The sequence below is a fragment of the Hippocampus bargibanti genome, linkage group LG18 (assembly GCF_051943395.1).
Source record: "Hippocampus bargibanti isolate YZ-2025 linkage group LG18, ASM5194339v1, whole genome shotgun sequence".
Lineage (NCBI taxonomy): Eukaryota > Metazoa > Chordata > Actinopteri > Syngnathiformes > Syngnathidae > Hippocampus > Hippocampus bargibanti.
In genome coordinates, this window is record NC_142751.1 from 10,255,581 (window position 1) to 10,398,202 (window position 142,622).

The window sequence follows — 142,622 nt, forward strand, 5'->3', positions numbered from 1 at the left end:
GAATGGCAGTGAATGAAAAATTCCAGGACCCACGAAATATTGAGTTTTAGGACTACACAAACATTCAAGGCAGCGTAAGAAACCTTAGACACTCTTCTTTCATCAGAAAAATATCGTTAATTCCTAAGTTATATGGGTTTGGAGTTATATGTGCTTCAAATGGGGGTGGCTGTACAAGATACAATGCAATACATCCATCTTGGTTTATATAGCTGGAACAAAGCGCTAACATGGAAAAAAGGGAAATTCTTCCCCCTTGTGGAAAAGAAAAAAAAACATTGCCAGAGGTCTGACCAGCGCTTTATCGGCACCCAATCAAGAAAAAACAAAACCCGAAGAAATTCGGGAATGCCGCTGATATTTTCAATTCCTGAATGCATTTGTGAATGGCAGTGAAGGAGTTAATTTCAATCATTTGATGATTTGTACATCCCGGCTCATATTTTAACAAGAAAAAGCAAACTCGCAGCAAATGCTGCCGTTGTATTTTATTTTTTTACTTACTTTCCATACACGACTGCACCACAAAATAATTTGCATCCTCATCAAAGTGCACGCAAAGATAGAGGCACATTGTGGTAGAGGCACGCGGGTGATCCATCATAGTTGAGGATAAATAGCGGTAAAGTGACAACGGGGGAGCAGAAGGCGATCATCACCTTCGCCGTTATCACACAGCGGCGCATTACCATTAACGGCGGCACCACCAGACCGTGACAACTTCCTACATACATCATCATAGTCCAGTTTGTTTTTTTTTTTTTTTCAGAAAAAAAAAAAACTGTTTCAATCGCTATCGCTACATCTCACCCTCAACTGCGGCGAGTGACAGCTCCCTTCAGATGTGGCGTACCCACAGAGTAGATAAGAGCCTGTCTGAGTGCTACTTGTTACCGGATGAGGTCGCCCTCATGGCACACGCATGCACTCATCATCCTATCGTCTCATCTCTGTGGGCACCCGTGCTAAACGCCAGATTCACGGGTAGCCCCCCCCCCCCCCCCTACTATGATGACGATGAATGGCAAATCAAGTGGCGCTGGGAGCTGAAATTGTCACACAAGCTTGTGATTTTGGTAAAAAGGTCCCGGCAGAGTAGTAATGACAAAAAAATGAAAAATAAAACACAGCACACAGCATACAGTACCTTGTGTAAACACACAAGTTTATTTATTTCTTTGTTGTTTTGTTTTTTTTCTTAGGGATGATGCTTCGTGATTAACAAAAGCGGAAAAGAACATCCACAGTATGTTTCTTTCTTACCGCGGTTCAACCATCAAGCTTCAAATCCCACTCGCTGTGCTTCACAAATGTCAAATTACAAAAATACTTTCCGTTTGAAGGGGAGGGACCAAAAAAAAAAACGTTACATTTGCAAAATTGACCTAGTTACAGTAAAATGATGATTTTCGTAACATTGGGCAACAAACTCGAATTGCTTCGCCAACACCTGCAAGTTTTAATCCGTGTGAGCGCACAATTGCCAACGACTCAAAGTCGACTGAGGGTAATGCGGTCCGACGAGACACAAAATGACAAAGGGGTCCCAAAAAAATGGAAAGGACGTGCGATTGGTCTGACGAAAAAAACGCTACTGGTCGTATTTTGTGTGTATATGAAGAGGTAGAAGGAAGCGGTGGTCAAAATGGCGCAAAAGTCGCAGAGGTTCGTACATACCAGCAGTTCTTCTCATACAACATTTACAAAAGACAAGAAACGTAGCGATCGCCACCCCCAACCTCCCTTATTGCTCCTGAAACCAGGAAAAATAACATTTTGCGCTGTTCGCATTATAATATTTCGACTTGGGTGCAATCAATGTTTGTTATGTATATTGGACTCAAGATGGATTGACACCATTTAAAGGACAACCGACGTCTCCGGACAAGTTGTGTCCATAATTTGTAAAATGGCTTCAAATGATTTCTACTCAGCGTATTTTACAAAGATTCCACCTCAGATTGCTTTATTTAACGTTTTAAGACTCGAGCTGAATATTTTGGAAGTCTTGTTTTTGAGTTGGTGACGAGTCCTCACGTTACATCACTGAAGGAACACCCCTGACTGAAAAAAGGACATATTGTAGCAGTCCTTTCATCACGTCAAAGCATTTTTCTGTACTTTGGTCTGAAAACTTCATGTAGCGCCAAAAAGAGGCAGAAGAGGGCGACAAAGCTCGTGTAAGGAATTAATCAGCCTGTGGAAACGGGCTGATTAATTCCTTACACGGAGCTTTGTCGCGATTTTTTCCCTCTTTTTGTGCTACATTTACCGCTCAAAATGGCACGGAATAAATTCTTTAATCAATTGCAAACATGTATGCTTTCCTCTTCAGAACTATTTGAATCATATTCATCACTGGATTTGTAACAAGAAAGCATACTCTCCGAATCAAGACAAAGACGAAGGCAAGACGTCTTGGGGTGACACCACGAACAAGGGGGCGGGACCTTCTGAAACTGGCCACTTCCGGGTTCTTTTTTGTTGCAGATTTTGAACACTTTAAGTCATTTTTATTGGTGTTTTGCATTTGACTAAAATATACTGCGTGTTTTGGGTATTCTCGATGCTATGAAACGTTTTTCTGATGTCAGTTAGGAAACAAAAAAGTAATGTCGGTTGTGCTTTAAGTGGTACTTGCACTCAATAAGGACAAATGGGGCCGATTACAAAAACGGCCGATTACACATTTCTCCCCAAAATAAATTGTTACAATTCATCCACATCTGTGAGCTGAAATATCTGACCGTCGGATCTCATCGCTGCCCATTTAACAACAAAATAAAATGTGTAAAAATCCTCCACATTTCCCAGGTTCGTCTTGGTCGGAAATGTGTCTTTTGTTGTTCTATTCATCCAAAATGAATAAAGAGCGTAAGATACACTTTTCGGTTGTAATTCAAGAAGCGGTCATGACTTTTATTGTCTCGATACAAAACTGTTTTTGATCATATTGCTTTTGTTTTACCGCTAGTCATAAAAATGAGCTCCGGCGCTGAAGAAGCATTGCAGTAATTGAGGGATGGTCAAAAAAAAAAAAGAAGAAAAAAAATGGTCAACTCAAACACGATGGGGCATTCTCTTAAATGTCAATCTCTTGGGTTTTAAAAGAGAAAAAAAATGACATGAGAGTTTCAATATCTATGTCCTAAAAGTGTCACGTCACACATCTAACACGCAATGTGGATCGCCGCAGACTAAACAGCGAATCCTTCCTTCATCAAAACGCTAAACATTAAAAGATGTAACATCACAAATGTGACGTGTAGGGTAACCGCTGCCATTTGTTTTAATGCTGACGAGTATTCGTCGAAAAAAAAAAGTAAAAATAAAAGACGCAATGTCACTGTGTGGTTCCCCTTATGTGCGAGGGGGTGGCGGGAGGGGTTAAAGGCGCCTCACTGAGCCTCGCGGACCTTTGCCTGCAGGGCGTCGCAGGTCTTCTTGGCGTCGCCCAGCAACATGGCCGTGTTGGGCTTGTAGAAGATGGGGTTGTCCACGGCGGCGTATCCCACGCCCAGCGAGCGTTTCATCACCACCACCTACGGCAAACCCGAGCGGACGCCGTCAAGATGGTAGAAGGCTTTTCGCAACCACCGGCGGGGTGGATGTTGAAATGGAGCGGGGCCCACTTGCAGTGGGGTGGAGGGGGGCACCTTGCCAGTCCACCAAATTATGATGTCATCGCTCCATTGTTTGTTTTTTTTTTGCTAGCATGCAAAGCTTTTCTCTTTCTTGACAGTCGCTCTTCACGCGACTCTTTCGCTTTTATTTTGAAAGGGCCAGTTTTCCTTGTTTTTAACCATGTGTCAAGACTGGTGACATCCAGTGAACTAAATCTACGACTTGGAATCTATGACTGGTATCATATAAAGTGCAATTCAGGTACAAGGTAACTCAATGTACTTTGCAAATTAAAAAATAAGTTTCCATTTTTTTGAAGGGGAGTTGCTGGAACTTTCCCTGAGCAAAGTCAATGTGACAGACAAGTGACTTGCATTACAAGTATAATCACAGAGGAAATGACTCTGAAGTCAAGGTACCGAAGCACCGTATGCTAATTCCCGGTGTCCTAACAACCCAAGGGATTCGCAAACATGCGCTGTATGTATTCCTTTTCCGACTATTTGATCGAAGGTGATGCTGTGCGACAAAAACACAGATAGTGGCCGTTTTGTGCGGAAAAAAAGTTTGGGAAGTTTATTCCCTGAAATAGCTTCACTTTGCTAGTGTGTTTAAAAGCATTTTCATAAACAGTGCATGTGGGTCCAACTGTGCGGTTAAGTGCACAGGCGGCTTTTATTTTGAAGGGGCTCAGGTAGTCTTCAGTTTATGACAGAAATCAAATTATTGCGAACACATTTTTGATAAAACCGCCACTTTGAGTGAAGTGGGGTGAAAACACAAAATGGCCGATGCTCTTTTGGCCGTTTACAGTATTAGACAGACAATCGATTACAAAAGCAAAATGAGACCACTCACGAGGAGCATGGAGCAACTGCTTCCATGCAGAGTGACGTCATTTGATTCCGGATACACAACACAGATATGTTCTAGTGTGTGTCATGTTTTTTTATGAATTTATCAGTAATATCAAATAAGAAAGTCGGCCATGACAGATGCATTTTTGTGTTTTTTTTTTTTACTTCCACACCCATTATTATTGTGTCCAACATCAACAACAAATAGTTATTTCAGTAGAAAGGCTCCTTTGCTAAATTGCATTTGAAAAAAGTTAAAATTGAAAGGAAGTTTGGTAGGGCTGCAACAATGCCACAAGCCCCGATTTCAAAACGCAAGGAACGCTTTTGAGCCACTTCGGCGCAGACCTGCTTCGGCCATAAATATAAATCAGCCACCTTTTTTTTGATACAGATGAAAAAAAGAATCTCCTGTCATGGCATAATCAGTCATGTGTTTTTCGGACAAGTTGCTCTGGAGAATAATTTTTATTTTTTACAATTTTTAAATCAATTTCAATTTTGCAACTGTCAGTTGCAGGAAAGTTGCTAAACACTTGGTTGGACTTGGGGTCTTTTCAGTGGTCACTGTAATGTGACCAAACAAGTGCCAATGGAAACATAAATCAGTAAATCAAAAATCAGGCTATAATAATCATGCAAACAAAGTCCCCCATTTGAATTCAGATCATTCTTTGGTCCTGCATCGGAACCAAAAAATAAAATATAACCCAAACGAAACAAGTTATTTTTTTGGGCAACGGGAAATGCTCCTTTATTGTTTATTTAAATCGGGCTGTTTATTTATTTAGCTATCTATTGATCTATTCATTTATATATTTATTTACATATGCATTTAATGTATGTAATGTTCAATTTATTTATCTATTTATTCATCACTTTATTGATGAATCTATTTATTTATCTATTTATTAACCTCTTTATTCATTCATTTATATATTTATTTATCCATGTCATTATTTCTCTATTTATTTATGTATGTATCTATTTATTTATATATTTACTCATGTATTTATTCACCCATTTATCTATCCATTTATTCATTCATTTATTTATTGATTCATTTATCTCTTTATGTATTTTTCTATTTATTTATCCATTTATTTTTCTATATATTCATCTATTTGTTCATCTACTTATTTATATATTTTTGTCCATTTATTTATCCATTTATTGATTTATTTTTCTCTTTATTTCTGTATTTGTCTATCTATTCGTTTATTCATTCATTTTTCCATTTATTCATACATTTCTTTATCCATGTATTTGTTTGTTTTGTCATTTTGTTATTTGTTTATGTATTTATACAGTGTGTTTATGTATTCATTTGTTTATTTATTTATTTTCCGGGCATAGATTGCTGTAGGCAAAGCGTATCCAATCTCAGATCTCAGAGCAGCGCCATTCCATAGCGACACAGTCAGCTCTAATAGGATCAGGATGGGACTGCACCTGGAGCTGTAACCATCACCCTCCCTCTCTCTCCTGTTTCTTGCAACATTCACTGGTCTGTTGCTCTTTTATCTATTTTGGGCCCGGGGGACGTGAATGTTATGACGGCGCGGGCGTGTGCCAGATGTGTCTCACCTGTTTGGCCTTCCAGACCTCCAGTACGGGCATGCCGGCGATGATGGAGTTGGGGTCTTCCTGGGCGGCGGAATTCACCGTGTCATTGGCGCCAATCACCAGGACCAGGTCGGTCTCTGATGAGACACACCAGACGTTTGAGTGAGATTTAAAGTTGATACTGTTGATAGGCCAGCGCGTGCTTAAATAGGGCTAACGGCTCCCACTTTCCGCGAAACTTGTGAACATTTTACTTGTTTTGTACTTGTAGCACTTTGACAAATCACATGTGGTGGATTGCAAACCTGAAGTATGACCGCCACCTCTTCTTTCTTTCTTGGAACTAACTTTGTGGGGGAAAAAAATCCTCGTTGCCATTTAATCGTTCCAAGTCCCATGGTAAAATCCTTGAATCTTCACAGTGTAATCAAGACCACATCTCGAGTAGAATCAATCGCGCATGGCCTCACTTCAGCGACCATCAAAGTCGTACCGGTTAATGAAAAACACGACTTTACTTGATCGTTTAATTTCACCATTTGATCGGATGGCAGAGCCTCCAGAGATCCAACTACAGTATTTGTAGACAAACACATTCAAAGGTAAAATTTCAATTTTGTTGTGTTGTATAGTTTGATTTACTAAAGCACAGGTGTCAAAGTCAAGGCCCGGGGGCCAAATCTGGCCCGCCACATCATTTTATTCGGCCCACGAAGGCAAATCAAGCATTCATCCGAACCAAATTTTCAGATTCGCATGTGCAATCAATCACATTGATATTCTTGTAATATTTTTGTTTTTTCTGGTAACACTCGAACGACAATTTTTGTAATTTCTGGTGTAAGGCGCACACCCCCAATGAATGGTGTATTTTTCATACCATAAATTAAGCACACTGGACTATAAGGTGCACCTTCAATGAATAAAAAAATAGTATAAATACATGCATTTTTTCCAAATATAAGGCACACCACATAAGGCACTACAGTCGAGGCTGGGGTGAGGCACTACTTCTTCTAAAGGGGGAAATGGAGTCGTGGCTGTAGTTGCTAGACCTGTTGTAGCTCAATATTACTTCACAGATAAGGCGCACCTGCGTATAAGGTGCAGGGTCATCTTTTACAATTAACTTAAACGATTGCAAAACTGATAATCAATCTATTCGTCGTGTCCAAATCGGAATATGCTGAGATGATGAAACATTTATTTGGTTACACTGTCATAAAGACCCTCCGAGGGAAGACGGCACCCCCTGTTTTAATGTTGTGCGGATGTGTATTCGGGTAACCCGGTTTGTCTTACCAGGAAAGTCTTCATTGATTTCGTCCATCTCCAGGACAATGTCATAAGGGACGCCGGCTTCGGCCAACAGCACGTTGAGTTGACCGGGCATACGTCCGGCGACGGGGTGGATGCCAAACCTAGAGCAACATTAGGCAATTAGTATTTTGGATTTGGGTGGGGTGGTCAATTTACAATTCTGAAATTCAGCATGGAATGAAGTTATGAATTCCCCCAACGTGATCGTTGAATGAAACAGGAATGAGATGTTTGTGTCATGGCAGCCGCCGTTTGGATTGGGGATTAACTGGTATTAGTTTGGGGATTTTAGGCAAGAGCAGAGTGCAAGCATAGCATCTGGACCATATTAGCGAGGGTGGCGGGATTTGAAAAAAAAAGACACTTTGGACACAACGTTAGGGAAGCGAGAGTGAACGTCTGCCATCCTACGGGACACTTGGAACATGAAATGAAAAAGGATTGCGTTCATGGTGAATTGAAATCCGTAGTATTCGAGTATATAGAATGAATACAGTGATACATTGGCTTACGAACTTAATTGATTTCCAGACATAGTGTGTCAGGTGAAAAGTGTGTATCCCAAAAATTAATTTCCCATAGGAAACCATTAAAATGAGAATAATCCGTTGCCAGGTCCCCATAAAACATAATTTTCTACTTTCTAATTTTCCAAGCCTGAAAACTACACAAAATATACCTTATTTTATTTATAATAAATGTGCTATGGTATTATAATTAAAGAAATACACTGTACTGTATAATAAAGTCGTTTTATTTACCTTTGTGATGGTCGTTGATGGCTTGATGGAATGGATAGCTTTTTGCATAGTGTCTCAAGGAGTTCTGGGATGTACATCTTGGAAGTTGAAACATCATTAATAGCTGGTTCCCTTGTCTTTTCATTTCAAATTGAACTGATGGCTAGCGCGGGTTACTTGTGGAGCATGAAACGAGTCCAAATTTCACTGTTTTCTATCAATTTTGTCAGTCTCTCTCTGTCCTCTGCCTGTCTCTTTAATGTTTAAACCACCTCCCCTCACTGTTGCGTTCTTGACCAATCACGTGGCTTCAACCAAAGACTGAGGGCGGGGAATAGAGGACGAACAAACATGTCGGCAGCCATTTTTTTTTTGGAGAATGGCTTCACTCTCTCTGTCTGTAACCCCACCCCCCTCACTGCTGCGTTCTTGACCAATCACATGGATTTAACCGATGATGGGGGTGGGGAATAGAGGACCAAAACAAGCCGGCTGCCATTTTCTTTGAGGAGAACGTGCTCGTTCGCGAACGACACATCACTCATTGAGCAGCTCCGTGTGTATCCCGAAAAATAGTTTGTATGCCAAGGTAAAATTTTCATACATTTAACGTTCGTAAACCAAAAAGTTCGTAAGCCAAGGGGTTCGTAAACCGAGGTATCACTGTACTGCTATTTGGCTTCCTCCACTTGAACTCTGACCGGGCGTTTCCCCTCCTAATGAAGTACAAATGCTCCAAGTAGCTCGGAAAGCAGCAGCTGCCGCAACGGAGGCTGGACAATTAAACCGGCTTCCGCTCGGCCTTCCTTCATTCATCCTTCTTGTGTTGTTGACGTGACATTTGGTCGACTACATCCGTCGGCACGAGTCAACCTCCCCCATGTTTTCCTTGTTTTGTTTTTGCCTTGATACCATTTTCAGTAATTGACATAATTGTAGCACACGACAATTACGACAAACACGAGCTGGTTTGCAAAAACGTTTTATCTGAATTGCGTGGATAGCGGCGATCACAAATGGGGGGGGGCGCCTGTGAGGAAGCCATTGGTGCGCTCCAGCGGAGTCGTTATAAGTCACGTTACGGATTGTTTTTCAGCATTTTTGGCCACGGCATTCATCAAGGAGGGGACTGTGCTGAGCGCTTGCGCCTTTTCGGCAGCACAAATATACCAGCACCGTTTTTGATTGGGAGGAATGTCGGTGCCATTTGACTGTCATCGCTGGACAGCTCCGGGGCGATTGTGCTTTTTTTTGCGCCTGTAATGGGCAGCATTTTCAAAGCCCCGCTTTGTTCAGTGAAAAAGTCGCTGCCATTAGACAGTCTGCGGTTTGGAATTGAAGCGGATTCATGCGGGGCAGGAGATGTGAGACCATCTCTTTCCTCAATGGATGCTATAGTTTCGTGTTTGCTTTCAACATTTAGCTTGGAGCAGATATGCACATTTCATTCGTGATGTCCCTGATCCACTGGTGAAAAGGACGCTTTTATCCTCTCCTCTTTCATCTAGAACTGCTTCATGTAACAAAGAGGGTGCAGAAAGTGCTTAAGAATGAAATACTGTCCGTGTCTCTGTGTTGTCATATTTGTAATTTACAGTAAAGTCTCGTTATATCGATATCGGATATATCGATAGTCCCGGTTATATCGATACTATTCCTATGCACGCACGGAGAAAATTACATGCAAACAGGGTCTGATATATCGATAGTCCCGGTTATATCGATATTTTTTCGGACTCCCTTGAATATCGATATAACGAGACTTTACTGTAGTTTTTTTTTTGTTCTTTTGACTTTACAGCAGCTCCTGTATTTTGTTGTTCTCCTTTTTCCTTTGCTTTCCCCTCCCTTTCATAACTCTGCTGCTATGAAATGTAAATTACTCCATCGCGAGACTAATAAAGGCTAATCCAAACCAATCCAAGAATGTTAACTTGGAGAAGAATCGCCATGGGGGTGACTTCGGGGAAGGGGGAACTTACCGCACATCCTTGCCAGCTTCTTTGAGATTCTTCACCAACTCTGCAATGGGGTACTGTGCCTTGGCAGCACAAAGACCATAACCTGTCAAAAAAGTGATTTATGATTATTATTTTTGGGAATCGATGCTTATTTGGCAAAAAAAAATAAAAGCGTCGCAGCAATGATCGCCACACATTACTGACAGTGAAAAGAGTTCTTCTTCTACTGAAAATGACAATAACTACCAGACCGCGTGTCCGTAGCTCAATGAAAGGGAAGCCACAAAATGGTTTTAAACAGAAAACGGTTCCCCGAGTTACTGATTTTCAACTACCGCATTTTCTGGTGTATAAGGCACATCGGAAGAATATAAGGCGCATCTACAACGAATGGTGTATTTTCAAACTTTTTCCAAATATAAGACGCACCTTGAATGAATGAAAAAAAGTTTTCCAAATATAATATATCAATATATATATTTTTTCCAAATATAAGGCACACCACATTATAAGGCGCTGCAGTAGAGGCAGGGGTTACGCACTACTTTGTCCACAGGGGAAAATGGAGTCGGTGGCTGCTGACAGGACTTATCAGACCTGTAGTGGCTCAATATTACTTCACATATAAGGTGCACCAGCATATAAGGCGCAGGGTCATCTTTTGGAGAAAAAAAAAGTTTTTAGGTGCGCCTAATACACCGGAAAATACAGTAACTTTCTTTTCAACCACAGGTTATATTCTTATTGCGTTGAAAGGGGTTAACAACTACGCAGGTCACCAAAATATGAGAAACATGGTAAATGGTACTCAAAATAACCTGTTGTTCACTAACAAGGCTCGTCTCATTTTCGGTATCATGAATGGTAACGACAGCTAATGAGTCCCATTCCGGGTAGTGGAGTACAAAAAAAAAAAAATCCTTCGCCTCCGCCTCAGACTCTTTCAGCTCCGTATAATCACGGCAGGAATATTTTTGAAGTTCAGTCCGCCGCTGACCCCTGCGAGGTCCTAAAGCGCTCACAGACTACCCGCTGTGACAGAGTTTTACAATCCCACAGAATGTGCTAATGCACTTGTGAGAGCACGGTGTGCTGCCAGTTAGAGCAAAAAAGAAATAAATATAGAAATAATACTAATGATAACCAGTTAGCGTGTAGGCTTCAAAAGAAACTGCGCAAATCACCAATAAAAGTCCGATGTTGGCATAGGAGATGACAAGTAAGATGTGGTGAAAAAGTCAGCATGTGAAATGTAGCAACAGGACTAGCACATTTTTTTTAATGGACCCATTTCATCAATAAACCAGCGTCCTTGTCCGGTGAGTGACGTGGGAGTCAAAAACAACTACGAGGGAACATGTTGGCGTTTTTGACATCAAGGTGTGAAAGATTCTGCGAAGTCGTTCTCTATCTGCTTCCATACATTCCACATTTTGGAGAAATCAAGTGTAACCCCGACCCCCACAATGCCCCCCCCCCCCCCCCAAAAAAAAAAAAAAAAAAAAAAATCTGAATGTTTTGCCCAGATGTCAATATAGTGAGGTGACAGACAGCTACAATTGGTCTAAAATGGTCAAAATGGAAACCCGAGGATAGACGAAAGAGAGCAAACGGCAGTCTCGTAGCTGATTACTGCAGCAGAGAAAATAATCAGCCGTTTGATTACACGCTGTTCCAGCAATTATGACATCAGCGGCGGCAAAACTTTAACACGGGACAAACTGCATTGTGATGGACTTGAGGTCAACTTATTCAAATTAAAGCTATGCGGGAGGGAAGGGAGGAAAAAAGTAACTAAAATAATTGTATAATGTGATGGCTTCACTGAACTCAATTTCATGTTGACAATGCTTTGTTATGATTATTTGAAAATTTCATATTTTGACTCATGTTGACTGAAAAAAAAATAGATTTCTGATTTATTTATTTTTTAAGATGAAGAAAAACAAACCGAAAGCCTTTTTTTCCGCCACTGCGTCCAACTCAGACTTTATTTTGGCGCATTTTTTGCTTCGGCTGTCGGATATGATCACTGCCCTTGTCTGTTTGTAGCAGAAAAGTCAAATATTGTGTCAAAAAGTGTTTTCACACACACAGACACGCACACACACAAAATCAAGGGGGAAAAAAACTATTGACAAGTTTGTAAAAGTGCTAAATGAGTCTCATATATTTTTAAATGCTGACAAATAGAACTGTATGATATTAAAAAAAAGACATTGGAGATGAAAAAAAAAACGAGAAATGATGAATAAGTTGACCTCAAGTCGATTAATGTCAATGGATATTTTGTAAAGCGTCCAAAGAGACACGTCAACGTCGCCACAACTTTGTATGTGAAAACTATGTACTCACAAAGAACCCCCCACCCCCACCAATTTCGCGTCATTCCTAATAACTGCATTGTAGCCAGTCTTATTTTACGAGACACGACCACACAAGAATGTCATTGTTAGCGTGTGATGGGGATGGGGGGGGGGGGGCGCCTCAACCTTGTCAATTAGCAAGGCAAAACGGTGATGTAACATGGGGGTCAAGAAAGGGTTAAATCAACAGAACATCGACTTTTTAAAAGCCTGAAAAGGGGGGGCAGCAAAGTCAAAGCGCTGTTTTTCAACTTGTATACAAGTCGTGTGAGGAGATTGAGGGGGGGTTACCTGGTGTGATGATAATGTTCTGGGCCTCTTTAATCATGTCCACGGTTTGATCCACGTTGACCTCAGTGTGCGTCCCTGTGATCTCCATGGGCTTCCCAGTCCCGGTGGAAGACGTGCCGTAGCCCCCCAGGATGACGTTCGCAAGCGAGCGGTTCATGGCCTGATGGGGAAACGTCGCTTTCATTATTTTTATCGTCTCGTTCTGCGTCAACTTGAGTTATGGTCAGAGTGGAGGGGTAAATTGTCTTGAAAAGTAGACGGCGGCGAGGCCTGAGATTTAGCTCCTTAACAAGCTAGCCGAGATGGTAACATGAGAGTTCCTCCTGGTGGATACCAGAGGAACTATATAATAATAAATAATAATAATAATAATAATAATAATAATAATAATAATAATAATAATAATAATAATAAAATAATACAATAATAATAATAGAAAACAATAATAAACTAATAATAATAACAACACGATAATGAAAAATAATAAAATAAACATAATAATAATAATAAAATAATTACAAATAATAATAACACAAAAATGAAAAAAATAATAAAAAATAAGAGTCATATAATAATCATAAACAATAATAGAAAATAATAAACTAATAAGAATAAAATGAAATAAAATAATAATAATAATAATAATAATAATAATAATAATAAGAATAAGAAGAATAAGAAGAAGAAGAATAAGAAGAAGAAGAAGAAGAAGAAGAAGAAGAAGAAGAAGAAGAAGAAGAAGAAGAAGAAGAAAAAGAAGAAGAAGAATAAACTTCATTCATAAGCGCCTTTCAAAACACTTAAAGTCAAAGGACATTTTTTTAGCTCATTGAGGTGAGCAGCGGCAGCTCGACGCGCCTCAACCCGGACGTAACATACACAAATAGCCTTTTCCTAATGCTAATCTGCTTTCTGCCGGAGTGCCCTTGCGAATCCTTCTGAATTTTCATTTCAGTATAAGAAGTCATCCAAACCATTTTTCCACCCAGAGCATGTACAGCAAAGCTGGATGATGATCCGCAGCCACTTTCAAGCGATGACGTCATCCATAGGGACTTACCACACACATAATGTACGATAGAATGGCACCAGACGATCCGATGAGGGCGCCGACAATGGTCAGGAGATTGTTATTGAGCAGGAAACCCTCGGCGCACAAGGCCCAGCCCGAGTAGCTGTTCAGCACAGTGATCACCACCGGCATGTCGGCACCGCCGATGGCCGCGGTTAAAGTTACTCCCTGGAGGAAAACAGAAGAACATGTTAGAGGCAAAGACGCCCGTGATTCGAAAATTGAAAAAGGAGATAATTCTGTCATACAGTGATCCAAAAGAGTGCTTGGTTTTGGAGGCTTTTCAGCCTCCGCTGCTAACCATGATTGGTTTTTAACTCATTCACTGCCAAATGTGCAAAAATGTGTCCAGTCCAGTGCCAGGGTTTTTGTCATTTTCCCTCAAATTCCAGGACCCTCAGAAAATTGAGTTTTACGACTACATAAACATTCAATGTAGCGTAAAAAAACCTTAGACTCTCTTCTCCCAAGAGAAAAAATGAGTTAATTCCTAAGTTATTTGGGTCTGGAGGTATATGAGCTTGAAATGGGGGCGGCTGTCCAAAATACAATGCAATATTGATTCAATAAAAACAGCTGAAGCTGTAACAAAGCGCTAACATGGACACAAGGCAAATACTGCCCCCTCGTGGAAGGGGAAAAAAACATTGCCAGAGGTCTGACCAGCGCTTTATCAGCACGGAAAAAAAAAAAAAAAAAAAAAAAACAATCGGGAATGACTCTCCCAAATAAATTCGAGAATGGCAGTGAATGAGTTCAGAATCAGAAAACCTTGAATGGTCCCACAATGGGGAAATAAATTGAGGTCAAAAGGTCATTTGGGTATTCTGTGGCAAAAAAAAAAATGAGTTCATCGTCAAGGAGCATTTTTTTGAAAGGTTAAGTGTGACTTTATAGTGGTGAAGCCCAATATAATTAGTGTCAAGTGCAAGCAGGAAGCTGGCAGTTGCACAAAGTTGACCGTTTTTTTGCCGCGACGGTTGCCAGACTATTAACAGATTTCTGGGCAGCCCCTGGTGCCAGTGCCACAAACAGGCAGCTTATTGACTAGCCAGACTTCACCCCCGTCCTAATGGAAAATAAAAAAATCAACCTTCGTGCACAGGCCGTCCATCAGCATGAACAGATTACGATCAGCTCACCTCGAATCGTCGCCGTAAAAACAACCCCAAAAAAATGTAATGAATGCATCGTTGTGCATACGTGGCCGCGTTCCAAAACCGTACGACGGGGTCATACCATGATGGCAGACAGAGCGGAGACCGAGCCCAGGCAGGTGATGCCCGTGATGTAGCTGGGGTCCATCATGTAAGGGATCATCCCACCGATGCTGCCGGCCATCAGAGAGGCGTTCAGTGCGTGGCGAGCGGGAAGAATCAAGGGGGCGCTGTTCAGCATACCTGTTAAGATTATCGAGCATTTTAGGAGCACAATCCGCCTCCCTGACTTTTTCAACATTGATAACTATTTGATTGAAACTATCTCCAACCTTGCAGTTTGCCGTAAGCCACCAAAGAGCCGCTGAAAGTGACTCCGCCAATGAAAGTGCCAAGGTAGGCCACTATCTTGGTCAAATTGGCCGCGGGGTCCGTGGCAAAGTGAGGATACTCCACCATGTATTCGGCCACGCAGGTCAGGACTGCGGCCAAACCCACCAGGCTGTGGAAGGCGGCCACCAGCTGCGGCAGATCGCTGATCTGGATTCTCTTAGCGATTGTCAAACCTGCAGAGGCGAAAACAAGTGATCAAGCACACAGGACATGCAAATCTCATGAACACTAACAGAGAACTGCCGGGAAAGAGGACCTTTATAAAAAAAAATATATGTTTTGCCGATGGCCTATTTGGCGTATTTTCCATGTTTGGACCGACGGAGATGATGTGAGCTGTTTAGTCTGTTTGTTACGGGAACAATTAGCATTTAATTTAAATGATCTAGCATGGAATTGTAATGAGGTGAGAATCTGGCTGCAACGACCTGTTTGCTGCACACATCACAAAGCTCAACTGCAGCACCTGCTTCTTAATTTATCCAAGGTGCCGGCACACAAACGCAGACACACGCATCCCGCACATCCAGGAACATCACGTGACGACAAATTCAGACTCACCAGCGGTTCCGCCGACGGCCATTGCGGCGCTCATCTGCGCCAAGAGTTCAGGACTTGGCTTGAGTGCGCCCAGAGTGGCGACGATGCCGCCGGCGACTCCCATAATACCCAAGGCATTACCCAAGCGGGCTGTGGACTGGTTAGACAAGCCAGCCAGGGCGCCGACGCAGCACATTCCGGAACCCAAGTACATCATCTGGTGATAGAAGAGGATGTACAATGCTTTAGGAAAAAAAGAAGAAGACGATTGTTTTACATGGATGATTTGTTCAACATCTGGACCCACAAAGACCACATAAAAAGGATCGTTACCTCACTTTTACATGCCAGTCTACTACTTTGATGGACTTTTAAAATGGACACAGCGGATTTATACAGACACATGATCAAGATCAAAATCATCCCCCACCTGCTCAATGTTGTATCCCGACTGCAGCGCTGCAGCGTAACCGCCCACGAACACGCCGGCCGGAAGCAGATAGAGGTAGTTGTGCTCAGGGGGATCAGTGGGACGCTTGAACATATCCAACATTTTCTGAGTCACCAGGAAACCACCTTGGACAAACAAAATGCCACACACATTTCATATCAAAGGCATGGCTTGAGGAGCCCGCGATAGAGGAAAGGAGCGTCAGCGCAGAGCGCCGATGCGTATGTGGAACTGTCGCGGCTTGGAATTGAAGCGGATTTGCGTGCCGCGGGATCTTTTGTGAGACAATCTTTTTGTCAATGTATGCGACAGCTTCGGGTTTGCTTTGAAAACTTAGCTTGTATCAGACGTGCACATTGCACCATTATGTCTCTGATCCACTGGTGAAAAGGAGGCTTTAACGGCTTTATATAATAAAGTGTCTTGTACTCAAACATCATAGAGTTTATTATTTTGCTTTGTGTTGACTATTATCGTATGTTCATGTGTATTATTATTAGTAATATTATTAGTATCATTAGTAAAATACATATTGATTTATATAGCGCTTTAACAACAGTCAATCTAGCTAGCTTGCCATCTATTAGCTATATAGCTAGCTACCTTGCTATTTGAGTCAGGAAACATACAGTATTAGCTCTCTAGCTCGCTATCTATATATATTAGCTGTCCAGCTATCTATTCCGGGTTGAGTGAACGCTGGCGCGTGTGGCTGCCGCTGCTCACCTACAGAAAAACTTGTGACCTGTGACTGTAAAGTGACCTTGAGAGTTTTGAAAGGCGCTTATAATTGAAGTGATTATTATTATTATTATTATTATTATTATTATAATACAGTAAAGTCTCGTTATATCGATATCGGTTATATCAATAGTATTGCTTATTACGATACTATTTCTATGAACGCAAGGAGAAAATTTACATGCCGCAGGATCGGATATATCGATAGTCCGGTTATATCGATATTTTTTTCCGACTCCCGAGAATATCGATATAACGAGACTTTACTGTATTAGTATTATTATTATTTTGTAAAGTGCTTTCTGATAGCTGCAGTTCACCCCGTCATGGCTCCCCCTGTCTGGCTGCTCTACAGTAGATCCTAACCCTTTTAAAATCCCTTTCTGTTCTACTATTTTTTTAATTTGTTTTATTTCTATTATAAATAGAATACTTCATCAGCCCCCCACCCGCCTTTTCAATTTTGCTGCTGTAGATTGCAAATTTCCCCATTGTTGGACTATTAAAGGCTTTCTGATTCTGATTAAAAACGACCACTGAAGAAGCATCGCTTGACACAATACATCACTTTTAAACCCATGGAGCAACAAAGATCGTATTATTGTGAAGGAAACTTTTGACTTGACGTCCCCTTTCAAATGTTATTAAAAAAAGAAAACCTTGGCATATGGAGGTTTTTAAGTTTGACTGTAGTTGTTAAAAAGTTGCTCTCATCATAAAACGTGAGTGATGGCTCATGACCATGTGTTGTAATTCTTGCCCACGGGAACAAGAAGCTCCGTCATGCCGATGCCTTCTTCAAAACAGGTGCGCAAATTCAACGGACAGAATACAAGGCGCTCCTCTGAATTTGGAGCGTCATCTGTTTGCATGGAATTAAGGTTGGCTGGGGTTCCACGAGGTTTGTGGCTAAAGTGGTGCACCGCGATGGAGTGAACCGTGGATAAATTAGGGAAAAGGCGATTTTAATGTATTTTTTTAAAGTCTTGGTTGGAGTGTTTGACACACTAAAGTAGCTCAGAAAGAACACAAAGCCTCACGGGGGAAAATTTATCCGAACATCGCCTCACACCCCATCAAACAAGACAATGGGGTCAGGGTACGGCGTTTCCTTCGTTTCGCAAAAGTATAGCTCTGATCAATAAATTGTATTTATAATGGCACAGCATGAGACCTCGCCGGTTTTCCATGACAAAACTCGACAAATGGCAACGATGACTCTCACCGTTGACAAGTACACTATTTTTCATCTGTTACGTGGAAAGCCGCACCGGTTAGGTTTGTTACGTGACGGAATTTCAAATCGGCGCCATCCCACAGCACGGTAGGAATTACAGTGATACCTCAGTTTAGAAACCCCTTGGCTTACGAACTTTTCGGTTTACGAACGTTATATTTATGAAAATTTTACCTTGGCATACGAGCTATTTTTCGGGATACACACGGAGCTGCCTCTCTTGTTTCTATTCATAATTTTATGTCGTTTATTGCATTCGATTTGAGATTGTATTTTATTTATTATAGTACCTATGCTTTTCTGTGACTGTAAAGTGTACTTGTGAGCTTTGAAAGGCACTTAAAATGAAATGTATTAGTATTATTATTATTACTATTATTAAACTTTTTTCTTTCATCAGAAAAAAGTCAATTCCTAAATTATATGGGTCTGGAGTTATATGAGCCTGAAATAAGGGTGGCTGTCCAAAATACAACAATGCAATACATACATATTGGTTGATATAGCGCTTTAACAGCTGAAGCTGGAACAAAGCGCGAACATGGAAAAAAGGGAAATGCTGGGAACAAAAACATCACCAGAGGTCTGGCCAGTGCTTTATAAGCACCCAACCATGCAAAAAATAACCTGAACAAATTCGGGAATGGCGCTCCACGTCATATTTTCAATTCCCGAATAAATTCAGGGATGGCAGTGAATGAGTTAATAGTAAGTGTTCAAAGCAGTTTTGTGACACATGGCTTGTGTTAAAGTTGCTTCACGTTCCACTATGGACCGATTCCAAGCCGTGTTATGCCCGATTCGGGACTGTCAGGTTTAATTGCCTACGTCCCGCTTTTTATTTTTGCGGACAAGGCTTCTCGTCCACGCCGTGACTGCCGTGGCGACCACTTGGACAGTTGAAACAGCTCGGCGGGAATACAACGTCAAAAGCCACTAGAGTCTGATCAGAGCAGGTGGGTATTAACAGAGGCGCCGTGGAGCTGGCTCAAAGAAAAATTTCTCGTACCATCAGTATAAAACCTGTCAATCATCCATCGCCACTGACGTTTTATTGGCCGGCGCTTGCCGATTAGGCGGCGATTACCGTGAGTTTGCGTTGACAAACGCGTGTGGAGAAGGGACTCACCGGCTATATTGACTGAGGAGATGAAGGCGGCGAGGACGGCCAGTGTCTCCGCCGTGCTTGTTGGGGTGTAGCCACCTCCCATTAGGGCCAGACCACCCACGGCCGTGAGACCTACACGGAGAAGACGTTTGGAAGATGACATCCGCTATGCTTTCTAAACTGATTTACCCAATAGATGTGTGCCCCCATTGGATTCCATTCATAATTTACGCTAATAATTTAAGATTGGCAATCTGCATTCAAAAAGGATTTAAGCGTCAACAGGCGGGCCAAGAATTTCTGTTCCGTTGCAACAACTCTATGACTTAAAGGACAACCGACACCTCCGGACAAGTTGTGTCGATAATTTGTAAAATCACTTCAAATGACTTCTACTGAGCGGATTTTCCAAAGATTCCACCGCATATAGCTATATTTTACGTTTTAAGACTTGCGCTGAATATTCAGGAAGTCTTGTTTTTGAGTTGATGAGAATGCCTGACGTGACGTCACGTCAGTAACGCCCCTGACCAAGAAAGTGACACACAATGAATTTTGGGTACTTTGTTTGGTCTGAAAACATCGTGTAGATCGCGAAATTAGAAGGAAAACTACATAAATAACGCAATGGTGAATCTTGGTGTGTCGCAGCCAATTGCAGTAACACGCATAAAGAAGGTGTAAGTTTACACAAATTCCAAGCGGACAAATTAGCCCATTTCCAAAAGAGCTTGTGCGCCATCTTGTGCATTTTCTGGGATGCTACATTGGAGTCCAGACAGCTCAAATTTATATGGAAGGACTTCTTTAATCGATTGCAAACATTTATGCTTTCCTCTTCAGGAGTATTTGAATCATATTCATAACTGGATGAGTAACAAGAAAGCATATTCTTCCAATCTGAACTCTCTAAAGCCATTGTTTTGATTCTGGAGCAAGGCAGTGTGTGACCAATAGTGACGCCATGAATAAGGGGGCGGGACTTTCTAAATCTGCCCAGATCCGAGCTCATTTTGTGGCAGTTTTGGGACACTTTAAGTCATTTTTATTGGTGTTTTGCATTTGACTAAAAATATCAGCCTGCGTGTTTTGGGTATTTAGATGCTATATTTCTGATGTCAGTTGGGAAACAAAAAAATTGTGTTGGTTGTCCTTTAACATGAATATTTAAACATTTGCATAGAATAAGGTGAATTTCACCAAAATAAATAAATAAAATCAAAGGGTAGGAAACGAAAAATCCCCGAGGAGCATATGAGACGAGCAAACATAAAAGCAGTACAGGCCTAGTGGCCAATAAAAGTTTAACAGGATGTGAAAAGTGTCCGCGTTCGTTCCCGCCGTGACTCGCCGGCTTCGCTCTGATGTCTGGGTTCGCCGCGTGCGTGCGTGCGCGACTAAATGAGCAAGAGACCACCCTGACCCCCAAAGATCACCGCCGGTGTGTTACTTCCTACCTCAGCGTGGGTCGCCGGGGTGATCAAAGCCACGAGAACACACACATATGCACTTACCTCCCCGACCTTTGGACCCCGTTGTGTTAAGCAGCAGTCGACGACGGGAACACGATCTTTGAAGGTTTTATTTGGACTGAAGATTTACATTTTCGTCCCGAAAATTGCACAGGGGTGCTGATTGCCTGGTTAAGAGTTGCCGCGCCCAAATCGCTATGCTAACGCTTAGTCTAAATGCAGCTTTACCGTCATGAAAAAAACTCAAAACCTTGCAGTGACGCATCCAAACAATACTACACAATCCAGCACACTACTGACCCGAGATGGCGTTGGTCACGGACATGAGCGGCGAGTGCAGCGCGGGTGTGACGCCCCACACGGTGTGGTATCCCACGATGCCCGCCAACCCGAAGGTGGTGACCATCTGGGTGAAGGCGGCGTTGGGAGCAGCCAAACCTAAACCTAACAGTGTGGTGAAGCCTGAAACCAAAGAGGGAAAGAAGTCATCATTTAAAATGACTGCAGATACATTAAAAAAAAAAGATTGATTGTTCACGGTGGCATCCGTTGAGGCAGATGCACCAACCACTAGGACAATGTGCTTTCAGCATTTAAAATGACCTCAGATACCTAATAAATAAATAAATAAAAATAAATAAAAAAGATTTATTGATTGATCACGGCGGCATCCATTGAGGCAGATGCACCAACCACGAGGACACCGTGTTACGATATATATTTCCAACTTCCACTAATAGAGTAAAATGGCGTTTTAGTCGTTTTCCCATTTGCCTCATTTCCTGAAAATCTCTCAGACGCCCCATCAGCACGGAAGTCGATTTCTCACAATGACTCCATTACACGTCGACTTTAACGAGCCGGTAAGCAGGAACTGGCGAGTGGACGGCGCTTAACGACGGTGGCCGACAACGTGTGATTGGAAATGAAGTGCACGGGGACCACGGACACGTCGCGGCGGCTCCCTGCCGGGCGTCACTTCAAACAAACGCTCGACGTGACGCCGCTTTTATACTGTGTGTTTCCTGACACTAAGAGGGTGCCCATTTCAGGGGGTGTCAATACGCGAGCGCTCGCTTTTATCTGGCTGTGACACTTCGCACCTCCCGTGCGCATTCCGGCGCTGACCTAAAAGAGCTGATGATTAACCCTCCACCTCGTCGCAGACCCCGACCTCCCGAAGGCTGACCTGTGAGTCCGATGAGGACAATTAAAGCAAAATGAAGTCCAGAGGCGGGAGGAGGGAGCCCACGTTGAGAACTCTGAACTTCCCTTACACTCGAATGACACGTTCAGCACACTGACCTCCGGTGTACGCGCCGGCAGAGGTGAGCGTCGCCTTGAAGGGTGAGATTTGGGAAGTCTTCTCAGCCTCCAGCTCCTTGACAGACTTGGGCTTGGGTGGTGCGGCGGTGGGCATGTTGTTGGGCTGGGGTGCCGGAAAGAGGATCTTTCCATTCTGGGGGGGATTAAAAAAATTAAATGAACACAGAGTGAGGCACAAGTGACGAAAATTATAAAATGAATTATAGCAGAGTCCGGCAGGGATATATATATATATATATATATATATATATATATATATATATATATATATATATATATATGTCTATATATATATATATATATATATATAGGGCCTAAAATACTAGTAAGACTTTAGTTTGCTGACGAAGTTTCTTGGATAAGAAGCGAAACGTCGGACACCTTCAAAGAAGTTCAGATGACGGTCCATCGATGAAACCTTTTCATCGATGGACCACTCCTGTATGACTGAGAGCTTACACAGACGTAAAAATTAAAGAAATAGTGAATAGAGGAAAATATTGCCTACATTTATTAACTCATTCACTGCCATTGACAAATTTATTTGGGAATGAAAATATGACGTACAGCGCCATTCCTGAGTTTGTTCGGGTTTTGGTTTTTGTTTGGGTGCCAATAAAGCGCCGGCCATGGCCTCTGGCCCCTTCCAGCTTCAGCTGTTGTTAAAGCGCTATATAAACCAATATGTTACTTCCAGGTAGAGTGAACGATGGCGCGAATGGCTGCCGCTGCTCACCCCCCCCCCCCTTCAAAAAAAAGTTCTTATCCCGTGACTGTAAAGTGTCCTTGAGAGTTTTGTAAAGCGCTTAGAAATTAAATGTATTATTATTATTATGTATGTATTTCATTGCATTTTGGACAGCCGCCCTCATTTCAAGCTCATATTACTCCAGACCCATATAATTTAGGAATTAACTTTTTTTTCTCATGAAAGAAGAAATAGTCTAAGATTTCTAACGCTGCATTGAATGTTTATGTAGTCCTAATACTCAATATTCTGTGGGTCCAATGACAAAAACCCTGGCACTGGGGTGGACACATTTTTGCACATCTGCCAGTGAATGAGTTAAGCAATGACCTGAACTTTTGGTTTCCTCTTAACTCATTCACCGCCATTCCCGAATTTGTCCCGAAATTGAAAAACATCACGATAAAGCAATGGTCAGACCTCTGGCAATGTTTTCCCTTCCATTAGGGGGCAGAATTTTCCTTTTGTACGACCGCCCCCATTTCAAGCTCAAATAACTCTAGAGCCATATAAGAGAGTCTTAAGGGTTCTTACGCTGCATTGAATGTCTATGTAGTCCTAAAACTCAATTTTCTGTGGGCCCTGGTATTTGAGTGACAATGAAAAAAACCCTGGCACTGCGGTGGATACATTTTTGCACATCGTCTGGCAGTGAATGACTTAAGGCCCGATGACCTCAATCTATGTAACATTACACTAAAAACATTATGGTATGCAAACTAATGGCACGCCTGGTAATATATGCTCTGAATGCATCATTGCTAGGTTGTGCAACATGTTCAGTGAATAAACGCAGATAAAATCATTGACTGCAGATCGTTTGTTTACTGGAAAAAAACTATTCGACCCTGGCCCAAAACTGATTAAAGAACAAGAAGCTTCCCAACAATATGATGGGGATGGATGACAAAGTGCGGTTGGAAAAACGATCGGCTATGCATCAGCTCTACCATGACTGCTAATGAAAGCAGAGGTCACGCTTCATTTCAAAGCTTGTAACTCAACCCTCGCTGGCCACAACATTGGGTACGCACCCACTATCTAAGATGAGCGCAGCCACTCTACCCTGAACGAAGCTAATAACTACCTTTGATTGACACCGTCTGAGATAATCAAGCGGACAAAAAATACAGTCATTATAGTGCTGTAAAACCAAACGTCATACGGGCATCTTGACAGATATTAGTCATTTCATTTGGGCTCAGCAATTTGTTTCCATTACGGTGCCCCAACTAATGATACAATGTGGGAGAAAATGGAGCAATGAATACATTTATAAGTTTACAGTGACTCAAACAACATGGTAGATACGTGTTGCTTAAAAGGTGAACTGGATCTTTAAAAAAAATATATATATATATATATATATATATATATATATTTTTTTTTTTTTTCAGTTACTGGTTTGGAAAACTACGGCAGGCAAAAATATTTATCATTGATTTCCCAAGTAAAAATAGATATGTGCATTTTTTGGGGGATTTGATAGAAGGTCTGCTTTTATAGATTGCGATAAAAATGCAAAACTATTTAATGGGAGGTTGAATGCTTATATGAAAGTATTTTATATATATATATATATATATATATATATATATATATATATATATATATATAAAACATATCTCTCTCTGTTTCTCTTGGAAGTCCATCGAAGTCGAAGATGACATAGCTTCCATTCTTACGTGGGGTATTGGACAGTGGTTATTGGCGCTGGCGGCGATGCCACTGTAGGTGACTATGAAGCCCGATTCTGGATTCACAAATCCTGCCACATTCAGGACATGTGAGGCCAGGACCGGGCTGGCGGGGTGGTACTGAAGCAGCACAAAGGTGTCTTTGCTGGTGCCGCATAACATATATAAGATAAAATACATATAAAATATCGACCTATCACAAATTGGGATATACACATGCAAATGTAAACAACAATAATTACATTTGAGGTGAAGCTTTGTCTAAGAATCATAAACTGTAACTTATTGTGAGGGTGACACCTAGTGACCATGAGAGGAAGATACACATTATGAGATGGGATAATTTCCGACAGTACACCTAATGACCTATATCACCACATGCTCATCAGCTGGCAATATGACGCTTGAGGAGTCAGCGTATCAAAGTCAGAGGATTGTGGGAAATTCCAATGACACCCACGCATGTTCACATTTCCTACCTGCATGACAACAGAACCTCGGACAACGTGATCCATGGTCCCAAAGTCAAACACGTCCTTCACATCAAGGTAAAAGTTGTCCTTGTCTGGACTGATGGCGCGCAGCAGCTTTGTGATGTTGTTGGAGTAGAGGGTGCTGGATTGCGTAGGCAAGCGGCTGGGCAGGTCCGTGTACCCAATATGGGTCACACCCTGCAAAAATGAGAGAAATTACACTTCAGAGATTGTTTTCCCAACCAAACAAGCCATTCATAAAGATTGAGAAACTCTCAGGTCACTCACATTGTGTACAGACAGCTCCCCGGGGACTGTGGTCTCGATGTTTCCACCGGCCTCAGCGGCCAGGTCCACCACCACAGATCCGTCCTTCATGCTCTCTATCATTGGCTTGGTGATCAGGATGGGGGCCTGCTTACCTGATATGCGAAAACAAGGAACTGTTGAACCCACTCTACATTTGTGGTCACATCATGATCGAATTCTGTCAGGAGGTGTGAAGTGAGGTTGCAAAATACAGTATGTCTCATAGTAGACCCCCAGAGACACGGTATACGGTTTCCGTGCATACCGGGAATGAGCGCAGTGCTGATGACAATGTCCACCTCCTGACATTGTTTGGCAAACAGCTTCATCTCGGCCTCGATGAACTCTTTTGACATCACTTTGGCGTAGCCTCCTTGGCCCTCTCCAGATTCCTTAAAGTCCACCTCAAGCGGTTCGGCGCCCAAAGACTTGAATTGGTCCAAAGCATCAGCCCTGTGGCAGAAAATGACGGCGACCAATCGTGTGTTTATGTCTGTGTTGCGTGTGAAAAATAAATAAGTGAGAAACACACCTCGTGTCAAAGCCTCGAACTATGGCGCCCATGGCTCTGGCGCTGCCGGCCGCTGCTAATCCAGCAACTCCGCCGCCGATGATTAGCACCTAGTGGAGGTGGGCCGCAAGGTTCAATCTTAGGGCTGATTTTATTTTTGTATTTACGGAAACAATCTGTGTAAAATTTGTCAAAAGCAATATTAATCATAATTCTTGAGCGCTACGACTAAATGTCTTCAGTCCCTGGACTCATCCTGTACTGATCATTTCTTAACGGGGTGCGGTCACCTGACACCACTCTGATCTGTACGTGAATACCGATTCACCCTATTGGCAGAGAATCACACATACCATTTGATTGACCCTGATCTACAAGACCCTCATTAATTTAAATTCTCTTGAATTTAGGTCATTTTCTCCAAAAACGAAAAACCACAACATCCTGCGGTCATGTGACATCTTCAACATGACATTCTTACAGTCAGACGGAAATTGGATCAAGAGCGTTGAGTTACGCTGCTCTTTCCGGTGGTCATAGTGAATGAGAACTCTGTCTCAAGTGACCTTTAAAATGCTTCAAAATACATGTAAAAAAAACCGTCAATACCAGCAACGAATGGTCACTACATATATAGAGACACACACCTTAGCGGGTGGCACCTTCCCAGCTGCAGTGATTTGTCCTGTGAAAAAACGTCCAAAGTTGTTCGCAGCTAGCACGACAGCCTTGTACCTAAAGAAAAGGGGAAATGAAATTCATTTAATTTCATCACAAAACACTGTAGTAAATACAGGTAACATCCGACTGATGACCAAGTTCCGTTCTGAGAAAACGGTCATAAGTCCCATCACACAGTCGATGCTGGCTGGCTAGCCAAAATTGTTGTACATATTGCCAGCCTGCTAGCGCGTTGCGGTGTCAGGCGTAGAATTAAACTTGTGGTGGTGGTCGCAAGTATGGGTGGTTGTAAGTATGGGTGGTCGTAAGTGGAGCTGGTCGTAAGTTGGATGTTATCTGTACGTATTTGATAAATTTCGGGGGCCCTCAAGTTAGTTCATTAGCTAGCGGGCTGGCTAACTAGTTGGCTAGTTCGCTGGCTAGCTAGGTCGCTGGTTAGGTAGGTCTCTGGCGAGCTAGTTTGCTCGAACACTATTGGCTAGTTCGCTTCGCTGGCAAGTTCCCAGGCAAGTTCACTGGCTAGTTCGTTCGTTCGCTCGTTAGCTGGTTCGTTTGTTCGCTCGTTAGCTGGTTTGTTCGTTCATTCATGACACAATTTGATGTAAATGAAGGACCAACTGTATTGTGTCACCAGCTACTGTGTACCCACCCCGCAATATTCGCCATGGAGCTGAGGGCATCGTAACCCTGGGCGATGGTGACTCTGGGCACCTGGTCCATCGCCAGGACGGTGGCTTTCTTCCGAGAAAGCATGTCCATCAGCTCGGGGTTCTGAGCCGGGTAGATGAAGCTGAGTAAAGTAGCCGCATCCTTCATCAGCTCCACCTCATGGATGCCCAAGTCAGGGTTGAAAACAGGGGCACGGATCTGAAAGCAGACAGTTTGGTAGGGAAACACTTCTTTACTGCTGATCCTTTGGAAGCCCAGAGCTGCAAAGGACGCACAGCTAAATACAGTAAAGTCTCGTTATATCGATATCGGTTATATCGATAGTACCGCTTATTACGATACTATTTTCATTTCCCTTGCACATTTCTAGTCTTTTTATGTATAATTAGTACCGTTTAGTACGATACCCGGTTATTATGATAATCCGGTTATTACGGTGCTCCTTTTCATCCCCCGCCGGCCATTTTTGTTGTTTATATCGATATATCCGTCGCGCCATTGGTCAACTTGGTCACGTGTCTTGTTACGTGAGCCGCCATCGGTCGGGCCATTGGTCGACTTGGTCACATGATCCGCCATCGGTCGCGCTATTGGTCGACTTGGCCGTGTGACTTTGTCACATGACACGCCATCGGTCGCGCCATTGGTCAACTTTGTCACGTGTCTTGGTTACGTGTCACGCCATCAGTCGCGCCATTGGTCGACTTGGTCAGGTGACTTGGTTACGTGCCCAGCACCCGTGTAGCAGAGCCATTTTCATTTTCAGACGCTAGCTCGTGTGTAGCAGACGAGATTGAAGTGTTTGTGTTAAAAGGTAAAAATGGGAAGCAGAAGAAGATTGATGACTTTTTTAAATTGTATACATAATACAGTAAGATGTAAGCATTGCAGTTTCCCTGTTGTGTTATGTACATGCCCACTGTACTGTATATGAATGCAATCGTTTTTTGCAACAATGTTTCTTGTTTTGTCTGCTGAAGCGCGATGATTTTGAAAATTATTAACATTCCATACTGTGTATTAAAGGACAGCCGATGTCACTTTTTATTCAAATGCAAATAAAAATGACTTCACGCCAAGACATTGCTTGTGAATCCAAACAATGGCTTCAGATTCGGATAATGTGCTTTCTTGTTACACATCCAGTTATGAATATGTTTCAAATACACTGTAGTTCTGAAGATTAAAGCATACATGTTTACAATCATTAAAGAATTATATGTGCCATTTTGAGGCAACATTGGGGGAACATCTCTTACCCAAAAAAAAGGGGAGCTAATGGCCAGCTCCGTTTCTTATATGGCGCTTGGCTGCCCTCTTTTGGCGGCTTTTGTTTAATGCAGTTCGGCGCAGGATCGGATATATCGATAGTCCCGGTTATATCGATATTTTTTCGGACTCCCTTGAATATCGATATAACGAGACTTTACTGTACATTCAACGACCGAGTTTTCCTCTGGAAAATGGATGCTATCAATGTTTGTTTTTAATACATATCGCACTATGCAAATACACTCAATGAGATAAAAAAAATGCAGGGCTTACCTTAACCAACACATCAGCTGCAAATACATCTTTCAGGTCTTTCATTGTAGCTCCAGCCTGAGCATAATGCTCATCTTGGAACTTGGAAGACTCTCCCGCGCCGGTCTCCACGACAACATTGAAACCCTGTTTGACAAGCGCCTGGACACCAGCGGGAGAAAGCGCCACACGCCGTTCGTTTTGGAAAATTTCTTTTGGGACGCCAACTGTGAGTTGCTTGTATGGAATTCCTGGAGAGGCAAGAAGGCAGACGACTGAGCTGAGCAACAGTTTTTGTTACAAACAATGCAGCCATTAACGATCCAGATTAATACGTATTTGATTTACACGCAATCACCGAAAAAAAAAGTATTACTACATATAATAAATTTGTGACTATCCCCATCAGCAAATTAACACTGTACTGGTATTTGTAAACTTGTCCTGATTTGAATTCAGGCTGAATTTGGAGTCGAAATCAACAATGCCAATAGAGATGCAACTTGTCAAAGTGGGCATACAAGATATATTTTAATTAATATTTCGTATTATATAAATTTGAGAGGAATCAAAATGAAATTGTCATAGGAGCAAATGCACAATACCCTTGTGGCATTTTTACACTACCTGGACTGGCACATCTTCCGAGAGCGTGATTGATTCTGAAAAATCGTACGCATGTTTTGATAGTTGGGGAACTCTGCAGTTTTAAACAAGACACCCCGCTGAGGACAGGGGCCGAGGAGCCAGCTGCAAGCACGCGTAGGAGGCTGGCCATGGTGCTCGCATACACACAGCAGTAGGGAGCTCAGCCGCGCAGAGAGCACTCCTCCTGGTCAAAAAGGAAAAGCACCATTGGTAAATGAGAAGACACTGGATTTTTTTTATTAAAGTGACGTATTTTCTGGAATATAAGGCGCACCTTCAACGAATGACATATTTAAAAACCTTTTCCATAGATAAAGTGCACCGCATTATGAGGGGCACCTTCAATGAATGACATCTTTTAAAATGTGTTACATATATTATGAGGCGCATGGTCAGCTTTTGAAAAAAAATGTTTTCTTTTCGATGCACCTCATCGTGCAGAAAACACGTTAATTACAAAAAAAAAACACCCATGCCATAATTAGAAGAGCTGACCCAATCAGCAACAGCTCTCTTTTTACATTATGAATGAAAAAAACATGTATTTTATGAAATGTTTTAGTTTGAGCTTATGAAACAATTCAGATTTTTCCCTACATTGTTATTCATTGGGGTTCACAGAAGAGCAAGCACATTCACAATAATAGACACTGCCATTTTTTTTAAATGAAATATGCATCATAACATTATTAGTTTTAACATTAACATGTTCAGTATCGTTCGTTGCAGCATCCAAAAAAAAACAACCATTTATACACTAACTCGCACGTCTGTACATTCTCATGTCACAGAGAGGTGAACTTTATTGGTCGAATTAATTACAAATTAGCCACTGGATCAATATTGTGTCAGAGGGCAATTAACACAGAATGTCTTAACACTGAGATGAAATGAAAGGACACATTTAGGTACAGTTCGATGAAGTTCTCAACAAGTTATTAAGTTATCCAATGTATGGATAGCCAGATAGAAATTGGTGACAGATAACATTTGGATGGGATGGATGGTCGAGCGATCGATCAAATTCGGCAGGTGAATCTGCCAGCTTGTGCCGCGTTCTCGAGCGTCATCATTTTACCGTAATCACATGACGAATGAAATTTAACACGTCACCAACCATTCACGAGCATATGGAGGGGAAATCAAGTTGTTTCTGCAAAATGACACGCAATTAAAATCCGCAACATGGGTGGTCGGTTCTTCCAGTCCAGCGAATCGAATTAATGGGTGTAAATCTCAACTCGTTTTTTTAATGACTTTCATTCAATGGCAATGTGGCCAAATGCCACATTGACAGTGTCATTCAAACAACTGAGTTTCACCACTAAACGCAAAACGTGCGTTTTCATGAAAAAAGTCCATGGTATCAAGCTCACGCGACCCACAGCAAACATGAATCAATTGTGCTTATTTATTTGACGGTGTCCTCTACCCGGCGTGCAAACTGGGACAGGCTAGCGGTTAGCATGCTAGCCGCTGAAAAATGCATATCTGTCTCGCGTACCGGGAGGGAGCGAGTGAAATTTTTAAAAAGAACATTTCGGCTCGCGCACGTCCACGTGTGACTGCGCGACACGCATGCACGTCAAAAAGCATGCGAATACAAGACATTGACGTCATAAAGTCCACTGACCTTTGCAGGGGTCTCGTCGGTGTCTTTATTAGTGTGCACGGCCGAATTTGAGGCGACCCGGAAGATGTCGGCCGAAGTAGCCGGATGTCATTGGAGCGCTTGAGGACGGACGAACTCGTTTAAATATGCTTAACGCTCATTTATATTTTTGTTAGTGCTATTCCAACATACTGACACGGTTACATTTATCAATGTATTTCATACAGCTGAGATCCATCCATGTGTTACTTAGTAACCTGAAAGCAATGTATTCCATTGTTACCTATTGTTACAAATTATCTCATTTAAAATAATTAAACATTAACGAGGAGAATTTTACATTCCAGTACTGTATGTATTTACAATATTTATGTGTCTCATAATATAAATCTGAAAATTAATTACGTCAAGTGTCCGCATGAGAGCGCAGCTTTACCGTTTATGGTTCACATCTTTTTCGCTGAAAATTAATGCCACAAGTGTCCACATGAGAGCGCTGTTTTACCGTTTACGGTTTTTAATTCTTTTAGCTTAAGACGGTATCAATCTTTTTTTAAGGGCAAACGTGTAGCACTGATGACAATTATTACATAATTAACTATCAATGCATACATGTTTACATACTAGACTACTATATAATATACGTATTACAATACAATACATATTGATTTATACAATACATTTAGTGTATTTATGTACAATGTGTTACCGTACATATGAATTGGCTTTCTGTACATGTAAGTACGCTGAACAATCGTGATGCGCCCCCCCCGCCCCCCAAGGCCGATACTGATTATTAGTAAACAGAGGCTGATAACCTGAAAAAGGAGAAATATAAATAATTGTGATTTGCAGTTTCAACCTGTCTTTGTATCCCCATATACCTTCTGAATTATATGCAGGTCTTTGTAATACACTGTATTGTCTTTTTTTCAGTTAAAAAAACACTAAGGTCTGATTTAATGAATGCCATATTACCTTTTTTAAGGTTAGCTTGATTCGCTTTCATTTTCAACGGCAATTACAAGCAATGGATTTTATGTTCACATAAAACAAAGGTCATGGTGAGGACAAACGTTCTTCCCCAGCACTATTCATCTGGACTTGCTTATGTGGCTCAAGGAGAGGAATGTATAGTAACAATGCCTGCTTCTTGTTTGAACATTTCTTCCCATCGTCATCTGCAAATATTTGACACAGTTCTGTTTTTGCACAGTGTGGTGAATTGGAGTGGATATCGACATGTTATGATGGTCGTGGTAGAGTGTGTTTGTGTGTGTGTGTGTGTGTGTGTGTGTGTGTGTGTGTTAGGCACACATGCCTTTGAAGAAAATTCCAGCCACGTTAACAAACCACAGGCTAATGTAAACCAGGAGAGTATGTGGAGAAACAAAGAGGAAGGTCTCCGTGCTCACTTTGTCTGCAGGCTTGAGGGTCTCACGTTAAGTCCTTTTTCCTTATGCGATCTTATTTTTCCCAACAAGGATAATATTTGGATTTTTTTTCACCTGGATTCATGCATTGGACAGCTTGTTATAGCACTGCTTTAATGAAAGTTATGAGTTGTCTGACCAACCAGTAACAATGTTTTCCCGCTTTTGCACACATTTGCTTTTCGTTGCTACCCTGTGGAGCCTCAGTCACTCAAACTCATTGTCCGCATGGTGGAAAGTCACTTCCAGCAAGTCCAAAAGTCATCTGGACCCCAATGTGAAGGACTGGGGAGACTATTCGGATCTTCCGCCGCCTGGACCGGGCCCGAATGAAGACAGACGATACGGATATGACAATGGAGAGCGTGGAGCGTTATCATCAAGCCGCGATCCTGAATTAGATTTTCTCTCCGACTATGCAGGTAAGCATGTTTGGTCGGCTGTTTCTTTGTTGTGGCATGAGAATCTAAGTTTCAGTCCCAACAAAATCCATTGGGTGAACATGGCTCTGTTATGGACTGAAATCTCTGAGCACCCATACCGCTCATACCTCTGCTCATTGAAAACTGGACTCCTACTCAACCTAGTCCTGCTGCTGTGCGATGCCCTCCCGCTCCGCTACCAAGACTTGTTGCAAACCGTTTGTGTTGGTTTCAAAACAGCATGACTGAGTTGATCACACAACTGTTCAAAATCCACTGCATCCTTTCTACTGCATCAACACTCCAATTTGTTTCACGAGTATATGAAGACCTACCATTGACTTTTCTCATTCGGCAGGTAAAAAGCGACTGTGGGTCATGACAGCGCCCACTTACGACGACCACTACCTTCGCATGATGGAGAAACAACTGGAAGACATGGATCAGGTTATGTCAAATATGTCCAAAGTCTGGCCCGGGGGCCAAATGCGGCCCATGGTCAATTTTCATCCGGCCCGCAGCCTCCATAAAATCAATAACGTCTGGCCCGCATGTAGAATTAATAGTTGGCCAGTAGCGCTGTTACCTGTGTAAGCTAAGTGCTGCCATCTAGAGGCTCAATTAGGAACAGCAAATTAATATCTAAGTAATGCACTGAATGAGCCCCCCCCCCCCCAACTTTCTAAAATTGTGATTTTCTTAATTAAAAAAAAAGACATTTAAATGACGACAATCAAAAAAAGAACCATTACTTCTGGTCAACTGTTACAAAATGTGTTTAAAAGGTGAAGTTAACTCATTCACTGCCATTCACGAATTGATTCGGGAATTGAAAGTATGACGGAGAGCGCCATTCCCCAAATTTGTTTGGGTTTTGTTTTTTTTTCTTGCTTGTGTGCCGATAAAGTGCTGGCCACGGCTTCTGGCAATGTTTTTTTTCTATTCCACAAGGGGGCAGCATTTCCATTTTTCCATTTTAGTGCTTTGTTTCAGCTTCAGCTGTTGTTAAAGTGCTATATAAATCAATATGTATGTATGTATGTATGTATGTATGTATAGTATTTTGGACAGCCACCCTCATTTCAAGTTCATATAATTCCAGACTCATGATTTAGGAAATAACCTTTTTTTCTGATAAAAGAAGAGATTCTAAGGTTTGTTACGCAGCATTGAATGTTTATGTAGTCTTAAAACTGAATATTCTGTGGGTCCTGGAATTCGAGTGACAATGACAAAAACCCTGGCACTGCAGTGGACACATTTTTGCACATTGTCTGGCAGTGAACAAGTTAAGTGAATATTCAATGTCAATTTTTTATGCCAATTCAATTTGGATCTGAATGTTTTAAATGAACTAAAACAGCTGGAATTAAAATAAAAAAAGCAAATGTGAATGGCTCGCTGAAATTCATTTAAAATAATTGGTGTTATATAAAAAGAGCGTCCGCTAAGATTACCGCGCCCCCCTACTTTTTTAACACCTCAAATCTGGCCCCCTATGCAGAAAGTTTGGACACCCCTGGTTTATTGAATCAATCAATCGGGCTTTGTGCCAATGCTCAGTTTTATGTATGTTAGTGTTTTTATGTATTTGTGTGTTAGTGTGTTTGTGTATATGTGTTTATGTATTTGTGTGTTTGTGTATTTATTTATTTATTTATTTATTTATTTATTTATCTTGGTCTCTATCAGAAATCACTAAACTGCCGTCTGGCCGAAAGAGACACCTACATCGTCACCATCATCCAAAATGCTATGATGGAAGGAAGAATCCAGAAGACGACCGTCCAAGGAGATGCTACGGTGGAGACACTGGACCCTGACACTGTCACTAAGCTGCTCCATTATCTTGAGCTCACCCAGGTAAAATAATAAAGACAATTATAGCCGCTCGACAACAATGTCAACATGTCTAATGCCAAATTGATTTTTTTTTATTGGTTCAAGGACCAAGCCTTTCACATGTTGGTGCTGAAAAAAAACCTGAGAGTCAGTGAACGGTTCCCTTACCCGGTTCGGGTGGAGGCAATCTTGGAGGTGATCGATCAATTACCCATGAGGAAGCTGGAGAAGATAACCAGAAAAGGATCCAAAATGAGGTTCTGTGTTAAATAAACACTTTGTACCACTACAAAAGAACATTTATGTAAAAAAAAAAAATGGGGGGGGGGGGGAAAATTTCCCAGGTGTGAAAGCCCGAAAAAAAAAGTTGTGGTGAAAAGGAAAAGGATAATGAGAAGAAAGAAGAAGATCATTCTGAGTCCCCAGAGGAAAAGCAACAGAACCTCTGAAGTGACCCTGCAAAGGAAGCCACGGATGGACAAAAAAGCTGTGCTGAAGAGCAAAATCCAGGACATTCTAAGCGGCAAGTCAAGATTTGTTATTTGGAAAGGGCCGGCTGAGAAGACAAAGGAGTCCATCGGTGACGGCGGTGCTGGTGGTGGTGGCAAACAGAAAGAAGAAAAGAATACACTGCAGCCTCCTGCTGTGTCAACAGGAAAAGAGGAAGTGAAGAAAGAAAGGTAATTTCAGTTCTGATTTTTTTCGATTTACTCTACAAACGCAAAACTATACCCAAAAACGTTCACTTTGAGATCTTATATTTTAAGCAGTGGCGCGCCACGCATGTCACACTCCTGGGCCTTCAGTAGTGCTACGTCTGAATCACTCCACAGCTGCCAGTGTGGTGTGATATGACTACACGTCCACTAGAGGGTGCCGTTGACCAGGAAATAACCTGTGACTTGAAGAAACTTAAGAAATACTGTACTGTCATTAAACAGTTCGAATTTTAATTATGAACATGGTTTCGGATGGATTCATGAAAACCTCATAACGTTGCAATATTATTTGCTATTTTTGCTAGCTTCGGAGTTGTCCAACCTGAATGATGTCAATCTATTCGTGAAAAATCTGTCTTGAAAAATCTGTCCGCAGTATACAGTAAAGTCTCGTTATATCGATATCGGTTATATCGGTAGTACCGCTTATTACGATACTATTTCTATGAACGCAAGGAGAAAATTACATGCACGCAGGATCGGATATATCGATAGTCCGGTTATATCGATATTTTTTCCGACTCCAGAGAATATCGATAGAACGAGACTTTACTGTATCTGCAACCAAATCCAGTTTTTATCATCCTGCCATTGTGGGTTAACAAAACCGTGATTAAATCAACACAAAAATATGTTTGCTCGCTACAGACACAGTATGCTAGCTCAGGCCAGTATGCTCTTATCACTAGAGGCTAGTGATACCATGATTGGCTCGCGACTAGCCAATTGGCTTGTGACTATCCGAAAATTGATGTCTCCGGCGCCTTCCAGTAGTCCTTGGTTTGCTCACTCGAACTTTGACTGGTTAAAGCAACAGTTTGATTGACACTTATTTGATTCTCCAAGGCCTGCAGAACTGATTGTGAAGGCTTCCAGGTAGATTTCTGACCCTTTACACAAAGCCACCATTTTCCATAACATGTCCTCTTTTTATCTCTAATGTTTTACAGGCCCGATGCCACATCGGACAGAGAGCCTAAAAAAAACAATGCACCCAGTAAAAAGGAAAATGAGCAAAAAGAAATTTCCCCAAAAAAAGGCAAAGGGAAAAAGGGAAAGAAAGGGAAAGGAAGAGGCAAGAAGTCTCATAAAGAACCAAGTGAGAAGGACAAAAGTGCCTTAAAAGACTTTCTGGATCATTTCAAGGACAAGCGAAGGTTGATGGTAAGAATACCTTAAGCATCATCTGCCGAACAGTTCACGGAGCTTGATGGCATTTTTTTCATGTGTGTGTCGTTGTGGTGAAAGCTAATATCAACCCCGAGCAGAGACACTACACTATACGTGCAGCAAAGCTCCGAGAACGAGAAGCAACGTTGTGAGCTAGCCATCCGAAAAGTCACCGTGGCGACCATCGTGGGCAAAGGCAACGACGCTACCCTCACGTTGGAGCACCCCCGACTCGGTAGGACGGGTCATCTTATTTCGTAGTACTTGTCTAGTCGTATTTTTGACAGCTAACACTACAAAAATATTATGTTCATACTATTTTTATTTATTAAACTGACATGTTCCAATGGAAACATACAATCTTCATTTTCTCAACATTATGTTCCTAATTTTTATTTGTATCAAGTCCTTTGAAATCATTTTCACAACAAGCCGATTGTGTATTCTTTGCATTTTAGAGTCCGAGCCTCCTTTCAGTGAGCTACCAGAAAATGTGTCTGATTCAGGCCTGATCTCACTCTTGCGATCCCATCTGGGTTTATCTTCGCCTGATCTTTTTTCCATGACCGTTACCGACTACGACATTGGGCCTAACGTAAGATAAGCCGCCTTAAATTTGGATTCTAGATACATTTCTGGATGAGGATATCATTTACCACATTGATCAAGTCTGAGGATAAAAACTGTTGCATCCCGTTTTGATTTCTTGCCCCTTAGAGAGTGTTTGAGGCGCCTCCATCAAGCCTTGCTATATTCGACTACATAGACAACTTTCCCTCAAGGCGCCCTGAAAAAGAAAAAGAAAGAAAAAGTCCTCCAGCATGTGGAACTGACGAGCAACAATCAAAAACGGAGAACTCCTTGCTAAGGTAAAACAGGGGTCCACATTCCCACACACGTACAACCGATTTTTACCATCTGGACATTTTTTCAAAATACGAGAGACTTGAACTGAGCCGACAAGTTCACAAGAAGAAGCGATGGGAATTGAACACTGGTTCTTTTTTTATATAACTGTTCAACCTGTTATAAAAAAAATGAACCTAGGACATGTTTGGCCTCGCATCACGGCGAAAATGACAGAGGAAGGATAAAAGGGTGGGAAAAAAAAAACAGGGAGCCAAAATGGCCGCTCTGATGCATACATCTTTCAGATGCCTTTATTGTCCAATTCCTTACAAAAAAATGGCTTTTTCCAAACGTGCAAAGAGCAATTTGCAAAAGCATCTTAGTCTCACTGTCTAACATTTCTGTATCAGCAGGGGCTTAACTCATTCACTGCCAGACAATGTGCAAAAATGTGTACACTCCAGTGCCAGGGTTTTTGTCATTTTCACTCAAATTGCAGGACCCATACAATATTGACTTTTAGGACTACATAAATACAGTAAAGTCTCGTTATATCGATATTCAAGGGAGTCCGAAAAAATATCGATATAACCGGGACTATCGTTATATCCGACCCTGTTTGCATGTAATTTTCTCCGTGCGTGCATAGTAATAGTATCGATATAACCGGGACTATCGATATATCCGATATCGATATAACGAGACTTTACTGTATTCAATTCAGCACAATAAACCCTATACTCTCTTCTTTAACCAGAAAAAAAAGAGTTAGTTCCTAAATTCTATGGGTCTGGAGTTATTTGTGCTTGAAATGGGGGCGGTGGTACCAAATACAATATAATACATATACATATTGATTTATATAGCGCTTTAACAACAGCTGAAGTTGTAACAAAGCGCTAACATGAAAAGGCAAATGCTGCCCGCTCGTGGAAGGGGGCAAAAAAAACATTGCCAGAGGTCTGACCAGCGCTTAATCTACACCCTAGATTCATGCTTTTCAATTCCCGAATAAATTCGGGAATGGCAGTGAATGACTTCAAAAACAATATCTGATTTTACAGAGCTAGGTAAAGGCCAATGACACAATGGAGCGAACACCAAACGACCCAAATGTTGTCCAACATCTTCCTCACTGAGACTATCCCCATCCTTGTAGGTTCATGTCAATGAGAAGACTACTGATCGTCTCCGCTCCGGCTGAGGACGACTACTCTTTTCAACAGCAGCTTTCCGCTCTCAATGGACAAGAATGTCACCTTGGTCAGCGATACGCCATATTCATACTCTGCGCCGGCGCAATCAATCAAGAGCCAATAGAACAACTGTCTCCAAAATTGTACTTTGATGTGTTTTGAGCGACATTTACGGTAACATGTTTGAGACCAAAAAAACAAAACAAAAAACAAAACATAAACCGATACTTCAACTAGATGTTCTTCGAATAATTGCAGCAAGCGACTTTGATTGGAAATGTATTGAGCTTTTTTTGGCTGGGTAAATGCTTTGAAATGGCCCCTGGTACAAGCACCAACATCCATAAACCAACAGAACATAGACATTTTAATGAGTGGCATTTCCATGAACTGATAGATTTGTAACCTGGTTAATGATATATTATTGTGCAGGAGTATACCAAATACTCCGTTCCGCCCTGGGTCAGGTCTCGTACTCAAAGATGACAGTTTAACAGGCTGGGTCTGTTCACATCAAATTGACCCCAGATTCTCTGTTCTCCATTGCCAACCAATCATTCCACAAGATGAAACTTTTAAAGATGATAACTTAGATTCTGTCTATTCTCTATCAAATGCAAAACATAAATGTCCACTGTTTCGACTAAAGCATCTTTGCTTCTCTCAGGCATTCGTCACATTGCTATGTTGAAGCTAACCGGGGTCGGAGAGAAAGCCTCTGGGACTGTTGAGCTGTTTCCACTCAATGGTGACTTAATTTCCTGGTTTTTATTTATTTATTTATTTGTTGATGTATTTACGTATGTATGCATTTATTTACGTATGTATTTATTTACGCATGTATGTATGTATGCATGTATTTATGTATGTATTTACATACAGTAAAGTCTCATTATATTGATATTGGTTATATCGATAGTGCCGCTTATTACGATACTATTTCTATGAACGCAAGGAGAAAATTACATGCGCGCAGGATTGGATATATCGATAGTCTGGTTATATCGATATTTTTTCGGACTCCCGGGAATATCGATATAACGAGACTTTACTGTATTTATTTATGTATTTACACATTTATGTATTTACATATTTATGTATGTATGTATTTATTTATTTTAGCTTTGTGGATTAATTTGGAAGAAATATTACACATTCCCAATTGTTTTTTCCCATTGAAAACAGTGGTCAATTTTGGTACTTTCGCCCTTATCTTGAAAGTTCACCATTTTCCAATTTCTGTCACCATCCCCGCAGGTCGCAGTCAAAGCGAAGTGGAGCCATTGTCAAGCGTGGCGGTCAATAACCTGCGCGAGCAGCTGAAAATCAGCAAGGACTACTTCAGCATGCTGGTGGTGGGCAAGGATGGTGACGTCAAGGCGTGGTTCCCCTCACCCATGTGGTCTCTGGAGAATGTATATGACTTGGTCGACTCTATAGAGCTCCGTCTGCAGGAGGAGAAGCTGCAGAAACGGCTCGGGATCCACTGCCCGGAGGTGCACGGGAGAGGAGGAGGTGGCGACGGGGAACATTATCACGGTTACGGGGAAGAGAATCACCGTTCACAATGAATTGAACATTGGATCCCACAACAGACATATTGGAAAAGCAAAGATTTTGGTTAGAAAATGTTTGGATTGAAGTGGGGACTGAATTGTAGTATTTTGCACGAGGAATGTTGGAATTAAACAATTGAGAAGTCAGGCAATCTTGCCCATCAACATCTTTATTTTTACCTTTCTGGAACGCTTCAATGGAAATAATACATTTTATTTATAAGAGCCCTTCAAAGCTCTCAAGGAAACTTTACAATCACAAAATGTTAGCAAATTTGCACATTAGACTGGGGTCACTAACCCTCTTAACGTTAGCTTAGCTTTAGCTAGCTGGTACAATGGGGAATTGGGGGGGCATTTAAAAAACAAAAAAAAAACACAAATAAATAAATAAAACACAAGAAATCCTGGCTGTTAAGTTATTTTAAATTAAAAAAAACGTTTCCAGAAGTTAGCATTAGCATGTCGTTGGACACTCCGGCCCGTTTTCAAAAAAGTTAATATGAGGCTTGATAAAACGCTTTGGATTGATTTTGTCACAGATAAGCGCACTCCATTTACCATTATGATCAAATAGATTTTTCATTTTGGAAAATATTGATGTACGTGTGAGTAAGCTATCAAGCTACCTACCTAGCTATCTAGTTGCTATCTGTTAGTTGTCTATTAGCCATCTATTAGCTATCTATTAGCTATCTATTAGTTAGCTAGCTTTCGATGTATTTGAGTTACTTCCGGGTTGAGTGAACGGTGGCTGTATATAATAAATGAATTGTATTATTATTGTTGTTGTTATTATTATTATAACATTTTGTAACCCATTTGAGTTGTTTTGGAACTTAGCTTTTTTTATCCTCCCAGGCCCAGAAACCAGAGTTTTGTCACCCCTAACTGAAGGAAACGCCCCCCCCCCCCCCCATCTCTTTTAGTCCCTTTGAATGAAGCTACTGGACAAAGGCAAGAAGCCAACGACAAGCAAATCCATGACATGACCACATCGAGATAAGAGAAAGTGTGACACATACACACACATGGGGCGAGCGAGCGAGAGAAAGGGAGAGAGGAAGTAGTCGACACCAAACCCACAGCATTTGACACACAATGCTTTATGTCACTCTTTGACATCGACTAATGCTCTCTCGGTTAGGTAGATAAACTCACACATATGCCGTAGGTACTTTTTCACACAGAGCTGAGTTGAACAGGACGGTTCTCAACATGGTGAGTCCTTCAAACTATATTTAAAAATAACAAAACTGCTAAGATAGTTAAGGCACAGTAGCTTCTATTATTCTGACATCAGGAGCTACTTTATTCGCTCTTGAGTGACAGATAGCGACAGATTTTTTTAAATTTATTGTAAATTCAACTGAATGTGAAAATGAAGCCATTTTGTTTCGCTTCTGTTTCTCTCTTGTGTAATTTTGGCCCTCACCTCTCATCAAAGTGGAAATAGAAACGTTTGCTTCCTCTTTGCTTGGACGAGAGAATCAGGCTTCTATCGCTCTATCGCACAGAAAAAAAAAAATTTCAAAGCTGAGCAGTGGTTCGTTTTTAAAAGGAATTGGCCAATCTGTAAAACAGCCATAAAATGTTCAATGCGTGAATATGAGCATTACATGTATGTATATGCAAATCTGGGGGAGAAAAGGACAATTTAAAAGCTTTTTATTGCTATAGTTTTGCAAGTCCACTGCATGAGTTCAACATGCACAGTTGCAACTTTCTGGAGCAACACATGTTGGGTAATTGTAATGTTTTTGGGGTGGGGGCAACAAACATGTCACAGAGGGCATTTTTAAAATGATTTAATTTTCCATTTTGTCATGCTGGTACAACTTTAGCTTGGGCAGATGTTAAATAATTTACAGATTGATTAAGTTACTGCATATTCCTCATTATTAAACTAACGCTGTAAACTTTGTACATTAAAAAAATACTCGCGCTGAATATTCAGGAAGTCTTGTTTTCGAGTTGATGACGACGCCCTAAGTGACGTCACGGAGGGAACGCCCATGACCGAGAAAACGACACACAATGCATTTGGGTACTTTTTTTCATTTGAAAACACAGTGTTGATGGCGAAATTAGAAGGAAAAAGGTGAATCGTATGTCGCAGCCAATGGCGGTAACACGGATAAAGAAGGTGTACGTTTACAAAAATTCCCAGTTGACAAATCAGCCCATTTCCAACGGAGTTTAGGCGCCATCTTGTGCATTTTCTGTGACACTACATTGGAGTCCAGATGGCTCGAATTGATACGGAAGGACGTCTTTAATCGATTGCAAACATTTATGCTTTCCTCTCAGAACTATTTGAATCATATTCATAACTAGATGAGTAACAAGAAAGCATCTTCTCCGAATCTGAACTCTCTGAAGCCAATGTTTTCATTTTGGAGCAAGGCAGTGTGTGACCAATAGTGACGTCACGAACAAGGAGGCGGGACTTTCTGAATCTGCCTAGTTCCAAGCTCATTTTGTGGCAGTTTTGGGATACTCTGTCATTTTTATTGGTGTTTTGCATTTGACAAAAAATATCAGCCTGCGTGTTTTGGGTATTTTAGATGCTATAAAACTGGTGAAAAAAATGGTGTTGATTGTCCTTCAACAGCAGTAGAAAAATGTGTTTATTATTTGCCCAAAGGGGGCTTAGGTACACATTGGAAGGCCGCCAAGTGGAACAACAATCATGATTAGCGAGCGCACGCAGAAGTTGGAGCTTATTTGAAGTCGCAATGTTGTGCAATTGCTTTGCTGCCATGGCAACGGCGGCAGCTTGCCGTGCTTGGCTCTTTATCCGTACTTCCTTGTACCGCGTTGTACTTTTTTTGAGTCGGCGGCAAAAGTTGCTCTAAATGGTCGGTGGGGTTGCATGATGGTTCTCTTTGCTATTCGATGCAGGAAAACAAGGCTGACGTCAAGGCCATCATGGCTCGTTTTCAAGGCGGGGGCGCAGAGGAGGTCACCTCGCCATCACCGAGGCACAAAGCCCCCCTTAACGTCGCCATCTCATCTGGTCCCGCCATAATATCCAAGAAACCAGTTTTGGAGTGCTTCTCGGGCGGCACTTTAAATCTACCGCCCAAACCCCCGCCCTACCTTAAAGCCACAATAAAAAGTGACACTGAGGTGGCGGGAGGGAGCAAAATTAAAGTGGCGAGTAGATTTAATAACACCCTTGGTGACTCGCCGAATAAAAAAGCTGTATTTGAGAGGGGGCAGACAGCTCTAAAGTCACCGGAAGCAAAATCCCCTGAAGTCCAAAGTCCGGTGCTGAAGCCCATCCCCAAACCACTTCTCAGCACCCCGACACCTCCGGGTCCTAAACCACCTCCAGCAGGATCCAAACCGACTTGGGTGAAACAAGAGTGTAGCGAAGGCTCGCCTACCGATCCCACGCCGCCAAAACTACCGCCGTTGCATCGAAAGCCCAACAGCAGCATTGTGAAATTACGGCAACATAACGAGACCAACGCAGACAAACCGTCACCTCCGCCGAACTTCACGGCGGCCAAAGAGGCTTTTAATAAACATAAAAACAAGTCCGAGTCAGACCTGGGTGCGGAGTCGGATGCCAAACCACCTCTCGGTGTCAATACTGTCGTCCCTCCACCCAAACCCCCCGCCAGTAAAAAGCCCAGCTTGAAAATTGCGCCCATTGCTTCAATTCAGAACACAATTAATGATGATGATGACAAAGATTCCACTTCAGACCCGAAACGCAAGACGCTCCCAAACACGCTAACTTTGGGCCCTGCGCCCCCTAAACCTAAACGACCACCCAAAGTCGACTTGGAAGACTTCAGAAGAAGTGGCGGGATTTTTCATGGTAAGTTGGACTATTTGCTTAACTCATTCACTGCCAGACGACTTTTTTGTTTCCTAACTGACATAAAAAAACGCATCTAAAATACAGGCTGATATTTTTAGTCAAATGCAAAACACCAACAAATATGACTTACAGTGTCTAAAAAGTACTTCAATTTGAAACCGGAAGTGGCCAGTTTCAGTAGGTCCCGGCCCCATGTTCGTGGTGTCACCGCAAGACGTCTTGCCTTGCTCGAGAATCAAAAAAATGGCTTCAGATTCGGAGAACATGCTTTCTTGTTACTCATCCAGTTATGAATATGATTCAAATAGTTCTGAAGAAGAAAGCATACATGTTTGTAATCGATTAAAGAATTTATTCAGTGTCATTTTGAGGCATCAGGGGTGGGAAATGTCACGCCCAAACATGGCAGAACATGGCGACAAAGCCGTGTAAGGAATTAATCAGCCGTTTCCACAGGCTGATTAATTCCTTACATTGAGCTTTGTCGCCCTCTTCTGCCTCTTTGTGGTCCTACACGATGTTTTCAGACCAAAGTACAGCAAAATGCATTGACGTGATGGAAGGACTGCTACAATGTGTCCTTTTTTTCCGGTCAGGGGCGTCCCTTCAGTGACGTAACGTATGGACTCGTCACCAACTCAAAAACAAGACTTCCGGAATATTCAGCGCAAGTCTTAAAACGTAAAATATAGCTATATGCGGTGGAATCTTTGTAAAATATGCTCAGTAGAAGTCATTTGAAGACATTTTACAAATTATGGACACAACTTGTCCGGAGACGTCGGTTGTCCTTTAAAGGAATAAACATACAGTTCCCTAAATGTGTATTGTTATTATTCTTTTTTTGTGCCAGGAAAGGACACTTTGGATAAAAATGTTCCGCCAAGTGGCTCAGCCTCCGATAACCATGTCACAAACCGACCTCAGCCACCTCGAAGTGCAGTTCCAAGTCTGCCCCCGCGACCTTCGGCGACCACGTAATGCATACACGCACGCTCTCACACACACACACACACACACACACACACACACACACACACACACACACACACACACACACACACACACACACACACACACACACACACACACACACACACATCTAAAAATCTTCATTTTCAACCCGTACCTTGCAGCATGCACCGGGAAGAATCCTACGACGATGTCGATGCCGTCAAGATCAGCTCATCGCTTCCTCCTCCATTACCGCCGCCCGCAGGTCCGGTCGACCCTGAATGGCATCAAATGTGTCAAGATGTGTTTTCATCCAATCAAAGTCATTATTTGGCATAAAAATTAGGACTGTAATATCATGGAACCACTTGTAAGTGTTTTTTTTTAGTTCGATATCGGATTTAAGTGTTTTTACAGGTTTCGGTTATATCGATATTTTTTCGGAAATATCGATTATCGTCATCGTCAACATACAGGTAAAGTTACAACGACCACATTTAATTTCTTGCCCCATATCGTGCCACAATTTGGCAACTTTTCGCTTTTGCTGTTCAGAAACATCATCCTTTGTTGCAGTTTTATCTGAAGTTTCAAATCTATTTTTGTTTTTTACTTTCTGTAGGTCATCCAAGCCTGAGGCCAAAGGTGACAAACGTTTCATTCCGAATTTTGCTTCCTTCTAATCTTCCATGTTTGCTAGATTGACACAAAACTCATGATAATAATGTCATCAAAATTCAAACTTGGTCTGTTTTGATTTGCGTCCTCGCGTGCGCAGGAAGAAGAGGACGAAGACAGCGGCGATATGTACGAGCCACTTGATGAAGCGTGGTAAGATATTTTTTTTTTTCCCCCGGAAGTTTTTGGAGGTTTTTCCATTCGGTTTCGGCTCCTCGACAGGGAAGAAGAGGAAAAAAGGAAAGAGGAGAAACGACAAGCGGAGTCCGAGAAGAAGGAGCAGAAGGGGCGAGAGAAGAAAGAACAAGAGGCCAGAAAGAAATTCAAGGTGAAACGAGACACTTTCGAAAAGTTTGCCGGATAATTTTGAACTTGAACGGATTATTTTGCACATCAGCTTGCGGGCCCCGTGGAAGCGATCCATCAGGGCAAAGCTCGCGTGGACTGCAAAGGCAGTAAGACGGAGCTGGCGCTGAAGCGGGGGGACTGTCTAGACATCATTCGAGTTCAAGGCAACCCAGAGGGCAAATGGTTGGGACAAAAACAAGATGGATCCAGTATGTTGATTTCTTCTTTTTTTGTCACCTCCATCATATTCCTGCAAATCAAAACCAAACCAATACAATGCAACGACCCACTCTCTAAAAACACTGGGGAGTAAAATTTCTTAACAGCTGTCCATAACTGACTCAACCATGAATGAACGAATGAATGAATAAATAAATGGACAAGTAAATAAATGAATTATTAACTAAATAACTAAAAAAATAAACAATTAAATAAATCAATGTACGCATAAATAAATAAATAAATAAATAAATAAATAAATAATAAATAGGTGGATGCACAAATAAATAAATAGTTACATACATAACTAAATAAATAGACAAATAAATAAATAAATGGAGAAGTAAATAAACGAATAAACACATAAATAAATAAATAAATAGGTGGATGATGCACAAATAAATAAATAATTAAATAAAGAGACAAATAAATAAATGATAAATAAATAAATAAATAAATAAATAAATAAATGAATGGATGCATAGTTAAATAAATAGACAAATAAGTAACAGTTAAGTTAAACAACCATAAAGTTAAATAGACAATAAGACGCGTAACTAAATAGACGGATACGTAAATAAATGAATTAATAACTAGCTGACTAAATAAATAGTTAAATAAGTGAATAAACAAATAAATGAACTCATGAATAAATGAATGAATAAATAAATAAATAAACAGACAAATAAATAAATAAATAAATAAGCGACCAAATAAATACATGAATAGTTGAATGCATAAATAGTTCAATAAATAAACAAAAAAATAAACAAATAAATCAACAAATAAATAAACAAACGTATAAACGAATAAATAAATGTGTTACTCAGTTTCATGCCACCGCCAATAAGACTTTACAAAGGATTGCAATACTGATATTGTACTTCTTCCTAAAAGAATGAGAAATATTCAGGAAAACCAAAGCCTTTTTAACCACAATTTATTTTTTAATTAAATGATGCAAATTTGTGAGTGTTTTTTTTTTTTTACTTCAACTCAGATTTCAGAATCAGAGAGAGGAAAAAAAAGAAACAAAATCTACTTTTATCCCCTTAAAATTACATTAAAAAAATTACTCTGGTCAAACTGAGACTTTGGTATTGCGACATTGCAAAAGTTTCTTTCTCCTTTCCCAGTCGGCTACGTGAAAACGACCTCTGTGGAGATCGACTTCAACACACTGAAAACGCAACAAACACAGCAGGGCTCCAGGTTTGATGTGTACGATGACGTGGATGTGGCATCCTCGGACAGCAGGTGCTATGTCACTTTCAAATCATTTGTCATATTGATTCATAAATAATATTCCAAGCCGTTTTCTCTCCGCAGCGGAGTCAGTGGGCAAGGAGGTAACATATCTCAACCATTTATACTGAATTTGATTGGAATTCTTTGCACTTATGATACAAGTAGTGAGTAATTCATTTTTTTTTCTCCCTACAGTGTTTATACCGCCTCCCCCAGTCGAGGATGACGAACTCTATAATGACGTCATTGATCCCGATTTGGATGTGAGGTGGGTAATGGCAAATACTGACACTATGACATAATATATATTTTTTTCAATTCTAAAAAGGTATACTATATTTGGCTGTTTAGTCACCAACGGCCCAAGTTGTCCATTCCAAAGTCTCTGACCCTCCGGAAGATTTTTGAGCGAAACAGACGTCCAGCCAGCACTAAAGTGTAAAAAAAAAAAATACACTCAGTAGTAAGGCCGGTTCTCACACGTTAACCCAGACATCTTTAACGTAAATCACTCGAGCCACAAATCCAAGTCGGAGAGGAGAAGGAGATGATGCCTTCTTGGATTGATTTGACTCTTTGCAGATCATTGACGAAGTTATTAACGTTGCATGAGATTGATTTTTTTTTTTTTTTTTTTTAATGACTTGTTTGTGTGCAATCAACTAATTGTGCTTTTCGATCACTAATCGGATGATTACGTTAGCGGGACTGATGCATGATGCCCGAGTATTGGTGAGAAAATGGATAGGAAATTGAATTGTGACTTACATTTCTTATTTTTTCTGATATGACAGACTTCCTCCACCCAGCCAGTTTACGGCAGAGGAGAACGCAGGTATTTCAATACAGTATATCAAATAACTATTTTATTTTATAAAAAAAAAAACACCATTTGTGGATTTTTTTTAAATATGTATTCATCCATTTTCTACACTGCATATTCTGTTCATCACTATTATTTATAGGTTGTCAATAAGGATCTTTTTGAAACTGGCATGTAAAGGACAACCAACACTATTTTTTTGTTTCCTAACTGACATCAGAAAAATGTTTTATAGCATCTAAAATACCCAAAACACGCAGGCTGATATTTTTAGTCAAATGCAAAGCACCAATAAAAATGACTTAGTGTCCCAGCGCTACTTCAAAATGATTTGAGAAAGTTTCATTTTCAGAAGGTCCCGCACCCTTATTTCTGACGTTACACCAGGACGTCTTGCCTTGCTCTAGAATCAAAACAATGGCTTCAGATTCGGAGAAGATGCTTTCTTGTTACTCATCCAGTTATGAATATGATTCAAATAGTTCTGAAGAGGAAAGCATAAATGTTTGCAATCGATTAAAGAAGTCCTTCCGTATCATTTTGAGGTGTCTGGACTCTAATGTAGCTCCCCGACAATGCACAAGATGGCGCCCAAGCTCCGCTGGAAATGGGCTGATTTGTCTGCTGGGAATTTGTGTCAACTAGTATCAAATAGTAGTCTTGGTACAACACACAACGATTCACCATCGCATTATTTATGTGTTTTCCTTCTAATTTCGCCATCAACACTAACTTTTCAGACTAAACAAAGTACCCAAAATGCATTGTGTGTCACTTTCTCGGTCATGGGCGTTCCAAACGTGACATCACGTCAGGAATCGTTACCAACCCAAAAACAAGACTTCCTGAATATTTAGCGAGAGTCTTAAAACGTAAAATCTAGCTATATGCGGTGGAATCTTTATGAAATACGCTCAGTAGAAGTCATATGAAATGATTTTACAAATTATGGACACAACTTGTCCGGAGGCGTCGGTTGTCCTTTAACCTGTGACTGTAAAGTGACCTTGAGAGTTTTGAAAGGCGCTTATAAATGAAATGTATTATTATTATTATTATTCAAGTGAAAACCTATTTTTTTCCGTTTCAAGTTGACGATGAGCTCTACTACGACGTCGACGCCCAAAACCAGCCGCCTCCCCCACCCGTCAGCAGGTGCCATCGATCGTTTCATTCAATGCTACTTTGTTGCAGCCCTTACTCCAAGTCGCGGCGGCCATTTTGTTTCCTCAGCATTCCTTCCGTGAGAGGAAGATGCAACGCGGAAGAAGTTGATTCGAAAAAGATGAAAAAGTTTAAAAAAGAAGAGAAAGACTTCAGGAAAAAGTTCAAAGTTTGTATTTCTGATTGTCCTACCGGATATTCGGGTGTCATGGTTGTCCTTGTCATTCAATGTGCTTTCAGTTTGACGGTGAGATCCAGGTTCTGTATCAGGTGACGGTCAGCCCCACTGCAGTGAATAAAAAATGGGAAAAGTGGGCCTTCAAAGAGCTTGCTGTTAAAGCTGGGGAGAGACTGGATGTGATCGTTAAGCCCACCGATAATAAAATGATTTGTCGCAATGAGGAGGGCAAGTGTGAGTGCACAAAAGTATTGGGACACATGGACGTCACATCAACTGGACACTATTCTTATCTGTGTGTTTGTCCTTTACAGTTGGTTACGTTTCAACGTGTCATATTTGCATGGAGTGAGTAGCATAAACATTTTTACATAATTCAGATTGCTAAACAGGAATGGACAAGTAAACTAAAAAGCGGACTTTTTTTGTTTAATTACAGTGACGGCGACATTTATGACGATATCGGCGATGGTACGTTTTTCAATCACTGACATTCTAAATGAAAGGATCTTTTAATCATAATGGCATCTTCCTACTCTTCAGATTGCATCTATGACAACGAATGAAGAAGACGGCATCCTGTGTACATACCAAATAATACAATATTATTTAATCGTGTTGTGGTAATCAGCGCTCGGTCTTTTGGCTATATTTTTGAAAATATAAAACACAGCAGTATTTTACCATTTTGTTTTTAAATGTTCTCAGTTTTGTGTACGTTTGGGTAACTTACCCTCCAAGATACCTTTCCAATTTTAAATGTGTTTTGGACTCTAAAATATTGTAGATAGACTCGCGTGATATATGCAATCGTATGAAAGTCTGTTTTTTTGTTTTTTTTTTTTAATAAACGTTTCCTTAAAAAAACTATCCCTGTATTTATATCAATGATCATAGCATGCATTTTTTGCCTATTTTGCCAGCTCTGGATACACTCTTTCACAGAATGTGCTCATTCTTTCCCCCTAAATTACACATGTCCTGCTTTGGGCTTGGGGGGGTCGCTGCAATGGAAACCGGGCAGGACTTCCCCCCTTGAGGATTGCTTTCGGACACCCCTGCCCTAAATGTTCTTTCACACATTAAGTAATTACCATGCAACCACCCAGCACAAGAAGACTTATGTCCCTTTTTGGCTACAGAACAACTCACTCAGTAAAAGGCTCCCAAATACAAACATTCCAAAAACGTCCATCTTTGTTCCTGCCATCATTCATCAGCAGTACATTTATGAGAAATATTTTTTTTAATGTCCAGAAAATACTGTATTGTGCTATTAGATTTTTTTAGATGCCAAAGTGGACATAGATAGAACTGTGAAAATTAATTTTGTACACTTTTACAACAGATTCTTTTGTTCCAGACAGTGTTTTTTAGGTGTTCAATTGATTAAGTAATTGAACACATAAAAACACTGTCTGTAAGAAAGGAATCTGTTGTAAATTAGATGGACCACTCCTGTACGACTGAGACCTTACACAGACGAACTATTAATTTTGCACAGTTTTTTTACAATGAACATTTAAGACTGTCGTGCCCACAAATATTAACATTCGAGCAACATTTAAACACCATTATTGTCACTTACCTTTTTCCAATTACTTTCTCAGAGGGACGTTGGATTAATTAACGTCAAAATAAACATATAAACAAATAACAAATACAAATAAAACAAATAAAAGTACATTGACTGATAAGCACAAATTGACTTTATTACCACTTTAATCGTGCTCCGTGTAAACGTCGTATTAGTCGTCTGTGTATCTTCTTTTAATTTTTTTAAACTCTAATTAGTTGGACTGGATAACACCTTGGCCTCATCGAGTAGAGCTGCGACGTTCGCGGACAGTTGTTCAAAACTTGTGTCAGCCTTTTCTTTGTGCCTTCAAAGAATTTAGCTTAACAGCAAATTCGAAAAAAAGCTTAAATAGTGTAGTATCGCGAATAAAACATTTTTTTCTCAATAGACAGCGGTACTTTACACTGCGAATGTTTAAACTATAAACAGTATTTTTTCTGTTTGAAGTCCAATTGTGGTTGTTGCGCTAACACTATTCAGACAGTGGGGGCGCTGTATCCACTCTGATTCTCAAGAAGAAGAAAAAGGCGGAAGTGAATGTCCTTGTCTTCGCCATGGCTCCCCCTGTTGCTGTGTCGCCGCTGATTAAGGTGAAACAAACACTTTATTTCTTCTCACGCTACTGTTATTTTGTTACGATACTATTATTGCTCATATTACGATGCGTCGGGTGGTCAATGTGTTATTTGTTTCGTTACGTTGTAAGATCGTTCAACGCTTGTCACCACGTATGTCACAATGACATTGAAGTCTTTTTCCACCCAGATAAATACGCTAAAGAACGCAGAAATTATCTGAAAAACATTTCCCATAGTCAATTATGAACCACTTTGATAAGATCAGTGTACACGTTCTTTTGGTAAATGTGTGCGTACTTTTAAACTCATCAGATCGAAGGTTAACGAGGAATCTGCTAGCATGCGTGGATTTGGAGCGCAGTAGATTGCCGAAAGAGAAAGTTGTAATTTAGTGATTTCTTTTAACATGCATAACCTAATGTGTGCGTAATGTTTTCAGACAGCCCGGTGGTCTGCCCTATTGCTTGGCGTCTTGTATGGCAAACAGAGGTTTGGTAAGTGTATTAAGCACTTCTCTTCCTTTCTATAGAGTCATGCAAAAAGAGTGCAGGCTGTGTAACACACAATACACAACCTGAATTTATCATTAGATTCCACTAAAACATTAAACTGAAATTAAGGCTGCCATCATGACAAAGTTGTGATTATGTGCAATTGGTTTGTTGTGAACAGTAGGTTCCCTACCTCTTCTCACCACGAAAAACATTATCGCAAGGTATAGCATCACAACATTGTTATTATTCAAAGTACCTGAAGCCCACATTATTATTATTCAGAGTACCTGAAGCCCATTGCAGAGGAAGAGCGCAAAGTGGAGGAGGCTGAAAAGAAGGCCCGAGAGGAACAGGAGCGCATTGCCAAACAACTGGCTGAAGGTAGCTCTTTGGCGGTGACATCATCGCTTGATACATTTCTATTTCCCGTTCTCAATGCTCTTCCCCCACCCCCTCTTGTCTCCACAGCTAATTCAGACACCATCCTCAAGTGAGCTATCACTTCCCATCTGTCTGTTATGTTCCAAAATGAATAAAAGCTGATTATTTTTCATGTGAGATGATGGCAGTGTTCATTGGGATGGGCGCGTGTGTGTGACCGTCTGTTATTGATTTCAAGGTCGGTTGTAATCCTGCTGTTGTTTAGCAGCAATAATCCCAGGATTGGGGTCAACCGCCAGTGGGAGAAAGTGCAGTGTGGACATAAGCACTCCTCACTAAATTGTCATTATGCAGCGATCAGATCACTCACGACTCTATTCTTATTATGTTGTGCAACACCCTAAAAATATATTTTCTTTATTTGGATCTTTGTGTCACAAATGGAGCATGCAGCGTTGAGTCAAGTAGTAGTCAATGAGTAGTAGTTATTAGTAGTCAATGAAAAAAACTATTTTAATCAAAAACCTGAGACAAGTTATTTTCCACAGTGTTTCAGTGTATTGAAACGCACCCGTATATTGTTAATGTGTTGGTATTTGTCAAAGGGAACTGTCTTGAGTAAACAACACAGTAATATGTTTTTTTTTTTTTTGCAACAAGGGTGTATTTACAGTATGTTAGAGTTGACTAGCGACCCAAAATTATGCAATATATATACTCACATGGCATATATACAGTACATGCACACTTACCAGTCCAGTTATGTAAGTATTCGACAGGGACTAAAAGATGCTTCTCTTGCTTCCGATTCTTTCTGCTCTTTCCTGAAAAGCACCAATTGCCCTGCAGAAATTCTATTGCACATCCATCTCCGTGACACTCCCCATTTCCTTGGTGGAAACTACAGTGGTCCTCAAATTCTACCGTGAGTGTTTCAGCAAACCGAGCAGGTTTTGGAGCCTCCGCCGCCGGCGTTATCTGCTGATGGTCAAAGGCAAAAAAATTAAACGGAATCATGCTGAGCTTTCAATCATATAAATATGACAATTTAAGATTCATCATCTTGTGTTTCATCAACCTTTCCTGGCTGCGGCTGCCTGCTTCGCTGCCTTGTCGTCCTCGGTGGTTTTAAGTTTTGCCTCGTACTCTTCCTTTTTGGTGTTCCACTCCTTCCTGTTGTTCAGGATTCCGTCAAGCATGGGTTGGATTTGGGGGTGGAAGCGGGAGAACTCCTGTGGAGGTGGCGGCGGATGGTAATACAATTCATCCATACAATACAACTCTTGTTACAGTATATGGTTTGATTGAGACAAGTGGTTTTTCGAAATGAAGCTTCACCTTGTAGACAAACGTGCAGACAAAGTCGATGAAACCGCATTGGAGTTTGGGGAGCTCTGCTGCTTTATTCCTGTCCATCATGGGCTAGCGGGGGCAAAAGTACACAGAATTAGAAATGGGAACACGTTTGACTATTGTTTTGTCCACCATTAACTCATTCACACAATGTGTCCAATCCAGTGCCAATAATTTGGAATCAGTCAAAACAGAATGTCTGAAAAAGTCTCAAGAAGCGGTGTTTCAAATTAAACAGCAAGTCGGCCATTATTTTCCTTTGTGATAGAGATTAGACAGAATAAGAAGTTATCATATTTAAAGGTCTCATGCTGTTATATGCTTCGTCAACATGTGTGACTCGAATACACAATTAAAGCACAGGGGTCAATCTGAGGTCAACAGACACTTCTTGTTAAACTGTCATCTTCATCTAGGAGATCTAGCCTTGGACGGAATATTTAGTTTTAGGTCTACATAAACATTGAATGCAGCATAAGAAACCTAAAACGCTCTTATTTCATAAAAAAAAGAGTTAATTCCTAAATTATATGGGTCTGGAGTTATATGAGCTTGAAATGAGGGCGGCTGTCCAAAATCTAATGCGATACATACATATTAGTTTATATAGTGCTTTAACAACAGCTGAAGCTGGAAAAAAGGAAATTCTGCCCCCCTGTGTAAAAGAAAAAAACATTGCCAGAGGCCATGGCCAGTGCTTTATCGGCACCCAAGCATGAAAAAAAAAAAAAACAAAACCAGAACAAATTCAGGAATGGCGCTCTCGGTTATATGTTCAATTCCCGAATAAATTCGTGAATGAGTAAATAATGTATATGTACCACTTTGTTTTAGTATTGTACTTGGCAAAGGACAAATATATTTGATTTTGATGAACATGGCATAATGTAAAACTGGAAATTCTTGATTGCCACCAGAGAACAAATTGTTATAATCGATTTTTTTCTGTTGAGCAGATTAGGGATGTGTTGTAAAATTGCGAGAACTATAAATGCAAACAAACGCAACACAGGATACTTATTGAGAATCCTTACTCATTGTCAAAATTATTAACAATGACTTACAATGGGTTGTTGCTCCAGCACTGTCCTCTCCAGATCGCCTTGCTCCCAAAACTCCGCCGCCACAGACAGAGCAACCTATACGACGCAAATACACAATGAATCCAGCGAGGGTACAGAATTTTCTGGTGTATAAGGCGCACTTCTAATGAATGGTGTCTTTTCAAACCTTTTCCGGTGTATAAGGTGCACCTTCAATGAATGAAAAAAGTTTAAACATAATATATAAATATATACATGTTTTCCAAATATAAGGCACACCACATTATAAGGCGCTACAGTAGAGGCTGAGGTTACACACAACTTCTTCTATAATAAGAAATAATAATAATAATACATTTCATTTGTAAGCGCCTTTCAAAATTCTCAAGGTCACTTTAGTCACTGGATCAGTTTTTCTGTGGGTGAGCAGCGGCAGCCACATGCGCCAACGTTCACTCAACCTGGAATAACTCAAATAAATAAAAAACTATCTAGCTCATAGATAGACAACAGATAGCCAGCCAGCTAGCTAATAGCCAATAGATATGATTTGAGTGAGGACGCTGTATCAAAAGAGTAAATGTACAGTATATATTCCTTCATCTTATCTCCTTATTTCCATCTGCTATCTATTTGCTATCGCGCTAGCTAGCTATCTATTGACTATCCATTTGCTATCTATTGGCTATCTGGCTAGCTAGCTAGCTATGTAGTTGGCTATCTATTAGCTATATGGCTATTTAACTGTCTTGCTGGCTTTCTATTAGCTATCCGTTAGCTAGCTAGCTAGTGTAAAGGCAATTCGCTATACAAACACATTTTAAACATATTTTCTATTTCCTTTCGCATCATTTTGTTTTTATTGGATTTCCTGTCATGTCACATCCTACCCGTCTTTACATGATTTCACATCCTGTCCGTCTTTATAAAAGCTCTCCCAACACGCCCCATCTCTCTTTTTTCCTCTTGGCTTTTTCCCCTGCCTGCCCCTCGGGGTGGACAGTCACAATTTGTGCCGTGCCCAAATTAAATAATCTTTTTGTTTTTACTTGATTCCTGCTTCATTAATAATGACTTTATCAGCTAGCTTTCTATCTATTTGAGTTACATCCGGGTTGAGTGAACGCTGGCGCGTGTGGCTGCCGCTGCTCACCCGCAGAAAAACTGATCCTGTGACTGTAAAGTGACCTTGAGAGTTTTGAAAGGCGCTTATAAATGAAATGTATTATTATTATTACGGGTATCAGAAAGAACTATTTTCAACATTCATGATAAAAGCGTCATTTCTAAACAAAAGTTTTATGCCCCCTGAATTACAAAGGGTGGCTCAATATTATTTCACACATAAAGCGCATCGGCGTATAAGGCGCAGGATCATCTTGTGAAGAAAATCAAGGCTTTTAGGTGCGTCTTAAACATCGGAAAATACGTTTTTGTAGAATTGCACCTTGCTTTGCACTTCCCAAGGCTTGGTGATGGCCGACAAGTCGCAAGCGGTCATCATCATGGCCCTGCAGTCACAAAACATTTGTGTGGAGGCTCATGACAATTAGCAGTACTATTTTTTGGGGTGGTGTGGGTTTGTGCATAAAATCCACTCACATGACGATCTCTTTCCTGGTTGTTTCTAAAGACATGAAATCAACCCACTTCTTTTCATCCTCATACGTGTGCGAAAGGTCCACAATCTTCTGGAACATGGTTCTCTTCCTGGCGTGTGGGGAGAAGGGATTCACATTTATTCCCGCCTATTCTAAGCGGTGGTCCAACATGTAGCATGAGAAGGGAGTAAGCATAACGTCAGCTCACTTGAAATACAGAGCCAGGTCGGTGGCGATGATGGCGATGTCAGTGAGGTGTATGACGTGGTCCATCTGTCGCCTGTTCAGGTTCTGGTAGATGTTCAGTGACTACAAGTGAGGGAAGAAAGCAAGCAATGTACAGTATATTGTTGTGTTTTCTGGTTCAGGCCATATCAGGCCTGTAATAGGCAGCATTTTCACAGCCTCGCTTTGTTCAGCGGAATGGTCGGTGCGGCTGGATGGATGCATGGCTTGAAGAGCCCGCGATGAGTAGAAAGGAGCACCAGCGCAGAGAGGCAATGTGTACGTGGAACTGTCGCTCCTTGGAATTGAAGCGGATTTACAGTACGTGGGGAAGGAGATATGAGATAATTTGTTTTTGTCAATGGATGCTATAGTTTTGTGTTTGATTTCAAAATTTAGCTTGTAGCAGACATGCACATTTCACCTCGGAGTCTCTGATCCACTGGTAAAATGGACACTGATCATCTCCTCTTTCATCTAGAACTGCTTTATACAACAAAGAGAGTGCAGAAAAGTGCTTGGGATTGAATGACTGTCTGTATCTTCTGTGTTGTGTCACATTTGTTATTTTGTTACGAGAGTAGCTGCCTTTCCAGCAGCTCATCTATTTAGTTTTTCTACTTCTTCCTTTCCTTTCCTCTTCCTTCCATAACTTTGCTGGTGTGAAATGTAAATATATACACTGCCTGACTAATAAGGGCTAATCCAATCCAATATGTTTTTGCCCCATGCTTTTCTGCAATGTACTCATCAGCATTTCACATCAGTTCCGCATAAAGTCACTACTGGAAGATTGCACCATCTTTTTTTCATGTTTTTGGAATAAAACTACTTTTCGCTGTCCATTCTTACCTCATCGGACAAGAGAAATTTCCCAAATTCTAGATGGTGCCGTTCCAAGATGGAAGATCCGTGCAGCTTGGCTAGAGGGTTTCCTGATCTGTTTGACATGAAAATAAGAAGGATTCCTTCAAACATTGTCATCATGCATTATTTTTGTTACATCCAATTGAGAAGAAAGGAGCGTCAGCGCCGATGTGGATGTGGAACTGTCGTGGCTTGGAAATAAAGTGGATTTACGTGGGACAGGAGATGTAAGACAATCTTTTTTCGTCAATGGATGCTACAGCTTCGTTTTCGTTTTCAACATTTAGCTTGTAGTAGACATGCACATTCCACCATGACGTCCCTGATTCATTGGTGAAAAGGACGTTTTGATCATTTCCTCTTTCATGTAGAACTGCTTATATAATAAAGTGTTTGTAGTGTACTCGAACATGATAGAGTGCATGGAGAAAGTCATTTAGATTGCACAACTGTCCATGTTTTTATGTTCCTGTTGTGTTGACTATCTGTGACAGCCCGAGGGGCTAATGGATAGCTAATACAACTGTTTCAAATGATGTTGTATTTGCTATCCATTAGCTAGCCGGCTGTTAGCTGGCTAGCTGTTGGCTATCTGGCTATTAGCTATCCATTAGCTAGCTGGCTAGCTATTAGCAGTCTAGCTGGCTGGCTGTAAGCTGTTTGTCTATTACCTATTTATTAGCTATCAATTAGCTATCTATCTATTTGAGTTACTTCAGGGTTGAGTGAACGCTGCCGCATGTGGCTGCCGCTGCTCACCCACAGAAAAACTTTATCCTGTGATTGAGAGTTTTGAAAGGCGCTTAGAAATGAAATATTTATTATTATGATTATTATTATTATGTGAAGTGCTTTGTTGACTATTATGTTAAGTGCTTTGATCCAATTTCATCTAGAACTGCTTCATACAACAAAGAGGGTGCAGAAAGTGCTTAAGATTAGTTTTTTGTTGTTGTTTTGACTGCAAGATGGCGCTGCGAGAGTGGATACCTTTACAGCAGCTGTATTTTGTTTGTCTACTGCTTCCTTTCCTTTCATAATTTTGCAGTTGTGAAATGTAAATGTCTCCACTGAAAGATTAATACAGGCTAATCCAATCCAATACAGTATATGCTAATCTCAATTGAGTTTGAGCAATACCAACCAACGGCATGATTAGCGGTTGGCCTTCCATTAACCGTCATTTTCACAAACATTTTCGAGCCACATACAGCGCTTTTTTTAATTGACAGATGATCAATTAGTCCAAAGTCAGGTAGCAAATTCAGCCAGCAACACTTACTTGACCTGGTACAAATTATTGGTCCCTCTGTGGTCAATGTCATGAAGGAAGCCTGCTGTGATCATGGCCATGACCTCCAGGTCGGTATAGTACCGCTTCAGCATTCCCGTCTGGCACAAAGACGCAAATTATAATGAATAATGAAATGAAAAAAATGTGGTTTTTTTAGGATGATTTGACATGTAGATAAATACCGTCAAAAGCGTGAACATGGTCTGCCCCACATTGAATCCGTGGCGCCAGTTGTGATAAGTGATTCTCCTGTAGCCTTTACTGACAGAGTACATGAAACGAACCAGCGTCTGAGGAGAGCCGATAGAACCGCGATGCTCAGAAAGAACCCCAAAAAATGTTTAATGAGACAAAATTCGGGTATGTACGATCACCTCTTGTGGGATTTGAAACTTTTTGACGACGCCCACTTCGTAGTACATCTGGATCCCGCACTTAACCAGTTCCATCTCCGTGCAGTTGAAATCCGAAAAGCGGAATTCGTAGATCTCAAATTTCTTGATCAGAGGAGGCAAGTCTTTTTTCTATAAAATAAAAAAATCTTTGACACACTGCATTCAACCCCTTCGACATTCCGCTGTTTGCCATTTTACCAAGATATTTTGAAGCTCCTCCTCTTCACACTCCCATGGTTCGCAGTCATACAGCTCTCGTGTGTTCTGGGATTGGATGGAAACACCTTAACTCACTTACTGCCATTCCCGATTTTATTCAGGAATTGAAAAGCATGACGTGGAACGCAATTCCTTAATTTGTTCGGGTTTTGTTTTTTCTTGCGGGGTAGGAGGGGTGTGTGTTTCAAGTTTAGGTCAGACCTCTGGCAATGTTTTTCCATCCCACAAGGGGGCAGCATTTTCCTTTTGTACAGCCCTATTTGAAGCTTAGATAAATCCAGGTCCATATAATTTATTTCTAATGAACTGAATTCATTAGAAATAAATAGTTAATTCCTCAGGTTTCTGACATGGCAGTGAATGTTTATGTCGTCCTAAAACTCAGTATTCTGCGGATCCTGCAATTTGAGTGAAAATGACAAAAACCCTGGCACTGGAGTGTAGATATTTTTGCATATCCTCTGGTAGTGAATGAGTTCAATTCAAGCTGGTGTTCAATTTAATTTAATGTTTGTACTGCTAACATTAATTTAAGAAAACAAACCTTTCACCATAAAGCTAATCCCTGGATTTGAACCTTGACCTTGAAACAGAGGAGGTTTGCCATATTACAAATCGTCCATTTATAATTTCCTGACTTCCCACCCCCTAAAGATTGTCTCATTCCTACCGGAATTGTGGCCCGTAATGAGATTTTGTGCCGTTTTAGTATACAGTGTGTTTGTTCACTTGTTGACTACCATTGGTGGGGATAGAAGTCAAAATGTTTTACTATGGGCTGGCAGTGAATGAGTTTTAATAGTGGGACTCCAATCTCAAAATGGAGAACTGAAGAATCTTTCAACATGAAACATTTTCAACAAGAGTCCATTACTGACCAGGATATTTTGAATTTCATCATCACGGCATTTCACGTGGTAGAGCACCATGTCCTGGGCAATGTCTTTGCGATTCTCCAACTTGTTCAGTCTGTCGTACGTGTCCGTGTTCAAAGCTGACCAGCCCAGGAACTGCGTCAAAGCCTTGGAAACAGGCGACACCAGAACATCAGGACCAGTACAGAAAATTCTGCGGAATATGAATTGGAGATCTGGAAATATCATACTTCCATGAGCTGCTCATCATGTTCGTCAAAAGGCTTTCCGTCTTTTCTGTTGTAAAATGTCGCCACACCGACGATCTCTTCCTTTTTGTTGACGATCGGGAGGGAGAGAACATTCTTTATGGTCCATCCGCTGCTGTCCAGCGCCTCAGTCTAAATCATACAAACAATAACACATCCCATGTTCATTGAGCAGCACATTGACACTCTTCTCCTTCACGACTGTGCCTCTCTTACCTGGAAATGAAACGTTTCGTCCGCACCCGCATTCATAATATTGCAAATCTAAGGAGGACAAAAGCAATAAATAGATTGCTCGTCAAAACACAGACTGAAGCCCATATTGCTGTCAAGACCTCAAATGGAACTCACAAAGCCACTTTCAGCAACATAAGTAGGCAAGCCGCTGCTCAAGGCCCAGTGGTCTGCAGGTGGATTACTAGATGATATATGAAGAAGTTACTCACAAACAATACTGTACATCATATGCATTTTCAAGGACAACCAGGCATAAATTAATCCCAGATCAAGTATTTATTGTAAAATAAGTTGCAGCGCCCTTTTCAATGGAATTCCAATGGCCTCGAAACCAACCGGAGGAGGACAGTGTTATTTCCAGTTTGATCCATTTTTTAACTCATTCACTGCCATTCACAAATGTAACCGGGAATTGAACATAAGACAAAGAGCGCCATTCCTGAATTTGTCCGGGTTATTTTTTTTCTTGTTTGGGTGCCGATAAAGTGCTGGCCATGTCCTCTGGCAATGGTTTTTTCCCTTCCACAAGGAGGCAGCATTTCCCTTTTTTCCATGTTAGCGATTCAGCTGTTGTTCAATCGCTATATAAACCAAGATGGTGCATTGTATTTTGGACTACGCCCTCATTTCAAGTTCATATAACTCCATAACCATATAATTTAGGAATGAACTATTTTTTTCTGATGAAGAAGAAAATATAAGGTGTCTTACACTGCATTGAATGTTTATGTAGTCCAAAAATTCAATATTCTGTGGGTCCTGGAAATCGAGTGACAATGACAAAAACACCTTTTTGCACGTCTGCCAGTGAGTGAGTTAACCAATGACAAATATGGACAAGGACAACCAGGCATAAATTAATCACAGATCAAGTATTTATTGCAAAATAAGGGCCAATTTTTGAGGGACTATTTGTATTATTATTATTATTATTTTATTATTGTCTTATGTTATCTATCAAGTTCGAAGTCCAAAGTAAAAAAAAGGCTTTACTTACGGCATTACTTTGATTTCTTCCTTCCCATGTAGTATGTAATCAATTACTTTGTAGAAATGTATTTCCTTGAAAACAAAGACAAATATTATTTAGCTTGTCGAATTTTGGCATTCTGGAAAATACAACAAAGTGTGTACCCTTCCATCAGGAGTTAGAGGTCCAGAGTAAGGAGGCTGCTCTCCCATTAACACTGGCCATACGTCAAAGAACTCCTGAAACAGAGAAAAATAATTATGTTAGGCTAAGAAAAATATGGCAGAGGAAAATAAAGAAAACTCGCCTTTTCCTTGGTCATGTCAAGTAAGCCGACAGAGTAGCGGTCACAGTTGAGGTAGGCTCGAACCGTGTACAAGGCCTTGTGGAACTGTCGCTCGATGTCGGTCAACTCTTCGAACACTTTGTTGGCTGACCATAACAGCAGCTGGAAAACGACCACTAAGTTTTTAAAATAGATTCAAAACAATTCTACAGCGTAGAATTGATTAGAATCATTTACCACAACATTGTGTTCATTTAATCATCAGCTATATGAAAGAAACAGACGTTGAAGGTGCAACGTGTAGACGTTAGTGTCATCTAACGGCGAACTAACAGAATGCAACAGGCAAACCCCTAATCACGCACACGACGGTGCCATTTTTCAGAAGTTATACACACAAAATCTTATCTAAAAATAGATACTAATAGTTTTTGAGAGAAAATAAAACCTTCAGAGTCATATAAGTACTAAGTTTTGCCGTAAATGCGGTCCTCAAATTTGTAGTAGAAAGACGGCGACAAAAATGGCGGCCTACGGAAGGGAAGGCGCACCACATCTAACCTAATTAGCGTTCATTTACAATTACATTAACATTACGATGGTGTTATCAAACCTTTTTTTGCATAATATTGAAATGAACTGTGATTTTTTGAAATAATAAACAGTGAACAGTCAACATTTATTATACACTGTCCTTCAATTATAATATTGTATGCCATCATTAAATTATCAGTATCACTCATATTGTTAATTATTAACCTTGTGAATGTGCTGATCAAAACTGTGCAGTGTGTGAATGTCAGCTTTTGCAGTATCAAATGATCCTAATGGGCTTTATAATACAAAGTCAGGTGACTACTTCCATCAATGTCTTTTGCTTCACCTGTCCTTTACGCGTCTCACAGTTGTGGAGGTAGCTCAGGTGGTAAATCTTCAAGTTCAAAGAGGCAATTTTCATATACTTGAAAAAAAGCTGCAAAAGAACACACAGGCATGATTACAAAAGTTCTACAGTTACAAAAAAAGTCAAGGGGAATGGGTCTCACATCTTCATCCTCATTGGTGAAATGAGGCCCGGTGGTCTTGTTGAGGGCTATGATCACCGCCACTAGGTCTTTGCCGTTTAGGATAGGCGTAGCGAGAAGGTTCCTGGTTTTGTAATCAGTCAGCTCATCCACAAATGGACTGAAGTACTGGTTCTAAAACACAGACAAATTTGAATATTACCTTTGCATAGCAGTGTCAGTTTTACCCAGTCTGTCACATTTCACAACAAAAAGCTCGAACATACTAGCGGGGAGAAGCACATTTTGCTAGCAAACCATTTTCTTAGCGAGATGGATTTGAGGAGGACCACTTAATACAGTAAACGTAAAATATTACAAATAAAGAGACACAAAACTAGATCTGTTGTCCATTCCTGCTGACTAAATACACTGGGCAGAGTAATCCACTCGAACAGAGCTGCAAATAAATGGATTATGTTTAACAAGTGGATTAAACCTTCACTTGGTCAAATATAGCAGCATGACTGCATTCACCGGGTAACTGGTTCGGCTTGGCTGAAAGAGTGTGAACGGGGGGCTCAAAATGATGATGACTATGTAGCATCTTAACTTGGTTCTTTGCATTTGAAAAAGAAAAAAAACAATGTAGCAAATGTCTACTTTGCATGCTTCTCCATTGATTTTATGTTCTCGATGCGCAAACTGAGTGTGTGCTAGTAGGGCTGTAATATTTTAATGCAAGTGCAAGCATTCTTTATATATCTTCAAAACAAACAAATACCCGGGTAAGTTCAGATTTTGTTCTCTGATTTAGCTTGATTTCAAGTAAATAAACAGAATAGAGGTTTCGTGCTAGTTTGCTGCCACCTGTTGGTCGCACTTGGTAGCGAATGGTCCTCTTACCTCTTTAACATCCTTCACGTTGACCGTCTTCTTGGTTTGGGCTACGTGACCAACGATCCCCAAGTCCAGTGGGTAGACGATCTCGGAATCAGGTGGCACGATGCACTCGTCCAGCTCAGACTCTGTGTTGACACCAAAGAGTCTGGTGGCCAACTCACCGATTCCGTTCCTCTGCCTGTACATGAACAGGCTGCAGCGGTCGGCGTGGATCAACGCACTGATTCTCTTGAGGATCTTGAAGACCACTTTCTCCATGTTGATGTTCTCTTGCATGTCTGTGATCAGGTCGTACATGATCCGACTTTCCTCCACCTGGGGAACAAAGGCATCGTAATCTTCCCGATTTGGGTTCGGATGTTTTTCCAGTTAAATTCGTAAAACTACCTGGCTGAGTTCCTGAAATTGGTTGAAGTCCACCTGTTTTTCCGGAAGTACCGAGACCTTGGATATGTCACTTTGAGTCATCTTCTTGGTAAAGTACTCCTTTGTAAAAGTCGGGTTTTCTCTGAGGAACTTTTCAACATCCTCCTTTTGCACGGCCATGTTTCCCTCCGTGTCCTCTCCACCCAAATGACTACAACCTCTTCAAAGCCAACCACGAATCTCTGGTTTTGACTATGCTAACTCTAAATACAAACTGACAAAGCAAGTCGAACACCAATAAAAAGTAAATGCGAAATCCACTTGAGTCCCTTACCGTAATCCAAAATGGGGGACAAAACGATGGAAGAAAATGCAGGTTACTCGTGATAATAATCCCTCCCCTTTAGCGTAAGATTTGGTTGAGAGCCCTGATGCGAACGCAGAGGGCTGACTGCAAACAATCCGCCTGCCCTCAGCAGATACTTGTAAAGGTTAGCAGGGGATCTACCTAGTCAGGTGATCATCGACCAGTCCATATGGGCCCCACAGTGATCGCAGTCATCAGAGAAGTATCAAACAATGACTTGGACTCGCTTTTGTGCTCAACAGGTCTCATTTGGACCCTACCTTCGCCACTTCATTCAGGTCTTCCGGGGGATGGATTGTGAGGCGTTCCCAAGGCAACCAGGAGGCGGCTTCGCCGTGGTGTCCAGAGTCATATCCGTGACCTCCTCGCTGTGGGATATGACTGGAACACCAGAGAAGCGTCCAGGAATCATCCCCGAACCGCCTCGTCTCAATGCAGAGGGGGAGTCGCAACCGCGGAGGACTGACCTTCTAATGCCATCGCTAAGGGAGATTCCGGACACCCTGCAGAGGAAACTCTTTTTGTATCCATTATCTTGTTCTTTTTGTCAGAGTCACTTGTTTATGCTACTCTAAGACATTTCCCCATTATTGGGGTCAATAAAATGTTTTATTCTGTGTTGAAAAATGGGGGTGAGGGGATTACTTTTCTGCTGTATTAGTGCTGTGCTTTTGTTCATTGTTTCATGTTACCGTCTTGCAGTTTTTCTGGTCTTTTATGGCCATCACATGCTGGGATGTCGGCCCGTGAAAGCTCTTTAAGCGCTTATCAAACAAGACCTCCTCGAGCATAAGCCCGATTAAGTTCGGACGCGGGTTGATTATCTCTGCACCACAATTGTCTGTGCAGTTCTAAATGCCACGTCTGTTGTTGTTGTTCACACCTTTACCTCGTAAGACTGTGGCAATGGATTGTGTAAACTTGGTTTGCATAAGCACCTCAGAAAAGGTCATGTTAATAATCTGTTTCCAGTATTATCAATTACAACAGTCCCGGAGTGTGTTTGTATTTTTGTGTAGTGGAGTAAAATAAGCTATTTTCATAAAACAGCGAAACCCTTCAATAAATTGCCATGGTGGTGAGATGTTTAATTCAGATCGTCCTTACAACACGCTGCTGAGAGCGTTACCACACAGGCTCCGTTATGCCGATGAGGCAAATGGGGCAATCAGGCCAGTCGTATAATCAGTCAGGACAATAGAAGCAATCAGTGTGGCCTCAGGAAATGGTCCTCTGCTAGGGCCAGAGCTAGCAGCAAAATTTTTCGCTGATGAAGCCTTTTGGGTAAGAAGCGAAACGTCAGACACCTTCAAAGAAGTACAGATGACGGCTGAAGAAACCTTTTCATCGATATTTTTGTTTATGTTTTTGCCTCTAATTTATTGCAGGTGAGAACAGATGCCATCTGCCACTGTTCTGGAATTAAGTAAATGGTGATTGGATCTCAGAAACAGGCATACAAAAAATATTTACAAGAAAAAACACACAAAGTATAAACACAGCAATGGCCGTTCAAGGCATAAATAAAAGGCGCTAGCAAAAGGCAATAATAACGCAGAGATTATACAAAAAAAAAGAGCACAATTAGACAAAAACAAAATCAAAGACAAAATAATTCCAATACAGTACTTACTACCGAGGAAGGAGAGGCTTCATCGTGACGCTCATATTGGCAGCAGGTGTGCAAGATGGAAGAGAAGCCCTGCATTGCCACCTGCTGGAGACACACTAGTCATGCTGACACAATCACAGAACCATTCCAACCACCACTCACAAGCTGCATTACAGATATTGACCACCAGGTGGGAACAAAGTCATACTTTAGTACTTCATCTTTTCCTTTTCTGCCTTGTCCTTCATGTGGGAGGGGGGGGGGGGGTTAAAAGTCGTGACAAACAACATTACACAAATATACAGTATGTTGCAGGATTTATTATGTAGAGTCCTGACTGAAATTCAACCCATTCAATAGTCAAGACGTGGTGTGTCAGAAAAGTTTCAGGACTGATATCACAAAGGATAAAGTTCAACCCCAAAGCACAAATTAGCAGTTCGTTCCTCAACATTACTCAACATAGCAGCTTTTTATTCAATTGCTACAGTTGCACTATTTGCATCCGTCCGTGGGCCGCTTCAGGCTACACAAGACGGATTAGAGCCCAGAGGAGAAAGTAGATTGTCTGACTTTATTGGCTTGTATGTCATCTGTCTCAACAGGGACACTGTTTACTAAATTGGTGTGCAGCCCCTGAACTTGATGTCCTTTTTTTGTGGCTAGCTTTAATTGTATAAAAGAGACAAGCACGGCAGAAGACAGCCAGTGGCCAATTTTGGTGGGTTAATGTTAACGTTGCAACGTTATGACAGCAGTAATCGCAAGTGACCGAGGTTAATCTGGGAATTTCATGAGTTCACATGGCAGAGGAGATGAGAGTGTGTTTGTTTGCGTGCACCTGTCTGCTAGCATTTGACGGGCCATAGTTCGAGCTTGTTTCACTTAAGAGACATTTTTGGAGGGCAGTTCACATTGGGTCCTGTAAAGGAGCAAAATACATTTCATATTTTAATTATCTTCTTTTTTTAGTAAAGTCTAACATCAAACGTTAATTTTTTGTTTAGAAATAAACAATAGAAACGTCGGTGAAAGTTGCATGTGTGCAGCACTATTTATGTATTTATTTATACTACTACTACTATGAATAATAATAATAATAATAATACATTTCATTTATAAGCGCCATTCAAAACTCTCAAGGTGACTTTACAGCACAGGTGTCAAAGTCAAGGCCCGCGGGCCAAATCCGGCCCGCCCCATCATTTTTTTTCGGCCCGCGAAAGCAAATCAAACTTGTTAAATTCCATGATGATTGCTAAAATCTGAGCCAAAATTTCATATTTTTGGATATCAACCACAATAAAAGTCATTATTCTTGACTTCAGATTTGAAAACGAGTTATTCATTAATTTGCTGTGTGCTCTATGTGTAATATTTGAAGGGATTTAAACATTCAAATGGGTTCCCCAAATTCATAACGGCCCTCGAGAGGAAACCATAACTACAATGGGGCCCGTGGCAAAAAATGACTTTGACACCCCTGCTTTACAGTCACAGGATAAGATGGGTGAGCAACGGCAGCCACACGCGCCATAACTCAAATAGATAGAAAGCTAGCTAGCTAGCGAATAGATAGCTAATAGCTAGCTAGCGAATATATAGCTAATAGCCACCTACTATAGCTAGATAGCTAATAGCTAGCACTATATAAAACATTGCTTAAAAACAACAGATTCACATCATATACTATCCTGACATATAAACCTTGCATCAGCTATTTTGAATGCTTTTCGATTTATGACCGTTCGACTTACGAACGTTTTGTCGGAACGGAACCCGGGCGTAACTCGGACGTTACCTGTACATTTCTACAAAATGTTTTATGCCCCCTGAATCATAAACGGTGCAACTTGAGCAAAATAGGCTTGGGCTGAAGCCTCTCAAAGAATTTGGCAGTGGTTTTCAAGTAACATGTAACTGATTGAGCCTGTCGTTAGTTACATAAAAGTCTGTTTGTTTTGTTGTATTTTTTTTTTTACAGTAAATCTTTGGCAAGTTTGAACACAGAAGCCAGCTTACAGTAAGGATTTCTTGCCAACGAGATTACCTCTAGATTTAAGCACCTTATTTAGTACCCGGCAATGAAAATCAGTTGTAAGCTGGTCTGCGTTTAGCCGTATATAAAGGAAGCGACGGTGGACGTCGGACCCAATCTGGTGTTTGGCAACGTACGTACACTTCTTGCTCATAATTCGACACAAACAAGGTAGGACAAAGAGTATTTTTTGATCTGCTTATGAAGAAAAAGCTGATGGTCACATTACACAATGATGATTACACATGAATGTCGAATATAAGACTTATTCTGGGATGGTTGACCTAAACCGGTGTTTTTTTTTCCTCGTGATCTGATATTGTGATCTGGTTTGTGTCCACCCAGAATGGCGTCCACGAAACTAGCACTCCTGCTGGTCATTCTCTCCTGCATTGAAAGCTGTCTGTCTACCCCATGCGTGGTTGACAGCTTTTCCGTCAAACAGGACTTTGATCCCAAAAGAGTAAGTACATCCTTAAATTTGCTACCAATGAAAAACGAGCTCAAAATTAATTCAAAAGCAGGTTTGACATACCGATGAATGTTTTGCATTCAGTATTCCGGGAAGTGGTACGCTTTGCAGAAGAAGGATCCGGAGGGTTTGTTCCTGCAGGACAACATCTCGGCGGAGTACACCATCGACGATGACGGCAGCATGACGGCTTCCTCCAAGGGACGCGTCACCCTCTTCGGGTTTGTTGGACACCCGCATTTTGCAATTTCCTGACTTTTTAAAAAAAAGTGTAAATTCACCATATGGCCTTGGCGCTCACTTGTTAGTCATGGCTTTACTTCAGATAAACCCACAAATACAGACGCTCCCCAAATTACGAACGATATAGCGGTCGTTCGTAAGGTGAATTTGTTCGTAAGTTGCTTCAGTGCTATATTTTGTATGGAATGTATGTTTAAGTCAAACACTGAACGGGGAAGTATAAAACAAAGATGCTCTAACAGTCATAAAATAAGTTCACACCGACTGTAGTATGACGACATACTTCAGTAAGCCATTACTGAAGCTGCTGTCACATCATTACTGAATGATGTGCCAGCAGCCATTACTTTTTGTTATGTATCGCGTCCTCCTGGAACGTCAACTGGGAAGAGGGATTTCTGCAATATAAAATCTAACTTACAGTCTTTCTGTCCGAACATTTTTCGACATACTGTACCCGCAAAAAAAATTTTGTATGTAACGTTATTCGTAACTCGAATGAAAGTTGGGGAGCGTCTGTATTGTGGATAGGTGGGCGAATTGGTAACTGAATGACCGTTCAGACAGAGGAGTCGGTTTGTCAGCATTGTCTCCAAGATGGTTCTGTAAACAAAAATGAGGAAAGCGTTGATATCAAGACAGGAATTTTTCACGTTTTTATATTGTAGCTTTTGGGTCGTATGCGCTGACATGGCTGCCCAGTACTCCGTCCCCGACCCTGCAACTCCCGGCAAGATGTTCATGAACTACCAGGGACTGGCCAGCTACTTGTCCAGCGGAGGCAAGTGTAAAAAAAGATTCGATTTTTTTGCGCCCCTTTCCTAACAGTATGTGAACCCTGACCTCCTCCAGGGGACAACTACTGGGTAATCGACACCGACTACGACAACTACGCCATCACCTACGCCTGCCGCACCGTCAAGGAGGACGGCAGCTGCGAGGATGGTTACGCCCTGGTTTTCTCCAGGAATCCCCGTGGCCTGCCCCCCGCCATCCAACGCATCGTACGTCAGAAGCAGGAAGACATCTGCATGGTCGGACAGTTCCAACCTGTGCTGCAATCTGGAGCGTGTTAAAGAATACAATGGCAAAAGAAAAGTACGCGAAAGAGACAAGAAGCAAAGCGGCGACACCGGGCTGAAGTTGTTGTGACTTGAAAGCAAGAGTGATGTGGAACAGAATGTTTGCGTGGACTGATGTGATACAAGAAAAAAAAAATATATATATATATACATATATATGACCACCGTATACAAGTCATTTCCTGGAGTCCAGGTTTACGAAGTTGCCGTCTCCTGTGGTCTTTGAATGAATGTAACATTTGTTTTTCTAAAACAAAATCTGGCTTTGTTTTGTGAATAAAGGAAAGTCTGAAATGTACTTAGCCGCTGATCGCCTTCCTGATCCGCCGTAAGAAGCCGCAGACACACAGAATGCCTGATATTTTCCTCATTCAGTCCAGTCTGCTCATACTCGAGGGCAAAAATCGGATTAGTGATTTGAAAGAAAGCAGTGTGGGTCTTGCCCTTGGTATACTCCATGGTTGGCCTTTCAGTGCCGTTACAGATACCCGACAAAATCATGAAACAAAATCCTGTTAACTCATTCACTGCCATTCCCCAATTTATTTGTGAATTGAAAATATGACGTAGACCGCCATTCCCGAATTTTTGTTTTTTTTTTGTTTTTTTGGGGTGGGTGCCGATCAAGCTCTGGTCAGACCTCTGTTAATGCTTTCCCTCCCGCGAGAGGGCAGAAATTGCCTTTTGTACAGCAGCCCCCATTTCAAGCTCAGATTAATCCAGACCCCTATAATTTAGGAATTAACTCTTCACTTTTTCTGATGAAAGAAGAGAGTCTAAGGTTTTTTTTTATGCTGCGTTGCATGTTTATGTAGTCCTAACACACAATATTCTGTGGGTCTTGGGATTTGAATGAAAATGACAAAAACCCTGGCACTGGAGTGGACACATTGTTGCAAGCCTGGCATTGAATGAGTTAAGCATCAATAAATGTTTTGTAAATGTGACATACCACCCATTCGTCACATGATCATAACAGGCAACATTTATTCAACCACACATCAAGACATAAGGGGTTAAATCATTATCTTTGCACATGTCAAATTTCTATTCCTTCTCGTTCCCTCAGATCCTCTTCCTCCCTCCACCTCTGTGTGTGCCCCCCTCCCCCCGCCCGTCTCAGCACGATGGGTGACAAAGGCTTCAGCTGCTCTAACCCAAACTCTGGAACTCACTTCCTGCCAACATTCGTAACATCAATTCTCTTCTCACCTTCAAGTCCCATCTCAAAACCCGCCTATTTAAAATTGCATTTTCTGTGTAGCTATCTCTCTTGTTTCTATTTATAATTGTATTTTATTTCCTGCATTGCTTGTTTGTGACTGTAAACTGTCCTTGAGAACAATGAAAGGCGCTTAAAATGTAATGTATTATTATTATTATTATGTGTTAGGGATACGACAGTAAACGCATTTATAATTAATACATTGGGCACTAGCGTTGTTACCTGCATGTGCTCAGTGCTGCCATCTAGAGGCTCAATTAGGAATAACAAATTAGTATATGAGTATTTGACTGAATGAGACTCCCTGTTTTCTAAAATGGCGACAATCAACAAAAAGAATTGACAATGTCGATTAAATTTTGATATGCGTGTTTCAAATGAACCAGAACAGCGGAAATTAAAATAAGAAAATGTGAAACACATCATGGCTCACTGAAATTAATTTAAATTAATTAGTGTCATGTGTAAAGAACGTCTGCCAAGGTTGTCACCAGCCCCTACATTTTTAATACATCAAATCTGCCCCCCTTTGCAAAAGGTTTGAACATCCCTTCCCTAAAAAAGTAAATATCACGGGGTACACAGTATTATTTCGTATGTATTTTATCCTACATGTCTAATCATATTAGCAGAATATGAGTATGCATCGCTATGTTAGCTTACATTTCACAAGACAGAACGTCTCCAGTCATGAATAAATGTCACATCCATTTTTTTTTTTTTTCACTTTCTTATTGCCTCCTAAATGCACCTTCCTATTTCTTGGTTTCTTCGATTTGCTCCACCTCGCTGGATTCATCCACCACCTTGCCGTTGATCATCGTCTGCGTCACCACCTTGACGATCTTCCTGGTGCGCACGTCAGGTTCCTCTGTACGCGCAATCATAAAAAACAAAGACACACAAGCATGCGAGGATGTTGAATTGAGATGCTATGCGTGTTGGCGAATAATAATAATAATAATAATAATAATAATAATAATAATAATAATAATAATAATAATAATAATTTACAAGTGCCTTTCAAAGCACCCAAGGACACTTTACAATTAAAAGAACAATAAACACCAGAACAATAAACCAATAAAAAAGTAAAAAAGAAGCGAAAATAATTATGGGCGAGCAGCGGCAGCCAAAACGCACCAGCGTACCCCATCCTGTCATGAGAATTAGCCAAAGGTTTCATGATAATATAACAAATGTTGAATGAAAACCCGATTTTGTTAACTCAGCTGAAGTTCCACGCCTCATGAAAAAAAAAAAGAATATCTGCACGTTATGATCCGGTAGTATGACAGCCACACCTGATCTGAAATTGGATAAAATGTGATGAAATGCATGTTTAAAAATAAATAAATACTCATAAATAAATAATACTATCATAAATAAAGTCAATGACTATGATAATAAGATGCCTTTTGGATTCAGAATGAACAAATAATGTTTAAATGTGGGTAGCAGTTTGGGGCATCGTGTATTAAAAATGTGGCAAACAAATCATCAAAGTGATTCGATGTGACTCATAACAAAGTCATAATGTCACCTGAATAATGTCCTAATACCATGAAAAGGAAACATTAATTTCCAACGTATCTTTTTTCAAATGCTGGACTATTCTAAAAATAAACAAACAAATAAACAAAAAAAAAAACCCACACACAGAAATAAATAAATAATCACTCAAACACATACAAATAAACGCATACATAAGCACATAAATAACTAAACACATAAATAAGTAAATAAATAAATGAATAAATAAATAAATAGACAAATAAATAAACACATCCATCCATCCATAATAAATAATGGTAAATAATGGTTTCAAGAATATGAATATGGCAAATATTAAAAGCTAAAAGTACTCACTTTTTGGTGGAGGTGGAACTTCCTTAATGCTGAAAAACAAAGAAAAAACAAGGACAGATACTCAAGTGATGAGTCGACACTAATTTGCCTTTCAGCTTGCACATGTTGACATACAGTAGCTAACTTTCTATCTATTTCAGTTATTCCGGGTTGAGTGAATGCTGGCGCATGTGGCTGCCGCTGCTCACCCGCAGAAAAACCGATCCTGTGACTGTAAAGTGACCTTGAGAGTTTTGAAAGCCACTTATGAATGAAATGTATTATTATTATTATTATTATTATTATTATTATTATTTATTATTATTATTATTATTATTATTATTATTATTATTATTAATAATAATAATAATAAAGTCATGTTGCATAAAAGAAAAGGTTGTGACTTAATGCCGCGATTCCCATGGCTTTTTCACTTAAACTAATTCCAAAAGAGGATCCATGTCAATTGATACTTTTTGCCATCTAATCGAAGATTCTACCCACCTCACTTTTTTTAAAATGCCATTTTCAGCTGGTACTAAACTAGCATCACACTGCCCAATGAGACCGCAACTTTACCTTTCCTCCCCCTCCAACAAGCGTCTGTAGGTGGCAATCTCCATCTCCAGGTTCTGTTTGATACGCAAGAGCTGCTCGTAGTCCGTCTTGGTCCGCTGCATGTCAAGCCGGAGTTGCGAAAGGTCTTCTTCCAACTGGTTCAGGGTGACGTGCAGACGCTCCATTTCGGCGGCGTACTTCTGATTAGCTTCAACCAGGTTCATCTCCAGTGCCGCAACCTGAGGCGAGATACAGAGGCAACGCAGGATGCCAATGATTCGATTCTGTTCTTGTACAGTCTGAATTTTCTTGTCGAGGCAGTAAATCTCCCCAAGAATACTTTCTGTGACTTTATCGCTTTGTTCACATTAGTCATTTGGAGTGCAGCTAGCCACCTGCTTGTGCAAACTCTCCAGCTCCACTTCAAGGGTTTGAAGGAAGCGTTGCCTTTCGATCAGCTCGCTCTGGGCAACTCTCAGGGCCTCATTGCTCTCCTTCACGTCATTCTGCACCGTTTCCAGCTGACATGAGAGAAAGTTTAAAATGTCTCTGCTTCAATGTATTTTTTCCCAACTTGTATTCCAAAGCACATTAGTGACCTTTTTGCGGTACCAGTGCTCGGCATGTTCCTTATTTTTCTTCACTATGCCCTCGTATTGGAGCCGCAGTTCAGACAAGATGGCTCCCAACTCTGGTCCCTGGGCCGAGTCCACCTCCACATTCACCTCATCGCGGGCTATACGAGACTTCATCTGCTCCAGTTCCTGCAAAGTAGGAATTAATAATATATTATTTAGAGGTTTTTCATCAATAGCTAATGAAGGACGGCTCAGTTTACCATCCAAACAAAGTAAAAGTAGTAAACCAATGCTTTATTTTAGAAGTAATTGAATAAGAAGCTACAGTGGACATAAATATTTGAAAAAAAAGTGCCATAGTGTTGTCATGCTCCAATTTGCGTCTGTATGATCATGATGCCGTTTTGTGGAGATAAAGCGAGTTTCGTCAAAGAAAAATTAGCTGGCTCTAGTACACCTCACATAAAATGAGCGGACAGAAGCGGCTGTCTTAGTGTAATACAATCTACAATCTGTTCTTTGTGTCTGTTGTAACCAAAGGACCCCCTGAAGACCACTTTCAGCCGCGAAATTAGGTCAGTCAACTACAATCCGGCAAGCTAGGTAGCTAGCTAGGTAGCCATCCAGATAGCTAATAGACAGCAAATAGATAGCAAATAGCTAGCTAGCTAAGTAGCGAGCTAGGTATTCAGCTAGATAGCCAGCCTGATAGCGAATTGACAGCAAATAGATAGCAAATAGCTAGTTAGATAGGTATCCAGCTAGATAGCGAGCCAGATAGCTAATTGAAAGCAAATAGATAGCAAATAGCTAGTGAGCTAGGTAGCCACCCTTCCTCGACTCTGCTGTGACATCAACTGCTGCGAAGGACATTCATTTTGACAACTTGCCCCCCCCCCCTCCAAAAAAAAATACAATTTGCTATTTATTTGCCATCGATGAGCTATCTGGCTGGCTATCTACCAAGCTACCTATTAGCTATCTAGCAAGCTAGTTATCCTGTGATTGTAAATAAGGGACCTTGGGAGTTTTGAAAGGCGCTTCTAAATGAAATGTATTATGATGATGATGATGATGATGATTCTTCTTATTATTTAGCTATTAGCTAGCTTTCTATCTATTTGAGTTATTGCGGGTTGAGTGAACGCTGGTGCGAGTGGCTGCCGCTGCCCACCCACAGGAAAAAACGTATCCTGTGACCCTGAGAGTTTTGAAAGGCGCTTATAAATGAAATGTATTATTACTATTATAGGAAAGTTTGAAGACAAAAGTTTTTACGCTTGAATGACTTAATATGAAATTAAAACAACGAATCCCAAAGAAACAGACAAGGCACGCATACTACCTCCTCGTGGTTCTTCCTCAGGAAATAAAGTTCCTCTTTCAGGCTGTCGAGGTCGCCCCTGAGGGAAGCGATAATCTGGTCATGGTCACTCTTGGCCTTCTTCAGGGCCACGCAGTCTCGCTCCACTGACTGACACATCACTAGTTCTGTCTCCCACCTAATTGAAATTGTTTTTTGTTTGTTTTTTTTGTGCAAGGCTGGCAGATGTTTCAGTGTAATCGTGAACTACTCACTTGATCCTAAAGTCATCGGCAGCCAGTCTGGCGTTATCGATCTCCAACATGAGGCGAGCATTTTCCAAAGTCTTCTTCCTCACCTAAAAAAAAATACAGGTAATATCCAACTTACGAACGGATCGACTTACGACCACCCATACTTATGACCACGACCTCCAGACCCTATTTTTAATTTTTTTTATTCTACGCCTGGCACTGCAACGCGCTAGTAGGCCAGCAACGCGTACAACAATTTTGGCCAGCCAGCCAGCATCTCACGCTCACACAGCAATCAACCGCGTGATGGCACCAGAGGAGGGGAGTTTGCGAGTCATTTATCCTCCGAGTCTATATTCAACATTTTGAATGGATTTCGATTTACGATAATTTTGACTTACGACCGTTTTGGTCGGAAAGGAACTCAGTTGTAAGTCGGATGTTACCTGTATAAACTGAATGTGAAAGTGTCACGAATGACGGGGACGGTCTTCATAGTTGCCCCCTCAAAACAGGCTCGGAAATATATTACACATATGCTATGTTTTCCATAGAGCATTTTTGACAATAAAGATGACTTGTCTTGCCAATGTATTTTTACCTCCTGCTCGACTGCATGGGCCTGGGCCATCATGGAGTCAAGGTCATGACCCTTGGGAATGCGCTCGATCATCACTTGCTTGATTTTCATCTCCAGGTCGGCATTGGAGTGTTCCAGTGAGTGCACCTGCGATGACAAAAAGAGGTTTGATCAAAGCGCAACCGCAGTATCGCATCCTCGCCTGCCGCTTGGCTGCTGACCAAGAACTCCAAACAGAAGGATACCTTATCCAGATACTTGGCCAGACGGTTGTTGAGACTCTGCATGGCTTCCTTTTCGTTGGCGCTGTTGCCATGGCGTCCGTTCAGTTGCAAGCCGGTCGGCCCGTTGAGGTCGTGGCTGACGGACGCCGATCGGGTCAGCGTTCCACCGGCGCAGAGTGAGACGGATGCGCGGCAGCGGGCGGTGTCCATCAGGGAGCGGCTGGAAAACGACGGCTGACGACTTACTGAGTAACCACGAAGTGACATGCTGGAGGTCATGATGACGTGCTGCAGTTGAGGAGTACACAGGATTGTAATAAAGATCCTCACATACCGGCAAATGGGCCAAATATTGCGCATCCACCAAAGTCACAAACATACTTTTGAAGCATCACGAAAGATTGGTGCAAAGCCATACACAAATGATTAATCCTGCAAAGGCACAAACACACTTCAATTCCACTCAACATGATAAAATGGCTCTTAAAATGAAATAAAAGTCCAACCGGGCCACCACCGACTTCATGGTCAGCACCTCTTCAGTTTGTCCATCTCACTTCCATTCTAAATGTAAATTGTCATTTCATAATGTACTTATAAGGTCAATAACTACGATAATAAGACGACTTTGGTATTCACAAAGAGCAAATAATTGCAGTGTTTAAATATGGATATCAGTTAAGGGTATCAAAAAAAACTCGTGTAAAAAAACTGCCAAACAAATCATGAAAGTGATTCGCTGTGACTCATAATGAAGTCATAATGTCACCCCAAATAAAGTCCTAATATGATGTCTTTGTTCAAATTCTGGACTTATATGATACACTATTTGGGGGAAAAAAACAAGGAAATAAACAAAATAAATGCATACATTAACATGAGAAAAAAAGAAAAAAAAATACATCTGGAAATAAATAAAAAAGCGAGATAGATAAATAGCTAGCTTGCTAGCAAGCTGGCCAGATAGATCGATAAATAGCTAGCTCGCGGGATAGATTAGAGAAATAGCTAGCTTGCTAGCTAGCTGGTGAGATGGATAAATAGCTAGCTCGCTAGCTAGCTGGCGAGATAGATAGATAAATAGCTAGCTTCCTAGCTAGCTGGCGAAATGGATAGATAAATAGTGAGCTCACTAGCTAGCTGGCGTGATAAATAGATAAATAGCTAGCTCGCTAGCTAACCGGCGAGATAGATAAATAGCTAGCTCACTAGCTAGCTGGCGAGATATATAGATAAATAGCTCGCTCGCTAGCAAGCTGGCAAGATAGATAGATAGATAGATAAGTACTTAGCTTGCTACCTAGCTGGCGAGGTAGATAGATAAATAGCAAGCTCACCAGCTAGCGAGATAGAAAGATAATAGCTAGCTTGCTAGCTAGATGGCGAGATATATAGATAAATAGCTAGCTTGCTGGCTAGCTGGCAAAATAGATAGATAAATAGCTAGCTTGTTAGCTAGCTGGAGAAATAGATAGATAAATAGCTAGCTCACTAGCTAGCTGGCGAGATAGAAAAATAGCTAGCTCGCTTTACCGCTCGACCGACCGTCAGACAGATAGATAGATAGAAAGAGGAATAAATAATAAACAGTGACTGCCATTTGTATCACTTCTTCATTTCTTCCATTTCATCTAAGACCCCAATTGTAGCTGACAGACACAGTTGCAGTTCGCTCTTTCTTTCTGTAGGCTTATTTGACATTCTCTCCTTTCCTGGTATCACCTTACTTCCTGTACATTGGACAAATCAATGTGTGGATGTTGGACAGTTGGCCTTTGTGTGTCTCAATGTGTGAATATGTGTGTGTGGCAAGGAGATGGGAGGCTTGTCCGTATGCGCTGGCCCTGGTGGGGTTTCTCAACAAAGTTCTAGAGGTGGATTTAGCCGTCAAGGGAACCTCACTGTTTGTCTGTCACTTGATCCTGGCGACGCAACAGAGGCGCTATCAGGGCACAGACGAACTCCTTGTTCACATGGGGAAATGATGGCCTAAATATGAATCATTGTGCATTCCGGAACACAGACAATGTAAGTCTTTGTTGGCTACAAAAATGTCATTTTTGATTGAGATGTTTTTTTTTCGCACGGGTATTACAGTGTAAACTGCATCACAGTGTCATGTCAAATGGTCAAAGAGTCAATTATCTCAAAGGTAATCAAACAAAATATATATTCAACTTACCGAAACTTTTTTCAATGTGACAGGTGAAAAATGACGACCAGGGTTCAAGGAAGGCAAAAAAAGGCTCTGTGCTGCTGATGCTGCCAGGTGAGTTTATATTCAGGTGAGCAGCAAGTGGGCGTGGCCTGTTCACAGAAAATGAAGGTGGTGAGAAAATGGAATACGGCATCACTTGATGGGAGCGGGATGGGGTCATAGGCAATGCAATTCAGTCAATTTAATCCAATGTACACAATGAGTACGTATGTATAGAAGATATTGTTGATGATACAGTTTCAGCAATATCAACGTGGCATCAAGTATGCCTTCCGCTGGATGGCAATAACCCTCTCGTGTGTCAGAGTGATTGCTATCCCTGAATCAGCCTTCAGTCACACTCGCCGTCCCATCACAGTAATTTGAACGTCCATTCAGTGAATTATTAAACCGGTGGAGACCCAGGACCACAACGTTACCTTGGAATATGCGATGTTCATGACTGTAACTGCGTTGAATTTGGTCTATGAAAATGAACCTAGCATTGAAGCACAGGACTCGTTTGTTTTCCACAGATGAGGATATTATAATTTCAATGAGATGCAAATATGCCGCTTTCATCATTTGAATTATGACGTTAATCAACTTATTTTTTTGCGTGTGAGAAAAAAAAAACAGGTTTGGAGTCTCCGTCGTGATGAGATGATTTGGAGTACAGGCAGCATAAAAAGTGACAAATGGTGTTGTGATTAAATCCGTTATGATACTGACCGGGCCCGACTTCATTTAAATATATTGTTGTCACCACTAGAGGGCGAACTTTCACCAGACTTTAGGATTACTACAATTGCGTTACAAGTGAAAAATAAAATAAGTGAATCGACTTTATCGGAATAAAAATTGGAAATAGGTATTGTACACGTACTGTAGGTTGGTAGTTTAGGGTAAACAAATAGATCTACACTTTAATTACAATTTGAGATACAATGATCAAAGCCTCGTTCATTTAAAAACATTTTGAAAATAGACAGAAATTATTGAAATTCGTATATAGAATACACTGAAAGGTACAGTTAGGAAAACATGAAAAGAGAGTACTTTCGGAGCGAGTACTGCATATCTGTGAGACTTCACATGAGCAGTTATGTATCCCTGCCAAAAGAGAGCAGCAACGAGCTACTTGCTCACCTCTTGCATACAGTACATTATATGATTTAATATATTTTTGAATTTATCGATAATATTGTAACATAGGAATACCCGTTTTTAACGTACTGTACTCAAATACACTGTATTCAGCTAAATATATCATAAAAACGAAAATATAACAGGATATATAGGAAAGCATATGATGGATGGTAAATAAATGGCGGATTCTAAATAGAAAAGGGAAAATAGATCTATTTGTTTACCATAAACTACTAAATTACAGTATTTGTACAATACTTAATTCCAATTTTTAGTCCAACAAAGTAGATTCACTTATTTTATTTTAGATTTTTATCGCAATTGTAGCAATCCTCAAGGATGGAGAAAGTGCGCCTTCTGGTGGCGAGGACGAAAAATGTTCAAGTATTCAAATTGTGAATAATTTTACATTGTCTTTCATTATGATTAAATATCATCTCGTAAAAAAAACATTGTCCATGTTTTAATGAACATTTAGGCTTGCTGCGACTATGGTTACTTTTTAATTTTGTTGGAGGGGTGTGAAAAGTTGAAGAACCATTGGTCTCCTAGATCCATGTCTTGATCTCTCGATATTTATCTCTTTCTCTCTCCATCTATCGATCGTTCGATCAACGTTCCAAAGTGAAGTGAAACATGATCTAAATCCACCGCTATCCCTTAACTTTCACTTCCTCCTCCTATCGCGTCCCTCCCCAACAGAGTTTGGTCTGTTAAACAAATAAACGGGTGATTAAACGAACAGAACGCCAGGATACTCCTGCTGACCCCACTTGACTCCCTGTGACTCCTGTCACAAGTGATCATATGATCCCTTCGGTGGCGCATGCGACTTGACACCGAGGCCAGGCTGCCAACTTTGACCATTGGGTCACGTCCAGAAAAAAAAAAAAGATATGCCGGACGGAGCATGGGTGAAGCCCCTCAATAGCTCCTCAAGTGATTGCTTCCTGTTTGAATTCAGGTGTTGTCTTTCACTCTCACTAGTAGACAAACAACCTTGGACATGATTACTGTGTGCAAGGAGAGAAAAGTTTCACTCACCTAATTAATGCAAGGATCTGATTAAAGCATCCAATATTCTAACCCAAACGATTTGAACTAAAAAAAAAAAACAACAACATACAAACTGCTGAACTAGAAACAAACATTGCGGTCCAAAATCAACACACTCAAAATGGGGGACTAATTAATTAATTCAACAACAAAAACTATTTAAGATTGCACAACTGTCCATGTTTTTATGTTACTGTTGTGTTTATTTTTTTGCTTTATGTTGACTATTATGTGAAGCGCTTTGCTACAATGGTAGCTGTTGTGAAAGCGCGATATAAATTAGGATGTATTGCATTGTATATATAGATAGATATAGATATCGAGATATCTATATATATATATATATATATATATATATATATATATATATATATATATATATATATATATATATATATAGATAGATAGATAGATATAGATATCTATAGATATATCTATATCTATATCATATACTAAATATCTATATCTATACTATATATACATACATACTCATACATATATATATATATATATATATATATATACTGTATCTATCTATCTATATATATATATATATATAGATATACAAAGATTCATATACAGTACAGCATAAAGTATGGCCCAGTTAAAACATAACTAATGCCATCTAGTGGCGATAGGTAATATTACACCTGTATACAGCAGTTAACTGCATCTTCACAATTCAACGCCCATTGTTTTTCCATCTTCACAAACTTTCATCTAACTAAAAATGTAGTTAAATTTTACCATATAGTTCGGTTCTACAAATGGATTTCAATTTGAACTTGAAAATAATAACGATAAATGGCTCAGACTGATGGCTGTTGGGGCCCCAACGTTAGTTTGATGCTAAACTCACCAGCTATTTTCTGATAAGATACAAATCAGTGAGCAAGAGAGACGGGAAAAAAAGCATATGTTAACCACTTTGTAAAAGCACGCATTCTTCCCCGCCGTCGCCTGAGTGCCGCTTTTGTGTGTCAGACAAACATCAGCGTGCGCGTTTGTGTGCGAGCGCAGGAGATGATTTCAGAAGGCTTGTGATATTTTAGATATGCATCTAGAAGTCTAGCTGCTGAGTGGATGGGAAGTTGAAAGGAAAAATTAGCTTTTGTGTGTGTGTGTGTGTGTGTGTGTGTGTGTGTGTGTGTGTGTGTGTGTGTGTGTGCGTGTGTGTGTGTGTGTGTGTGTATGTACTTTTTATTTAAGTGGAAAGTTGACAAGGAGCCCAACGTTGTCCTCTGGGAAAGTCCTCGTCTTCTTAACTCCAACGTAAGTGAGGTGATGCCTTGCTCAAGAGCGCAATTTCCAATCTGCTCCCTCAAGGGAAAAATAAAATAAAATTAAAGTCGGATTTTTTTTACATAAAATTCGACACATTTGAAATATGAACATCTGTGTGACATAATCTTGGCAAATGACATTTTAAATAGTTCAATTTGCAAACCAGGAGATTTGTTCATTGAAATTTCAATTGCTTACCAAGTCGCATCTCCCTTGTTCTGGTATGAGTCACCATGGTAACAAAAATAAACTGGCCTTGCTGTTTACGGGGTGGGCTGAGGGCTCGCTCATTTGCATGAGACAGGACAGTTATCTCAAAACAAGCTCATTTGTAACATACAGTATAAACTTTGACATTTCATTCACATTTGAGTTGATTTGAGCACGAATTCTACATGTCATCAGAAACCATAACATTAAGTCTGTTTTTTTGTGGAGGTGGGGGTTGGGTTGATATAAAGCATAAATTCAGTAAATGCAAACTACAGCTGAATATATCACAGCATGTCACGGTCCATTGGCAAAAAAATACAATGAAAGTATGCCACTCTGGCTATTTTAAGTACAGGGTGGCCCAAAAAGATGCATACCCATAAAAATTTCAATTGTGGCTTTGATTAATATGCTCTTTATTTCACAATACAACCACACATTATTCAGTTTATGGAAGACCATTCACCAGAGTTTCAGCTATTTCTGTCAATTTTTAGTCGATTTATGGCTTTCCCAAGAAATGTTCCAAGTGTCCACCATTTCATTGCAAGCAAACCTGTACTCGTCTGTCAAAGTTGTCAATCACTTTTACACACCCCTCTTTCAGGAGGGTGACCCAAAAAAATGCGTCCGACTGAGTCCCTCACTGCAGCATGTTTTCTCCCTCAAGTAGTGTGTAAAGTAGTGACGTCATGGGTGAAATGTGCACGTCTGCTATAAGCTAAATGTTGAAAGCAAATACGGAAGCTGTCGCATGCACTGACGAAAAGTGATTAATAATAATAATAATAATAATAATTATTATTATTATTATTATTATTATAATAATACATTTCATTAACAAGCACCTTTCAAAACTCTCAAGGTCACTTTACAGTCACAGGATCAGTTTTTCTGTGGGTGAGCAGCAGCAGCCACATGTGCCAGTGTTAACTCAAACGGGAATAAATCAAATGGATCAAGTTAGCTAGCTAGCTAGCTAATAGATAACAAATAGATAGCTAGCTAGCTAGTTAGACAGCTAATCAATAGCAAATAGCTTTCATAACTTTGCTGCTGTGAAATGTAAATTTCTCCACTGCATGACTAATAAAGGCAAATCCAATCCAAATAGATACCTAGCTAGGTAGCTAGCAACGGTGACCCCGTTCAACCGGGAATAACTCAAATAGATCAAGTTAGCTAGCTAGCTAATAGAAAACTAATAGATAGCTAGCTAGCTAGTTAGACAGCTAACAGATTGTCTCACATCTGTCCCACGTAAATCCGCTTCAATTCCGAGCCGCGACAGTTCCACATACGCATCGGCGCTCTGAAATATGTCAATAAATGTCAATCAAATATGATCTGATAGGTGCAATGATTCTGTCTAATTCACCGTCTTGCAGAAATAGTATCTAAATACTGAGACGCGATCCTTCTGATATGTCTAAAAATAATGCTTCACTAAAAGACGCAGATCCAATCATAAAATGGCCCCAGATTACACACTACACTATCAGAATCAGCCTGCGGTCAACAGAAAACATGGTCCCCACTAGAAAAGCCCCTCAAATAAATCAAACTCTCCAGCTCCAGAAAATGAATTGAAGTTGTGACGTCAAGTTCGTCAATGAGACGTGGACACAGAAGCCGATAATGACACAGTGCTGTGATACGAGGCTAATGTGATCATGAGATGTTTGTTTGGAGGCCTTTGGGGCCATTAAAAGCTGGCAGCTGCCTTGTTGTTGCCTAAACCGGGATCTTTTCGTATTGTCGTGACGCGTGCGGCGGTTTCTCCTCTTTGTGTGCGCACGCGTGTCTCATTATAAAAATAATTGAAATGAAATGATGCTATGTTTTTATTGACACTGTCATGTATGTATTTGGGGAAAATTTGTTGAAATTTAGGTTATGAAGCATATGAAGCCGCTGTACGCAAGAGTCAAAATATTAGAAACAACTGTCGGTGTGATGAATGATTTGTTGGACAAATTTATAATACAATACAATACAGTACAGCCTAATTTATATTGCACTTTCACAACTGCTGCAGCTGTAACAACGCGTTTCACATAATAGTCAACACAAAGCAGAATAATAAACACAACATGGTCAGTTGTGCAATCTTAACGACTTTCCCCGTGTACTCTATGATGTTTGACTACAGTACAAACATTTTATTACATGACGCAGTTCTAAATTTGTAAAATCTGATTTATTAAAATGGTTACTACTTAATCACATAAAATTTTTTATATCTGGATTATATATGATGAATATGTATATAATGGTTTATATATAATAGCATCTAAAAAACCCAAAACACGCAGTATGATATTTTTAGTTAAATGCAAAACACCAATAAAAATGACTTAAAGTGTCCAAAATCTGCAAAAAAATTAACCCGGAAGAGCCAGTTTGTGAAGGTCCCGCCCCCTTGTTCGTAGCGTCACCCAAGACGTCTTGCCTTGCTGGAGAATCAAAACAATGGCTTCAGATTCGGAGAATATGCTTTCTTGTTACTCATCCAGTTATGCATATGATTCAAATAGTTCTGAAGAGGAAAGCATAAATGTTTGCAATCGATTAAATAATTTATTCAGTGCCATTTTGAGGCAATAGGGGGGGGGGGAGTGTAGCACTAAAAAAGAGCCAGAAAATGGCGACAAAGCGCCGTGGAAAGAATTAATCAGCCCGTTTTCACAGGCTGATTAATTCCTTACACGGAGCTTTGTCGCCCTCTTCTGCCTATTTTTGGTGCAACATGAAGTTTTCTGACCAAAGTACAGCAAAATGCATTGACGTGATGGAAGGCTACAATGTGTCCTTTTTTTGGTCAGGGGTGTTCCTTCAGTGACGTAGGGTGAGGACTCGTCACCAACTCAAAAACAAGACTTCCGGAATATTCAGTGCGAGTCTTAAAACGTAAAATATAGCTATATGCGGTGGAATCTTTGTAAAATACGCTCAGTAGAAGTCATTTGAAGCCATTTTACAAATTATGGACACAACTTGTCCGGAGACGTCGGTTGTCCTTTAAGACTGTTCATATCAATACTTTTTTTATCCAGCAAGTGCCAATAGTGAAAAAGAAGAACATAATCCCAGTTAACAAGAAGAAAAAAAGGATAATTTAAGAAAAAGAAGCCATTGCTATGTCAATGTATCATAAAACAGAATTAAAAAAAAACATTTAATGCTTTCTTGCCTGAGGTTGTTGATCAATATGGCCGCCATGTGATGAATATGCACGAGGCGTCCTCCTCCTCCTCCTCCTCTTCGGCGGCGATGGCTGCGAAGGCCCGGTAATTGCCGGTCGTCAGGGGTGGCAGGAACCGTAATTTGCATCTCGGGGATCCTGCAATCAGTGTTCTATTCATTAGTGCGCCTGCCGCTTCATCTGCTGGCCACTCAGAGCTGCCAATCTCCCGGCGGCAGCCAAAGCATACGGGGGAGAGAGCAGGGGGGGGGGGGGACAGCAAATGGGGAAAAGTTTCAATTACAAGCCGTGGCCGCGCCGAGTGGTGTAACACGTCTCACACCCTATATTTAGGCAGGTTTTTTTACGCAGGTGATTGACTTGTGGCGCTTTGTGGAAAGAGAATCGGATGAAGAAAGCTCAATGAAAGCGTATAATGGCATGAATGTTCAATCACCGCGCAGTCTAAAAGGGGGACGACGTCTGCGGCCGTGTGAAGTGGGGGGCTTGCGACCGTCGAGACAAGACAGACAATTGTCACTCAGGGCTATTGTCTCGTCAAGATTACACCACGTATGATTCGCTCGCTCTCGTGTGCGGCTTCCCGCCTTAATTCCTGACACCGGGGACGACGACGCATGGCGAGGATGAGTTTGACACCCTTTTATGCACTCTGTAATCCGATTACATGATGAAATGTCCACCGATGTGCGTATAGCATGTAGGCTGGTGGGGTTCAGAGTGAGGTTTCAGGAGCCACAGATAAACTCTGGACGACGTACTGTTGGCAGACACAAATGATGATCTGCTTAAAAAATTTCGAGTACGCGACCGCTAGTATCGGTTCGATTTTCGAACTCGTGGTGGCATACAAGCAATCGAACGCTTGTTTTCAGTCACTTGATTTTGTGGTTGATACACGAAGGTAACGAACGCTATTTGTTTATCCAACAGACTCTGTACACGTCATTAGCAGTGGTGGACCATTAGGACCTGTAACCCCTTCTCTGCTAGCCTAAAAATATCTGAATCACAGCCTGATGTAAATTTATTGGGGAATTGAAAATATGACATAGAGCGCCAGTCCCGAATTAGTTCGGGTTTTGTTTTTTTTTTCTTGCTTTGATGCTGATAAAGCGCTGGTCAAACCTCTAGTAAAGTTTTTTTCTCTTCCACAAGGGGGCAGCATTTCCCTTTTTCCATGTTAGTGCTTTGTTCCAGCTTCAGCTGTTGTTAACGCACTGTATAAACCAATACGTTTGTATTGCATTGTATTTTGGACAGCCGCCTTCATTTCAAGCTCATATAACTCCAGACCCATATATTTATGGAATTAACTCTTTTTTTTCTGATGAAAGAATAGAGTCTAAGGTTTCTTACATTGAATTGAGTGATTATGTAGTCCTAAAAATCAATATTCTGTGGGTCCTGGAATTCGAGTGACAATGATAAAAACCCTGGCACTGCAAAGTGAATGAGTTAACAATTTAACCAATCACATTTCAGACATTATTTGTTACGAGGGTCAGAAATCTACCTGGATGCCTTTACAATCAGTTTTGCAGGCCCTGTCACTTCAAATACGTGTTGATAAAACTGTTGCTTTAACCAATCAGATTTCGAGTTGGCGAGACCGAGGCCTTCTCTCAGGCCTTATTTCTTGCGTAACAGTACCCTCTAGTGGACTTGTAGTAAATCACATTTATATGAGTCGTAATCCCAACTGTAGCTGCGGTAAAGGTTGTATAGTCATAAAATAGTTGGATTGATTCAGACATAGCACTACTGAAGGCCTAGATGTGAAATAACAAAACAAGGTGGACCCTATAGCTTCCAAAAATGACGCAAAAAAGGTTGCCTATGATGGAAACAAAGCCACATTCATTTTTTTTGATTGACATTGCCACAGAGGTGTTATTTTAGCACACTGTCAATCATTGTATGACCATCAATCACTGTCAAAGGGCTTATGTCAAGTTTCTGACAATGTTTGGACAAATTAACCTGCGTTTCCTTTTAAGGTTTCTTTCTCCTTTGTACTCCATTTGGTGAAAATGGACCATCGTCAATTAAGGGAAGAATAGGAAATGGACTAAATGCGCTATATGGTGGTTCGGGTGATAGACGGTTAATTTCAAACCAATTGATATCCAGATCCGGTCGAGATTACACAATAAGCAGATAAACAAAAGGCCACATTTCGCTTGGACAATCCCATTTTTCACATTCACACAACGTGCTTGTGTGAGTGTGTCATATTTAATCAAATCCTTTTGTTTTGTTGTTTTCTACTCCAAGTGCATGCCTTGTGTCGGGAAATGTACCTAATGTTGTGACCGGTGAGGGCACGACCTGCGGAATATTTCTGAAGCATGCGTGTAAATAAGATGTAATCAATGGGGGAAAAGCAATAAACACAATCATATTGCAGAGCCTCTACTTATTCAACGCGAGTGCAATTAATTATACTGATTAAAGCCAACACATCGACGCATTTGTCAGCGGGTATCGGTGAAGTGAGGCGATTTGTTTTGTGGATTCTATTTGTTTCAGGTTTGCTCTTTTTTTTTAAACATAGAAAAGTTGCGTATTGTTGCGATGTTAATAACGCGTCTTAGGTGCTTTGTTACAGCTAATAATATATTCTAGAAAAATAATTGAAAAACAACACATATCCAAGTGGAGGAAAGAAGGTCGCTCTCCAACAATTGGTGACCCAGACGTGATATTGGATGAGGCCCGCCCTGATTTCAAGATCATATAATTCAAGACCCATATAATTTAGGAATTAACTGTGTTGCAAGAAGAGAGTCTAAGGTTTCTAACGCTGTACTGAATGTTTAGGTAGTCCTAAAACTCAATATTCTGTGGGTCCTGGAATTTGAGTGACAATGACAAAAACCCTGGCACTGGAGTCAACACATTTTTGCACATCTGGCAGTGAATGAGTTAAAACTTAATCCCCCAAAAAATGTATTTCATTTATTCACTTTGAAAAATGGTCAGAAATGGGAGATTTAATCTTAATCTATAGTTATTATAGACATTGTAATTGCACAGTAGTAAAAATCCTTTTTTTGTTCGCTGTGATATCAACAAGAGAAAGGGGTGATGATAACCATAGACCAGAGGTGTCAAACATAGGGCCCGCGGGCCGGAACCGGCCCCCAAGGAGGTTTGATCAGGCCCGCAGCATAAATTAAAAGAGGAAAAAATGCAAAAACGACGTGGAATTGATATTTTAATGACGTGAAATTCAAGGATTGTCCGCTAGGGGGCAGAGTGGTGCTGTTTCGATCAACGTAGGAGAAAACAGCGCGTTTTTTTTTTCAACCGCCGTCTTTTTTTTTCAACCGTGGTTTCAACCCCCTCATTAGCCAAAATGTCATCATCCAAACAGAGAAAAGTAGATGAGGAGTGTAGCATTTTCAATGAAAACTGGACCATGTCATATTTTTACAGAGATGAAACATTCGTGCTTGGTGTGTTTTCAACAAGTTTCGGTATTGAAGGAATATTTGGTTATTTATAGCATATATGGTATAATTTTAATAGTCCGGCCCACTTGGCATCTACCGAGGCCATACGTGGCCCACGATGTGAAATGAGTTTGACACCCCTGCCATTGAATTACATCAACAAATAATGTCATGAGAAAACAGCACCACCTGCTGGCTGTCTGACGAGTCACCATTGACCACAATCACAGCTCGACTTGACCTCGGGATGAACCTGTCAATACGCGGGGTCGGGTAAATGCCCCAATTTCCCCCATTTGACATCGCCGTGCTTGATCTCGAATCACAGCTCATTTCTCCACGCATGAGCACATTTCCTCCTCTCATTCGTGACAGCCTTTTTATTGCCTTTGCACGGCACCTTTCCACCTCGAGCGTCTGCCGTCGCAGAAACAACAAGCCAAAAAAAAAAAAAAAAAACAGAATCTGACGGGCCTCTGTCAAATTATTAAGGACGCCCCTCTGATGATTCTGCAACCGGACTCCTACCAAGAGTTCTCCAGATGACTGCAATAACATTATTACGCTTGCCATCATCGTGTCCAAACACCTCTCGCTGTCAGCTTGTCTGACCAGCTGTCAAAATGCCCCCCCCCCCCCCACCGCACAATACCCTCCGCCCAAGCTTTTTATCCGCTCTGCTGTGAAAAGACAAGAGGGGTGCGGTTAAAAGCGAGGTGAATTCCTGGGAACACCTTGACACGCACCTGTCAAGGACTTTAATACGGCGTGTGTACACGTGCACGAGGATGAGGGGGGCGGAGGGAGCGTGGAGCTCAGTGGGTGGCAAAGGAGAGCGATGGCTGCTTCTGACAGGAGCTATTTGGCTAATCCAAAACAACAGCTGTAAGGTAAAGAGGAAAGATGGGTGGTTAGGAGGGAGAGGGGGGTGATGGGGTCGCTATACAGGAGGTAAAAATGAACCCTGCGTGGAAAAGCCCACGCTTTACGAGTGCTCTTTCCACAACAAAACTATTTGGAAACCAAATTTGGAAGTAAAAATACGTATTCCCGCTTTGGTCTGCTCCTCTCGTTTGGACGATTTTGATTCACGCATCCTTCGTCTCAACAAAGCTTCATTTGAATTTACACTTGCACTTTTAGCCTTCAGAATCACTTTTTTTTTTAAATCTTTTGTTTACAGCTGTTGGTGTACCCATTGTTATCTTTGTTTTTATTTTCTTTTCAGTGATCAGAGCACCAATGTCGGAATAGAACATAACTGTCATCCCGCATCAATTGTCTTTCTTTGTTCACGTTAGAATTCAGGTGGAAATAAAATGGTGGGTGGGGGAGCTTGAAGTATACATATATATGTATGGAAGAGCATTAGGGCCAATGAAGGAAAAAATAAAATAAATTGGAAAAATTCGGACTAATTTCAGAATCCTGACTTCAAAATGATTTTTAATTCTCACTTTAAAATCAGACTTCTGAGATTAAAGTCTGAATTCTGAGAATAAAGTCAATATTATCACTTGAGTCAAAATTATAAAATTAAAGTCAGAATTCTGAGATTGAAGTCAGAATTCTGAGAATAGTCTGAATTCTTACTGAAATTAAAAGTTGAAGATTAAAATCAGAATTCTGAAATTGTAGTGATAATTCTGAGAATAAAGTCAGAATTCTGAGATTAAAATCATAATTGGAAAATTAAAATCAGAATTCTGAGATTAAAATTAGAATTCTGAAATTAAAATCAGAATTTGGAGAATAATATCAGAATTTGGAGATTAACATCAACATTCTGAGATTAAAATCAGAATTCTAAAATTAAAGTCAGAATTCTGAGACTGAAGTGACAATTCTGAGAATAAAGTCAGAACTCTGAGATTAAAATCATCATTGTAAAATTAAAATCAGAATTCTGAGATTAAAATTAGAATTCTGAAATTAAAATCAGAATTTGGAGAATAAAATCAGAATTTGGAGATTAACATCAAGATTCTGAGATTAAAATCAGAATTCTAAAATTAAAGTCAGAATTCTGAGACTGAAGTGATAACTCTGAGAATAAAGTCAGAATTCTCACTTTCAAAGTCAGAATTCAGAGATTAAAATCATAATTCTAAAATTAAAGTCAGAAATCTGAGATTAAAGTCAAAATTCTAGGATTAAAATCAGAATTCTGAGAATAAAGTCAGAATTCTGAGATGAAAGTCGGAATTCGGAGAATAAAGTCAGAATTCAAGATTAAAATCAAAATTCGGAGATTAAAGGAGGAATTCTGATTTTGAATCAGAATTCTGAGATTAAAGTAGGAATTTAGATTTAAAAATCATAATTCTGAGATAAAAGTGACAATCTTGCCAACTTTATTTATTTTTCTTCATTGGCCCTAATCTTTTTCCGTGCATCTACTGTATACAGAACTTTTTGTTATGATTTTTCATGATGCAAAGAATACCAAATGCGCACTGTAAAAAGTGCCGTACAAATAAAATTTGGCAACGACCGACATGCTGCATTTCGAGTGATGTCACTTTACTGGAGGGAGGCGTGAAAGGAAGACAACCAGCCTATTGGGACACCATTGAGTTGCATCCATTAGCGTCCAAAGAGGCAGGTGAAAATGATTACGCACAGTACGGTCATGCATGTACTGGCCTTCATTAAACATCTGGTTGTTTTATCGAAAGGGGGGGGGGGCGACGTTAGGGTGGTCCTCTCTCCTCCAACACATCTGTCCTGTTAACACGGGTCGGGCCGCTAGTGTTCTAACGTTTTAACATCTCCTCTTGGCGCCGCAACATGACACCTGTGGGGCTCATGACTGACTGCGTAATTAAAACAATTACATGGCGAGAAGCATTGCGGGATTATGGCAAAATGGATCGCAGGATATCCAAGTAAAACCCGGATATACTGTATTTATAATACATTTCATTTATAAGCGCCTTTCAAAACTCTCAAGGTCACTTTACAGTTACAGAATCGTTTTTTCTGTTGGTGAGCAGCTTCAGCCGCACGCGCCAGCGTTCACTCAATCTGGAATAACTCAAATTGATAGAAAGCTAGCTACTAAATAGCCAGCTATATAGCTAACTATATAGACAGCTAATAGATAGCCAGCTCGATAGCCAGCTAGCCAGATATCATATATATTATTATATTATAGCTAATAGCTAGCCACATTGCTAGCTAGCCAGCCAGCTATTCAGGTAGATAGCCAGCAAGATAACCAGATAGCTAGCTAGATAGAGTTAAACTTTGCATAAAATCAAGGCTAAACTCAACGGCTAATTAAACACTTATGTACTGTAGCCTTCCGTGAGGATGCCTCTTTATTGTATATTGCAACTCAATGAGACTGCCTGAAGCCAGTTAGTTTAGCATGAATTAGCGAATGCATTTCACATGTTTTTTTTTTTTTATCTATACGGTATTGCAAGTCATCCCGCGAGTGACCTTGAGGCTTTCTTCACATGGATTTGGCTTTTCAATACCTTTTCTGGGATCGAATATAGATCAGCTGGAAAAGGTACAGTAAGGAGGTGGCGCATGGACACAAATCCCACCACGGCAAAATTTTACAACTCAAGTCAGATGTTTTCTATATAATCTGTTCTATGCACCCCCATGACATTAAACGAGACACTCTGATTAATATGGCATTTGTAGAATATAAATTAAGCTGCACAATCAACCTGTTTTTTTTTAATTCATCTCAGCAGGGGGGCCATATTGCCACTTGACGGAGACTAAAAATGACATCAAGTTGGTCATGGCTCAGGTAATGACCGATCTTGTTATCTGAAGACGCTCAAATGGCATTCACGAGATGAGCTGCGATTGGATGTTACTTGATCCCCCTGAGCAGCTCATTTTCAGATGACAACCAGTCACAAAATGGCCGCCAGTCATCATGTTTCAACCAGTCAGGCTCCATCGAATATTTTTGACTTCACTTCTCTTATAAGATAAATATCAACATATTGTGTTCTATTATTTTTACAATCTAAATATGTTTATACGTTATGTATCATATCATACTAATGATGTCATTGCTTATCTCTTATGAGATAAATATCAACAGATTGTGTTGTATTACTTTTACAAGGTAAATATGTTTATATGTTCTGTATTATATCATACTAATGATGTGACTGCTTGTCTATGGCTTACTTGTACTCTTTCGCATTCGACTCAATGTGATTCGACTTGATCTTGGTTTCACCGCATGGTGCTTTCTACTATCTTTGTGACTGCTTTATTTCCTGTATATGATAGCTGTCCATGTTTAAGTGCTTTGTGACCACTTCAGCTGTTTTTAAAGCGCTATATAAATCAATATATATTGTATTGTATAATAATAATAATACATTTGATTTCTAAGGGCCTTTCAAAATTCTGAAGGACACTTTACAGTCACTGGATATTTTTTCTGCGGGTGAGCAGCGGCAGCCGTATGCGCCAGTGTTCACTCAACCCAGAAGTAACAAAGTAAAAAAATAAATAACAAAAAACTAAATAACAAAATATATGACAACACGAAGACACAGAGAGTCATTCATTCTTCACCACTTTCTGTACCCTCTTTGTGACATGAAGTAGTTCTATATGAAAGAGGGGAGGATCGAAGCATCCTTTTCAGCAGTGGCTCAGGGACGTGATGGTGGAATGTGCACATTTACTACAAGCTAAATGTTGAAAGCAAACACGCATCCATTGACGAAAAGAGATTGTCTCACATCTCCTGTCCCACATAAATCCGCTTCAATTCCAAACCGGGAGAGTTCCACATATGCATTAGCGCTCTGCGTATTGTATGGTGTCCTTGAGAGTTTTGAAAGGCGCTTATAAATGAAATGTATTTATTATGGCAGTACAATGAGATGACCAACCTCCAAAAGCTCTTGATGAGATCATCCACAGTTTCACCTCACCAGTAAGGACCGCCATCATACGGTATAAAACCTGATTTAAAAACATAATACAAAAAAAGGAACACTTGGACAACAATTCCCAACCACAGAAGACTGACGCTCTCATGTCAGACTACGCCAGGACTCACTCACCTTTTCACCTTGACGACACCGCATCTTCACTGTCCATTCTGAAACACATCGCACAGGCAAATTGATTGGCACAATGACTATGTTAAATTGCAGTTGAAATCACATGCGTTTTTCCACACCAAAGCATACTCACATGGCCTCTACCGACTTAGGTTTTGGCTTTTTGGCCTTCCACAAACATCCCTTTAAAAGTTGTAATTGTCAAAATAATTTAAAGAAACGTCTCCAAACCCACGATTGATTAATGACAAGGTGATTCCAAATACTGTTGCCCGTATATCAGTTTAAGCGAGGATCCATGTTGATCGAATCATGCCATATTTGGTCATGAATGTGGTTCGAGGCCTCATGACAGAAAAACATTAGGACACGGCTCATATCCACAAGTGCACATTAAGTCTGATGGCTTATTAGAAATACAGTGAGACCTCAACTTACAAACACCTTATCTTACAAACTTTTCGTCTTACAAACGTCAAATTTATGAAAATTAAACCTTATAATAAGCACCGTTTTCATTATACACACCCACCACGGCTGGCGGAGTGATCTTCGGCGGAAGCACACGACCGAACAGCACCAGAGGTTAAGTTACCAACAGTCCTTATGGAAGGTGACTCTCCTTCCATAAGCCATCAACGACCATCAAAAAGGTAAATAAAACTTTTATTTTACAGCACAGTTTATTTCTTTAATTACAGTCCTCATGTAATGGGCCTCTCTTTCCAAACAGCAATTCCCTTTGACCTTCGACCTCCAACGCCATTCCATCAAGCCATAAATGACCATCACAAATGTAAATAAAGTGACTTTATGATACAATGCAGTGTATTTTTTTCATTACAATACAATAGCACATTTACTATACATACAATAAGGTATGCTGTGTGTAGTTTTAAGGCTTATTTAGTTGAAAAGTATATTTTATGGAAACCCGGGAACGGATTATTCCCATTTTAATGGTTTCCTATGGGAATTTTTTTTTAGATACACACTTTTCGCCTTACACACTCTGTCTGGGAACCAATTAAGTTCGTAAGTTGAGGTCTCACTGTAATGTCGTATTTAACATTATATTGCTAATTCATCGCGCTTGGATAATTTCCTCCGCTCTATGCGCGCACACACCCTCCGTATTAATCCATGAGCTTTAACCTGGAGTCTTCTTTAAAGTCACTTTGGGAACTTTAAACACACTTTCATGTCTGATTGTTCCTGAGTTCTTTAGAGGGTGTGTATTATGCATCCGTGTGTGTGTGTGTGTATGTGTCTGTCTGTGTGCGCCTAAGTAGCAACAGATGCTGTGTGTGACCTCAGAGGCTTCCTGGAAACTCAAATTTGTCAAAATGAAGCAGGAAAAATAGCGAGAGAGCACAGCAGTTTAGGTAAATGTAACTTATACGGGTCGAACACACACACACACAGTCGCGCAGCGGACAAATGTACATTTCACAGCAGCAAAGTGATGAAAGTAAGAGTAAAGGAAAGGAAGAAGTAGAAAAACAAAATACAGGACCTGATGTAAAGGCAGCTCTTGCGGCGCCATCTTGAAGTCAAAACAACAACCAAAAAAAAAAACAACAAAATAACAAATAATGTGACACGACACAAAAGACACAGCCAGTCATTTAATCTTAAACCCTTTAATAATAATAATAATAATAATAATAATAATAATAATAATAATAATCACAACTACAATAACAGTGATAATTGTAATAATAAAATAATAAAATTACCGGTAGAAAAAAATAATAACAACAACTGCATTAATAATAATAATAATAATTACAACTACAATAAAAATAAAAATAACAACTACAACAATAATGATAATAATACAGTAAAGTCTCGTTATATCGATATCCAAGGGAGTCCGAAAAAATATCGATATAACCGGGACTATCGATATATCCGATATCGATATAATGAGACTTTACTGTTGTAATAATAATAATAATAATAATAATAATAATAATCACAACTACAATAACAGTGATAATAGTAATAATAATAAAATAATAATATTACCGGTAGTAAAAAATAACAATAACAACTGCAATAATAATAATAATAATAATAATAATAATAATAATAATAATAATAATAATAATAATCACAACTACAATAAAAATAAAAATAACAACTACAACAATAATGATAACAACAACAATAATAATAATAATAATAATAATAATAGCAACAGCAATAATAATAATAATAATAACAATAATATTAATAATAATAACTAATAACAACAGCAATAATAATAATAATAACAATAATAATATTAATAACAATAACACTAATAATAACAATAATACTAATAATAATAATAATAATAATAATAATCCAAAGTATGTTGGTATTAATATTTGACAACGCATGTAATGGTTGGTTTTGAATACATTTAGGAAAAACCTTTGTTATGTTACGCCGTAGAAAATAATAACATCGCCTGCAACTGAAATGTTATTTTTCGTCTTTTCTTTAGATGAGGGACAATTTCCTGCCGATTTAATGACAGAGCATTTAAAAAGCAAGTTGTGAAACAAATTAACTCAATGCTTCACTCCAGGCTTCCACTTGCACTCGTATCTCGCAATAAGGCCGAAAATAAACCAGGCGTGTGATTGGGGACACAGCGGCAGGCGATGGCGGCACCTCGGCGGGTAAACGGCGCGGCCTTCGCACACATCACCCTCACGCCGGAAAACAATTTCGCTATCTGGGGCGACGAGCAAGCCTCCAGCCTGGCCCATGATATCACCTCTTTCGCAAAACAAGAGGAAACGCGTGCCAGTCGCTCTCATATGCGACCAATTATTTCATGGTGAAGTCGAGTTGTGGGAGCGGGAGGGAGGGGGCGAAGGGCATAGGGGGAATGGATTGGGGGGGGGGGGGGCATTTTCAACCATTAGCCCTTTAGCTCCGGGATCATACTGAGGGTAATAGTGACTAAACGCTGAATAAACACATTTGGCTAATAGGTCATTCCAACCTGAAACGGCAAAACTAGTCAATTGGCTCTCACGGACGCCATCGTTGGCGATGGGTGAATGCAGAAAAAATGCTAAATCAGATGCGAGTGGGAAAAATAATGTCAATGACAGTTTTTGTTTGGAAAGCACGTTAAAAAAAACATTACATGTGCAACATTTGCAGCTACTGTAAAGTAGGAAACGCAAATGTCTATGTATATGTATATTTATGTATTTGTGCACATTTATTTATTTACATGCTATTTATTCATCTATTTCTCTATTTGTATTAATTTATTTATTTGTGTATTTGTATTTGCATATTTATTTATTTATCTACCTTTTTCTTCATTTTTGTATATATTTTTGCACACATACTTGTTTATTTGTTAATTTATTTACTTGGATTCACATAATTATTTCTTCTATTATTATAGCTTTTTATGTATTTATTTATGTATTTACGTATTTAGATATTTACATATGTATTTACGTATGTATGTATTTATTTATGTGTTTATTGAGGTGTGTTTGTATTTATTTATTTATTTGTATGTGCATATTTATTTATTTATCTATATATTTCACTATTATTATAGCTTTTTATGTATTTACATATGTATTTACATATTTACATATGTATTTATGTATGTATGTATTTATGTATTTATTTATGTGTTTATTGAGGTGTGTTTGTATTTATTTATTTATTTGTTTGTATGTGCATATTTATTTATTTATCTATATATTTCACTATTTTTCTAGCTTTTTATGTATTTATGTTTGTGTACTTGTATTTAATTGTTTATGAATTACATTTTTTATTTAATCATTTATTTTTTTGTATGCATATAATTATTTTTTATCTATTCCTTTATCTTTTTATTAAATTGGTTTATTTATGCATGTATTTATTTGTATCTGTATATTTTTTTATGTATCTATTTCTCTACCTTTTTATTTATTTGCACACACATATTCGTTTATCTATATATTTAATTATTTATTTTAGTGTGCACACTTATTTAATTATCTTTTTTATGTACAGTATGTATGTTTGTTTGCATTTATGTATTTGTATGTGCATAATTATTTATTTATCTATTTGACTAATAAAGGCAAATCAATCAATCAATTTGTCTATCTTTTCATTATGTATTTATGTAGCACTTCTATATTCGTATGCTGATCAATGTAAGGTTGCCAGATACTCTGCTGGTCAGTCTCATAAACCGTCATCAAAACGTGAATGGATATTTTGGATGCTTTGATTTGATTCTTTTGCGCGGCTTCAGTCAAATTTTCCCAAGCGTATTCCCTTTTGTGATCACGGCAATACTGCAACTGATTGTCAGCGTTCGTGAAAATTGAAAAATCACTAAAATAAATAACTAAATCCAATAAGATAGTTATTGTACAGCTCTTGTTTTCATACAGTTTAGTGTAGCGTGGTCATTAAAAAGTCCAACTGCACAGGTCGCCTCGCTGCTCTGTTGCAGCAAGCCGGCGGCTCTGTTTACTTTTCCGCTAGCAGGGCGATCTGGAAGTGTTTGACCGGGGTTCTGCGCTCACTGGGAACGATCAAGCAATTCACATTTTAAACTATTTTGATATCGGGGCCCTGTGGAGAGTTGCTCTTTTCCTTGAGAACATGACTTGCCTTTGGGCTCTGGGGCTTGCTCGCACGGCCTAAGCAGTAAACACGGGCACAGAGTTCCTTTCGCGTTGTGAATTGACGACTACAAAAAACGGGGAAGGGGCTCAGGGTGGATGGGGGGGAGGGAATCACCCTCTATCAAAATCTCACGATAGTAAGGAGGATTCCACTGTAAACAAGACTGCAGGGAGGGAGTTCAATGCAGACAAGTGACTTAATACCTAACGCTAAGGGGAAACCTATGGACTATTAATAGACCGGCACTGGGTAGCAATTCACCGCAGCCATCTTGGCATCGTGGTTTCATGACACAGCAAAGAATAAGCCGTGTAGTGTTTGTGTTAAGCGGCGGAATCAATGCAGCGAAAACCCTACAAAGCATTGAATTGTATTCGCCTTTGTCAGTCTCGCGGTGGATACATTTACATTTCACAGCAGCAAAGTGATGAAAGTAAGAGGAAGGGAAAGGAAGAAGTGGAAAAACAAAATACAGGACCTGCTGTAAAGGCAGCCACTTTTGCGGCGCCATCTTGAAGTCAAAACAACAAAAACGACATTAAAAAAATCATGTGACAACACCAAAGACACAGACAGTCATTCAATCTTAACCACTTTCTGCACCCTCTTTGTTGTATGAAGCAATTCTAGATGAAAGAGGAGAGGATCAAAGCATCCTTTTCACCAGTGGATCAATGACGTCCTGGTGAAATGAGCACGTCCGCTACATGCTAAATGTTGAAAACAAACACAAAGCTGTAGCATCCTTTGACGAAAAGAGACTGTCTCACATCTCCTGTCCTATGTAAATTCGCTTCAATTCCAAGCGGCGACAGTTCCGCATACGCATCGGCGCTCTGCTCTGACGCTCCTTTATTGTCATGGCGGGCTCCTCAAGCCATGCACCCATCCAGCCGCAGACAAAAAAGCTCAATTGCCCGAGAGCTGTCCAGCGATGACAGTGAAATGGCACTGGCATGCTCTCAATCAAAAACTGTGCTGGCATATTTGTGCTGCCGAAAAGGCGGAAACGCTCAGCAGAATCTCCTCCTTGATGAATGTCGTGGGCAAAAATGCTGTATCCGTTCCACACAATGCACAATAACACAAAGCGACAAAAGAAAACACAAAAACAAGGCTTGTGGAAGCATTAGCCAACGGCTGCCTACTCGGGCACCATCTTGGACTTCTATTTTCAATGATTAACTCATTCACTGACATTCACAAATGTATTCAGAAATTGAAAATATGACAGAGCGCCATTGCCAAATTTGTTCGGGTTTTTTTATGCTTGGGTGCTGATAAAGCACTGTTTTTTTTTTCTTTTCCACAAGGGGTAAAATGGCTTCACCCACAGAAAAACTGATCCATTGACTGTAAAGTGACCTTGAGAGTTTTGAAAGGCGCTTACAAATGAAATGTGTTATTATTATTATTATTTTTTTTCCTGTGTTGTTTTCTCAGCATTGCAATGCATCACTTGACATTACCCAAGCAAGTTTGAGATGCAGCGCATCAGCTGAAAGCAATTTGGTCCTGAGCGCAGCTGCCAGGCGGATAAGACTTTCCTTCTTTCGTTTACTTTGAAATGTTCCTCCACCCCCACCCCAACTTCCAAAATACACAAAGCAGCCAAATTGCTGACATATGTAGGGGTTGGTGGGTGGGGGGGGGGGGGGTGGCGAGGCTCCTGCATTTTTTCATACCCCCACTATGCAAAAAGTCCACATTGTTTATTTAAAGAACGCTGAACACTTTAGCACTATTAAGCAACATGTCATATAGTAAACTAAAGGTTTCCTCTCAGGAAAAATCCCTGAGAGTTTATTTTTCCTTCGTAAAAAGTTGGTTTTGATTCACAAGCCGCCTCCATGCACAAGTAAGCAACGGGCCTGTGAAGCGTACGACTCCAAAGTACAAAGTAAACCTGGAAGTGTTGTGCCTATTATGGTTGTGGTGATCACAGCATTTGGACAGACTCTGGCCCGATACGTGCCTGTCACAAATGAGAGGAATGTGACGATTTGCACCCCAAAAAAGCAGGCAGGAGGAAGGAGCAGGGTATATTTGACAAATTGTATTAAAAAAAAATTGGTAGGAACAAAATCTCAAACAATAAAGTCATCAGAACAAAAATGTCCAAAGTAGCAAACAAAACCATGAGTAAAACATGAGAAGACTAAACAAACCTGACAGGGTGAAACAAACAATGACCCGACACTGAATGGTCGTGGCGTGAGTCCTTTATAAACTGCCACTGATTAAAAAGACCAACACCTGTGCAGCTTCAGGCAAGTCCCAACAGTGCCACCTGTTGGTCGCAAACAGAAGCGTGGCAAGGAATGCCTGATCAAAACACCAGCATAATTTCATAGAATGAACCGCAAGAGGAAAATGAGTACATCTAAAGATTTTTTTCACTCACTAACGGCTAATAATAATACAAATAATAATAATACATTTTATTTATTAGCACCTTTCACACCTCTGTTACTTTTCAGTCACAGGATAACCTTTTTTTTGTGCGTGAGCAGCGGCATCCACACCCGCCAGCGTTCACTCAACCCAGAAGTAACTCAAATAGATAAAAAGCTAGCCAGCTAGCTAATAGATAGCTAAGAGACAGACAGACAGCTAGACCGCTAATAGAAAGCTAATAGATAGCAAATAGATAGCTAGGTAGGAAGTAAGCAATTTACGCAGGCAATGATGTTGATCACATTTATGTGGTCAAACAGAAACCCCATAAAACCTGTTTTTTAATTGAAACAGGTAATGAACTTACTTTAACAAGTAAAGAATAATAATAATAATCATCATCATAATAATACATTTCATTTCTAAGCGCCTTTCAAAACTCTCAAGGTCACTTTACAGTCACAGGATCAGGTTTTCTGTGGATGAGCAGCGGCAGCCACACGCGCCAGCATTCACTCAACCCGGAAGTAACTCAAATAGATAGCAAGCTCACTAGCTAGCGAATAGATCGCTAATAGCTAGCGAATAGATATCTAATAGCTAGCGAATAGATCGCTAATACCTAGCAAATAGATTGCTAATACCTAGCGAATAGATTGCTAATACCTAGCGGATAGATCGCTAATACCTAGCGAATAGCTAGCTATATAGCTAATAGATACAGTAGCTAGCTAATAATTTGCTTGACACAAACATTCAATGCAGTGTAAGAAAGATTGTCTTCTTTCATCAGAAAAAAAGTAAATTCCTAAGTTACATGGGTCTGCAGTTATCTGAGCTTGAAAGGGGGGGCAGCGGTACAAGATAGCTAGCTAGATATATAGCTAATAGATAGCCAGCTTGATAGCCATCTAGTTAAGTAGCTAATAGACAGCAAAGATGAATGACCATCTGTGTCTTTTATGTTGTCATTTTGAGAAGGTGTTGGGGGTGAAGCCAACCGGGTAAAACGGGGTAAGCGAAACAGGAATCAGCTTTGCGTGCGTCATCCAAGGCGAGGAGGGGCATGCAAGGAAGGAAAGAAGACTTCCACGGGGCGGGGCGGGATGGCAGAAGGTGGTTGGGGGTGGTGGAGGGCTGAGAAGAGAAGGTTGCTATGACTGATAGCCCACCGGGGCCCACAAAGCCAGCCAAACAGAGGGAAGCAGCTAATATACCTTGACATGCGTAGGAAACCCAAAACGCTGTGAGAGCTTCGTCAGATAGGAGCCACCCAGAGGAGTGTGTAGCCTGAGCCGCCTCGTGTCCTCTCTAACTAGCAATGTTTACATGAGTGCGTGGCCAAAGGAATGCTCGAGTATACCTTGAAGAAACCGCAAGCACAACAGCATTAGCAGCACGTCAGCTCCCCACCATGGGAAAAAGTCAATTCTGTTTGGCTACCAACAAAAAAAAATTGGCTCCCCCCCCCCCCCCCCCCCCCCCCCCCCCCCCGTGTGTGTATTCAGTCCGTAGGATCGTGTCCTTCAGTCAATATTAGCTTGGATGCTGTAATATTGTCAGCAAAAGCTTAATGAGAATTGAAAAGGGCAGAGTGACTCCTATGTGGATTTGAGTCAGAACTGATTTTCAGAAAGTAGCTCCAGTGACATGATGGGAACAGACAGTTTGGAAACAAAAAAAAGTAACACTTGTGCGCAAAGTTTCGGTCCCGACTGCCAACAGACTTTGTTTTCACAAAATAAAAAGACTGGAAACCAATCGTTATAACCCACTAAAATACTTAGCACTGACACTACTACGTTTTTTTCTCTCTGAAACAATTTTGGGCAGGGATTGTTTTGCTAAACATTTAGAGACACATAAAAACGTGTTTTTGAAAACCACTTAAAGGACAACCGACACCATTTTTTTGTTTCCTAACTTTGTTGTATTGTATTGTGTTGTGTTGTATTGTGTTGTAGTGTATTGTAGTGTATTGTGTTGTATTGTGTTGTATTGTGTTGTAGTGTGTTGTAGTGTATTGTAGTGTGTTGTAGTGTAGTGTATTGTGTTGTGTTGTATTGTATTGTAGTGTATTGTATCGTATTAAAGGAATGGGACACCTGACCTGAAGAGTTTGGAGTTCGTTACTCTTCTCATTCAATCTGCTTCCTTATTTTTGCAGTGGGATTTCTCCATCATTTTTTGGAGTGTCTGTAGGAATTTTTGAAGTCAAGGCTCATGTTCGTACACACCAAACTCCTCCAAGTATATCCTAGGGTGGAAAAAAAACAAGGATTTTTCCCCCCACAGTTTTTGGACAAAGGTGGAGGCGTTAACTGTGCTAATAACTTGGTACTGTGAGGAGGAATTAAGGTCAAGAGAAAACGGAGTTGATGGTCCATATTGGACCAGTGATTCTATGTTGATGTCATCATTTTAACAGATTACTGTATATAAAAATACATTGTATTCATAAACACCTTTAAAACCTCTCAAGGACACGTTACAATCACAAAACAGGGACATAAACAAAACCACAGATGAAATTATAAATAAAAAAAACAAGATATGAGAATCTGTGATTGGCTGCGAACCAGTCCAGGGTGTAACACTACTATTTGCCCAAGTTAAGCGAGAATAGATTGCAGCCCACCGAGATCCCGAAGGACATCTGAAAATATAAAAATATGGAAAACCAAAGGATTAGCAAAACCAGATTGATCATATTTATGAAGCAGTGCGATTTGAGTCCAAAGAAGCCATTTTTTAATAATAATAAATTTCATTTCTAAGCGCCTTTCAAAACTCTCAAGGTCACAGGATCATTTTTTTCTGTGGGTGAGCAGCAGCAGCACACGCGCCAGTGTTCACTCAACCCGGAAGTAACTCAAATAGATAGAAAGCTGGCTAGCTAATAGCTAGCCAGCCAGATAGCTTGCCTGATAGATAGCTAATAGCTAGCTAGTTAGCTAATATATAGCCAGCCACACCAGGGGTGTCAAAGTGATTTTTTGCCGCGGGCCACATTGTAGTTATGGGTTCCTCTCGAGGGCCGTTATGAATTTAGGGAACCCATTAGAATGTTTAAATCCCTTCAAATATTACATATAGAGCACACAGCAAATTAATGAATAACTCGTTTTCAAATCTCAAGTCAAGAATAATGACTTTTATTGTGGTTGACATCCAAACATATTAAATTTTGGCTCAGATTTTAGCAATCATCATGGAATTTAACAAGTTTGATTTGCTTTCGCGGGCCGAAAAAAATGATGTGGCGGGCCGGATTTGGCCCGCGGGCCGTGACTTTGACACCAGTGAGCTAGACAGCTAATAGATAGCGATATTTATGGAAATAATAATAATAATATTTCATTTCTAAGTGCCTTTCAAAACTCTCAAGGTCATCTCACAGCCTCTTGACGCTATCCGAGTGAAGTTGCCGAGCTTTCCCGGCGATAATATCCACTCATTAATAATTTGCACTCATGATTCACACTCCCTCGCTCCAAAAATGAGTATGTATCATTTTTTTTAGCGTGTATAAACAAATGAAGAAAAGAAATTGAAAAATGAACAGAGGTTTAACATCCAACCGGTACAGCTGGGCAAGGTCTGTTTTGGCTGATGAGACCAGTGAAACAATGCGAGATAAAGCAAAGGGGAAGACAGCGTGAAGGCAAGTCGACTATTACTTACAGGAGGAAAGCAGAAAAAGAAGCAAAAAAAGAAAAAGGATTTGATGTTGGCACGAAGAGAGAGAAAAAAAAAGAGTCTGTGGTAGACTTGTAAATAGCCGGAGGGACAGAAGGGATGGAGAAATGGCGCTATCAGTGGAAGAGCGATGAAGGTCTGGGCTCGAGCCAACATAAACACACGGCGGCCCTGTAGGAGTTGTGGCAACATAAATGCCTGAAACGGCCTTGTCCATACGTAATATGTAAAAACACACAACCATGTAAACATTTAAAAGCAGCACTTTTTTTATATAACACATGCATGCAATATGTATGAACACACATATTCACATACATACAGGAAGGCAAGCACCCAAACCGCAACATCTTGAGTGTTAAGCCGTATTGTATGTCATTTCATTTCATCACATACCTCACATTAGTCCACTTTTGCTACGATACCACAGAATAAATAGGCAGCGACCCTCTGAAAAAAAAAAAAAAAGACTGCACTCTTAGTTTTACAGTGAAATAAACACACGGGAGAGTGAACGGCGCCCCGCAGAAAATCGCTTCTAAGGTTAGCTCACTGAAAATTTTACAAGAATTGTTTATAAGAATGCGATCCGGTCAGTATGTGTGTGTGAATGCTGATAGATGCTACCTACAAAAAAAAGGGGAGAGGTGTGAATTGAGGATAACAGTAAAGTTGCTTAACTCATTGATACAGATTAGACAGAATAGAAGTTATCATATTTAAAGGACAACCGACGTCTCCGGACAAGTTGTGTCCATAATTTGTAAAATGGCTTCAAATGACTTCTACTGAGCGTATTTTACAAAGATTCCACCACATATAGCTATATTTTACGTTTTAAGACTCGCGCTGAATATAACGGAAGTCATGTTTTTGAGTTGGTGACGAGTCCTCACCCTACGTCACTGAAGGAACGCCCCTGACTGAAAAAAAGGACACATTGTAGCAGTCCTTCCATCACGTCAATGCATTTTGCTGTACTTGTTTGGTCTGAAGACACCAAAAAGAGGCAGAAGAGGTGAACAAAACTCCATACCCATATAATTGAGGAGTTAACTCTTTTCTGATGAAAGAAGATTGTCTAAGGCAGGGGTGTCAAAGTCATTTTTTGCCGCGGGCCACACTGTAGTTATGGTTTCCTCTCGAGAGCCGTTATGAATTTGGGGAACCCATTAGAATGTTTAAATCCCTTCAAATATTACATATAGAGCACACAGCAAATTAATGAATAACTCGTTTTCAAATCTGAAGTCAATAATAATGACTTTTATTGTGGTTGACATCCAAAAATATGAAATTTTGGCTCAGATTTTAGCAATCATCATGGAATTTAACAAGTTTGATTTGCTTTCGCGGGCCGAAAAAAATGATGTGGCGGGCCGGATTTGGCCCGCGGGCCTTGACTTTGACATCTGTGGTCTAAGGTTTCTAACGCTGTATGGAATTTTTATGTAGTGTTAAAACTCAATATTCTGTGGGTTCTAGAAGTCGAGTGACAATGACAAAAACCCTGGCACTGGAATGGACACATTTTTGCACGTGAATGAGTTAAGACTGTGTAGGACAAAGACGTCAATCTCAGGACTAAATGCGGAAAGGTGACTTTGCATTTTTTTATTTGAAATATATCTTATTAGATGTTGAATTGAATTTCGGTTTGAAGGGAGAAAAACTATAATAGCTCACCCATCTTAAATCCATTGAGTGATATTGCAATAAAAACCCAATTAAAAAATGAGCGGTCATCATCAACCACATAAGCATTAGCTTGCGCTAAGCGCCATGTTGTTGTTTTTTGGCACAGTTATAAGAGACGCCTCCATTAACGTGTGACCAAGCCTAGCTGCCAATGGAACCAGCGCCCCTGCCGCTCCGTCTTGTTTTTAACCAGCCAACCAAGCACCCGACGCACGCAGCATCCAATGTGGGACGGTTGTTTTCTTAAGCGAGACATTCAAAAGGTGTTGGGGGGGGAAAAATGTAGCGGGATAACAGCGTCTGCCGAGCGTGTCTGCATGGAATGCAAAACACGAGTCGTCATCACTCAGTCGCCAGTGCAGCCTTCCATCATAAACACTATTAAGGTGTGCGCGTCTTTTAAACTGTTCTTGCTTTAATCGCTAGTGTGTCAGCAAATAATGAATAGTAAAAAGTCTAGGGGCACCGATCAATCTATCAAATTAATCCAGATAAATAATCCATGTTACTCCTAGGCCTTCAGTAGTGCTACGTCTGAATCAATCCTACCCTTCATGACTATTTCATGACTATGCGACCTTTACCGCAGCTACATCTGCGAGTTATATAAAAAGTGTGGTGTGATTTACTACAAGTCCACTAGAGGGTACCGTTAGCCAGGAAATAAGGCCTGCCAGAAGGCTTTGGTGTGTCCAACTCGAAATCTAATTGGCGAAAGCAACAGTGTTATCGACACTTATTTAATGCGTCAGGGCCCGCAGAACTGATTGTGAAGGCATCCAGGTAGATTTTTGACCCTAGTAACAAAAGATGGCTGAAATGTGATTGGTTAAATGCTTAAATATGAAAACACACATCTGGAAGCAGCACAACAGGGGAAATGCAATGAAAGAAAGCTGAAAGACAATGTGGAATTATTCAAGAAGAATTCATGGAGAAGAAGAAGAAAGGAGCGTCAGCGCAGAGCGCCGATCCGCATGTGCAACTGTCACGGCTTGGAATTGAAGCGGATTTATGTGAGACAGCAGAACAAAAGCAGCTCGCAGCGGACCATGTTAGTGAGGATATTATCACAGAGAAAGCAGGGCAACTTCACTCAGATATCATCAAGAGGCAACGACATTAACAACCATCAATATAAATCTAAATCTAAAGGTAAAGCAAACGACTTTATTATACAGTACAGTTTATTTCTTTAATTACAATAAAATAGCACATTTATTATACATAAAATAAGGTATGTTTTGTGCAGTTTTAAGTCTTATTTAGTAGAAAATTATGTTTTATGGGGACCTGGGAAAGGATTATTCTCATTTTTAATGGTTTTCTATGGGCAATTCATGTTTGGAAGGGTCCAAGTAGCAGTTTTTTTGTCCGGGGCTGTCAATATTGTTGGGCATGAAAGCTGTTAAGAGTACAAACTTGGCTTGAGGACTGAGCGCCAATAAATCAAATCCCCAAGTTGATTTTGGATGTTTGTTGCACTTATATCACTCACTGGTGGTAATTCACGGACTGTTGAAAGATGCAGAAATAAACACATCTTTGCATTTTTTGCTACGTTTCAGCCTCTTCTCCGCACAAGGGGGTGACAAGGTGGGTTTCAGTGGTGGGCACTTGTGGCCATCGGGCGCGTAAAGCCACAACCTGCATGGCGGTTCAAAGCCAAGTGCGAGGGAGGCGACATGAAAGTAGCACTCAGGATAAGATCACAGGGGCGAAAAGGCAAGGAGTGTAAACAGATAAAACACGCCTCTATTTTCAGGGCCCATCTCAAGGGTACCCTCATTTGGGGGCGGGAAAAGGGGGCTCTTAACGTTATGGATGACCCGCCGGTTTCAACTCCATATCCATTTGCAGAACCCGTCGACATCTGCCACCCTGCACTGTTTTGGCGCTCATCACCAATCCAAACATTCATTCCATTGTCTCCAGCGTGTCACCGGGCATTGGAAATATTGACAGTCGTGTTAGAAAGCAGCCAAAGTCGTTGGGAGTATTTTAGCGTGTCCAGCTCCCAGGCGGGCTGTTGCTTTGTGAAAGCCCCGTATTGTATTTCTTTCCTGTGCCAGAGCACGTTTCCTGTGGCGCTGCCGTGTCAAACAACGATGACCCGCCGCTTCCTGCAAGTCGCATGGAGGCGAGGCCCTGCCACGAGCCCCGGGGGCCTCTTGGCCAGCCACCGAACATGTTCGGAGAGCCCCCCCACCCTCGCCACGCTTTCAAGTCATCCCCCCAGCTTGCCTCTACCGCATCTCACTTTCCTCCTGCTCCCCCCTTTTACTTGGATGTTAATCACTCCTCCACGCATGCCCGCACCCCCTCCACTACGCCTTGCCTTCTTCTGCTCCGTATTTCCCTTAATCCACACCTCCTTTCCTCTTTGGATTCAATCTTCCCTCCTCCCCTTTTCTCCTTCTACGTGCAGGTCAGAAGAGGTTCTGTCAGACATTTCCCGTGCACACCGCTGATCCAGTCCACACCGTGGGTGGGGGATTTCTTCACACAGTCTACATTCAAATGCACCAAACTGGAGATGGGCGTGATAATCAACTGAGTGGGAAGAATCTTGTCAATTGTTTGGAACAAAAATTGACAAAAGTCCCAAACCTCAGAAGATTGGAGCCAAACATGCTATCCACTACTGCACGGCGCTGCCCTTCCAATGCCAGAAACTGTTTCTAAATCCATCAGAGGTGAACCAGAGTTCCAAAATAGATTATGCTTGACTTTACACAGAAATTTCAGGTTTGCATTAATTTAAGGTGCCGTTATGAAAAGCTCTGGCTCAATATTTACCGAGCAAGTATCTGAGTGTTTATTTGGATCTTGTGATGAAGTCAGAAGGATCATCGCCGCATTACGGTCGAGCCTTGAAAAGTCTGCTTTCAAAAGACGTCTCCAAGTAAACACCTGTGAGCCTCGTGTGTTGAGCTGCCAATTGGAGCATTGCTATTGTTCCCTGTAGAAATCAAGAACATGGCAGAGGTTAAAGACCTAATCCGAGTGATGACGACTCGCTTGGAAAATACCTCCACTACAACTGAAACTTGGACAGAAGGAGTGAAAAATAATAATATGAATAATAATCCAGTTTTGCTCACATCTGTTGGTCAGGTCAGCGAGGCGTTCAATTGGCTTCTCTTCCCATCTCATTCGGAGGTCATCATGTACTCGCGTGTCTGCGCACGTGAGCCGGCGACACAAATACGCTTTTACGCGCATCGCTTAAGTGCTTCTTTTTCACTCCATCCAGGTCGGGTCACGGAACGGGAAGCGAGCTGGGGGGGAAAAGAAGGAAGCAGAAGCAGCTCTCTGTGGCTGGAGGTAGTCACCTTTTAGTCTTGACCTTGAACCGGGCCCTCAATCAGGCTGACAGTACATTGCTCGGACAAAGCGCAGATGTGCAGAAATAGTGACGTACAAGCAGCTTTGAGACAACAAAAAAAAATACAAAAAGACATATAGATATATCCTTAATTTATTTTTTTTATTATGTGACAGCAATGTTCGCATATGACATTTACAGAAGTGGACAGGAAAGCTACAATGGCCTTCCTTTCGTCAAAATGAATTTCATGACGATGGTGAAGCTCTGTGCAAAAGCCACCAAACAATGACAAACTGCCACTGTCAGAACATTTGGTGACCTTGAACAGAGCCTGTGACCTCACCAGGGCCAAAAGAACAACCTGCTGCCATATTTGGAAGGCTCAAGTTTACCCTCGATGGTCGGGTTGGGCTCGGGGCGCGGGCGAGAGTGGTAGGGGTTCTCCGGCAGAGGCCTCGAGGTTGCAACCTTGGTCACCTGAGAATATAAATCAGGCACGCCATCACGTGGTTAGAAGTGCTCGCACTTCCTTGCATTCAAATGTTGACACCATGGGGCTCTGAGGACCTATCAATGGCAGTCATGTGCACATTGACTACATGAATAAAAATACAATGTGTAACAATAACACATACTCGACACATTATTAGTCTGTATTTGTTGGTGGGAAAAAAACAAACCTATTTTCCGGTGTATAAGGTGCACCGAGAAGGCTTCATTTTCCTCAAAAAATGACCCTGCGCCTTATACGTAAAGTAATATTGATCCACAACAGGTCTCACAACTATTGTTAGCAGCCATCGACTCCATTGTTACCCGTAGAAGTATAGTGATACCTTGGCTTACGAACTTAATTGGTTCCCATGCAAAGTGCGTAAGGCAAAAAGTGTGTATCCCAAAAATTAATGTCCCATAGGAAAACATTAAAATGAGAATAATCCGTTTCTAGATCCCCATAAAACAATGTTCTACTTTCTAATTTTCTAAGCCTTAAAACTACACATCATATTCCTTATTTTATGTATAATTAATGTGGTATGGGATTATAATTAAAGAAATAAACTGTACTGTATAATACAGTACAGTTTATTTACCTTTGATGGTCGTTGATGGCTTGATGGAATGGAATGGCAGGTTTCATCAGCATTAAACACTTGATGAGGAACGTAGCCTTCTTCTTTCACCATCTTGAGGAATGATCTATTGTAGGTACTTTCTCTGCGATCATTTTACCCTTTCCTCATCAATTGTGTTCTGTTTAGCTGGGTTGATAGCTTTTTGCATCAAGTGTACAGATGGCTTGCGCGAGTTGTTTGAAACTCTCTCACTGTCGTCTGCCCGTCTCTTTAATATTTGAACCACTTCCCCTCACTGTTGCGTTCTTGACCAATCACGTGGCTTTAACCGACGACTGGGGGTGCGGAATAGAGGACAAGCCGGCTGCCATTTTCTTGTGAGGAGAACGGGCTCGTTCGCGAACGACACATCACTCATCGTGGCGATCCGTGTGTATCCCAAAAAAAGTTTGGATGCCGAGGTAAAATGTTCATAAATTTAACGTTTGTAAACCGAAAAGTTTGTAAGCCAAGGGGTTCGTAAACCAAGGTATCAGTGTACATTGGTTTGTAATTATACATACAGTAATTATGCAAAGAACATGAATCACAAAAAAAACAGGTTTAAACTCAGAAATGAGCATGTGTTCAATAAGGGCTTCACAAAATGGATGGATGGTTGTGAAGGGAGACCTTTCTTTCGAGGAAATGTCGCATTATTCAAAAAAAAAAAATGACTGTGGCCTGATGGCAAATGCAGGTTTGTTACTGCTTTGACTGACAGGGGAAAGTTGGAAGTGAAAAAGGGGCAGGTGCAGGGAGAAAGGCATGATTTGTGAAATCTACAATTTGGTAGATGCAATCAAAAGCTCCTCTAATCAACACCGATGGCAGCCATCAACATTGAAGTGCTCGCTAACGAGGCTCACCTTCGACAGATCTCCCAGCTCAGGTCGCTCCCAGCCCAGCTTGTCAAGGACGCAGTTGTCGAAGGATTGCTGTTGCCGACGGCAACGGCGCAGCTCGGCCAAACTGGAATAGTCCAGGCAGGTCCAGTACTCGGTGAACGACTCGGCGCAGTTCCCCTTGATTTGCCTGATAGGCAAAATGGGGAAATACAGGTATGCCACAACTCTGTACACGTGCATTGGAAACAAAGTTCGACTCAATATTGCCGACAATATAAATGAATATTCAAGAGCGCTTTGTTTTGAAATCATCTTCCTACAAATCATATCAAGGGATGGTTTGTTTTTAAAAATGCTTTGTGCCCACTTTCCACATTCAAGTACCGTATTTTCGGAATATAAGGCACACCTTCAACAAATGACATATGTAAAAACCTTTTCCATAGATAAGGTGCATCGCATTATAAGGGGCACCTTCAATTTTAAAATGTTTTCTTTACGTAAAGGGCACTGGATTATGAGGCGCATGGTCAGCTTTTGAAAAAAAAAAAATCTCTTAGGTGCGCTTGATAGTGCAGAATATACGGTAATTATTGTGGTCTCACTTGTTCTCTGCTTGGACTGAATAATTCCTCAAATTAGCATCATAATATAGGAGAATGCAACTCTAAAAACAAAAAGGCTATAATTCCAGTTTTTCAGTAGGCATGCAGTATCATTCATCGTTCATTTTACAGTGCTAAAATGCGTTTAGTGCAGTTTCCACGTTTGAATTCGCCACTTCACTAAACTTGAATGCCTCGTGTGAAATAGCCACCAGTATTATTGTTGTAATACGCAATACTAGTTTGGTAGTATTTCATAAAGCTGCCGCAGTGCACGGTTCAGATTGAAACAAGTAATAGGAACGTACCTGAAGAAGTTGAGCGCACACTCGTTTACTTTCCTCCCTTCTTTGAGACATTTGCGAGGGTCCTTTTCCTCCCAGCGGCAGAGCATGAACTCTTTGTTGGGTTTGTCACACTGGGAGCCATAGTGGTGAGCAGCTGCCTTCAGCACCGCAGATGACACTTTGATCTGGTCGGGTGTCGTGAATAAAAGTTAACTGACAAAGAACAATTCCAATGCATATTAAATTCTACAATCAAACTTGTGTATGTATTCGGAAAATGTGAAGAGGCCCAAGGAAAAAAGAACACCTAAGTACAGTGAGACTGTAGATGAGACACAAACCAGAGTTGTGCGCATTGTCAGGCACCTGTACATCAAAAAACCTCACTATATTTATGTTCAACAGCCATTAAGATATCGATAGTAACTTTACAATCAATTGTTTCAATTCAATGGTTATTATTATGGTTGCTGTTCCAATTGTGTAAAGAATTGTGCCATAATTAAGAGCTACTGCTGCTGCAAACATGTCTCATTTATTAACACGTTTATAGAAAAATTAAAAACGGCTCTTTTTATGATATTTTGCAGCTCAAGACTACTGCAAACCAGAAGCACAATAAAAAACGTCGGGCGTTGTCGATCAAAACAAAACCCTATCTTTGTTATGATTTTTTTCTGCCTTACAGAGATAAATTCAGCCTGCCATACGACGTTGCCGTGAATGACAGAATTTCGGTGCATAGCAGACACAATTAAACTTATATTGCTGAGTGTTATGATTCAAACTATTAAAATTAGCTTGCGCTGCTTGCTATGCAATCTGGTATCTGAGGCGCCGGTTACGTTAGCATAAAGACATGATTTCTTTTTAAATGCGCAGTGCAACTCTTCTATGAGTACTACGACTAATGACAGGTAAATTATGGTTCTTGCAGTAAATTCCTTCATATTACAAACGATAAGCGAAAGTGGTTAGCATAATAGCTAACATGCTAACTTCTTAGCTTGGGTATAATTTCCATTCACAAAGTTGTTTACCTCGTCCACTTTTAGCTCCTGCAAACTTGGGAGTTCCACCGGCATGGCTGCATGCGTGTGGAACAAAGCACACGCGGGGAAAACGACGACACTGTCAGGACTTTGAAGGTGTCTCCTCGTCTGGTCCAGGACGAGCGACCGAGCCGCCGAGAAGGTCAGTTTTCACGACAAGTCGGAGGCGCGTGTTGATGACGCATTCTGACGAGTACTTCATTGAAACACGCACGCGCAGTTGGGATCTGGGTAATTAAATGTTTAATGGAAGTCTGATTTTGTTTTTGGGAGTACATAAACTTGGGAGTTTGTGTAAAAATGTCTTTGTTTAAATATTCCATCGGCATAAAATATAACTGGACGCAACTTTAACTTGACACAATAGTGAATTAAATGTTGCCATGGTAACACGGACGCTATTTAAAACTGGTGAACGGAGACCGTTTGACACTCGTGTGTGGTAAACAGATTTCTATATTTTGTGCCATCGTAAATGCAGAAGAAAATCAATTCTGAGGAGACTGCTTTTTTTGAAACACAAGTTAAGGGTGAAAATGGAGCTCACCGGAAGCAGTTATGAAGGCCCTACTCTAAATAGCAGGTAAGTACAATGTTATTTTAATTGTAGCCGTTTCATTAGCAATGATCAATGTGTGAATGCTGAAATTGAAATGATATATAAATTCAGTGAAAAAAGGTATGCACAAGTGTATGTGTGTGTTTGGGGGTGGGGGCAAAAACAAACAAAATAATAGCGTAGGCATCACTGCAAATAACAGGTAAAAAAGTATACTGTGATGTAATACGTTTAAGAAGTCATGCATTTTTCAATTATTCTGGTTTATACACATTGTTACAGGATATATTTTAACATGGCGGTGTATCATCCTTTTAGGATGGAAGGAGAAGGGGAGTACACCTTCCCGTCAGAAACCAAGTACATCGGGGAGATGAAAGAAGGGATGTTCCATGGAGGAGGGGTGCTCCACTTTCCAAATGGAAGTAAATACGAGGCTACCTGGGAGAACGGCATCGCCATAGAGTGTGTGTGTGTGTGTTTTTGTGTATTTCTATGCACGCATCTACTCTATGTTTCAAATCGGTTATACTTAATATTCCATCTGCTCCATGTTATAGTAATCATTCGGCATTCTTGTAACGGCGATTAAGTTTCTCTGTGTCATACTTGACAAAGCTGTATTCTATCCTGCTCACGTGCATTTACAGCAGCAATCATTGCAGTTATTATCATCAATTCCGATGAGGGTCACTTGAAATGATCGTCGCAGTGAACCGTGACTAAACTCAGTCAAGACTTCCCCGCACCTGCGCTGATGCAACGATGCTGAGCCCAAACGGCAACACGTTGAACTCCCGGGATAAGTAACACAGCTTTATCGGACCAAGAGCAATTTATATGAAAAATAATATCCCATATTTAAAAAAATAATAATAAGTACTAAATGTTAATCACATAAGCAACAGTCATTCAGCCTCTCCGAGATTTATTTCCATTTTTTTTGGTCATGACTCAATTAAATGGTCACTTGTAGCTAGGCAGATTTCATATACTACAGCGATACCTCAGTTTACGAACGCTTTAGTTTAAGATTTTTTCACTTTACGTACATTAAATTTGCGAGAATATAATCTTGGCATACAAACTAGTTTTCGGGAAACACATGCCACAATGGCTGGCGGACTAGTTTTCCACACCCACGTTCTTTGAGTGCACTCAGTGCAGACGTGGTTTGTTATCGAGTGGATAGTTTTGCTTTTTTTGGGACAAAAAAAGACCCCACCACAGGCTAGTGTTAAGGCGAAGAGGACACAAAAGAAAATTACGGCCCAGCAGAAGGAGATCATTGAAAACCACGAACAAGGTGCGCGTTTGTGTGACTTAACGTCCCAGTACCAGTATGCTAAGTCGACCATTGCTACGTATGGCTAAGGATGTTTCTGTGTTGTCTAAGCAACGGTCTCAGGCAATAGAAGAGGTTGAAAAACTTCTGTCGATTTGGATTAACGAAAAGCAGCTAGCAGGGGGATAGTGTGTGAGGGTATTGCCGAGAAAGCACAGCAACTTCACTCGGATATCATCAAGAGGCAACTAGATCAACAAATATCACAAAGGTAAATAAAACGACTTTATTATACAGTAGAGTTAATTTCTTTAATTACAACACAATAGCACATTTAGTATACATAAAATAAGTGATATTATGTGTATTTTTAAGGCTTATTTAGCAGAAAATTATGCTTTATGGAGACCTGGAAACGGATTATTCTCATTTTTAATGGTTTCTTATGGGAAATAAATGTTTGGCAGACGAACTTTTCGCCTTAGACACACTTTCTGGGAACCAATTAAATTTGTAAACTGAGGTATCACTGTATATAGAAAAAAATATATAATTTGGATTGACTTACCATGTGAAGCTTCCACAATTGATTCTGTATTTTATATTGACATCTAAATGCACCACCAGATGGATCAAGTTTTGGCTCTGTCCCTTATACCGAGTAACGGTCATCACTCGTCTTGACATAAGTTCCTCATCACACTATGCTCATGTCTTGCGTTTAAGATTTCCAACCTCCCAACAAAAGAAAATCAAATTCAATTAGGTAACCATTGTAATGGCCATGCACATATTTAGCTTGGATGGGGCTACAAATGAATGACATCAATTTCAAAGGTCCCATTCGCTCTGTTTTTCCATGTCGGAACAGATGTCAGACGCTTTTTTTTTTATATCTAATTGCATTGTTTAGTTTGGAAAGTAGCTGTTTCTAATAAACAACATTCCCCAACCATGTTCACTTTTTTTTCTATTATGAGCCCTTGTCTCCTTCCACGCACACATATACACGCCATTTGTTTACCAGAAGGCAAAACCCATTGTCTCCCATTAGAGTCTATCCACGCAGATTGGAATCTCCATCCCTGCCTCGAACCAAAAACAAAGATGAAAAAAAAAACACATTCCCCATGTGCGACTTAAAGAGTGATATTTGCAAAACAGCGGCTTTCAATCTTGTTTTCTTAAATTGTTTTGTTCTGGAGAGATGTTAGCGTTTTTTATTCCTCTCCCATGTCATAAGCAGATGTGCAAGTCAAATGCCGTATTTTCCCGCGTATAAGGCGCACACAAAAGCCTTGATTTTCTTCATAAGATGACCCTGCGCCTTATACGCCTTATATGTGAAGTAATATTTCAGCCACAAGAGGTCTCGCAACTACAGAAAAAATATCCTGTGACAAAAGTGTCCTTGAGAGTTTTGAAAGGTGCTTAAAAATGAAATGTATTATTATTATTATTATTATACTGTCAACAGCCACAGACTCAATTTTTCCCCCTGCAAAAGTAGTGCCAAGCCTCTAATGTAGCACCTTATAATGTGGTGTGCCTTATATTTGGAAAACTTTTATAGATTTATATGTTATGTTTGGAAAACATTTATTCATTCATTGAAGATGTGCCTTGTCCGGTGCGCCTTATTTATGGAAAAAAAAAAGATCATCCATCATTCATTGGGGGTGCGCCTTATACTCCGGTGCACCTTATACACTGGAAAATACGGTAATTGAATCAAATAAATGTTCAGATATATTGAGTTTCCATTTCTTGTGTTATGAAAAAAGGGATCCTTCACTTTTGCTGACGGGCTGCGGTACCAAGAGAAGGACTGGGATTACTGCGATGGCAATGACAGACGTTTCTACACCGAGAGATGCAATGGCCTTCGCCCGGCAGGTTGATATTGTTGTCATTTAATCGACTGTTTTAAGAGTGAATCGCGTTTTAAGAGTAAATCACATTGCATGTCAATTTTTCTCCCCCCCCACAAAGGTGAATCCCAGCTGACAGACCTGCATCCTCCACGTGTCATTCCTGAAGGCTGTTATGACTGTGGAGATGGTTTCTATGACCCCGAAACGAGAACGATCACTTCTTACAATGGTTCTTTCCTCAGAATTGCTGGTGAGACAAAGAAAACACTTCAGCGGTTCATATATTGCATCATAATAATATAATAACCAAGCAGCTTTAAAGGACAAAGGTCACCTCCGGACAAGTTGTATCCATAATTTGTAAAATCACTTCAAATGACTTCGACTGAGCGTATTTTATAATATTCCACCGCATATAGCCATATTTTACGTTTTAAGCCTCGCGCTGAATATTCAGGAAGTCTTGTTTTCGAGTTGGTGACGATTCCTGAAGTGACATCACGTCTGGAACGCCCCTGACCGAGAAAGCGACACAATGCATTTTGGGTACTTTTTTTCGTTTGAAAACACCGTGTTGATGCGAAATTAGAAGGAAAATACATAAATAATGCAAAGGTGAATCCTTGTGTGTTGCACCAAGACTACTATTTGATACTAGTTGACTCAAATTCCCAGCAGACAAATCAGCCCATTTCCAACGGAGCTTGGGCGCCATCTTGTGCAATTTCTGGGACGCTACATTGGAGACCTGATGGCTCGAATTGATACGGGAGGACTTCTTTAATCGATTGCAAACATTTATGCTTTCCTCTTCAGAACTATTTGAATCAGATTCATAACTGGATGAGTAACAAGAAAGCATCTTCTCCGAATCTGTTTTGATTCTAGAGCAAGGCAAGACGTCCTGGCGTGATGTCATGAACAAGGGGGCGTCATTTTGAAGTAGTTTTGGGACACTGAGTCATTTTTACTGGTGTTTTGTGTTTGACTAAAAATATCAGCCTGCGTGTTTTGGGTATTTTAGATGCTATAAAACGTTTTTCTGATGTCAGTTAGGAAACAAAAAAATGGTGTCGGTTGTCCTTTAAAACGCTAGAGTGGCAGGTTTGTTCTTCTAAGAATAGAATCAAATCCCAACGATTTCTCCTCTTTATTCTGCATTTAGCAGCGTTCTTGCTCAAGAGTGTCCATGTGGATTTGACGTACCATCTTGTCTTGAGACACTTTTTTTTTCCAAAGAAAAATGCTCCTGTATCCTGCATAGATTTATTTTCCACCCCAAGGAAGTGTAAGGGCATTTGTCAGAGCGCATGTACACTCGGGATTTATTGCCTCAGGGCTTCCCGTCCAGGATGCAATGATGATGGTACACTGGGGGCGGGAAGAAAAAAAAAAACGAATCCGGTGTGGGGAAACACCTCCACGCATTAAGAAAAGAGGAAGGAGTAGATGCAAGTTGCTATTCTCAAGCGTGGATAAAAGAGACAACTCACCTATACTTACCTGACAGAACAAAATGAATGTGACCATAGCGCTGGATAATCACCGCTCCATTTACAGACCCATCCTTAGACACCGTTGCTAGTGTGGGCAAACATTCTCGCCTGGCAGAGTGCCAAAGCGTAGAACAATAGGATCGTCGGCCAATATTACCCAAGAGGTCAGGGATTATTTTTGGAGTTGACTCTCACAGGAGAACACGCGTAGCCTGCCATGGTAATGCTGAGGTGGGAGAAAGACGCAAGTCAAGTTTTGACGCAAGTCCCAAATCTGGCAAAAATCCAGGGGAGCCATTGTTTGGGGGTTTTAACAAGTTTAGAGGTCAATTCGTCGTTGGACAAGTATGCTCTTAACTCATTCACTGCCAGATGTGCAAAAATGTGTCCACTCCAGTGCCAGGGTTTTTGTCATTGTCACTTGAATTCCATGACCCACACAATATTGAGTTTTAGGACTACATGTTTAACATTCAATGCAGCGTAAGAAACCCTATACTCTCTGATTTCATCAGAAAAAAAATGACTTAATTCCTAAATTAACAACTGCTGACGCTGGAACAACGCGCTAACATGGAATAAAGCGAAATGTTGCCCTCTCGTGGAAGGACAAAAACATTGCCAGAGGTCTAACCAGTGCTTTATCGGCACCCCAGCAAGAAAAACTAAAACCCGAACAAATTTGGGAATGGCGCTCCATGTCACTTTTCAATTCCTGAATGAATTCGAGAATGGCAGCGAATTACAGTGATACCTTGGCTTACGAATTTAATTGGTTCCCAGACAGAGTGCGTTAGGCGAAGACTATGTATCCCAAAAAATAATTTCTCATAGGAAACCATTAAAATGAGAATAATCCGTTCCCAGGTCCCCATCAAACAATTTTCTACTTTCTTATTTTCTAACCCTTAACATTACACAAAATATACCTTATTTTATGTATAATAAATGTTCTATGGTTATAATTAAAGGAATAAACTGTACTGTGTAATAAAGTCGTTTTATTTACCTTTTTGATTGTCGTTGATGGCTTGATGGAATAGAGGGGCCGGTTTAACTGCACCCCTGCAAGAAAAAAACAAAACCCGAACAATTTCGGGAATGGCGCTTCAATTCCAGAATGAATTCGTCAATGGCGGTGAATGAGTTAATTGCCAGGCAACTGATAAAATTATAAATTAGACAAAACACTTTTTTTCAAACGCTGGGTCTCACTTAAGCGCAATATCTGAAAATATGTGCATTTGCGGTGCCATTTATTCCGGCAATTTCATTTTTGAATCAATAAAGTACAGGTACTGTTTTTTTGTCAGTGAACTACTAGTTATATTTATAAATTATAATCCCGATTCAGAACTTTTTTGAGGGACAATTTAAAAGTCTGAGGCATTGGGACCTGACTTTATTTTTGCCAACATGTCAAAGATCCTTTTATTAGAACCCGTCAGAGCAACAAAACTATTCTGTCCTTATGTTATCACCAAACAGAAGGCACGCCGAGCCATTTCTTTAACGTTTCCACTGGCTTTGGCCTCCAAGTACACAACTGCGCTGATTAACCAACGGGTTGTTTGCAACAGGTGACAAATATTGACCTCTGTGTTTGATATTTAGCACATAGCAGTGACAAAGTGCACGAAACTACCAAAATAAAACTAAAATGGTGGATGTTTTCTTTTAAGAAATACCTTATAGTATGGGCCAAGGCTAATTTGTGAACAGGCATCCAGGCATCGACTCTCAAGGAGCAACACAGCAGGCAGCTGCAGGGTGACCATATTGTTTGGCGCGCTTTCCTGTTTCTGGGATAAGCGCTTCCCTTTGAAAAGCCTCCTCTGTGAAAAACATTCCAGTGCCAACAAAAACACCTCTGGTGACTAAAACGACAGGCCCTCCCTTTGTCCTCGTCAGGCTGAGGTGTTCCACAGACAGATAACATCAACCTGGGGCTTGAGAAGTGGAATATTTCAAACCCTGGCTGCGCTTACTGTACATCTGTGAACAGAAAATACCATTTGGGTTGAATCCAAAGCGCGGTTTTGCACGGATGATCATTTTTAAGATGTGTATCAAACCAGATGCTGTTTTTGTTGTGTGATGATATCATAGAAGTGAATTGGGCACAGATGACTTACACATGGACTGTTTCACTCCACGGGTTCAAAAACAAAAGTAATTTGGAGTCAAAATAGGGTTCTTAATTTGTGGTTTCAGAATTAACGAGTTGTATTTACTTGCTTCGAAACAGCAGGTGTGCCCAAATATTCTGGACTGACTTCGATGAAGCAACGACGCGCGATCGATTCCTTACCGCGCATGTGCACGGCAAGATGAGCAACAGCCTGAGAAGCTGTTATGCTAGCTGTTAACTGTAGTAGCTCACACGTACCGTTTTAAAGTGCTTCACTCAGCCCTCTAAATTCCAGTTCTTAGTCCGCACCCTCAGTGAAGTGTACACTAAACAAACTAGGAACGAGAAAAATGATAACGATAAAAGTTATAAAGCCCTGAAAACAAGTAAAAAATGTCAGGCTGCTGAGTGCTAACAACTTCCGGGTCAAGCGTCAGTACCGTACCTGGTGTACGTCTGTCGACGTACCTGGTTTATTTAATTTTATTTTTTAAATACTTTTTGTGAAAATTAAAGTAATACGATGATTATAGTGAAGTTTACATTTAAACAAAAATATATTATTAACATTAAAAAAGAAACACGAATGGTTGTTTTCCCCCCCTCCTCTACATGACTTGGGACCAATCCGCGACCAGCCGGTCGGTCGTGATTGACGTAACGTAACTAAATACGGAAGTTTGTTCGAAATTGAGCAATGAAGAAGCGAGTTTTAAAAATTCCAAGAAAATAATTTATCTTCAAGTCCAAAAATTTTCAAATAACTTCATTAAATAACACTAAAATGTATTTGGCTTTTAGAATAAAATATAATAAATTACATTGAACGAAGAAGCTGTGCTAGCTTAGCTCGAAATTGGTCTAACTGGCACTGCCATCGACTTCATATGGTTCACCCTAAATGTTCCCAACTGATTTATGAGCCAACAGTGGCACCCTTGATTGGTCGCCAGACAGTGAAGGGGGATGTTCCCAACTGGTTTATGAGCGAACATTAGCACCCTAGATTGGTCGCCAGACAATGAAGGAGGACACACAAATAAACAGCCATTAAAGGACAACCGACACCAATTTTTTGTTTCCTAACTGACATCAGAAAAACATTTTATAGCATCTAAAATACCAGAAACACGCAGGCTGGTATTTTTAGTCAAATGCAAAACACCAATAAAAATGAGTTAGTGTCCCAAAACTACTTCAAAATGACCTCGGAAATGGCGAGTTTCAGAAAGTCCCGCCCCCTTGTTCGTGACGTCACGCCAGGACGTCTTGCCTTTGCTCCAGAATCAAAACAATGGCTTCAGAGAGTTCAGATTCGGAGAAGATGCTTTCCTGTTACTCATCCAGTTATGAATATGATTCAAATAGTTCTGAAGAGGAAAGCACAAATGTTTGCAATTGATTAAAGAAGTCCACCGTATCAATTCGAGCCATCAGGACTCTAATGTAGCGTCCCGGAAAATGCACAAGATGGCACCCAAGCTCCGTTGGAAATGGGTTAATTTATCTGCTGGGAATGTGTGTCAACTAGTATCAAATCTTAGTCTTGGTGCAACGATTCACCATCGCGTTATTTATGTCTTTTCTTTCTAATTTCACCATCAGTAGAAGTCATTTGAAGTGATTTTACAAATTATGAACACAACTTGTCTGGAGACGTCGGTTGTTCTTTAATACTTATCTTCACTTCGTTGGGCATACATTATCTTCAGGGTATCCAATATGCACGCTCTTAGGCAGCAAAAATGTCGCTAATACTTACCGGCCACCTGTGTCCTCAATTTAGGCCAACTTAAATCACCAGCGTCCAATCTGAAGAGGGCACCATTACCAAAGACGTGAATCGGGGTCAATCTTATCATCATCAATGCAGGTTATTGGGGTCCCCTCTTGACCCGATGACGAGATACACGTAGACCCCGATGATTACATTTTAGAGCCACAAAGACGGATGGAAAATGTTTGCAGCTGCTGATAAGCTCAATTGACCAAGCCCTGGCCCAAATCCCCCCATATTCTCCCTCCTGATCAGGTAGGAAGAAGATTGGGAGAGTTTTGTGCTTGAAGTGGCTGTTAGCGTTGACGCCCGTCGCTACCAAATTACACACAATCAAGTCGACAACCTGGACCTGAATACCGCCCATCCCCCCCTCCGCCCCAATGGAGCCCCACGCGCGCGCCAGCTTTTCGGGGTGAGGCCTTCGCGCGCGCTCAAGTGCATGCAGCTGCGCGCGTTCCAGAGAAGGGCGACTTCCCCTGCAATTAGCTCCACATTTCACTTGTAACAATTGACGAACTGCAGCATTATCTGCTCCTCTGGCAGTCCTTTTTTGGCAGACAACAAAAAAAAGGGGGCGACCATTTTGCGAGGGGTTATTGTTTACGGGTGTCTGAAGTGGCTGTGAGAAGTTATTTTCTCCTAATTGTGAAGCTTATCTTGATTTGACAAAATTTACCAGCGACCTGAATGGCACTTCACTGCTCAAGCTGCCTTTTACACACAAAAGTGACCCGTGTTTTTAATTCTGCGGCTCAGTCGCCATTATCCTTCCTTTCATGCTGTGCCCGATTACGAATCAGTTTACTGGCCGATAGATATTTAAATGGTGGTCAAGCGGAAGACATTTTTGAGAGGCCCCGCCGTGCTTAATTTGATCTACAGTGAACGACCATCCATGAGCTGTCTAACTCTCTCGCTCTCTAGCTAGCTAGCTGGCTATTAACTAGCTATTAGCTAGATAGCTAGAGCGCTCTAGCTGTATAGCTCTCTAGCTAGCTATCTATCTATTAACTAGATAGCTAGAGCTCTCTAGCTGTCTAGCTCTCTAGCTGGCTAGCTATCTATTAACTAGCTATTAGCCAGATAGCTAGCTTTCTATCTATTTGAGTTGAGTGAACGCTGGCGCGTGTGGCCGCCGCTGCTCACCCACAGAAATAAATGTATCCTCTGACTGTAAAGTGACCTTGAGAGTTTTGAAAGGCGCTTATAAATGAAATGTATTATTATTATTAGCTAGATAGCTAGCTACTAGCTATCTAGTTGGCTATCTATTGGTTATATGGCTGGCTAGCTAGCTAATTGAGTCAGGAAACCTATTGGCTATCTCGCTATTTATTAGCTATCTAGCATTCTATTGGGTAGCTAGCTAGCTTTCTATCTTTTTGAGTTACTTCCGGGTGAGTGAACGCTGGCGAGCGTGGCTGCCGCTACTCACCCACATATTATTATTATTATTATTATTATATTATTGTGGGGGTACATTCTTCACCCAGACGCCAGTCGCGAAACCGTGATGAAAGGCTACACAAAGAAAAAAACGTTTTGCAAAAATAATTGTTTTGCATCCACAAGTGTTTCAAACACAATTAAAATGATTGAAGCACACCTTTTAAATATTAATAATAATAAGAATAATTCATTTCATTTATAAGTGCCTTTTAAAACTCTCAAGGTCACTTCATAATAATAATAATAATAATAATAATAATAATAATAATAATAATAATAATAATAATAATAAATATATATTAAAATATAAAAAATAATATATATAAAAAGCGTTATTTTTTAAAATATATAAAAATAATATATTAAGATGATATAATAATAATACATGTCATTTATAAGCGCCTTTCAAAACTCTCAAGGTCACTTTCCAGTCACAGGATCAGTTTTTCTGTGGGTGAGTAGCAGCAGCCACACACGCCAGCGTTCACGCAACCCGGAAGTAACTCAAAAAGATAGAAAGCTAACTAGATAGCTAATAGAATGCTCGATAGCTAATAGATAGCTAGATAGCCAATATGTTTCCTGACTCAATTAGCTAGCTCGCCAGCCATATAGCCAATAGATTGCCAACTAGATAGATAGATAGATAGATAGATAGATAGATAGATAGATAGATAGATAGATAGATAGATAGATAGATAGATAGATAGATAGATAGATAGATAGATAGATAGATAGATAGATAGATAGATAGATAGATAGATAGATAGATAGATAGATAGATAGATAGATAAAGAGGCTGGGCCTGGTTGGGTCGTGCATGCTGTCAGTGAGTTTTGTGCGAGTGTCTCGGTGTGAGCTGTGACTGACATCAGTTCTGCTGTGTGTCTACCCATTATGAAAACCCGTAAAAAGATATTGCTATTGATCTTGATTTTTCATTAATTAAAGGTTTGCCTTATACTCCGGAGCACCTTATACACCTGAAAATACGGTAGTTTATTATTTTTATTTTTCTAACAGATGACTCGGAACATGAGTGGATCGTGCGAACCTGTCGAGTGGCAGAGGATCCGATTCCCGAGTCCTTCCTAGAAGATGTGTCCTCTGTTTCTAATGTAGATTAAAAATAAAAATAAGTAACTTGTTTGGACATAATATGTCACTCTGGAAGCTTTTTTTTTATTTTTGACCTCTTGAATCAGTAATTGCAATAAATGGTGCAATAAAGTGATTGAAATTGTATTGTCTGCATTTGCGACGGCGGAAGCTAACTTTAGCAATGCATGTTGGCAAATAAATGAAAAAATAAAATACAAAATAAAATGTTATTACAGGTTTGTGTCCAATTTTATTTGCAAACTACCCGCTGTGACGCAAGTCAAAAGGAATGACCACAAATGTCATCACATTCTGTTTTATTGCATTTTGTTTACACAAAACATGGATGATGCACAGTCTATCAAATAAACATTTGTGTTTTCATGTCATTGTTTTTTTATCTTCAAATTTTACCCAAAAAAAAAATCAAACAAAAAAGTGCTTTACAGGATTTTTTTTTCATCTCAATAAATACAAGGACGTTGAGGTTCTCATTGGATCTGCTTCTTTACAACGATGGCTGTGGCACATAAGTACAGTGATACCTTGGCTTACGAACTTAATTGGTTCCCAGACAGTGTGTAAGGCGAAAAGTGTGTATCCCAAAAATTAATTTCCCATAGGAAACCATTAAAATGAGAATAATCCGTTCCCAGGTCCCCATAAAAAATAATTTTCTACTTTCTAATTTTCTAAGCCTTAAAACTAAACAAAATAGACCTTATTGTATGTATAATAAATGTGCTATGGTATTATAATTAAAGAAATAAACTGTACTGTATAATAAAGTGGTTTTATTTACCTTTGTGATGGTCGTTGATGGCTTGATGGAATGGAGTGGCCAGTTTCATCAGCATTAAACACTTGATGAGGAACGTAGCCTTCTTCTTTCACCATCTTGAGGAATGATCTATTGTAGGTGCTTTGTCTGCGATAATTTTACCCTGTTCCTCATCAATTGTGTTCTGTTTAGCTGGGTTGATAGCTTTTTGCATCAAGTGTACAGATGGCTTGTCCGGGTTGTTTGTGGAGCGTGATTGATGGGATATTTTAACCTTGCAGTCGACACTCTGCTTTTGAACAATCAAAGTCGAAACTCTCTCACTGTCGTCTGCCTGTCTCTTTAATGTTTAAACCACCTCTTGCTGCTGCGTTCTTGACCAATCACGTGGTTTTAACCAAAGACTGGGGGCGGGGAATAGTCGGCTGCCATTTTGTTGTTAGAAGAACGGGCTTGTTCGCGAACGACACATCACTCATTGAGGCGGCTCCGTGTATGAAAAAAGTTCATAAGCCAAGGTGAAATTTTCATAGAAAGGTTCGTAAGCCAAGTGGTAAACCGAGGTATCACTGTACATGATGCGCAGACCTTCCCCAACACACACACACGCACACACACAGAAAGTCACATCTTACTAGTAGCGTCCATCTTTGTCAGTTTTGTACCAATACTGTTTCACTGCCAGCAAACAGGCATTATTTTTATTCCATTTTTTTTCCTCCTCGGAATATTAATTTGACCAGTCTGTAGTCTGCTGTAAGAATCCTGAAATAGACCAAATCCTCCGACGTTGTGCTTTGCGGCCATCCTTCATTTTTAGAATCAGAAATTGGAAATGAGGCCTTCCAACATAAAAGCGTTTTGCCGCCGTGAGTCATGATCTCGGGCAAGTGAATTTCATTTTGAAGAGACTTCCAACGTCTTCCTGATCCCAGTTTGAGCCCCATTACTGAGTCCTGGTGACACCACGGTACCTCTTCCATTCATTTGCAGGCCTCCAGAGGCTTTGGTCCTTCTCCTCGAGTCATTGTCAGCCTTCCAAACTCTTCCCAAGTCGGAACGATTCCTGTTCTACGGGTATGATCAATGACATCATACACACACAACGCGGCAGAATGTTCCTATTCTGGTGCACAAAAAGGTATTTTTCCCTCTCTCTCTGTCTCCGATTCGACTTCCACTCGACCTGATGATTGCCACGCGGGCGTCAGTGATTGGAGGTCAAGTGTCAGGGGCGAAGAGGTTTGATGCGGGGCCTAAAAAGTGGCAGGAGTGGCGGCATGCTAGCGGCTGAGCGGTAGTTGTGGCAGCGACATGGCCTGGTGGGGGAGACTCTGGGAGGTCAACACGGAGAAAGGGTGACCTGAGTAACATAATAATAATAATAATAATACATTTCATTTATAAGCGCCTTTCAAAACTCTCAAGGTCACTTTACAGTCACAGGATACGTTTTTCTGTGGGTTAGCAGCGGCAGCCACACGCGACAGTGTTCACTCAACCCGAAAATAACTCAAAAAGATAGAAAGCTTGCTGGCCAGCTAATAGAATGCTAGTTAGATAATAGATAACTAAATAGCCAATATGTTTCCTAACTCAATTAGCTAGCTAGCCAGCCATATAGTCAATAGATAGCCAACTAGATATCTAATAGATAGCTAGGTCGCTAGCTAGTAATAATAATCCATTTCATTTATAAGTGCCTTTCAAAACTCTCAAGGTCACTTTACAGTCACAGGATCAGTTTTTTTGTGGGTGAGCAACGGAACCCACACGCGCCAGGATTCACTCAGCCCATAATAACCCAAATATGTAGAAAGCTAGCTCGCTATCTAATAGATAGCTACCTAGATAGCCAGATAGCTAATAGATAGCTAGCGAGATAGCCCGGAAGTAACTCAAAAAGATAGAAAGCTAGCTAGCTAGCCAGCTAATAGAATGCTAGATAGCTACTAGATAGCCAATATGTTTTCTAACTCAGTTAGCTAGCTAGCCAGCCATATAGCCAAAAGAAAGCTAGATAGCTAGCTTGATAGCTAGTAATAATCCATTTCATTTATAAGTGCCTTTCATAACTCTCTAAGTGCAACTTTACAGTCACAGGATAAGTATTTCTGTGGGTGAGCAGCGGCAGCCACACGCGCCAGCGTTCACTCAACCCGGATGTAACTCAAATAGAGAGAAAGCTAGCTAGCCAGCCAATAGATAGTTAGCATGATAGCATGCTAGATAGATCGATAGCTAATATATATTCTGGTGATGAAACAAATCACCAGTTGAGCGCAACTTTACTCGCCTTCATTTTCAGGTGAACGTTTTATGACACTCGCACACAGCTATTGTAAATTGCTGTATGCTAGCAACCACGTGTTTTGTGTGTTATTTTAACCTTTTATATTAGTGTGTTATTAATTTTTATTTGATTTTTGTTGATATCGCGAGGTTGATATAATGATAAATGTGAATACATCCAAGGATCGCATGGGGGAGCCTATCCCAGCTGTTTTATTTTGTTTTGATTTGAACAATGATTTTATGTATTCATAATTTAAATTGTTTATTTTGGGGGGGGGGGTTATTTTTTTGTATAGAGTGATGTATATAGTAAGTGTGTGTTTTTATTTTCATTCATGAAATATAAGGTGCAATTGAAAAGTGTTTGTTTTTTATAATATTCTAATTATTGTATTTGAAGGTTTTTAGAGATAACAGGTGTTCATTTTGAATTATATTAACTCATTCACTGCCATTCGCGAATTTATTCGGGAATTGAAAATGACATAGGGCGCCATTCTCGACTTTGTTTTTTTTTTCATGCTTGGGTGCCGATATAGCGCAGGTCAAGACCTCTGACAAAGTTCTTTTTTCTTTTTCACAAAGGGGCAGCGTTTCCCTTTTTTCCACGTTAGCGCTTTGTTCCAGCTTCAGCTGTTGTTAAAGCGCTATATAAACCAATATGTATGTATTGCATTGTATTTTGGACAGCCGCCCCCATTTCAAGCTCACATAACTCCAGACCCATATCATTTAGCAATTAACTCTTTATTTCTAATGAAAGAAGAGAATGTAACGTTTCTGACTGAATGTTTAGGTGTCTTAAAACTCAATATTCTGTGGGTCCTGGAATTCATGTGACAATGACAAAAACCCTGGCACTGGAGTGGACACATTTTTTCCATATGTCTGGCAGTGAATGAGTTAACTGTATGTATCACTAATTATGTATGCATTATAATGCAATTATTTTTGCACCCATAATCACAATGAAATAATCATATTCGCTGCCATTTTAATCATTTGGAAATGACAATTAAAAATCGGGAATGCTAAAAGACTTACTGTCGATGTATCCGTGGAGGGCGACCATACGCGCCCTGTCGGGGCTGCCAAAGGGGGAGTAGTGAAGGTCATCGGGTAAGGATGAGGGTATCCTGGATTGGGGGTGACCCTGGGGACCCCCGCTGTGCTGGGGCGTGTGCTTTTTGTGTCTTGCTCTGCAGTTTTGAAACCATACCTATGAAGAATGACGCAAGCGAGTGTGATGTATCGTGCATCCACAAATGGGGGATATTGCAAAGGACGGTGACGGTGACGGTGAGGCACTCACCTGTATAACTCGCCTGCTGAGACCCGTCATGTCTGCAAGTTTTTGTAACGTTTGAGCATCCGGGTTGTTGTCCTGGGCAAACTGGGCCTGCATGATCTGTACAGAAACCACGTCTGTTTTAAATTGCACTAAGGGATAATTCCATGAGATGTAAAATATTGGGGAAAAGTATTGAAGTCATCAAAATGGTCAGGAGGAAAATTTTAAATCAGATATGACTTCACATGTTTCTTTATATTGAAATAAGAACATTATTAAAAAAAAACATTTAAAACTGCAGAATTTAGCTTTGTAACCTTAATCTATGACATAAAATTAAAACAAATCTGAATCTAAGACTGAATTTGGAAATATGATGAAATACTATATTTTGTGGTGATTTATTATATTCCTATTAATATTTTTTTTGTGGCTATTATTTATTTATTTAATATTTATTTATTTATCTGTCTATTTATTTATTTAGTTCCCCATTTATTTATTTGTTTATTTATTTATTCATTATTTTATCTGTTGTCCACTCCTATCCTGAAACAGGGTCACAGTTCCTATTTGTTTCTAATCCGGTTGAATTATTGCACATTGCAATAACCAATAATAATAATAATAATAATAATAATAATAATAATAATAATAATAATTGTATTAATAGCATTAATAGGAATATTGGTAATACAATAAGAATCATAATAATCAAAAAATAAAATAGTAACAGTAAAACTAATAATGCTAATAATGCTAATAATAATAATAATAATAATAATAATAATAATAATAATAATAATAGCATTAATATGATTATTAGTAATACAATAATAATAATAATCATAATAAGAATCATAATAATCAAAAAATAAAATAGGAGCAATAAAACTAATAATGCTAATAAGAATAATAATAATAGTATTAATAGCATTAATATGAATATTAGTAATACAATAATAATAATAATCATAATAAGTAAAAATAAAATAAAATAATAATAATAATAATAATAATAATAATAATAATAATAGTGTCACCTGTAGCTGTTCGGCAGTGAAAGACGTGCGTGCCCTTTTGGCCGGTTTTGGATGATTGTCTTGTTCTGTCGGAACTGCTCCCTCTAATGTGATACCGTTGCCTGAAAAAAGCACAATGAGCAGATGATGAGTTTTCAGTCCAGTTAAATGAATCAAAATGTTTCCTTTTCCTGACAGGCTAGTAAATGCGAATGACGTTGTTGTTGTGATTTCCTGTTTTTGAGTGGGGGGTGTATTTGTTCATGTGACTGCAATGGCATTGTACAAGCACCATTCATTTGCCACCCCGCAACCCCACCCCAAGAAAAGGTCTTCTCTGTTCTATTCCTGGTTAATGAAAGCTGAACTTGGGGTGCAAAGGACCGGACTCCCCAAAATCCAGACGGGTACATTCAAACAGCGAGAAATTTAGATTTTAAGATTTTCATTCTTTGTATATTTTGTCTGTGCTGAAGGAATCCTCAGAATGAATTGAATAGTAGGGGGGGGGGCATGCATAGAGTCAGTTAGTTCCGAATTTTTAGGCGTTAGCAATTTTGAAAGCATCAACAATTATATTGGCTTATACAATCATACAGATTTCATTAAACAAAATTACAGAAATGAAAACTATTTAGGTTGTGGGTGGGGTTATCAAAATACAGTCAGTGGAAATAACAAATAGTCAAAGCATAAATCCATCATTATTATTATTATTATTAGTAGTAGTAGTGGTAGTAGTAGTAGTAGTAGTAGTATTATAGTAGTAGTAGTGGTGGTGGTAGTGGATGTGGTAGTAGTATTTTAGTAGTAGTGGTGGTGGTAGTAGTAGTAGTAGTGTGGTGGTGGTAGGTAGTAGTGGTAGTGTTGGTAATACTAGTGGTAGTAGTGATGGTAGTAGTACTTGTAGTATTTTAGTAGTAGTACTCGTGTTGGTGGTGGAAGTAGTAGTAGTAGTAGTAGTAGTAGTAGTGCTCGTGGTGGAAGGTAGTAGTGGTAGTGGTGGTAGTACTAGTAGTAGTGATGGTGGTAGTGATGATGGTAGTAGTAGTAGTAGTAATGATAGTGGTACAGTAGTAGTGGTAGGGGTGGTAGGTAGAAGTGGTAGTAGTGGGAGCAGAGGTGGTAGTGGTAGTAGTAGTGGTGGTAGTGGTGGTCGTGATAGTAGTGGTGGTAGTAGTAGTATAGGTAGTAGTGTTAGTAGGAGTAGTGGTCGTAATAGTTGTAGTAGAAGTAGGTCGTAATGGTAGTTGTAGTGTTAGTGGCGGTAGTAGTGGAAGTGGTCGTAGTAGTAGTGGTAGTAGTAGAAGTAAGTAGTAGTGGTAGTAGTATTTGTAGTAGAAGTAGGTAGTAGTTGTAGTAGTAGTGGTAGTGGTAGTGTAGTGGGGGTCGTAGTAGTAGTGGTTGTTATGGCAGTCTACTGAAAAAATGTGTGTTGAATTTTCCCATTTGGGCACCACTAAAATCCTAAAATCACTCCTTGATCAATAAATTTGTGTATGGGACAGAAATGAAAGTCAAGACAGACTGAATCATTGGCACATTGTCATCACCCCCCCCCCCCCCCCCCCAAAAAAAAAAAAAAAAAAAAAAAAGATACAGCACAAGAATGAAACCCGCTCACCGCTCTCCGCCGCTCGCTTGAGATTCTCCACCATGGTATCATAATGGATCCTGCACAGCACTTTTTCCTCCACCAGGCCAAACTCTTCCCCCGTGGACAACTGCCTCTTGCACGAGAAGCACGCGAAGCACGCCAAATGGTACGCGTTGCCTCTGGCTCGCCGCACCCAATCGCTGGCGTAGATCTGACGCCCGCAGCGGGCGCACTTAGTACCAAACCTACTGTGAGGGACAGAAGAAGAGAAACCGCTGAGGCACAGGAACATTTTCAAGCAGACCTGTATGACTTATTTGTATGTATTTATATATTTTTATTTCCTGTCCTGAATGTTGATGTTGCAAACTTTATGGAGGTTGTATAACGACAGACACGTCTGAAATGAGGCGTTAATATCTGACGTAAACACACGCAGTGCTTATTGGAGCCGTTGGCGTGGTGGTAAATGCGTTTGAGGACAGAATGAGGCAAACAGTGTGGTGATGGAGGCAGAACAGACCCCGCTCGTGGTAAGCTAATGCTAATGCAATTGAGTTCATGAATAACAGCAAGTGTGATGCGGAGGTGTTCTTGCACTCATGAGGTTTTTATTTTTTGCTAATGTATGATTGATTGTATTGGTGGAGGCAGCTGAGCTTTGCTCAATAATAATAATAATAATAATAATAATAATAATAATAATAATAATAATAATAATACAGCTGAGATAGGCTCTACATTACATTTTAAGCGCTTTTCAAAGCTCTCAAGGACACTTTACAGTTACAGACAAGCATAGGTACTATAATAAGTAAAATACAATCACAAATACAATGCAATAAATAAAATCCGATTATAAATAGAAACAAGAGAGAGAGCTACAATGATAATTTCATACCTGTCAACGGGCCGTATTTTGCCGTATTCTTGCACATTTTTAGATGTGTACGGCATACAAGAAAGATTGTATGGGAAAAACAGTTAAATATAATTTTGAGATATTTTCGATTCCGTTTTCGGCATTAAATATTAGCAGTAATGTTAATTATAATAAATATAGCTACTCGTAAAAAGCAAAATCGAACACCAAGAAAACAAGTCCGTGCGAAAAGTCTGGAGAAGAAACAAAAGTTCCGGTCAAATGGAATTTTATTTTGAAATCAGTTGAATTAAACATTTTATCATGTTTTTTTTTAGCTGTAATATCATTCTTTTTTTTCAACAAAAAAAATAAAATTATTTTTTTGCTGTGAAAACCAGCCACAATGCTCTACAACACAGGTGTCAAAGTCAAGGCCCGCGGGCCAAATCCGGCCCGCCACATCATTTTTTTCGGCCCGCGAAAGCAAATCAAACTTGTTAAATTCCATGATGATTGCTAAAATCTGAGCCAAAATTTTATATTTTTGGATATCAACCACAATAAAAGTCATTATTCTTGACTTCAGATTTGAAAACGAGTTATTCATTAATTTGCTGTGTGCTCTGTATGTAATATTTGAAGGGATTTAAACATTCTAATGGGTTCCCCAAATTCATAACGGCCCTCGAGAGGAAACCATAACTACAATGTGGCCCGCGGCAAAAAATGACTTTGACACCCCTGCTCTACAACAAAGAACACACTTGATAATTGCTAGAAATATGTTGTAACTTGTTAAAAGTATTTATGTTTACATTTGAAATATTGTTCATAAAATTGCACAATGAAATATTACACCCGCAAATATTTTTTTTTTCTCAGTAAATAAGGAAAAATTGAGCCGTTAGTAAGGTCACAGTGTCTCGCAGGTTGACAGTGATGTAATTTTCAACTAATAAACAAATCTCAAACCTTGCACAACCTGGACTCATCGCAAACCGCTCGCCAATAGCACAATTAGAGAAAATAAACTTTGACATGCATCCTTGTCGTGAATTTGGAGTATTTGGTGAACTTAAATGTTTTTGGAATCTGACATTTTGAGGAGAAATGCAAATTCTACACATTAATGCCTTAGCTGAGATGAATACATAGAAACTCAGGCAAACGGGCTAGCATGCTAACTCGGGTAAACATATCCAAACCACCATTCAAATTCAGACTCACACGTCGGGACAATTTAAAGTGTTCCATTAGGCTCCGATGTATGTTTTTGGAATGTGGGAGGAAACCAGAGTACACGGAGAAAAGCCACACAGGAGCGGGGAGAACATGCTAACCAGTCGACCACCATGTTGAATATACCATTTTCAAAATGAAGGATTAATCAATTGAATGAATTTACAAATATTAAGAATGCAATTGAAATGTGTCTTGTACTGTTGTGATGTTTACGTAAACATATTAAAGCACCTTTATCCATTAACGGAAGAGTTTGATGATTCGAAAAGTGAAGCTGTACCCATATAAGCCCCTATTTAGCACTGAGGCTCTATTATGAACCAAACTGAAGCATCACTCAATACTCGGGGCTCTGAATCAAATATTTCTTGGCAAAGAAGAACTTTGTCAAACCTCGGATATCATACTTCAATTTCCACTGACTGAAGGCCATCTTAATTAATATTATTGTCAATATACAGCGTGTTGGCAATAGCTAGTTCACTAATTAGCTAGCTAGCCAAAGCACCTACAACTACGCATTGACGTTTAAATTGAAATAATAACAACAACAACATTACTACTACTACTACAACTAATACCAATAATACTAACACTACTACTACTACTAATAACAATAACAATATTAATAATAAGCAAACTAGGGTGCGGAAAATCATACTGGACCCTCCGCACCCTGCCCACCACCATTTCCAGGAACTCCCCTCAGGCAGGCGCTACCGATCCATGCGCACCAAATCCAGCAGACATTTAAACAGCTTCTTCCCGCAAGCCATTAACTCTTTGAACAGCAGCCCAAATGGAACTGTATAGTGCCTCTTTGCATTTTTTTTTTTTTGATGATGATACTAGTGCAGCAGTTCGACCGGAAACAAATTCCTCGTGTGTTCTACATACTTGGCAATAAAGATGATTCTGATTCCTATTCTGAAGTGATTGACCTAAAAGAAATTCTGCAACACACATCAACTAACATCACAATATTGATATACTTTTGGACACTATATTCCAAGTGTGAGGAATTTTTAAACCAAAAATGAAACAGCTAGCACGAAAACTATTGATGAAAAATATCAATGAGTACAGTAATTTTCCACAAAAAGAAATTAGAATAGTAATCTTATGTAACCTGTCGCTGTCAATCTGACTTCATCATCCAAGACTCCAATTTAACACAAAGCTCTTGTAGGGGGACACAAGTCATTGCACATAATATCCATTATGAGAAACACAAGGGGTACAAAAAAACGCCAGCGAGGCTTGTGAGATGCGGAAAGACAAAAGCAAATGGAAAAGGATGAATTTGAGACGGGCGGTGCGGGCGATCGACAGCGAGGGGGACGGGGAGGGGGGGTTACAAGGGCCGCCACTTGAGTGGGTTTTGGCAGAGAACCAACCCACTCAAGTCCACTCTGTCTGGGATGAAAGCCCACTGTTGTGCCCTCGTCCTCACAAGCGCGTTCCCCTCCTCTTTTTGGTGTTTCTACCATCCATACACGCGGCTTGACTCGAAAAGTCTATTTCAAGGCAACCATCGCATGCCTGAAGGTCGCACTGTCACTTTCGCAGTGCTGGGAATATCCTATTTTTGCCATATGATGCATATCAATGAAATAAGCAAAGACTAAATGGTCCGTTTCTACGAATGTGGGTGTTTGGAGAAAAAAAGATCTGTCACAATTAATTTGGCTCAAAAATAAACGCTTATATAGATTGCTTGTGTCATTGTTTATCATGATTTATCATTTGTTATCATTTTAAGCAGATGCGTTCAGGAAAATAGTACAACAGAGGTCAACCAATCCTTTGTCCCCACAGACCAAGTGTAGCCTGCAGACCTGTTCTTAAAATAAGAGTGAGAGTACGAGTAAGAGTATGAGTAAGAGTAAAAGAGTAAGAGTAAGAGTTAGAGTAAAAGAGTAAGAGTAAGAGTTAGAGTAAAAGAGTAAGAGTAAAAGAGTATGAGTAAGAGTAAAAGAGTATGAGTAAGAGTAAGAGTAAAAGAGTAAGAGTAAGAATAAGTAAGAGTAAGAATAAGTAAGAGTAAGAGTAAAACAGTAAAAGAGTAAGAGTAAAAGAGTAAGAGTACGAGTAATAGTACGAATAACAGAGTACGAATAAGAGTAAAAGAGTAAAAGAGTACGAGTACGAGTAAAAGAGTAAGAGTAAAAGAGTACGAGTAAGAGTAAAAGAGTAAGAGTAAGCGTAAGAGTATGAGCACAAGCAAGAGTAAAAGAAAAACAAAAAGAAAAACAAAAAGAAAAACAAAAACAATTAAATAATAAAAATAAAACAATTAAATAATAAAAATAAAACAATTAAATAATAAAAAAATAAAAATATAAACAAATAAAAATTACAATTAAATATCATATGTATATATATATATATACACATAACAACAACAACATAACAACTACAATAAAAAATTTAAATAAATATAAAAACATAAACAAACAAATAAAATGCATTGCGATTTACTAGAAATGTTCTGCAAGTACTCAGTGTCGCATATGAATATGTTTTTGTTGTCTTAGAACTCAGTGACCACTGAAGATATCATTGCTCCGTTTTGATCATGTCCCTTGACAGATCGTATGATATTCCGTACTTAAATGTTCAACCCTGTACTTAACAATGAAATAAAGTCCATGTCAAACGATCTAACAATGAATTCCCCTCACCATTCAAGGTCACGATAACAAGCCTGTTGTGGCAACTACATTGAATCCATTTGCCAAAGTTGTCTGAGATATTCCAATAATGTCATTCTGGAGACAAATGGACTTTGTGGTTTGTATCGTACTGTGCTGGCGGATTTTTCCGGATTGTTATGGCGAGCTCAACTTTTTGCTCGACAGTAAAAAGCAAAAGAATTGTAGGACTGAGCTACTAATTCGGCATGACAGCTCGTCCACGAGGATACTCTGTAGACAAAACCCAGAGCTGCAAGTCATTAGTCATTTCAAGAGGAAGAGAGGAGATGAGGTTCTCCTCTCATCTTCATTGCGATATAAGCATCCTGATTATTTATTTATTTATTGTTTGACTTATTTATTAATTTATTAATTGATTGGTTGACTTCTTTATTTATTAATTGATTGCTTTATAAATTTATTGCTTTATTTATATATATATATATATATATATATATATGCTGCAAAAAAAATATATATACACTATTAAATATATATATATATATATATATATATATATATATATATATATATATATATATATATATATATATATAGATATATATATATATATATATCCTAAAATAAATACAATAAAAGACAATACAATACTGTACATATATTGATTTATATAGCGCTTTAACAACAGCTTCTGCTGGAACAAAGCGCTTAACATGTACAACTATCATATACAGAAAATAAAGCAGTCACAAATAAATGATTAAAAACGAATTAATTCATTAATTAATCATTTAAAAAATGTCCCTATGTATTTACATGAAAACCAAAACTACTGGTATATTTGGTTTTCGTCAAAATATGAAAAGGCGTTGTCATTAAAAACACTCATCAAAATGGGATAGCCAAAAAAAATCATACATTTCAACATGTGTATGAATGCTATTAATATAATTATATCACTGAAAAAAATAGCTTGAAAATATAGTGCAGGAATTTTCTGCGGTTATGGTTCCTAATTGTTTTTTTTGTAGGGTGTATTAAATTCTGTTATTATGAACACATTAGTCTTTTTGTTTCTTTTTTTGCAGCATTTAGTTTCATATGGAGTCACCAAAGTCATTTCAATCATAACCCAATATCCGGCATAAATGTAGGAAGCCTCGAATAATTGAGTCTTTGTATGACAGATGTCTTTTTTTATATCATTCTTGATTAATTTCCTCCATGAAAAGAGAAAACTTGCAATTCTTCCTGCGAGCGAGCGTTGGTTACCATGGGAACCTAATCACCTAAGCAGAGGTGGGTTGATGAGTAATTAACCCACAATTCAGCCACACACATGCGCACTTTCCGCTTAACAAAGCTCACTCAGGGTACACGACGAGCACCCCGATGTGCACCTGATTGGGACTGCGATGAGATTTCCTGCTTGAGATTTACACACACACACACACACGGGGAAACACACTCTGATTTCCTGCTATTACGCCCCATTAAAGCGTCTGTCAGTCCAAAGCCAGATGAGAGACTGACAGAGATGAGGAAAGAGCTCCACAGGTTTTGGAAATGGTCCAAAATAATGATTCTGGAAATCTTTTTAAACTGAAATCCATTATTGATATACATTTGTTATTTTAGGGCACTCGTATTGGCATGATGCTATATGGTGATGTAATGTATCTTGGCTGGTTATTTTATTTTATGTTGAATGTTTTGTTCTGTGCTTCGTTACAGCTTCAGCTGTTGTGAAAGCGCCGTGTAAATGAGGATGTATTGTATTTTATTAAATTAAAATTAAATAAATAACTACATAAAAACTAGGACTTCCATATTTACAGAGGGGACCATTGTCACAATTGGATTTAAAATTCAAAATTTCCAAATATATTATATTATATTATATTATATTATATTATATTATATGTATTGATGTATATAGAATACAATACATCCAAATTTATATAGCGCTTTCACAACAGCTGCAAATGTAACAAAGTGCTTGACATAATATTCAACATAAAGCAAAATAATAAACAAAGGAAAATAATAAAACACAACAGGAACATATATATCGCTTTAACAACAGCTGAGGCTATTATATTATATTATATTATATTATATTATATTATATTATACTACATTAGACTACATTCGACTATATTATATTATATTATATTATATTATATTATATTATATTATATTATATTATATTCGATTACATTAGATTAGATCCTAACTTGTTTTAAATGAATACTATTGGCTTTCATATTTTTTAATGGTGCTGCTGTCAATTGCAAATTTTTCCATGATGAGACAAATACAGGTTTTCTCATATTATCTTATTCTATCTTATTTTATATTTGATGTCCACTCAGTAGGGATATATATATATATATATATATATATATATATATATATATATAGAGAGAGAGAGAGAGAGAGAGAGAGAGAGAGAGAGAGAGAGCCTAAACTACCAGTAAAACTTTAGTTTGCTGACGAAGTTTCTTGGATAAGAAGCGAAATGTCCGAGATCTTCTAAGAAGTACAGATGACGGCTGAAGAAACCTTTTCATCGATGGACCACTCCTGTACGACTGAGAGTTTACACAGACGTATGTCCACTCAAATTTCTTCAAGTTAAATACGTGGCTGCAAATTGTTGTTTGTCCATCTTCGTGCGATATCAAATTACACAAAATACTTCTATTCTACACACTGGCAATATGGAATTCCATATGACCCTCGAATAAACTGGAATGCCAACCACCATATAGGAAAAAAAAGATTACCACCACTGCCTAGTTGCCAATAATTGAGTTAAAGGATTTGCTATACAGTTCACTGATGATGATGGTATAAACGTCACACCACGTGACAGACATTTGTACCCTTTCCTGCACTGGGGAGTTGCTCGCATAGAATCAACGTCCTATTTTACATATTCAATAATCGTTCACAGTCCGGGGAGAGGTTTGGGGGCACGAGAGGTGACCGCTAAGGGAGTGTGTAAACGGAAAGGGGGGGGGGGGGTCAGCTCGGGTATTAGTACGAACCTGGCAGAGCAAACAGAAATGTGTGTAGTGAAAATAATAAAAAGCAAGTGATTGACAGCTGCTGGACATGCATAAATAAACAGAGACCCCAGGGCGTGTTTGTGCGGCTGCATCGAATGAGGTGATATACAGTACATGTGTACATTTCTTGACGCCTACGAGTTAGTTTGGGATAAGAATCACATTCAGGATGATCGGAAAAAAAAAGGTGCTGACCAGGCACTCGGGGAGGTCTAATTGCTGGTCTGGAGGTCTGGGGTGGAGGACGAGTAATTGCTGGTGATTATAAACCTCAGCCGCAGTTTTGTGTCAGGTTTCGATCACATGCTGACATTTGTGTCCCGACGGCAACATTTTCGGGGCAAAACGCAAACACACTAAAATAATGACTCTCAAAGTGTGGTTCGCGAAACAATCGCTGTTTCGAAACAGTTCTGTGTCACTTTTGAGTAGTTTTTGTTTTTCATCTGGAAGAGCTGTTTTGTTTTTTTACACATTGGGTTTTTGATGAATATTTGGCGTAATTGTTAGCCATGATAGTGGTTCTTTGGGAACCGCTATACACAAAAATACTAATCCCATAACCTCATTGTAAACTTATAACAGACATAAATACAGCATGACAAACATGAATGGGGGAAAAAAAAACTTGTGAGCCTTCTTCCTGAGAGAGAATCAACATCTTCAAGCATTTGACTCCTTAAAAGTGATTTCACAGCCACCATTTTGGCTCTGGGCCTTGTTCATGTTTTTCTATTCCGCGCTATCTACACACTTTGAAATTTAACAGCGCACATGGGCTACAACGTGTGATATCACTTTTTTTTGTTGTTGTTGCAAACAGTAGACATCACAACGTTCACAATTGGAAGCACTCATCACCCACTCCCTCAACCTCCTCTTCCTCCAAGATGAAAACAGTGACAACACCCTGTTTGTCCCTGGAAGTGATTGCATCATACATGCATTTTGGGTGGTTTCTGTGTGATTTTTGTGCAAGGAAAAGAAAAGCACGCAAATATGATATCGTCATATAAAAATATATATACAGTATATATATTTTTTCACCAATGACTTGTTGAGTGCAATGCTAAACACTGATGACAGCTGTGGCCTGGCTTTCATTTGTTGTTGTTTTTTTGGTTTTGTTTGCTTTCGGTTGTGATGACAGAATGAAGCAGAAGAGAAAAAAAAACAAGAAAACAATCTTTCTTTCCCTGTCTTTGTAATTTTGTCATTTTTTCCACTGTATTTTTGGTCATATTGTAACATTTTATCATTATTTTCTTTGTCAGGAGTTATACATGACAACAATATCCGCATTCAGCATAATAATCAAGAAAGTGAGGTGATAGCAACAAAATACAGTAAAGTCTCGTTATATCGATATCGGATATATATATATATAGTCCCGGTTATATCGATACTATTTCTATGCACGCACAGAGAAAATTACATGCAAACAGGGTCGGATATATCGATAGTCCCGGTTATATCGATATTTTTTCGGACTCCCTTGAATATCGATATAACGAGACTTTACTGTATAATAAACAGAACTGGTTATTTTATATTTGAGCCTTATCCCTAGATGAAAAAGTCATTAAATGTGATATTAATTACAATATTAATTTGGTATTTTTTAAAGACGTTCGAAACTAACCTATTTATGATTTTTATTTTATATTTGCTACTTCAAAAAATGAATACATGAAAAGAAAATTGGTGTAAAACAGAAAATGTGTTCTTTGTATATGATTTACAACTGCTGTCATGTTTAGTATCAAAATACAAAAATACAGCATTA

The 142,622-nt window shown here is 40.0% G+C and overlaps 9 protein-coding genes and 3 long non-coding RNA genes across 25 annotated transcripts in view; 6 read left to right on the top strand and 6 right to left on the bottom strand.

The window, feature by feature from the left end:
- Positions 1-1,139: 1,139 nt before the first annotated feature.
- On the bottom strand, positions 1,140-31,222 carry nnt (nicotinamide nucleotide transhydrogenase). The gene is made up of 22 exons (XM_089020582.1): positions 31,116-31,222; positions 29,462-29,666; positions 28,856-29,085; positions 27,291-27,508; positions 26,608-26,695; positions 25,982-26,070; positions 25,715-25,902; positions 25,429-25,562; positions 25,147-25,338; positions 22,202-22,355; positions 21,197-21,358; positions 19,446-19,556; positions 16,318-16,463; positions 15,909-16,104; positions 15,287-15,520; positions 15,037-15,197; positions 13,786-13,965; positions 12,726-12,885; positions 10,090-10,171; positions 7,350-7,468; positions 6,069-6,184; positions 1,140-3,542 (listed from the first exon to the last, which is right to left on the bottom strand). The coding sequence occupies exons 2-22, from the start codon at positions 29,610-29,612 to the stop codon at positions 3,399-3,401; spliced, it is 3,255 nt and encodes a 1,084-aa protein (XP_088876708.1). The 5' UTR covers positions 29,613-29,666; positions 31,116-31,222; the 3' UTR covers positions 1,140-3,398.
- A 1,243-nt stretch (positions 31,223-32,465) lies between these two features.
- On the top strand, positions 32,466-41,042 carry ccdc80l2 (coiled-coil domain containing 80 like 2). Its single transcript, XM_089020424.1, has 12 exons — positions 32,466-32,949; positions 33,308-33,396; positions 34,642-34,812; positions 34,897-35,048; positions 35,136-35,471; positions 36,461-36,674; positions 36,759-36,915; positions 37,139-37,275; positions 37,398-37,549; positions 38,689-38,792; positions 39,393-39,473; positions 39,983-41,042. Exons 1-12 carry the CDS (start codon positions 32,679-32,681, stop codon positions 40,294-40,296), a joined length of 2,178 nt encoding a protein of 725 aa, XP_088876550.1. The 5' UTR covers positions 32,466-32,678; the 3' UTR covers positions 40,297-41,042.
- A 273-nt stretch (positions 41,043-41,315) lies between these two features.
- Positions 41,316-50,575, top strand: fyb1b (FYN binding protein 1 b). Of its 6 annotated transcripts, none has more exons than XM_089021031.1 (18): positions 41,317-41,502; positions 43,186-44,113; positions 44,970-45,093; positions 45,253-45,335; positions 45,693-45,715; positions 45,849-45,901; positions 45,971-46,076; positions 46,146-46,305; positions 47,452-47,572; positions 47,645-47,664; positions 47,759-47,831; positions 47,915-48,001; positions 48,358-48,398; positions 49,478-49,541; positions 49,620-49,719; positions 49,791-50,076; positions 50,168-50,199; positions 50,272-50,575. In XM_089021031.1, exons 1-18 carry the CDS (start codon positions 41,500-41,502, stop codon positions 50,353-50,355), a joined length of 2,388 nt encoding a protein of 795 aa, XP_088877157.1. In that variant the 5' UTR covers positions 41,317-41,499; the 3' UTR covers positions 50,356-50,575. The 6 variants fall into 6 exon arrangements, 4 of the variants coding, with proteins under 4 accessions (XP_088877156.1, XP_088877157.1, XP_088877158.1 ...); XR_016118332.1 differs by having other exon boundaries at positions 41,318-41,502; positions 49,620-49,962; positions 50,043-50,076; positions 50,272-50,347; XM_089021030.1 differs by having other exon boundaries at positions 41,316-41,502; positions 49,478-49,719.
- A 1,215-nt stretch (positions 50,576-51,790) lies between these two features.
- LOC148884557 (uncharacterized) lies at positions 51,791-52,937 on the top strand. Its single transcript, XR_016118187.1, has 4 exons — positions 51,791-51,897; positions 52,325-52,379; positions 52,662-52,760; positions 52,848-52,937. It is a non-coding gene; the product is annotated as an uncharacterized LOC148884557 (long non-coding RNA).
- Positions 52,938-53,072: 135 nt separating this feature from the next.
- On the bottom strand, positions 53,073-66,193 carry pde6b (phosphodiesterase 6B, cGMP-specific, rod, beta). Of its 4 annotated transcripts, none has more exons than XM_089019717.1 (23): positions 65,274-66,193; positions 64,284-64,595; positions 63,420-63,572; positions 63,257-63,346; positions 62,395-62,535; positions 62,252-62,326; positions 62,115-62,179; positions 61,232-61,298; positions 61,097-61,144; positions 60,863-61,012; positions 60,636-60,779; positions 59,737-59,802; positions 59,518-59,667; positions 59,326-59,433; positions 59,132-59,241; positions 57,835-57,922; positions 56,966-57,066; positions 56,759-56,866; positions 56,604-56,667; positions 55,178-55,252; positions 54,099-54,182; positions 53,839-53,992; positions 53,073-53,741 (listed from the first exon to the last, which is right to left on the bottom strand). In XM_089019717.1, exons 2-23 carry the CDS (start codon positions 64,575-64,577, stop codon positions 53,695-53,697), a joined length of 2,382 nt encoding a protein of 793 aa, XP_088875843.1. In that variant the 5' UTR covers positions 64,578-64,595; positions 65,274-66,193; the 3' UTR covers positions 53,073-53,694. The 4 variants fall into 4 exon arrangements, with proteins under 4 accessions (XP_088875843.1, XP_088875841.1, XP_088875842.1 ...); XM_089019715.1 differs by having other exon boundaries at positions 64,668-65,280; XM_089019716.1 differs by lacking the exon at positions 65,274-66,193 and adding an exon at positions 64,668-65,262 and having other exon boundaries at positions 53,073-53,738.
- Positions 63,924-64,611, top strand: LOC148884559 (uncharacterized). The gene is made up of 3 exons (XR_016118188.1): positions 63,924-64,165; positions 64,348-64,375; positions 64,473-64,611. It is a non-coding gene; the product is annotated as an uncharacterized LOC148884559 (long non-coding RNA).
- Positions 66,194-68,704: 2,511 nt separating the features above from the next.
- Positions 68,705-70,758, top strand: rbp4l (retinol binding protein 4, like). The gene is made up of 5 exons (XM_089019721.1): positions 68,705-68,834; positions 69,009-69,126; positions 69,220-69,356; positions 70,047-70,159; positions 70,231-70,758. Exons 2-5 carry the CDS (start codon positions 69,010-69,012, stop codon positions 70,452-70,454), a joined length of 591 nt encoding a protein of 196 aa, XP_088875847.1. The 5' UTR covers positions 68,705-68,834; position 69,009; the 3' UTR covers positions 70,455-70,758.
- Positions 70,759-72,169: 1,411 nt separating this feature from the next.
- On the bottom strand, positions 72,170-83,163 carry LOC148884561 (keratin, type I cytoskeletal 18). Its single transcript, XM_089019720.1, has 12 exons — positions 82,915-83,163; positions 82,630-82,752; positions 79,213-79,337; positions 77,052-77,318; positions 76,828-76,953; positions 76,248-76,330; positions 76,015-76,171; positions 74,691-74,855; positions 74,487-74,612; positions 74,113-74,330; positions 73,555-73,583; positions 72,170-72,556 (listed from the first exon to the last, which is right to left on the bottom strand). Exons 4-12 carry the CDS (start codon positions 77,307-77,309, stop codon positions 72,441-72,443), a joined length of 1,278 nt encoding a protein of 425 aa, XP_088875846.1. The 5' UTR covers positions 77,310-77,318; positions 79,213-79,337; positions 82,630-82,752; positions 82,915-83,163; the 3' UTR covers positions 72,170-72,440.
- Positions 83,164-110,564: 27,401 nt separating this feature from the next.
- Positions 110,565-114,507, bottom strand: ndufa8 (NADH:ubiquinone oxidoreductase subunit A8). Of its 2 annotated transcripts, none has more exons than XM_089020135.1 (4): positions 114,326-114,507; positions 113,307-113,470; positions 112,415-112,619; positions 110,565-110,907 (listed from the first exon to the last, which is right to left on the bottom strand). In XM_089020135.1, the coding sequence occupies exons 1-4, from the start codon at positions 114,368-114,370 to the stop codon at positions 110,770-110,772; spliced, it is 552 nt and encodes a 183-aa protein (XP_088876261.1). In that variant the 5' UTR covers positions 114,371-114,507; the 3' UTR covers positions 110,565-110,769. The 2 variants fall into 2 exon arrangements, with proteins under 2 accessions (XP_088876261.1, XP_088876262.1); XM_089020136.1 differs by having other exon boundaries at positions 112,415-112,580; positions 114,326-114,505.
- Positions 114,508-114,570: 63 nt separating this feature from the next.
- Positions 114,571-126,171, top strand: morn5 (MORN repeat containing 5). 2 transcript variants are annotated; one of them, XM_089020134.1, is made up of 5 exons: positions 114,571-114,920; positions 115,215-115,360; positions 117,964-118,077; positions 118,174-118,305; positions 125,935-126,171. In XM_089020134.1, exons 1-5 carry the CDS (start codon positions 114,874-114,876, stop codon positions 126,036-126,038), a joined length of 543 nt encoding a protein of 180 aa, XP_088876260.1. In that variant the 5' UTR covers positions 114,571-114,873; the 3' UTR covers positions 126,039-126,171. The 2 variants fall into 2 exon arrangements, with proteins under 2 accessions (XP_088876260.1, XP_088876259.1); XM_089020133.1 differs by having other exon boundaries at positions 114,571-115,360.
- LOC148884564 (uncharacterized) lies at positions 118,163-122,090 on the bottom strand. Its single transcript, XR_016118238.1, has 5 exons — positions 121,941-122,090; positions 121,240-121,546; positions 120,561-120,616; positions 119,262-119,777; positions 118,163-118,302 (listed from the first exon to the last, which is right to left on the bottom strand). It is a non-coding gene; the product is annotated as an uncharacterized LOC148884564 (long non-coding RNA).
- Positions 126,172-126,314: 143 nt separating the features above from the next.
- The window catches only part of lhx6a (LIM homeobox 6a), a 20,283-nt gene continuing 3,975 nt past the window's right edge, over positions 126,315-142,622 (bottom strand). For 2 of the 4 annotated variants that reach the window (XM_089020905.1, XM_089020906.1), the window contains 5 exons: positions 133,026-133,246; positions 131,423-131,523; positions 130,401-130,496; positions 130,133-130,307; positions 126,315-128,127 (listed from right to left, as the gene is read on the bottom strand). In XM_089020905.1, the coding sequence (XP_088877031.1) occupies positions 128,015-128,127; positions 130,133-130,307; positions 130,401-130,496; positions 131,423-131,523; positions 133,026-133,246 (706 nt within the window). In that variant the 3' untranslated portion in view covers positions 126,315-128,014. Of the gene's footprint in view, positions 128,157-130,132; positions 130,308-130,400; positions 130,497-131,422; positions 131,524-133,025; positions 133,247-142,622 lie in introns of all 4 variants that reach the window. The other 2 variants (XM_089020907.1, XM_089020908.1) reach the window with 2 other exon arrangements.

What these genes read in the sequence shown, in the direction of transcription:
- nnt (XM_089020582.1), bottom strand. Translation starts at nt 29,612, where the DNA reads ATGGCCAGCCTCCTACGCGTGCTTGCAGCTGGCTCCTCGGCCCCTGTC. An exon ending in TATCGTACATTATGTGTGTG is followed by an intron (nt 12,886 to 13,785) that starts GTAAGTCCCTAT and finishes TTTCCCCATCAG; the next exon opens with GCCATGAACCGCTCGCTTGC. An exon ending in AATCAATGAAGACTTTCCTG is followed by an intron (nt 6,185 to 7,349) that starts GTAAGACAAACC and finishes GTGTCTCATCAG; the next exon opens with AGACCGACCTGGTCCTGGTG.
- ccdc80l2 (XM_089020424.1), top strand. Translation starts at nt 32,679, where the DNA reads ATGTTTTCCCGCTTTTGCACACATTTGCTTTTCGTTGCTACCCTGTGG. An exon ending in ATTATCTTGAGCTCACCCAG is followed by an intron (nt 34,813 to 34,896) that starts GTAAAATAATAA and finishes TATTGGTTCAAG; the next exon opens with GACCAAGCCTTTCACATGTT. An exon ending in AGAAAAGGATCCAAAATGAG is followed by an intron (nt 35,049 to 35,135) that starts GTTCTGTGTTAA and finishes AAAATTTCCCAG; the next exon opens with GTGTGAAAGCCCGAAAAAAA.
- fyb1b (XM_089021030.1), top strand. An exon ending in GATCCCGATTTGGATGTGAG is followed by an intron (nt 47,832 to 47,914) that starts GTGGGTAATGGC and finishes TTGGCTGTTTAG; the next exon opens with TCACCAACGGCCCAAGTTGT. An exon ending in TACGGCAGAGGAGAACGCAG is followed by an intron (nt 48,399 to 49,477) that starts GTATTTCAATAC and finishes TTCCGTTTCAAG; the next exon opens with TTGACGATGAGCTCTACTAC.
- pde6b (XM_089019715.1), bottom strand. Translation starts at nt 64,826, where the DNA reads ATGGCCGTGCAAAAGGAGGATGTTGAAAAGTTCCTCAGAGAAAACCCG. An exon ending in TCTGCACGTTTGTCTACAAG is followed by an intron (nt 53,993 to 54,098) that starts GTGAAGCTTCAT and finishes CCACCTCCACAG; the next exon opens with GAGTTCTCCCGCTTCCACCC. An exon ending in GGCAGCCGCAGCCAGGAAAG is followed by an intron (nt 53,742 to 53,838) that starts GTTGATGAAACA and finishes TTTGACCATCAG; the next exon opens with CAGATAACGCCGGCGGCGGA.
- rbp4l (XM_089019721.1), top strand. Translation starts at nt 69,010, where the DNA reads ATGGCGTCCACGAAACTAGCACTCCTGCTGGTCATTCTCTCCTGCATT. An exon ending in AGGACTTTGATCCCAAAAGA is followed by an intron (nt 69,127 to 69,219) that starts GTAAGTACATCC and finishes TTTTGCATTCAG; the next exon opens with TATTCCGGGAAGTGGTACGC. An exon ending in GGACGCGTCACCCTCTTCGG is followed by an intron (nt 69,357 to 70,046) that starts GTTTGTTGGACA and finishes TTTATATTGTAG; the next exon opens with CTTTTGGGTCGTATGCGCTG.
- LOC148884561 (XM_089019720.1), bottom strand. Translation starts at nt 77,309, where the DNA reads ATGACCTCCAGCATGTCACTTCGTGGTTACTCAGTAAGTCGTCAGCCG. An exon ending in TGGCCAAGTATCTGGATAAG is followed by an intron (nt 76,954 to 77,051) that starts GTATCCTTCTGT and finishes TTGTCATCGCAG; the next exon opens with GTGCACTCACTGGAACACTC. An exon ending in AGCACTGGTACCGCAAAAAG is followed by an intron (nt 74,613 to 74,690) that starts GTCACTAATGTG and finishes CTCTCATGTCAG; the next exon opens with CTGGAAACGGTGCAGAATGA.
- ndufa8 (XM_089020135.1), bottom strand. Translation starts at nt 114,370, where the DNA reads ATGCCGGTGGAACTCCCAAGTTTGCAGGAGCTAAAAGTGGACGAG. An exon ending in TGTGCGCTCAACTTCTTCAG is followed by an intron (nt 112,620 to 113,306) that starts GTACGTTCCTAT and finishes GCACGTGTACAG; the next exon opens with AGTTGTGGCATACCTGTATT. An exon ending in AGCTGGGAGATCTGTCGAAG is followed by an intron (nt 110,908 to 112,414) that starts GTGAGCCTCGTT and finishes TTATATTCTCAG; the next exon opens with GTGACCAAGGTTGCAACCTC.
- morn5 (XM_089020133.1), top strand. Translation starts at nt 115,138, where the DNA reads ATGCATTTTTCAATTATTCTGGTTTATACACATTGTTACAGGATATAT. An exon ending in CAATGGCCTTCGCCCGGCAG is followed by an intron (nt 118,078 to 118,173) that starts GTTGATATTGTT and finishes CCCCCCACAAAG; the next exon opens with GTGAATCCCAGCTGACAGAC. An exon ending in TTCTTTCCTCAGAATTGCTG is followed by an intron (nt 118,306 to 125,934) that starts GTGAGACAAAGA and finishes TTTTTCTAACAG; the next exon opens with ATGACTCGGAACATGAGTGG.